Source organism: Homo sapiens, chromosome 1, assembly GCF_000001405.40.
Source record: "Homo sapiens chromosome 1, GRCh38.p14 Primary Assembly".
In the NCBI taxonomy this organism is placed as follows: domain Eukaryota; kingdom Metazoa; phylum Chordata; class Mammalia; order Primates; family Hominidae; genus Homo; species Homo sapiens.
In genome coordinates this window covers 229,051,050-229,184,242 of record NC_000001.11, presented here as the reverse complement: position 1 = coordinate 229,184,242, position 133,193 = coordinate 229,051,050, and the positions used below count along the sequence as shown (strand labels likewise).

At 46.5% G+C, this 133,193-nt stretch overlaps 1 long non-coding RNA gene across 6 annotated transcripts, besides 17 other annotated features; it reads left to right on the top strand.

Moving 5' to 3' along the window:
• Nucleotides 4,100-5,026: an enhancer, noted in NCBI's record as "OCT4-NANOG-H3K27ac hESC enhancer chr1:229314964-229315890 (GRCh37/hg19 assembly coordinates)". NCBI's record gives its function as "activates a minimal SCP1, AML or CMV promoter by ChIP-STARR-seq in naive H9 embryonic stem cells {active_cell/tissue: H9 hESC(naive)}" and the evidence as "EXISTENCE:reporter gene assay evidence [ECO:0000049][PMID:30033119]".
• Nucleotides 5,027-5,953: an enhancer, noted in NCBI's record as "H3K27ac hESC enhancer chr1:229314037-229314963 (GRCh37/hg19 assembly coordinates)". NCBI's record gives its function as "activates a minimal SCP1, AML or CMV promoter by ChIP-STARR-seq in naive H9 embryonic stem cells {active_cell/tissue: H9 hESC(naive)}" and the evidence as "EXISTENCE:reporter gene assay evidence [ECO:0000049][PMID:30033119]".
• Nucleotides 5,954-6,880: an enhancer, noted in NCBI's record as "H3K27ac hESC enhancer chr1:229313110-229314036 (GRCh37/hg19 assembly coordinates)". NCBI's record gives its function as "activates a minimal SCP1, AML or CMV promoter by ChIP-STARR-seq in naive H9 embryonic stem cells {active_cell/tissue: H9 hESC(naive)}" and the evidence as "EXISTENCE:reporter gene assay evidence [ECO:0000049][PMID:30033119]".
• Nucleotides 9,735-10,299: an enhancer, noted in NCBI's record as "OCT4-NANOG-H3K27ac hESC enhancer chr1:229309691-229310255 (GRCh37/hg19 assembly coordinates)". NCBI's record gives its function as "activates a minimal SCP1, AML or CMV promoter by ChIP-STARR-seq in naive and primed H9 embryonic stem cells {active_cell/tissue: H9 hESC(naive and primed)}" and the evidence as "EXISTENCE:reporter gene assay evidence [ECO:0000049][PMID:30033119]".
• Nucleotides 21,085-21,585: an enhancer, noted in NCBI's record as "H3K4me1 hESC enhancer chr1:229298405-229298905 (GRCh37/hg19 assembly coordinates)". NCBI's record gives its function as "activates a minimal SCP1, AML or CMV promoter by ChIP-STARR-seq in primed H9 embryonic stem cells {active_cell/tissue: H9 hESC(primed)}" and the evidence as "EXISTENCE:reporter gene assay evidence [ECO:0000049][PMID:30033119]".
• Nucleotides 21,586-22,086: an enhancer, noted in NCBI's record as "H3K4me1 hESC enhancer chr1:229297904-229298404 (GRCh37/hg19 assembly coordinates)". NCBI's record gives its function as "activates a minimal SCP1, AML or CMV promoter by ChIP-STARR-seq in primed H9 embryonic stem cells {active_cell/tissue: H9 hESC(primed)}" and the evidence as "EXISTENCE:reporter gene assay evidence [ECO:0000049][PMID:30033119]".
• Nucleotides 23,979-24,479: an enhancer, noted in NCBI's record as "H3K4me1 hESC enhancer chr1:229295511-229296011 (GRCh37/hg19 assembly coordinates)". NCBI's record gives its function as "activates a minimal SCP1, AML or CMV promoter by ChIP-STARR-seq in primed H9 embryonic stem cells {active_cell/tissue: H9 hESC(primed)}" and the evidence as "EXISTENCE:reporter gene assay evidence [ECO:0000049][PMID:30033119]".
• LINC02815 (long intergenic non-protein coding RNA 2815) lies at nt 29,518-97,143 on the top strand. 6 transcript variants are annotated; one of them, NR_186727.1, is made up of 5 exons: nt 29,518-29,673; nt 61,130-61,517; nt 90,955-92,156; nt 92,506-92,737; nt 94,292-97,143. It is a non-coding gene; the product is annotated as a long intergenic non-protein coding RNA 2815 (long non-coding RNA). The 6 variants fall into 6 exon arrangements; NR_186729.1 differs by lacking the exons at nt 29,518-29,673; nt 61,130-61,517 and adding an exon at nt 89,337-89,462 and having other exon boundaries at nt 90,955-91,149; nt 92,101-92,156; nt 92,677-92,737; NR_186725.1 differs by lacking the exon at nt 61,130-61,517 and having other exon boundaries at nt 92,677-92,737.
• Nucleotides 53,927-54,221: an enhancer, noted in NCBI's record as "tiled region #2560; HepG2 Activating DNase matched - State 5:Enh". NCBI's record gives its function as "activates a minimal TATA promoter and a strong SV40 promoter by Sharpr-MPRA in HepG2 cells {active_cell/tissue: HepG2}" and the evidence as "EXISTENCE:reporter gene assay evidence [ECO:0000049][PMID:27701403]".
• Nucleotides 67,336-67,835: an enhancer, noted in NCBI's record as "H3K4me1 hESC enhancer chr1:229252155-229252654 (GRCh37/hg19 assembly coordinates)". NCBI's record gives its function as "activates a minimal SCP1, AML or CMV promoter by ChIP-STARR-seq in primed H9 embryonic stem cells {active_cell/tissue: H9 hESC(primed)}" and the evidence as "EXISTENCE:reporter gene assay evidence [ECO:0000049][PMID:30033119]".
• Nucleotides 67,836-68,337: an enhancer, noted in NCBI's record as "H3K4me1 hESC enhancer chr1:229251653-229252154 (GRCh37/hg19 assembly coordinates)". NCBI's record gives its function as "activates a minimal SCP1, AML or CMV promoter by ChIP-STARR-seq in primed H9 embryonic stem cells {active_cell/tissue: H9 hESC(primed)}" and the evidence as "EXISTENCE:reporter gene assay evidence [ECO:0000049][PMID:30033119]".
• Nucleotides 74,954-75,475: an enhancer, noted in NCBI's record as "H3K4me1 hESC enhancer chr1:229244515-229245036 (GRCh37/hg19 assembly coordinates)". NCBI's record gives its function as "activates a minimal SCP1, AML or CMV promoter by ChIP-STARR-seq in naive H9 embryonic stem cells {active_cell/tissue: H9 hESC(naive)}" and the evidence as "EXISTENCE:reporter gene assay evidence [ECO:0000049][PMID:30033119]".
• Nucleotides 75,476-75,999: an enhancer, noted in NCBI's record as "H3K27ac-H3K4me1 hESC enhancer chr1:229243991-229244514 (GRCh37/hg19 assembly coordinates)". NCBI's record gives its function as "activates a minimal SCP1, AML or CMV promoter by ChIP-STARR-seq in naive H9 embryonic stem cells {active_cell/tissue: H9 hESC(naive)}" and the evidence as "EXISTENCE:reporter gene assay evidence [ECO:0000049][PMID:30033119]".
• Nucleotides 90,886-91,817: an enhancer, noted in NCBI's record as "H3K27ac-H3K4me1 hESC enhancer chr1:229228173-229229104 (GRCh37/hg19 assembly coordinates)". NCBI's record gives its function as "activates a minimal SCP1, AML or CMV promoter by ChIP-STARR-seq in naive H9 embryonic stem cells {active_cell/tissue: H9 hESC(naive)}" and the evidence as "EXISTENCE:reporter gene assay evidence [ECO:0000049][PMID:30033119]".
• Nucleotides 91,818-92,750: an enhancer, noted in NCBI's record as "H3K27ac-H3K4me1 hESC enhancer chr1:229227240-229228172 (GRCh37/hg19 assembly coordinates)". NCBI's record gives its function as "activates a minimal SCP1, AML or CMV promoter by ChIP-STARR-seq in primed H9 embryonic stem cells {active_cell/tissue: H9 hESC(primed)}" and the evidence as "EXISTENCE:reporter gene assay evidence [ECO:0000049][PMID:30033119]".
• Nucleotides 95,469-96,187: an enhancer, noted in NCBI's record as "H3K27ac-H3K4me1 hESC enhancer chr1:229223803-229224521 (GRCh37/hg19 assembly coordinates)". NCBI's record gives its function as "activates a minimal SCP1, AML or CMV promoter by ChIP-STARR-seq in primed H9 embryonic stem cells {active_cell/tissue: H9 hESC(primed)}" and the evidence as "EXISTENCE:reporter gene assay evidence [ECO:0000049][PMID:30033119]".
• Nucleotides 123,774-124,273: an enhancer, noted in NCBI's record as "H3K4me1 hESC enhancer chr1:229195717-229196216 (GRCh37/hg19 assembly coordinates)". NCBI's record gives its function as "activates a minimal SCP1, AML or CMV promoter by ChIP-STARR-seq in primed H9 embryonic stem cells {active_cell/tissue: H9 hESC(primed)}" and the evidence as "EXISTENCE:reporter gene assay evidence [ECO:0000049][PMID:30033119]".
• Nucleotides 124,901-125,401: an enhancer, noted in NCBI's record as "H3K4me1 hESC enhancer chr1:229194589-229195089 (GRCh37/hg19 assembly coordinates)". NCBI's record gives its function as "activates a minimal SCP1, AML or CMV promoter by ChIP-STARR-seq in primed H9 embryonic stem cells {active_cell/tissue: H9 hESC(primed)}" and the evidence as "EXISTENCE:reporter gene assay evidence [ECO:0000049][PMID:30033119]".

Genomic DNA, 133,193 nt, shown 5'->3' with positions numbered 1-133,193 from the left:
GCGGGTCCCCAGTTTTGCTTGTGAGCTGCATTCCACTGGCCACTCTGCCTTTCATAGAGGTGAGGTATTAATAGTAGTTGAGGAAGACTTTATGAGGGAGATTGGATTGGTGCTGAGCTTTGAAAGATGAATGAAATCATTTGGGGGATTCATCCACAAAAAACACAGAGACTGGCCAACACTGATTTGCAGGGTAAGTTTACGGCATTCTAATGAGACTAGCCTTGTTGGACCAGTAGATTCTAGTGCTGAGTAGTGTGAGGCTAGAAAGGCGTGTTCTCTTGTTCTCATGTAAGCTCTGGGGGTGAGCCTCTGCTATGTGTGTCCAAACGTACTGGGGCATCTCTGCGTGTGGGTGTTCATGTGTGTGGCCTAGAGGACATGTGAGTAAATGTGAATGTATGTGAGGGTGACAGAGTGTGTATGAGTGTGAGTAATGTGTGTGCAGATGTGAGTGGGTGTGTCACTTGGAGAGAGCGCTGAGGTGTAGACTTGCTGCTTTTCTTGTTTTTTATCTAGATGATATTAAAACTCAGAATGAACTTTGGCATCCTTTGTACTCACAGTTTATCAGCTGTTAATTTTCCCTGCCCAAGCATAGTAGAGTAGCCATAGTGTTCCAACATTTTTAGTGTTCACTTATGGCATATTTTGGAAATTTGAAATTAAGCAAAAATCTCAAAGAGCGGAGAAAACAAGTAAGTACCCTTTGGGGAGATCCAAACAGGGGACCAGGCCTCTTTGGAGCTGTGAATAGGTTCCCTGCCTCACATCCCGATACGGTGTCCAGAGTGAGGACGTGGTGATTAAGGGAAGTACAAACTGGCAGGGCAGTGTCTGAGCTGAAATGGAGTCAGGCTGATCAGGACTCTTTCCGCGTTTCGGCTGGGGTGGCCTTGGAGAACCTGGTAAGCACTGCCTCATTGCCGGGTCCATTTCACAGGCTTCAGTTTCAGTGTCCAGCTGGAAAAGGGGAGAGGGGCTCTCCCTGATCTTACCAGATCCCTGGTAAGTCACTAAAATCTTCGCGTTTCCCCCAAACTCTGAAGTGGTCCTTCATTCACAAAGGGGGATCACCTGAAACTGTCCCATGGGAAAGTCCATAGTTTGTTGTTTTAAAGAATGTATGAGAAAAGTGCTAGAAACGGCTACTTGAATTTTAACACCCACAAAGGCCTGTGTTTCAGCTTTCTTCCAATGGCCAAACCATATGGTACCCTGGACCTTATACTAAAGCAAGGCTAAAAGCTATTTTAAGTGCTTGCTGTTTAAAGTCTCTTATTTTGGGAGAAAAGGGAAAAGAGGCAAAGTGTGGAGGTGAGGGAGAGGTCACCTCTTCACAAATATTTCCATTTTTCTTGAATCTTACTAGCTAAGATAATCACAGTGCAGTGCCATTGGCGGCAGGAACTTTCCATGCAAGGAAACATCAAACTCTCCCTTGGATGGGCCCCACCCAGGTGACTTAGCCCGGACCATATTTATGCTTTTTATTTCATGCTTGGCATATAGATGGAGAATTGGTCTTTTTTTTCTATACTGGACATGTAAACACTGGAGAAAATGGCATTTGTTGCCTTTTGATGTGCCAAAGAAAAGTGGGAATGTTCAAGAAATTCTCTTTGGCTTAGTCTTGGTTAAACTGACAATATGCATAACTTACCAGCTGAAAGTGTGCAGGTAGTCGTGAAATTGTTTGGTTTTCTGACACGTGTGCCTTCAGCATGCATATCATTACCACCCGGCAGTTGGAAACTTATCTTTTTCTAACCAACTATTAACTAAGGTCAGGAGAAGAATGAATTTATATCTTTTACTAATGACATAAGGGCCCATTTCATATCCTTGTTAGCCAAGCAGACTAAGTGGATCAAACTGTGGAGAATCCATACATTTTGTAGAAATACTTAAAAAATTCCTTTACAGAGAGTGTGACTGTCTCTAAAAGCTTATTTTTAATGGTGACAAACATTGTTATCAGAATTTGCTCCTGTTTACTATAATTCGGGGGTCAAAAACTGAAATACCTTCAGAGGCCCAGGAAGGGCTGGCTGTAATAGGGAAACACACGGTGTCTGAAGGGGACAAACAGTGAGTTATTTGCTCTGGCTGATTTATAGACAGTGTCACCTGATTTTCCAGTTTATCAAGACTCTGGAGATTTTATGAAATTTGAATTTTAAATTTTGAGAATTAAATATTTTAAGTAAAAGTCAGTGGCTCCAATAATATATGATGGGCTGAGTACTAAACAACTGGTTTGCATCCTCACATTTGTAGGGTTTTTATTTTTTATTTGTAGAGACAGGGTCTCATTATGTTGCCCAGGCTGGTCTCGAACCCCTGGCCTCAAGAGATCCTCCCACCTCAGCCTCCCAAAGCAATGGGATTACTGGCGTGAACCACCACACCCCATTTATAGTTTTTTTGTCACAGTCACATGGTCAATAACTTTTCAAAAACATCAGTGGAAGAATTCTTGTTGGTGTGAATTGGAAACAAAACTCAAAAGAACGTGGCCTAATTTAACAGGTAAATTTGAAGTGCATCTATCAAACAGAAGACCAGCAAGAGAAAAAAATAGTGTTCCTAGGAAGAGGCAACAGGTTGCATAGTTTGAGGGCAGGCATTTTTCCCACTTAGGGGTAACCGTATGCTCTGCTGCCTGTCTTAGGGCCTTATGATTCTGTGGTCACCTGTTTCTTTGCTACTTCACTTTGGTGTAGGCAGAGTACTTTCTGCAGGTTTTCTCATAAATGAAAACAGCAGGATTACCAAAAATGGCAATGTTTGCATTGGTGATTTTAAACAGCAGCATGTTCAACTGTAATAAGGATGATTAAACACACACACACACACACACACACACACACACACACACACACAATTCCCCCAAACCAGCAGCATGGTGCCAACATTGATGATTGAAAGTCAACTTAAATGAGAATCTGAGACTTTTGAAGTATACTTGGTTGCTTATGTGTCTCATGTTGGGGTTACTGGAAGGTTTTGGAAAGCACACTTTTATTTACTTGTTTTTGTTTTTGAGACAGAGTCTCACTCTGTTGTCCAGACTGGAGTGCAGTGGCACGATCACGACTCACTGCAGCTTCGAACTCCCAGGCTCAGGTGATCTTCCCAAGTCAGCCTCCTGTGTAGCTGGGACTACAACTGCATGCCACCACACTTGGTTAATTTTTGTATTCTTTTTTTTTTTTTTTTTTTTTGGTAGAGATGGAGTTTCAGCATTTTGCCCAGGCTGGTCTGGAACTCCTGGGCTCAAGCGATCCACCTGCCTCTGCCTCCCAATGTGCTGGGATTACAGGCCTAAGCCACTGCACCAGGCCTAGCATCGTTTTTGTTTGTTTGTTTTTTGCTTAAGTTCCCCTTTCTGTGATCCAGAGACTGTTCCCCTCTCTATAGCCTCTACATGATGCATGAAAGAAAGCATTTTAGACAAAACTATTGAAATATTTTGCTGTTCTCTACACTGTATTTGTAAATATATATCTTGTTGGGTTTCTGTGTTTGTCTTCTGGACTTAAAATTTGGAGCCGCTCTTGGGGTGGCATTGTACAGGGTGGCCTAAGGAATTGCAGTGAGCTGCTGCTCACTGCAGTGTGGGACCCTGTGAGTGGTCTGTTTAATGTGTACAAGGACTGAAGGCCTATAAAAATAAAAATCGTTGTCGGGATAATGGAGTTACTGTAATTTGTTAAAGTTATACATATTTTCAATAAATAACACATTCTTCAATAAAAAAGAATTGGAGAGATTGTGAAAAAATGTGAGTATGAGAGTGTGTGTGTGAGTGTGTGAGTGTATCTGAGTGTGTATGAGTGAGTGTGAATTGTGTGAGAGTGTGTGAGAACACGTGAGTGAGTGTGAGCATTTCTGACCAGCAGTGGCCTCTTGGCAGTCCCCTCTGTCTCTGGTCAGTGTCACCGGCTGAGAAGGGAGAAGGGACTGTGGCTGCTCTTTAGTCTGGCTTGTGTGGGGTACAATGGACAAATCTGGAAGTTGGTTTTCTTTCTTTTTTTTTTTTGAGACGGAGTTTTGCTCTTTTTCATGCGCGTCCGTGTGAAGAGACCACCAAACAGGCTTTGTGTGAGCAACATGGCTGTTTATTTCACCTGGGCGCAGGCGGGCTGAGTCCGAAAAGAGAGTCAGTGAAGGGAGATAAGGGTGGGCCGTTTTATAGGATTTGGGAAGGTAATGGAAAATTACAGTCAAAGGGGGTTTGTTCTCTGGCAGGCAGGAGTGGGGGTCGCAAGGTGCTCAGTGGGGGTGGTTTTTGAGCCAGGATGAGCCAGGAAAAGGACTTTCACAAGGTAACGTCATCACTTAAGGCAAGGACCGGCCATTTACACTTCTTTTGTGGTGGAATGTCATCAGTTAAGGCGGGGCAGGGCATTTTCACTTCTTTTGTGATTCTTCAGTTACTTCAGGCCATCTGGGCGTATACGTGCAAGTCACAGGGGATGCGATGGCTTGGCTTGGGCTCAGAGGCCTGACATTCCTGCCTTCTTATATTAATAAGAAAAATAAAACAAAATAGTGTTGAAGTGTTGGGGCGGCGAAAATTTTTGGGGGGTGGTATGGAGAGAGAGTGGGCGATGTTTCTCAGGGCTGCTTCAAGCGGGATTAGGGGCGGCGTGGGAACCTAGAGTGGGAGAGATTAAGCTGAAGGGAGGTCTTGTGGTAAGGGGTGATATTGTGGGGATGTTAGAAGAAATGTTTGTCGTATAGAATGATTGGCGATGGCCTGGATACGGTTTTGGATGAATTGAGAAACTGGAATAAGAGAAGGAGAAAAACAGGTATAAAAGGTCTAAGAATTGGGACGACTCAGGATATCTGATTAGAGAGTGCCTAAGGAGATTCAGCATAGTCCTGCCAGCAAAGATTATTTATTTACTTCAAGAGTTAAGAGTGGCAGTTTGGGGATAGCACCAGGAGATATCAGCTGTGACGGCTTGGAAAAACAGTGTAAACCGGCAGTGTAAACAAGAGCAGGGCACGTATGAGTAGTTGAGAACGGTGACTAGGAGTATGACTAGACAGAAGATAGTAGGGATGACAATTTTTTTGGAGCACCGTCCAAGTTGGTCTGGTGTCTGGAATGAGACTGGGACCTAATAAAAAGGAGCGTCTATACAGGAGCTCAAATGGGCTGTACCCCGTAGCATTCCGAGGACAGGCCTGAATTCTGAGAAGGGAAAGTGGTAAAAGTATTGTCCAGTCCTTTTTAAGTTGGTGGCTGAGCTTGGTGAGGTGTGTTTTTAAAAGACCTTTAGTCTATTCTACTTTTCTTGAAGACGGAGGACCGTAAGGGATATAAAGGTTTCACTGAATACTAAGAGCCTGAAATACTGCTTGGCTGATTTGACTAATAAAGGCTCGTCTGTTATCAGACTGTATTGAGGTGGGAAGGCTAAACTGAGGAATTATGTCTGACAGAAGGGAAGAAATGACTGGAGTGGCCTTCTCAGACCCTGTAGGAAAGGCCTCTACCTATCCAGTGAAAGTATCTACCCAGACTAAGAGGTATTTTAGTTATCTTACTTGGGGCATGTTGAGTAAAGCTAATTTGCCAGTCCTGGGTGGGGCAAATCCTCGAGCTTGATGTGTAGGGAAGGGAGGGGGCCTGAAGAATCCCTGAGGAGTAGTAGAATAGCAGATGGAACACTGAGAAGTTATTTCCTTGAGGATAGATTTCCACGATGGAAAGGAAATGAGAGGTTCTAAGAGGCGGGCTAGTGGCTTGTACTATAGCATAACCTGCCTTTGCTGGTGTGTGGCGATTAGGCCTGGTGGAACCGCCATCAATAAATCAAGCGTGATCACGGTGAGGAACAGGAAAGAAGGAAATCTGGGGAAATGGGGTGAATGTCAGGTGGATCAGAGAGATACAGTCATGGGGGTCAGGTGTGGTATCAGGAATAATGTGGGAGGCCGGATTGAAGTCTGGGCCAGGAACATCGGTAATTGTGGGAGACTCAACAAAGAGTGAGTACAGCTGAAGGAGCCGGGAAGCAGAAAGTATATGCGTCAGGTATGAGGAAGAAAATAGATTTTGGAAGTTATGAGAACTGTACAGAGTGAGTTGAGCATAGTTTGTGATTTTGAGGGCCTCTAAAAGTATTAATGCAGCGGCAGCCACTGCACGCAGACATGAGGGCTAGGCTAAAACAGTAAGGTCAAGTTGTTTGGACAGAAAGGCTACAGGGTGTGGTCCTGGCTCTTGTGTAAGAATTCTGACCACGCTAACCATGCCTAGGAAGGAAAGGAGTTGTTTTGTAGAAGGTGCTGGGGTTTGAGAGATCAGTTGGACACGATTGGCAGGGAGAGCACGTGTGTTTTTATGAGAATTATGCCGAGATAGGTAACAGATGAGGAAGAAATTTGGACTTGATTGAAGTAATGGGGGCTGTCTGTGAAGCTTTGCAGCAGTATAGCCTAGGTAATTTGCTGAGCTTGATGGGTGTCAGGGTCAGTCCAAGTGAAAGTGAGGAGAGGCTGGGATTAAGGGTGCAAAGGAATAGTAAAGAAAGCATGTTTGAGATCTAGAACAGAATAATGGATTATAGAGGCAGGTATTGAGGATAGGAGAGTATATGGGTTTGGCACCACAGGGTGCCAAAGGTGGGATAGGCAAAACAATTTGGTTGATAAGGTGCAGATCCTGAACTAGCTTGTAAGGCTTGTCTGGTTTTAGGACAAGTAAAATGGGGGAATTATAAGGAGAGTTTATAGGCTTTAAAAGGCCATGCTGTAGCAGGCGAGTGATAACAGGCTTTAATCTTTTTAAAGCGTGCTGCGGGATGGGATATTGGCGTTGAGTGGGGTAAGGGTGATTAGGTTTTAATGAGATGGTAAGGGGTGCATGATCGGTCGCCAAGGAGGGAGTAGAAGTATCTTATACTTGTGGGTTAAGGTGGGGGGATACAAGAGGAGGATGCAAAGGAGGCTTTGGATTGGGAAGAAGGGCAGCAATGAGATATAGCTGTAGTCCAGGAAGAGTCAGGGAAGCAGATAATTTAGTTAAAGTGTCTCAGCCTAATAAGGGAACTGGGCAGGTGAGGATAACTAAAAAGGAGTGCTTAAAAGAGTATTGTCTAAGTTGGCACCAGAGTTGAGGAGTTTTAAGAGGTTTAGAAGCCTGGCCGTCAATACCCACAACAGTTATGGAGGCAAGGGAAACAGGCCCTTGAAAAGAAGGTAATGTGGAGTGGGTAGCCTCCGTATTGATTAAGAAGGGGACGGGCTTACCTTCCACTGTGAGAGTTACTGGAAGCTAGGCATCCTTGATGGTCTAGGGGGCTTCCGAGGCGATTGGGCAGTGTCAGTCTTCAGCAACTAAGCCGAGAAGATCTGGGAAGGAGTCAGTCAGAGAGCCTTGGGCCAGAATTCCAGGGGCTCTGGGAGTGGCTGCCAGGTGAGTTGGACAGTCCGATTTTCAGTGGGGTCCCACACAGATGGGACGCGGCTTAGGAGGAATCCTGGGCTGCAGGCATTCCTTGGCCTGGGGGTCAGATTTCTGGCACTTGTAGCAAGCTCCTGTGGGAGGAGGTTCTGGAGGAATGCCTGGCAGCTGCGGTTCAGGCGTTTGGAAGTTCTTGTGTGCTGGAGATGTGGCTGGGATTTGTCTCACAGAGGAGGCAAGGAATTGAAACTTTTTTCTATTATTGTACACCTTGAAGGCGAGATTAATTAAATCCTGTTGTGGGGTTTGAGGGCTGGAATTTAATTTTTGGAGTTTTATTTAATGTTGGGAGCAGATTGGGTAATAAAATGTATATTGAGAATAAGATGGCTTTTGACATTTTAGGGTCCAGGGCTGTAAAGTGTCTCAGGGTTGCTGCCAAACGAGCCATGAACTGGGCTGGATTTTTATATTTGATGAAAAAGAGCCTAAACGCTATCTGATTTGGGATAAAGAAAAAGGAGCATTAACCTTGACTATGCCTTCAGCTCCAGCCACCTTTTTAAGAATAAATTGCTGGGCAGGTGGGGGAGGGCTAGTCACAGAATGAAACTGTAAGCCAGACCGGGTGTGAGGAGGGGAGGTGATAAAAGGATTATAGGGTGGAGGAGCGGAGGCTGAGGAAGAATTGGGACCTAGCTCGGCCTGGTGAGGAGGGGAGAGGTCGGATGGGTCTGTAGAAAAGGAAGATTTGAAAGACTCAGTGACGCTTGGGGTTGGGACTGAGGGGACAGGCGGGAGGGAAAGAAGGAAGATTTGGGAGGAGTTGCACTGGGCACAGAGACTAGGAAGGGACTGATGTGTAAAAGAATGCCTGGATGTCAGGCACCTCAGAACATTTGCCTATTTTACGACAAGAATTATTTAGATCTTGCAGGATGGAAAAATTCCAAGTGCCATTTTCTGGCTATTTGGAACTACTATCGAGTTTGTATTGGGGTCAAGCAGCATTGCAGAAGAAAATAAGGCATTTAGGTTTTAGGTCAGGCGTGAGTTGAAGAAGTTTTAAGTTTTTGAGAACACAGGCCAAGGGAGTAGAAGGAGGAATGGAGGGTGGAAGGTTGCCTATAGTGAAGGAAGCAAGCCTAGAGAAAAGAGAGAGTAGAGAAATGGAGGGAAGGGGTTCGGGGGTTCTTACCTTCCAGAAAAGTGGGAAAATGGGTTGGGTCGCAGAGATAAGAGGTCGGGGTGTGGAAATAAGGGATTGGGGTGCAGAGATATAAGAGGTTGGGGCGCGGAAATAAGGGATTGGGGCACAGAGATAAGAGGTCGGGGTGCAGAAATAAGGGATTGGGGCGCAGAGATAAGAGGTTGGGGCACGGAAATAAGGGATTGGGGCGCAGAGATAAGAGGTTGCGGCATGGAAATAAGGGATTAGGGGTTCTTGCCCCATAGAAAAGCGGGACTTGCTGCTAAGTGTGAAGGAGAAGGGGTTGAGGGGTACTTGCCCCTCTCCCAGAAAAGCAGAGAAGGGGTAGAGACATGGAGAGAAGGGGTTGAGGTACTTGCCCCTTCCCCAGAAAAGCGGGACTTGCCGCTAAGGGTGAAGGACCAAGGCAGGCGTCCCTGCGTGGTTTGACACCCTTGAAACGTGGGTGTATAATCAGAGAGGCGTCCCTGCAATGATTAAACACCAAGGGAAGGCTGCCTTCCCAGTCTGTGACCAGTGCCGGAGTTTTGGGTCCACAGATAAAATGCGTCTCCTTTGTCTCTCCCAGAAAATGAAAGGAATTGAAATTAAGAGAAGGGAGAGATTGAAGAGTGGAAAGGAGAAAGTGGTTGAGGGACAGTGAGAGAGGTTGGAGAAGAGAGTAAGAAGAGGCCGCTTACCTGATTTAAAATATGTGAGATGTTCCTTGGGCTGGTTGGTCTGAGGACCTGAGGTCATAAGTGGATCTTTCTCACAGAGCAAAGAACAGGAGTACAGGGGACTGATCTCCCAAGGGAGGTCCCCTGATCCGAGTCACAGCACCAAATTTCATGCGCATCTGTGTGAAGAGACACCAAACAGGCTTTGTGTGAGCAACAAAAAACGGCACCAAATTTCATGCGTGTCCGTGTGAAGAGACCACCAAACAGGCTTTGTGTGAGCAACATGGCTGTTTATTTCACCTGGGCGCAGGCGGGCTGAGTCCAAAAAGAGAGTCAGCGAAGGGAGATAAGGGTGGGGCTGTTTTATAGGATTAGGGTAGGTAAAGGAAAATTACAGTCAAAGGGGGTTTGTTCTCTGGCAGGCAGGAGTGGGGGTCGCAAGGTGCTCAGTGAGGGTGGTTTTTGAGCCAGGATGAGCCAGGAAAAGGACTTTCACAAGGTAATGTCATCACTTAAGGCAAGGACCAGCCATTTACACTTCTTTTGTGGTGGAATGTCATCAGTTAAGGTGGGGCAGGGCATATTCACTTCTTTTGTGATTCTTCAGTTACTTCAGGCCATCTGGGCGCATATACGTGCAAGTCACAGGGGGATGCGATGGCTTGGCTTGGGCTCAGAGGCCTGACATTCTTGTTGCCCAGGCTGGAGTAAAATGGTGTAATCTCGGCTCACTGCAACCTCCACCTACTGGGTTCAAGCGATTCTCTTGCCTCAGCCTCCCGAGTAGCTGGGATTACAGGTGCCCGCCACCACGCCCGGGTATTTTTTTGTATTATTGGTAGAGACAGGGTTTCACCATGTTGGCCAGGCTGGTGTTGAACTCCTGACCTCAGGTAATCCACCCACCTTGGCTTCCCAAAGTGTTGAGATTACAGGCGTGAGCCATCGTGCCTGGCTGAAGCTGGTTTTTTGAATTATCCATGTCCTTTCCACCACCCCCACTTGTTGCTCCCAGTGTGGGGTCTGTCTTGTAGCCCACTGAAGCCCCCTTCACTGACCAGCACTCCCTTCTTCCTCTCCTGGAAGCATACTCCCCCAGAACTTTAAAGCTATTTCCTGATTGTTTGAAAGGACAGTGGATTAGTGTGACCAACCCATTAGAGGGCCTCAAGGATGGAGTTCACTTTGAAGTCATAAGACCTTTCTCATTTAAACTCTGGGTGTGTGTTTGTGCAAATGTCAGCTGAATTGATATGGTGAACACCCCTCCATGGGGTCACCCCTTTATAGCTCTGAAGGGATAGCTGCCCAGCTCAGTGGGTTCTCCCTTCGTGCTCTCATATCAAACGGCAGGAACAAAAGGATCATAAATCAATGTTTTCAGAGAGGGCCAAGGTCTTTGTGTCCAAGTAATCTCGAGTGCCAGCACAGAGTGCCCTGCCCTGGGCCTTGGGCTGAGTCCCGGCAGCCTTGTGGTCCATGTGGGTCATTTACACTCTCTGACCCCTGGATGGAGAGGGTACTGACACCTCCTCTTCTGCACTGGACATTGGGGGGTCTGCATGAAGTCAGGCATGGGAAATGTGCTGTGCAAACCTGCCCTAAAGATGTCTGGCCCCTTAAATAAGAGACTTGTTACCAGGCCCAGATATGGCCTGGGCTGAGCTTGCTGCAGTGTCTGAAAGTGCAACTGAGATTTCCTTATTCGTGTCTTACAGTTTGTTTTCTGTCTCCAAGCATAATATCCTGTTCTTGTCTCTATCAAATTTCATTCTATTTTTTTTTTTTTTTTGAGGCAGGGTCTCACTCTGCCACCCAGGCTGGAGTGCAGTGGTGCAATCAGAGCTCGCTGCAGCCTTGACCTCCCAGGCTCAAGGGATCCTCCTGCCTCAGCATCCTGAGTCACTGGGACCACAGGTGTGTGCCACAATACCTGGCTAATTTTTAAAATTTAAAAAAATTTTTGTAGAGATGGGGTCGCCTTATATTGCTCAGGTTGGTCTTGAACTCCTGGCCTCCAGTGATCTTCCCATCTTGACCTCCCAAAGTGTTGGGAGCCACTGCACCCAGTCAAATTTCTTTCTTAATGGTTTCTGCTTCTCTAGCATATTACAGATGAATTTCAATTTAATCCATTACTTTCCTGGGTTGTCCTTTTCCTAGTATTTTGTCATCTACATGCCTAAGGAAACTATTATCTACCATGTTACCTGGAACCTTCATACAAATTGTTGAATGAACCCGCCCCCAATGCACAAAGCTATTGAACATAACTTTCGTAGTCCTGCAAAGCTGATACAGATCTCAGAAGAGAAACGCTTGAATGTACTGACCCAAATGGCTACTGATCTATTATGCAAAAACCTAAAAGTACTAGCAGTTAAATCTGGCTCTCATAGTCTTCTCACAGGCAAATATTGCTCATTCTGAAAAGCTTATCTGAAGAAAGAATTGGTTCTTGATGCTCTGAAGTATACTGGTCTCTCTTATTTGAGTTGGATGAATTGCTGCCATTTTGGAATCTGCACTGTGTGTGGGCTGGGCATGTGGGAGTTACCTGTTCCCCTCCCCAGGGTCTTTCCCTCCCCTCCCCTCTCTGCCCTACCTGGGCCATCTCTCTTCCCTCAATCATCTCCCTACCCACCTTTGGAGGACCATTTCCTCTTAGTGACTGATAATGAAATTCCTGAACACAGGTCAGGATGCCAGGGATTTTAACAGTCGAGACTCATCCAAGGAGAAGACACTGAGAAAGCAGCAGGCACACCTGTGTTCAGATAAGCTGACTTTCCTGTGTTTTGTGTTTGTTCCATCTGTCACCATGGGAACAATGGCAGTGCACCTGTCCCACTTGGCAGGGACTTCAGTTGGACCCATTCCACAACCCATAGCTCGGGACTCAAACTGCCACGGAGGAGTCAAGAGACCTGCATGCTGCCCACCTGTCTTGGGTGTGGCCTCGAATAAACTTTAGCTTTTCTGAGCCTTACATGTTTTCTATGTTTAAAAGATGAAAAACAAATCTAGACCTCTACCTATGCCTATTGACTCTGGTTTAAGCTGATTTATTAAACCCTCTTTTGATCCAGACTGATGATTTAAGGTTTTTTTTTCTTTTTTTGAGATGGAATCTCACTCTGTTGCCCAGGCTGGATTGCAGTGGCATGATCTTGGCTCACCACAACCTCTGCCTCTGGGGTTCAAGCAATTCTCCTCCCTCGGCCTCCTGAGTAGCTGGGATTATAGGCACCCGCCACCACTCCCAGCTAATTTTTGTATTTTTAGTAGAGACGGGGTTTCTCCATGTTGGCCAGGCTGCTCTTGAACTCCTGACCTTAGGGGATCTGCCCTCCTCGGCCTCCCAAAGTGCTGGGATTACAGGTGTGAGCCACTGCACCCAGCCTCAAGTTTCATGATAAATCATTAGCAGTGTGATTGCAAGACCCCACTCTTCCCTCTCTTCCCAGTTATTTGCCCTCAGAGAATCTCTAATGAATTTGACGTGAGGTAAAAGTTGGGACTGTTGGGACTCATTTGACCATTTCCCGAATGTGTTTTCCAGCACAGGAGTGGAAGGGATGGCCCTGAGTCTGGTGTCTCAGCCCTTCTCAAGGTCCCATGAGAGTGAGAGGAGCAGTTCAGGCCTCAGAGAGATTCTGCCTGAGCTCTGAGCTGCAGTTTTGGGACATGTGGGCCTTGTACAGGTAAGTGAGTGCGTTTAGCAGTGCAAGTGCAAAATACAGGAAAACGGGTCCTTTGATATTTCTAAAAATACGTCCCATAAGAATTCTAGTGTTTTATTAATATTAACCACCTGGAGAAGAGGGTGGTTGCTTGGTGGTTCCTGGAATTTGTTTCATCTCTCGAATTCCTGTTTGCATCATGGAACCTGTGTGCTGCTGAGACTGTGCTGGCACTGGAGATTACTTGGACACAAAGACCTTGGCCCTCTCTGAAAACATTGATTTATGATCCTTTTGTTCCTGCCGTTTGATATGAGAGCACGAAGGGAGAACTCACCCTGGGAGCTGCATGCATGGCTGGCTGTCTTGGCCTCCCAAGATATAAGTCCCTGAAGCAAATGGACTTAAATCATGTGGTTCTTTTAAACCTCCTTAAGTGTCTTATTGAAGCTGAATTGTTGTGACAGTGATCCTAAGTCACAAAGTGACTTTCTGGGGAGAGGGCTCTAATGCTGCATGGATTTGGTAAGAAAGGAGAGTCCAGGGAGGCAGGAAGTGCCCTTAGAGGCAGGGGGCAGGGCCAGCCTCCGTGAGGCCCTCAGACACGACAGTGGCCCACGGACCCTGTGCCTCTCAGGCCACACAGGATCAAGGGTGGACTAGAGCCTTGTCGTAGTACTCAGTGATGGTTCCTCTGGCTCTGTCTTCTTCTCTCTGTTGGAACTCAGCTCTCCAAAGGAAGTCTGGGATGCCCCAGGGAAGCTCAGACAGCCTGGAGGATGGGTCCCCGAGGTTCCCGGGCACCTGCCAGCCCCCTCCTCACTCCCGTCTGCTTGGGTGCTGTCAGCTTGCACTAAGGGGACAGCTTGTCCTTGCTGTCTCGTGCAAGGTCCCACGGCTGTCAATGCCCCAGTGAAGGCTGGGGGTTTCCAACCTGGAGGCACTTCCGACACCTGTGCCGAGGCCACCTTCTTTCTGTGGCGGATGCAATGCTCTCAGTGTTCTGAGCGGGTATCAGGGGAGGGTGGTACCTAGCAGGCTGGCCCTCTCTTCTAGGGTGTGAAGGCTAGCATCTCTCAGACTCCTTTACAACCAAAGATCCAGAGGTGACTTAAGAACATGAATTTGATGACTTATGAGGGACTTGCATTCTGAGCAGAGTCAAACAGGGAGAGAGGCAGAGTGTGGGCCCTGGTTTTGCTACTGTGGCTCAAGCATGAGCCTCATTGCTCTACAGCCAGCCACCTTAACAGTGGCTTCTCTGTGCCATCAAGAGCTTACTGGCTGTAGCGGGAACGGCTCCTTGTCATTCTTGGAAAACTGGCCTAGGGTTTGCTTCTTCAGCTCTCCTGTGAATTCTGTTGACCAATTACTGTCCCTGGAGAAATCTCACTGGGCTTGAATTCGCTGGAGTAGATGCTGTGCTGTATGATAAAGCTCTGTCTGGTAGAAGGGGTGTGGGGGAATTGTTCCAAAACATGCATACAAAGTGGTTCATTGGTCATTTTGTTCCATGGCAAGGGAAAGGGGAAACATAAAGTATTAAAGGCTTAGTATAGACAGACAGGCTGGCAAGGGAGATGTGGAGACAGTCAGACAGCCAGTTGGAAGGTCCCTGGAGAACTCAGAGCTCCATGTGTCATTGATGTCTGTGAGCAAACCTTGACCCCTGCCCCTCTGGCTCATGCTGGCTCTGAGAGTTGACGGGAGAGGCTTCTTGCCTGTGAATATCCTTGCTGCCTGTGCCCATGACTTCTGCCAGCTGTGGCTGTGTCTTTCTTGCAGGCATTGGGATATGTTCCCTATTATTAATCAATTTTGTTAGACACAAAATTCAAGAGAATGTCACCAGTTCTTGAGAGTCTCATCTCTGGCTGAACTAGGTTCTCTCCCAGGTGCTTGACTCCTCTGTTGGCTGATTTACAAAAAGGTGTCCTATTCATGACCTCATGGGTTGTTTGGAGGTTTAAATGCATCGAATGGAAGCTCCCTCCCAATATTTGTGAGCCCAAGAAAGAGTGCAGATGGAAGACTCCCTCCCTTCCCTCCCAGTCTGACCTGGTTCAAGCCTAGGAGTCCACACGCCTGCAGCATGTTCTGTCCTTTGGAAGACAGGCCCAGGGAGAGGGCTGTGCGGCCCTGGAAGCAGATCTGGGTTTGCAGCAGGAGATTCTGGAGTCTGGCCCAGAAGGGGAGATGCTCTAGGTCCCTTGACTCCCAGCCTCCTCAGCCCCCAGGGAGGGGAGCAGCCAGACAGGAGCCCGGGCAGGACCCTTAAAATGTGGGCCCCGAAGCCTGTGGTGGCCGAGGTCTAAGAGTGACGCTGCAACAAGCCTTCCCTATTAATCAGGGTGCTTCCTGTTGCAAGGAAAAACTTAAACCCCTCAGACTAGCTTGAAAAAAAGGGAGACTTTATGACCTCACTTAACTGAGAAAGAAGTGAAGCAGCCTTGGGCAGGCGGGATGGAAGGGCTCAGTGAGTGTGGTCAGGGCCATCTCTCACCCTTCTTCAGTCCTGGGTGCAGGTGGGGGGACTCAAGCTCCTCCTAAAGGGGGGCCTCTTCCTTGTGTAGCAGAAGGGCACACATGTCACCTGAGTGTAACAACCCCAGGACAAAGGAATAAGCTTTCACTGTGCACACGGGGTAGACAGCAGGCCTCAAGCCAGTCCCTCATTGTGTCACATGGAGGGTGTGGATCACCCAGGCTAGGGGCAAGCGTAGGAGTCTGTGATGGGCAGCCCCACCAGAAACACATGGACGCAAGGAGAGCAGTTCTCCCAGGAAGGGAGGGTACCATGACAACGCTGTGTGGGGGGAGGCAAGGGGGCTGGACAGACAGAACAGTGTGCGCCCCCCACTCTCCAGCCCTGCCGAGAGTGGCACCTGCCCAGCCTGGACTCTCCCCATCCCTCCTCGGAAGGCATTAGTCATGAACAGCTCTGTGTGGAGCAGTCACTGAAGGTCCTATGTCTTTATCCCACAAAGGTTTGATGCTCTCCAGTTTTCATTCTCCATGAAAGTGGGGGCCTAATAATACAGTTGACCCTTGAACTGTGGTTTGAACTGCAAAAGTCCACTTATACATGGATTTTTTCAGTAAAAGTAACACTGAGTGTGCTTGCCTCTCTGCCTTCCCTTCCACCTCCTCCACTTCTTTTGCCTCTGCCACCTCTGAGACAGCAAGACCAACCCCTCCTCTTCCTCCTCCTTCCCAGCTACTCAACTCGAAGACTATGATGAAGATCTTGATGATGATCCACTTCCACTTAATGAACAGGGAATGTATGTTCTCTTCCTTACAATTTTCTTAATAACATTTTCCATTCTCTAGCTTACTTTACTGTAAGAATCCAGTAAACTCATACATATAACCTACAAAATAGATGTTAACCTACTGTTTATATTATCAGTGAAGCTTCCAGTCAACAGTAGGCTAATTGTTAGTTAAGCTTTGGGGGAGTCACAAGTTATATGGGGATTTTTGGCTGCACGGAGGGTTGGCACCCCTAGCCCTGCTGTTGTCGGAGGGTGAGCTGTATATGAAACCCCAATCCTCTGAATTCCTTGCTACCATTACCCGCCCTTGCCTCTCCCCTCTCCCTCCCACTTCTCCCTTCTCTTTCCCTCCCTCTTCCTCTCTCTTCGTGTCTTTCTCCATCCCTCCTACCCTGCAGATTTACTTAATTTCTTGGTTTGCGAGCTGGATTCATGTGTGAACAGATGTTTTGATCATTGACTTTGCCTAAGTGCTAAGCCAGCCAACAGGTTAAATGCAGCAGGCTAGTAAAAAGTCCACTAAGTGCAAAGCAAAGTGAATTGTCTTTGGTATTTCTGCTGTTTGTTACCATATTATTTTAAAGCATCTTTCTCTTTTCAGCTGCAGGCTGTATTTTTCTTGATTTATAACATTTGAAGGATTTCCTCTGCCCACGTCCAATATGAAGCTTTAAACCTTCAAATCCAATTACTTCCTAATTGGATTTCTGGGCTTCTTCCTTAATTAGTAAATGAACTGCCATTTCATCCATAGGGCAAGTCCTTGGCTCTCTGTTGAAAGTGGTTGTTCAATTTTCTTTTCTTCCTCTGGGTAGGCATATCAGGGCTGATTCTGAAATAAAGCACCTGCTTTAGTCATCTGTGGGTGAGAAGTCCCTTCCTTGTCCTTGGATGTTGTCACTGGCGGTGCCATGCCTGGCTGAGGCTAGCATTGCCCAGTATGCAATAAGTGTGCAGATTCTTCACAGTGGAGGCAGTGGGTACCCTTGAGGCTTGAAGGATATGGTTTAGGGTAGAGAAGAAGGAAACTGCTTTTACAGATGGCAGTTTATATATATCCAAAGCTAACACAGTTTCAAAATACTGATCTGTAAGTCTAGAGGGGTGAGTATCTTGTGTTAATTTTATTAAGATGCACATTTAAATGTTCCCAGAATCATCTAATGCCATACAGGCCTCCTGCTTGCCTAGTGTTTTACTATGGACACTACTGCCTGCCATAATTCCTTGTACGTGGGGCTGACACACGCATGGCTAGGTGCTTCGCATCCTGGACCCATTGACCCCACAGGCTAGAGGGCTCCTTTCCGTGAAAATGTTTCTGCTCATTTCCATAAACGCTATATACATCTCACCTTTTAGACAAGGACCCTGGGGTTGAAAGAATTGAAGTGGCTGGTCCAAGAATGAAAACTTGGGCCGGGCTCGGTGGCTCACGCCTATAATCCCAGCACTTTGGGAGGCCAAGGAAGGAGATCAACTGAGGTCAGGAGTTCAAGACCAGCCTGGCCAACATGGTGAAACCCCATCTCTACTGAAAATACAAAGATAAGCCTGGCATGGTGGTGCATGTCTGTAGTCCCAGCTACTCGAGAGGCTGAGGCAGGAGAATCTCTTGAACACAGGAGGCGGAGGTTGCAGTGAGCCAAGATTGCGCCATTGCACTCCAGCCCAGGCAACAGAGTGAGACTCTGTTTCAAAAAAAAAAAAAAAAAAAAAAACAGCGTGGTAGTGGCCTGACTCCCACCTGATGCTCTTTCTACTTACACGAGGTCACAGAGAGTGAGGAGCCCTGCACTAGGCAGAGGGGACAAGAGAGAGATGTGCTCATTTTGTTCTGTGGTTGGTGTTGGAGGATTGAGTGTGTGCACTTTCTCTCTTGCACACTCACACACCCATGCACCCCATCCACACATACAATTACTTTTTTCTGAGGACTTCCTTTTTGCATTTCATCTGATGTCCTAGCCCTCCTCAAAGCAGACTTGAGCTTCTAGGGCTCATTGGATCAAACCACAGATTCATGCGCAGGACTTATTCCTCTTCGTTTCACAGTTGAAGAAGGAGCTTGGAGACAAGAGTGGGCTTTTTCCCCTTTTTAACCCAACAGAATGGTAAACATAGATTTATTGGTCTATGAGCAACTTCAGGCAGAATCTGGTCATTTTCACGTTTGCGTTTCCCGTGGAGACCACAGCATCCAGCATGCAATAAAGTCTCCACGAGCATGGGGTGAGTTAATGGAGAATGGGCAGGCATCGGGCTGCACTGATGGGCCACGCAGTCTCTCCCAACATTAACATTATGAGGTCACAGTGGCACAAAACATTGCCAGAAGATAAAGGGCCTAGAGACCTCAAACTTAATGTAGAACAAGTTACATTTCAGGTCTTAGCACTGTGAAAAATGGCCCATTGTTTGAGCTATGAGTAAGCAGAGACACCTTCCACATGGGAGTTTCACATTCTGCTTTAGAGAAGGTCAGAGTGCCCTTCCTGTGCCTGCCGCTGCTGTCGTTATTTTTTGTGTCTTTGACTTAAAACCATCAACATGCCAACATGGTGTATTTTGAGGTGCTGTTTTCTGGACACCTTCATTGTCTAATTTAATTCCCCTAACAACTGGAGGAGGTCACTGTTTGCATTTGCTGATGTGAAAACAGGCTCAGAGAAATGACAAAATGTACCAATCTCTTACAGCAGCTAAGGGGACTTCCTTCCCTCTGTCCCTTTTTCTTCCTCCTGCGATCTAGAGACACAGAGGGAATGCAGTAAGGGTGTGAGAGGAACGGAATGCTTCTTGGGGATGTTGGTAAACAAAACACACCTGCTCTGATGGGAGTTTCCCTCTGGTCGGAGACAGGCACCTCAAGGCAGATCTGGCCCTTGGGTGGCCCCGGCCCTGGACCCTGGGTGCTCAATGGGTCCACAGAAGTTCGATCTTGACGCTTTGGTTTTCCCTCTGCTCCTCTCTTGCCCTTGCGTCTCTGCTTTTTCCTTTCTATCTGTTAACAATCTGGAGTTCAGACCTCTGCAACGACTTCTTGGTTGGCTCCTGGCCCTATTCTCTCTGGCCCCAGTCCAGTCTCTGCCCTAGGTCCTATCTTTAGTTCCCAACCACATTTTCCAAGTCTAGACTCCCCTGGTAGGGCTGCAGAACCATCCACGATCTTGTCATTCCCAACACATTTGGCCTCATCTCCCTTTCTCTGCAAGTTGACCCCTGCTGGCTAACAAGGATGCCCTTCCCTCTCTCCAACACAGTTCCTAGGCTCATTCAAACCCCTGCCTTTCCATTCATCTTTTTTAAAAGCACTGCTCTTCCTCCTCCCACCCATCTAAATGTTGTTAGGACTATAGGCTTTGAGGTTAAAGAGATCTGTGTTAAAATTATGTTAGTATCACTTGGCTGGCTGTACATGACCTTTGGAGTCAGAGTTTCCTTATGTAAAAGGAAAATGGTAATAGCAATTGCATAGTGTTGGCAGAGGAGTGGCATATAAAGAGTCCCCTGCAAAGCACAAGCACAGGTGCTGGCCAACGGGAAGACCCAAGTCAGGGTCATTGTTATCCTCTGTTCCTTAAGGTCCAGCTCCAGACCTGCCTTCTTCTGAGGCTTTTTCAACTTTTCTAGCAGCAGTCAAGTTCAACTGCATTGAGGACACTAAATTTGGTCCTGAATTATTTTCCATGTGGTGAATGGATGAGACGTATCTCTCAAACTAGATTGTACACTTACAGGCATAGACTGTGGTTTTTCTTTTTTCTTATTTTTTTGAGACGGAATCTTACTCTGTCACCCAGGCTGGAGTGCAGTGGTGCCATCTCAGCTCACTGCAACCTCCACTTCCTGAGTTCAAGTGATCCTCTCACTTCAGCCTCCCGAGTAGCTGGGACTACAGGCATGTGTCAACACATTGGCTAATTTTTTGTATTTATTTTTATTTTTGTAGAGATGAGGCCTTTCTGTGTTCCCCAGGCTGGTCTTGATCCACCCGCCTTGTGCTGGGATTACAGGCATGAGCCACCACGTCTGGCCGGTTTCTTTTTGTTCTTTTCATACACCTATAGCACTTACAAATTCTTGTGGCCAGTGGTAAGGGGAACATGGGGAATTTTCTTCATCCACAGTGAGTTCAGGTCCTCTGAATTTAGGCTCCTCAAAGCCCTGTGGCTCCTATAAGATTTAGGACTGGGGCCACCCACCTGGAGAGCAGACACCCAGAGCTGGATTTGCACCGAGCAGACCGGTGGCCAATGGAGGAGGCGCTGTGTCCTGGGTACCCAGCCACTTACCTGCAGGCACCTGGCATCATATCAGCTTGCTGGGTGACGGGGGCTACACAACTGTGGTCCCCAGGGGCCAGACAGCCTCCTGCTTTGCACATCCTGTGGAATCTTCAGAGGCAACAAATTGGAACAGGAAAAGAGGTGTTTTTTTCATGAAACAAGCATGTGTTCTGTTTAATGAGGAGAATTCGAGACTCAAGCTGGGGAGAGTACGTGAACTGACTTCTTGACAATGTAATTATAACTCATTTTTCACTACTAAATTGAAATCACTTAGCCAGGCACTGGCCCAGTTTTGGTGAGCGTAGGGGAGCAGCAGCCTGCCTCTGCCTGCCAGCAGTGGATATGAGGCTGTCTTTGATGCTGGAGCACCAGGGGAGCACGCTGGTGTTGGAGAGCCTGCCTGCATTAAGAATATTCCTCAGAAATGGTGTACAATTGGTTTTTATAAATATTTACATTTGGTTGACATTATCCTATCAGAACCGCTGCATTTCTGACTGATCTCGGAGTGCCCCTGAGTGCTGCCTCTTTTAATTTCCTAAGCAGTTGTGCTTGCTTCGGCAGCACATATATTAATTTCCTAAGCAGTTAATTGTCTGTAAACTGTAAAAGAAGAAGGCTTCCTAGTTGAGGCAATAAGCTATTTTAAGTGAATCCTTTTGCAAAACAAAAACTCCTTTTGTAGTGAAGAAAATCTCCCCTAATTGGTCCCTGTGGTAAATGGGATTTCCCTTGATGTCTATAATCTTTTTTTTTTTTTTTTTTTTTTTTTTAAGACAAAGTCTCGCTCTGTCGCCAGGCTGGAGTACAGTGGCGTCATCTGAACTTACTGCAACCTCCGTCTCCTGGGTTCAAGCAATTCTCCTGCCTCAGCCTCCCGAGTAACTGGGACTACAGGCGCGTGCCACCACGCCCGGCTAATTTTTGTATTTTTAGTAGAGACGGGGTTTCATCATGTTGGCCAGGATGGTCTCGATCTCCTGACCCCCTGATCCGCCTGCCTCAGCCTCCCAAAGTGCTGGGATTACAGGCGTGAGCCACCGTGCCCGGCCTACAATCCTTAATGCCGTGGAATTCATGCCTCGTCTACCTGGTTCCTGAGGAGGCAGACACCTGGGGGCAAAGCAGGGCACTGGGGAAGTACCGGTTCTTCCTGCTCTCACATAATCTGCTTGGGAGTCCCGGGGGGTAGGTATTATTATCCCCATTCTGCAGGTAAAAAAAGTGCAGCTCAGAAGAGGTAAATACATGTCTGAGGTCACACAGCAGGTCAGGGCTGTGCCAGGAGTCAGTCCGAGGTCACTGTGCCATGCAGACTGGAAGGAGGCCCCAAGAGCTCAAAGCCCTCCTCCTGGTGCCCAGGTCTTTCCATGAAAAAACCACCTTAAAGGGGGACTTTGTGTATGGATTTCTAGGCCACACTCACTTTTAGCTCCTTGAAGCCCTTCTCAGCATTAAGTTATCTTATCCTTCAAAACAGGTAGATAGAGCTGGGTACAGTAGCTCAGGCCTGTCATCCCAGTGATTTGCGAGGCAGAGGCAGGAAGATCACTTGAGCCCAGGAGTTGGAGGCCAGCCTGGGGACATAGCAAGACCTCATCTCTAAGAAAATTAAAAAACGTAGCTGGGCATGGTGGCACATGCCTATAGTCCCAGCTATTTAGCAGGCTTAGGCAGGAGGATCGCTGGAATCAGTGAGCCATGACTGCACTGTTGCACTCCAGCCTAGATGACAGAGTGAGACTCAACTCAAAAAAAAAAAAAAAAAAAAAAAAGAAAGAAAAAGAAAGGAGATGGGTTTTCTCTGGATGAGTGTGCTGGGGTGGTTCCACTGTGGCATGCAGGACTGTGGCTCAGGGTTTCTCTCCTGCCCTCTTTGATGCCTGGGGCCTGTGCCAAGTCACCTTGACCCATTTTAACCAGCAGCTTGGGTTAAAGTTCTTAATGACCAGGAGATATATATATATATATTTATGTATTGCATTTTATAAATGCTTTAAATACAGTCATAAAAAATAAGCTTCAAATTTACAAAAACCAAGACAGTTAAAGCTGATGGGATGGGAGTTATATTTCCATGTTCAAAATGCTAACTTAACAAAAAATTTCCTTTAGATTCATTTAACTACCTAAATGTTTGCAATGTGGTTATGTTTCTAAAATTGGAATTAGGTCGGGTGTGGTGGCTCATATCTGTAATCCCAGCACTTTGGGGAGGCCGAGGTGGGCAGACCACCTGAGGTCAGGAGTTCGAGACCAGACTGGCCAAGGTGGTGAAACTCCATCTTACTAAAAATACAAAAATTGGCTGGGCGTAATGGTGGGCGCCTATAATCCCAGCTACTGGGGAAGCTGAGGCAGGGAGAATTGCTTGAACCTGGGAGGTGGAGGTTGCAGTGAGCCGAGAGAGATCATGCCATTGCACTCCAGCCTGGGTGATCTCAAAAAAAAAAAAAAAAAAAAAAAAAAAAAAGGGGGAATTAAGTTTTTATTCAAGTGGGTTTTATTAGATGTAATTTATCTGGCATCAAACTCTTGTATAAATACTAGCATAGCCAGCCCAGATCTTTCCAAACTATGTTGTGTGCAACAGTAGCACCCTGAGATGTTATTGAGGCATTCTTCAAAAAAAAAAAAATGTAATATAACCAGAGCACTTGTGAAACAATGAGTCAAAAAAAGTTAAATACTTAATTTTTTTTTTTTTTTTACTGCAGGACTCCCTCTAAGATTCTAATATGCTAAATAATATATATTTGTATTAGGTATCTATTGTTATGTAACAAATTATCCCAAAACTTTGTGGCTAAAAACAACAATAAATATTGATACCACTCACAGTTTCTGTGGGTCAGGAGTGTGTGAGCAGCTTGGTTGGGTTGTTCAGGCTCATGGTCTTTCCTGAGGTTGCAGTTGAGATGTTGGCTGGCACTGTATTATCTGAAGGCTGGTCTAGGGCTGGAGGATCCACTTTCAAAATGCCAGGCTTTTTGGTGGGAGCCCTAAGCTCTTTTCTGTGGGCCTCTCTTGACAGGGCTGCTTGAGGATCCTCATGGTATGCAGGCCAGCCTCTCCCAGAGAACAAGGCAGAAGCTGCAATGCCCCACAGGAGGGAGACTTGGAAGTCAGACATCATCGCCCCTGCCATACGGTCTTAGTCCATTTGTGTTGCTATAAAGGAATACCTGAGGCTGGGAAATTTATAACAAGAAGAGGTTTATTTGGCTTGTGGTTCTGCAGGCTCCACAGGATGGTGCCAGCATCTGCTTCTGGTGAGGGCCTCAGATGTTTCCATTCATGGAGAAGGTGAAGGGGAACAGGCATCATATGGCCAGAGAGGAAGCAAGAGAGAGGAGGAGGAACCAGTTTCCATGGGAACAAGAGTGAGAGTTCACTCACTCTGTGAAAATGGCACCGAGCCATGAGGGATCCATCCCGGTGACCCAAACACCTCCCACCAGGGCCCACCTCCAACACTGGGGAGTCAAATTTCAACACGAGATTTGGAGGGGATAAGTATTCAAACAGTATCACATAATCTGTCAGTCACACTTACCAGCCCTGAATTGATGTGAGAAGGGGACCCTACAAGGGTGTGAAGACACAGAGGCAAGATCTTTGGGGGCCACCTGGAGGCTGGCTATCATGACATCGTTCAGCCTTAAGTAGAGGTTATGATGTAATTTTCCCCAAACTCACTTTACCTCAGATTGTCACAAAATCCCTTTGTTTTCCAATTAATGAGTATTCCTGGTATGTGTTGACCTCCACTGTTCCAGCCCAGGTTGCTCAATTCAACCTGTAGCTTGGGGTGAGCCACTGCCTACTGCCCTGCATGGTGTCAGGAGACTCCTTTGTATCATGGTGTGTGTGTGTGCATGTGTGGGGTGTGTGGAGTGCACGGTGCAGGCTGGCGAGGGATGAGAGCTCTGGGGGCACAGCCTGAGGGCAAGGAGCTCCTAAGCCCTTAAACTGCACCCTCCAGGGGTCCCTTTCCTCACTGCAGGGCTGCGTTAGTATCCACCCTGGACCACTCTCTCCCTCATGGTCACTGAGTACCCTAGAGTTGGAGCTTCTCTCCACTTCTTGGTTTCTTCCTCGCCTTCAGCCACTTTGCGCCTGGGTCCACCACTTCTCCTTCATATGAAAGCTGTCTTCCTGGCTTTTTTTTTTTTTTTTTCATAAGAAGCTATGGTGGTCAAATAAGAAAGAACTTTTAGAACAGGATTCTAAAGCCTGGTGTGGTGGCACATACTTGTAATCTCAGCACTTTGGGAGATTGAGGCAGAAGGACTGATTGAGGCCAGGAGTTTGAGACTGTCTGGGCAACATAGTGAGATCCCCATCGCTACAAAATACTTCAAAGTTAGCTGGATGTGATGTGCACACCTGTAGTCCCAGCTGCTTGGGAGGCCGAGGCAGGAGAATTCCTTGAGCCCAGGAGTCGAGGTTGCAGTGAACAACAGAGCAAGGCCAAAAAACAGCCAGAAAACAGCAGCAAAAACCCCCCAGGATTCTGAGTTGTTCATGGCAAAGGAAGTTAGTTCTTCCTTCTTTGCTGTCAGGAAGGCTCTCCCCACAAACACAACTGCCTGGTCAGCACTTCTTGGGGAAGGTCTTTCTTTCTCCCTGCCCATCCCAGAATGGGTTAAATCTAAGGCAGGAAAAACGAGACAAAAAGGACTGGCGTTTTCACATTGAGTTAGGTTGAGTATTGCCCTTCTACCCTGGAACATTGCTTTGATCACAGGCCTGTCTGTGTGCATCCCCTCCTTGGGCAGAACTGCAGCCTTCTGAGTAATCAAGCTTCTCTGAAGTGCTCTTACCCTCATCCCAAGAAATCATGTCTTTCCTGCTTCACTTTAGCAGTGACCTTCCCACCACTGACGTGTACCTTTTATAACTGCAATTGTCTTGCGTATTTCTGCTCTAAACTTGGATCAGCCATGTGCCTGCTGCCCCTGTCCTAGAGCAAGTGTGAGGTCATTGAATGAGCATCTGAAACTGTGGCCCTGACGTATGGAGGCTGGCAGGCAGGGGTCCTGAAGCAGTTGGGCCGAGGGGCTGGAAATGTGGCATGCCAACTCCTTGTTTTTCCAGGAACTTGCAGAGTGCGTAGGGGAAGGCCCATAAACTGCTCAGTATTGCAAGTTACCCCACGCTAGAATGGGGAAGAAAATACAACTACATTATTGCGGTCATCACTGAGCACGTGAGGTGGTGGTGAGTGAGCATCTTTGCAAAGCAGAGCCAGGCAGGCAGGGTTAGAGTCTCTTTCTCCCTCTCTCTCTCGGATGATTTACGTTTCCATCCACCTCACTTAACGTGGCCTCCTGGGCAAAGCTTACTCATTTGCAGATGTCTTTTTCCTTGTATCATTTCCTTCCTTCTCTAAAGAGCAGATTTCCATCTGGGTGTCTGGTAAGAGGGAAAAGGGAAAATAGTTCCTGGACTGGGTGGTTTTGGAAGTTAAGAGCTCCCTCCTCTATATTGTCAATCTTCAGACCTAAAGGACATCACTCTTCTCCCTTCACACAATTGGTGATAAGCACCAGTGTTGTTATGACAAGGAAAAAAGGGTGGTTTCTAATTTTGGCAGAAAGAATGAAGACTGACCTTGTCAACAAAATGCTTATCAGGGAGTTTTAAACTCTTTTGTCAAAGATCTGACTTCCCAACTAGAGGGCTGCCCTCACCCTCCTCTAGTAAATCTGCTGATATTTTCACTTGTTGATACATTTTCCTAAAGTGCTGTGCCATGATTTTCCCCTTGATTGTCTCTTGGAGATACTTAGTATATTTTTCCTGAGTGAAGGATGAAACCCCTGAGGCCTGGAAGCAAGAGTTTAAGTAAATTACTCTAAAAGACTCTTCCCTGGCTTACTGTGGCCCACCGATGCCTCACCGCTGAAAGCAGCTTCCCATGAAACTCAGGGATGGTTGGATGGGAGACAACCAGAATGCCATCAGGCCACTCTGCTTCTGGAGCTCAGGCCGTAAAAGAAGAAGTGGTCTCACTGCTAGCCTGGGCAAATAGATTCCAGGGCATGGGAGGAGGCACATGACTTTCTGGTAGCCATACGAATTTTGGAATACAAGAGCATTCCAAAAAAAAAAAAGGAATATTCTTTATTCCAAAGCAAAACCAGTTGTTGGAACTGGTTTGCTCCCAGATTTTCAGAACAGCATCTACCCAGACCCCAGGTAGATGGTTGGAGGGGGTGGTTTGGGGCAGAGTGACTCCTGCATTACCTGAGTTACCTGGGCCAAGTGTACAGGTCTGCAGGCCACTAACCCCCAATCTAAGTTAGTGAAATGTCTTAAACCATCTGTGATCCCTTGCCAGAGCCACTGGGTGTCCAGGATACAGCTGCAGAGTGGCTTGTTGGGAAGGTTATGCCTGTCTCTTTATCTAGGTGGCATGCCCCATCTCTGGGTCCTGCCCCAACCCCTCACCCTGCCTGCCTTCTGCATCTGTCACTCTGTGTTATGGTTGTCTGTCTCCCTTACCACATGATAACTGGCTTTAGTGCAGGAAACCTGTGTGTGTTTATCTCTGTGTCCGTGGTGTTTAAAACAGAACCTGGCATCTGGTAGGAACCCAAAATATGTTCCCTGATAGAATGAGGGAACAAACCATTGTCCTGCAGCAGAAAAGCAGCAGGTGTCACTGTCCCCATGAACTCAGAAGGGTTCAGCCAGAGCTCTTCCTGAATTTTAGAAAGACCTGGGACCTGGTAGCAGGTCCATGTGCCGCATGGGATGAAGTCAGTAGGAGCTGGTGGGAGGCCGGAAGGAGGAGAAGGAGAGAAATAAACAGGGGTAGCAGAGAAGTCCTCAGTTCATCAGGAAAATCTTTATCCATGAGTTCAGTGAGCATTTCTTGTTTTCCTTGGAATTCCAGTTGTAATAAGATGCCGGCGAGTGTTGCAAGTGAGTGATTATTGAGGGTGGGTAAAGGCCTATTAGGGCTTCTCGCAGAAGCAGAAATTATTTCCTCCTGGCTGTCTATCCCAGTTTATCAATAAAACCAACAGTAGGAAGGTGGCTGCTGGGGTAGTGGGAGGCCCCAGGGGAAGCAGTCAGACCATTACTTGGCATAGTCAGGGCTATAGATGCTGGAATCGCTACTGAGCACTTGCCCCCAGTTGGTTCAAATCTTTTCTATGCAAGACTGTTTTTGCAGAGAAGGGAAACTGATAAGAAAAACAGCTCATATTAGGCATTTAGCAAATGAAGAAAGGAAGATGACTTCCAGGTCTCAGCTGATTCAAGATCACCTCTAACACCAGTGCCCGTTCTGCCCTGTTTTTAGGAGTGAAACTTCTTGGTTAAAAGAGATCTGATATTGTATCCTAACACAGAAAACAATGTATGTGGGGTTGCTCTGGCAGAGTGAGGGTAGGATCCAGAGACCCACCCTTGGCCTCAGTCCTCCTCCCTTACCGCCAGCCCCTCTAGCAGGCAGCTGACCCAGGAGCTCGGCTGGAGACCCACTGCCCAATCCTGCCCATTGGCCTCCCTCCCTCCAACTTTTCTTTTATTTTTATAGAGATGGATTCTTGCTATGTTGCCCAGACTGGTCTCAAACTCCTGGCCTCAAGCAGTCCTCCCACCTCGGCCTTCCAAAGTGTTAGGATTACAGGCATGAGCCATCGTGCCCAGCTAGAAATCTTTTCTTGTTAAACCAGTTAATGGGTACCTATGGTTCCTCAGTATTTTTCTTCATGTAGTCTGGTTAACAGACTTTTCCTCCTGTACTTCTCAGGCACTTTAAACTGAGCATGAAATGGTAAACCTACAACCTTGGGAAGACAGCACTTTTTCCAGGGCAGTTGCTATTTGGCTCTGGTTTTTAGAGCTGGGGGTGGAGGGTGGAGAGGAAGAGACTGACATTGAGGAAGAGACAGGAAACCATCGCGGATAGGAGACTTCTGATTGGCGCAGGCGGGTCCTCCAGGGAGCCATCGGCAGTAGGATGTACTTCCCCCTTCTCGGCGCCAACAAGGTCTGTAAATCTCTTTCTACCATGCTGTGTGTCAGCCACAGCCTTTTCTCCAGCAGTGGCTGTGTCATTGGGGATTCACAGAAATGCACACTCAGAGGAGCACAGAGCATTTAGCTTCCAGGACTGTCGTCATTTGTGCAGGTGCAGGACCACCAGCAGTCACACTGTGCTCCTGCTTTGACGATGTAGTGTGGTTATGAAGGAAAGTTCTGTACTTCCACAGCTGAATTCTGAGCTAAAACAATGGAGAACTTAACAGTTTCTTCAGCCAGCCTGACCCTAGACATAGAAGATGATCCTGACTAGATAGAGGACAGAGCCAGATGAAAAAGTGACATGCCTGGACAAACCAGGGCTGGGTCAGTGGCCGAAGGCCAAGGGGGATAACAGAAATAGGCTTGCAATGCAGTTTTGTATGTGCAGGGGCTGAAATTGAAGTGCAACTATAGTTCTCTATGTTTAGCCTAGTTGTTCAATAACTTGCTGAAATTTTATGCTATAATGTGAACTCAATTCTGTTCACCTTATCACAGTGTTACTTTGCAAAGTCATGAGTTAAGAGAAATTCCCCATGTGTGTTGGGAAATGAAAGCAACTGACTGACCATGGATCCCCCCTCATGTGTCCAATGGACAACTCCTTGGGCTTCCTGGGAGAGATGAACCCAGGGAGCAGTTCCAAGGACAAGAGGACTTTATTACACGGCAAGACTTTGGTGCTGGCCTCTTGTGCCATTCTCTGGAACTTTGCTAAATCACGTGGAACAGGAGGCCCTTCTTCAGCATAGACTCTACCAGTCCCGACAGCTTCCTTCCCTGCATCACTGGCAGATTTCTTTTGGGCTTCCCACAATGAGTGGAGGGGAAGAGGCTTAGATCCCCAACCTATAAAGACTAGAGACAGGAGGAGGGGCCAACACCAAGGGAGGGAATGAGGAGACAGTGTGTACCAGAGGCTGCCCTTTCTCAGCTTCCTGCACCTCTCCTTCCTCGTGGGTAAAAGGATGTCCACAGAGACTGATGTTCCAGCTTCTGTGTCTACTGTGGTGGGCGCTCCAGCACTGGGCATGGTTCTGAGGCCAAGCATTTTACAGCAACGCTGTTCCTTCTTGGAGGTAGGGTTCGTCCCAGGGGAGCAGCACATGCTTTTTTTTGTTGATGTTGTGTTATGGAGGGGAGGTCCCTGGCCCAGATGGACTCACCTGAGATTTCTCATCTTTGTCTCAGTGGTGTGGTTTGGTTGAACATGGTCCCTGTGGAATGGCCCAAACTGGAGACTATTGCTGCTTGGACATGCCACACCTATTTGTGCCCACAGAGGGCTCTGGGGGAGAAGGATTTCAATGACTTAGTAGCTGTCCTCATAGGTTCTTCCAATGCCCAAGGGCTCCCAAGGGCCCTCCATAGAAACTGCAGAATCCACAGGATCTGCTGGCCCTGGAGCTTGCGTACACTTGCTCAGACAGAGTGAGTGCAGAAGGCACCATTTACAGGCACGTCTTGTTTTATGGTGCTTTGCTTTATTGTGGTTGGTAGATACTGTGTTTTTTACAAACTGAAGGTTTGTGGCAACCCTGAGTTGAGCAAGTCTATTGGTGCTATTTTTCTAACAGCATGTGCTCACTTCATGTCTCTGTGTCACATTTTGGTGACTCTCCCAATATTTCAAAAGTTGTCATTATTTTTATGTCTGTTATGGTGCTCTGTGATCAGTGGTCTTTGAAGTTACTATTGTAATTGTTTCATGGCACCGCAAACCATGTCCATATAAGACAGGGAACTTAATCAACATGTATGTGTGTTCTGACTGCTCCACCCACCGGCCATTCCATCATCTCTCTTCCTTTCCTTGGGCCTCCCTATTCCCTGAGATACAACACAATTGAAATTAGGGCAATTAATAATTCTATTAATGGCTTCTAAGTGTTCAAGTGAATGGAAGTTGCACCTCTCTGACTTTAAATTAAAAGCTAGAAATAATGAAGCTTAGCACGTCAAAAGTCTAGAGAGGCCAAAAGCTAGGCCTCTTGTGCCAAACAGTCAGGCTGTGAATGTAAAGAAAAAGTTCTTCAAGGAAATTAAAAGTGCTACTCCAGTGAACATACAAATGATAAGAAAGCTGATACAAAGAGGTTTGAGTGGTTTAATAGAAGAGCAAATTAGCCACTACATTCCCTTAAGCCAAAACCTAACCCAGAACAAGGTCCCAACTCTCTTCAAATCTATGAAGCTGAAAGAGGTGAGGAAGCTGAAGAAGAAAAGATGGAAGCTAGCAGAGGTTGGCTCATGGGGTTTAAGGAAAGAAGACATCTTCATAACATGAAAGTACAGGGTGAAGCAGCAAGTGCTGATGTGGAAGCTGCAGCAGTTATTCAGAAGAACTAGCTAAGATATTTGATGAAGGTGGCTACACTAAACAGCATATTTTCAACATATATTAAACACCCTAATTGTATTAGAATAAAATGCCATCTAAAGTGTTCATTGCTATAGAGAAATCAATGTCTGGCTTCAGAGCTTCAAAGGACTGGCTGATTCTCTTGTTAGGGGCTATTGCAACTTGTGACTTTAAGTTGAAGCCAATGCTCATTTACCATTCTGGAAATCCTAGGGCCTTTAAACATCATGCAAAATTGACTCTGCCTATGCTCTATCAATGGAACAACAAAGCCTGGATGATAGCGTATCTGTTTACAGCGTGGTTTACTGAATATTTTAAGTCTACTGGTGAGACCTACTGCTCAGAAAAAAAGATTCCTTTCAAAATATTACAGTTCATTGGCAATATGCCTAGTCACCCAAGAGCTGATGGAGATGTTGTTTTCATGCCAACTAACATAATATTCATTCTGCAGCCCATGGATCAAGGAGTCATTTTGAACTTCAAGTCTTATTATTTAAGAAGTATAGTTTGTAAGGCAAAAGCTGACATAGATAATGACTGATTGATTGATATAGGCAAAGTAAACTGAAAACCTTCTGGAAGGGATTCAGCATTGTAGATGCCATTATGGACATTTGTTTTCACAGTTAAGACATATGAGAGAGAAAAAAAAGAACATTTGTGATTCATAGAAGGAAGTTAAAATATCAGCATTAACAGGAGTTTGGAAGAAGTTGATACCAATCCTCATGGATGACTTTGAGGCTTCAAGACTTTCATGGAGGAAGTAACTGCAGATGTGGAAATAGCAAGAGAACTAGAGTTAGAAGTAGAGACCAAAGATGTGATTGTATTCTTGCAATCTCATGATAAACGTTCAGTGGGTAAGGAGTTGCTTCTTATGCAGGAGCAAAGAAAGTGGTTTCTTGAGATGAAATCTACTCCCAGTGAAGATTCTGCGAACATTGTTGCAATTACAACAAAGGAATTAGAATATTATGTAAACTTAATTGATAAGGCAGCAGCAGGGTTTGAAAGGATTGGCTACAATTTTGGAAGAAGTTCTACTGTGAGTAAAGTGGTATCCAACAGCATCACATGCCACAGAGAACTCTTTCGCGAAAAGAAGAGTCAATCAAAGTGGCAACCTTCATTTTTGTCTTATTTTGAGAAATTGCCACAGCTACCCCAGCCTTCACTAACCACCACTCTAATCGGTCAGCAGCCATCAACATCCAGGCAAGACCCTCCACCAGCAAAAAAATTATGACTTCATCAACACCCAGGCAAGACCCTCCACCAGCAAAAAGATTATGACTCGCTGAAGGCTCAGATGACCATTAGCTTTTTTTTTTTTTTTTTTTTTTTTTGAGACAAAGTCTCGCTCTGTTGCCTAGGCTGGAGTGCAGGGGCATGATCTCGGCTCACTGCAACCTCTGCCTCCTGGGTTCAAGCAATTCTCTGCCTCAGCCTCCCGAGTAGCTGGGATTACAGGCGCCCACGATCACACCTGGCTAATTTTTTTGTATTCTTAGTAGAGACAAAGTTTCACCATCTTGACCAGGCTGGTCTTGAGCTCCTGACCTCATGATCCACCCACCTTGGCCTCCCAAAGTGCTGGGATTACAGGAGTGAGACACTGCACCCGGGTGATCATTAGCATTTTTTAGCAATAAAGTTTTTGTTGTTGTTATTTATTTTTTTAAGAGTCTAAGTCTTGCTCTGTCACCCAGGCTGGAGTGCAGTGGCATGATCATAGCTCACTGCAGCCTTGAACCTCTGGGCTCCCACCTCAGCTTCCTGAGTAGCTAGGACTATAGATGTGCACCACCACGCCTGGCTAATTTTTTTTTTTTTTTTTTTTTTTTTAAGAAACAGCATCTCACTATGTTGCCCAGTCTGTCTCCGACTCCTGGCCTCAAGCGATTCCCTCACTTCAGCTTCCAAATTGCTAGGATTACAGATGTGAGCCGCCACACCTAGGAAGCTTTTTCTAATTAAGATATTTACATTTTTTTAAGATGCAGTGCTACTGTACACTTAAGAGACTACAGCATAGTGTAAACATAACTTTTATATTGCACTGGGAAACTAAAAAACAATTGGTGACTCACTTTATTGTGATACTCTCTTTATTTCAGTGGTGTGGAACTGAACATGCACGATCTCCGAGGTAGGCCTGGGTGGGGATATCTTGCAAGACAGGACTGATCTCCTGTTTAAAGGCATCTCCCAAAACTCCTATTTTTATATTCGGATTGTGCTTTAGACATGTCAGAGATCAACTCGACCTGTCAGAATGAAGACAGGTGTGTTTTTGACCCTGAGCTGAAATGCCTCCTTCCCACTTTTAGGCCCAGAGGATGTGGACTATAAGTGAAGCGATACCCTAACCCTTCGGAGGTGCTGTACCCAGGCCTTTCACCTCTGTGCTCCTCAGTCTTTCTGGGGAGGAATGACATGGCTGCTGAGGCCCCTTCCCCTCAGGCCATCTCTGGCTCTGAAGGCCGAGAGCTTTGGAAGGAAGTTGAGCACCAGGGATCCAGAGCCTGCCTTCCTCGGAGGGGCTCATTGTCCTCCTGCGAAGCCAGATGGTTCACGTGATGGGGAGAGTGGCTGAGAGGATACAAGTGGCACGGGGAGGGGGTGGTCACCAGCCATCTCAACACAAGGGAAAGGCTGCGGGTATTGACTTGTCCTTTCTTTTTCAAATTAACTTTTTGTTTTTAATTATTATGGGTACATAACAGTTGCTTGTATTCATGGGGTACCTGTGATGCTTTGATACAGGCATGCAATGTATAGTGGTCAAGTCAGGGTAATTGGAGTATCCATCACCTGAAGCATTCATCATTTCTGTGTGTTAGGACATTCTAATTTCACTCTTTTAGTTATTTTAAAATATACAATAAATTATTGTTACCTATGGTCACTCTATTGTGGTACTGAATACTAGATCTTACTAATTCTATCTGACTATAGTTTTGTACTCGTTAACCATCCTCACTTATCCCCCCGCCCCACTACTACCCTTCCTAGCCCCTGGCAACCATCATTCTCCTCTATCTCCGTGAGTTCAAGTTTTAAAATTTTTATCTCCACATAAGTGAGAAAATGCAAAATTTGTCTTTCTGTGCCTTGCTTATTTCACTTAACATGACTTGTCTTTTCTCCTTAAAATCTCTCAGAGCCAGAGAACTTCTAAGGATGGCAGGAACCTTAGGGACTGTCTAGTCTAGTGGCCCCAAAACTTAGTAATGTGCCAGAATCATTACCTGTGGGCTTTACGAAGGGGGATTTCTGAGGAAGCAGAGTTCCAGGGATACAGCCTGGTTCTGAGGGCTGAGCCAGTGTGGCTCTGGGCCAGCTGAGCCACTTGGACACCATGGGAGTGAGGTGCTCAAGGGCACAAGTTTTACAGCCAGAGTGGATTTACCACTTGCCAGCTAGAACCTAAGACAAGACACTTAGCCTCAGTGTCCTCATCTGTGAAATAGGGAGAACAGCACTTAACACTTCACAGGGCTGTGAAGATGCTGTGTGGATGATACTTTGTGTGATACTATTTGAGATACTATGCATGATGCTATGTGTGGGATATTAGGTATGAGAGAATATGTGTAACACTGTGTGAGATACTCTGTGTAATACCATATGTGAGATAGATACTAAGTGAGATACTATGTGAAATAGTCTGCGTGATACTATATGTATGATACAGTGTGTGAGATATGATGTGTGATGCTGTGTATGAGATACTCTGTGTAATACTGTGTGTGGTGCCGTGTGTGATGCTGTATGTAAGGTACTCTGTGATACTCTGTGAGATGCTGTGTGTGAGATACTTTGTGTGATGCTGTATGTGAAGTTACTCTGTGATACTGTGTGTGAAATACTCTGTGATACTGTGTGATGCTGTGTGTGAGATACTCTGGGATACTGTGTGTGATGCTATGTTTGAGTTACCCTGTGATACTCTGTGTGATACTGTGTGTGATGTGGTGTATGAGATACTCTGGGATACTGTGTGTGATGTTTTGTTTGAGTTACTCTGTGACACTCTGTGTGATACTGTGTGTGAGATACTCTGGGATACTGTGTGTAATATTCTGTGTGAGATACTCTGTGATACTCAGTGTGATACTGTGTGTGAGATGCTCTGTGATACTCTGTGTGATGCTGTGTGAGATATTCTGTGATACTCTGTGTGATACCCTGTGGGAGATGCTCCGTGATACTGTGTGTGATGCTGTGTGTGAGCTACTCTGTGGTACTCTGTGCAACACCCTGTGTGAGATGCTCTGTGATGCTGTGTGTGATACTCTCTGTGTGATGCTGTGTGTGATACTGTGTGTGATGCTGTGTGTGATACTCTCTGTGTGGTGCTGTGTGTGATGCTGTGTGTGATACTCCGTGGTACTCTGTGCAACACCCCGTGTGAGATGCTCCTTGATGCACCACAGTGTGTGAGCCACTGTGCACCGCGTGTGAAGGGCTGGGCATGGCGTTTGTGCATGGTGAAGGTTGTCATCTGCTGCTGCTCCATGGAAAGCGTGTGGGGGAAGATGCCATCAAGACAGACAGGTGCCCTGGTTGTCCTGCGTTCTGTCCTCAGAGGAAAGTGAGCTGCTGTAAGAAGTCTTATCATGTGAGTCTGGACACAGAGGGAGTGATTTTGTGTTCCCAGAGGAACCCTTGCTCTGGATGTATTGCTTGAGGAAGTGGCCCAGGACTCCCAGTGCTGTCAGCGGAGCCACTGGCAGGGCTCAGGGTTATCTGCCCCTCACCTTCAAATGCTGCCAACACAAATGGATGGCTTGTTACCTGGGACACCAGACTGCATGGTTGATTAAGTGAAACCGGAGCTTTGTGCCCAGGGAGCAGCTGGAGGTGGGAGGCAGGCGGGAGGGAAGGGTTATGTAAATACGGCTGAATAACGGGCTTGTGTGCTGATGAGATAAGGGCCCAGGACCGCAGCCCACTGAGCAGCGCTGTGCTTCCAGGGTGGTCATGGCCCTGTGGGAAAGTCTGGGGCAGGACACTCCTGGCTCGCGGTGAAGGGCGGATTTCCCTGAGGTGTCTGTGGTTGCTGAGATAATGTCTGGTGACAACAGGACTGAAGTGCAGGGACCAGAGTCCACAAGCAGAGAGGCCTCTCTGCCCTGGCCCTGTTCGGTGGAATACGAAGAAAGTCAGACATGAGCTCTCCCCTCGGAGTTTAAAATCCTAATGAAGCTTAAGTCAAGAATTGTAGGTTATCCAAATCCCGTGTAAACGTTTGTGGGAGTCCCCAAACAAGAGCCGGCATTCGCAGGCTTGGAAGTCGCCCTGGGGGAAGAAACAGCGGGGCCCTGGTGCACACTTGCCCCAGGCCGGCGTCTTCACACCAGTGTCTTTCTCTGGGGCTCACTAAGATAGAGGGCATCACCCTCATTTCATGGACGAGGGAATCGAGGCCCAGGGAGATTAAGTAGCCTCTCACGCGTCCGATCCGGGAGACAGAGCCAGGAGTCAAGTCCTGTCTGTCTGAAGTCAGCACCTATGGGAAGGAAGGTGGGCAAGCGGGGGAGAGGGACCGCTGAGCGAGTGATCAGGTCCACTCCTAAGCGCTCCCCCAGTTCCTGACCCCCACGCTCTTGAGCAGTTCGGAGTCACACAGGGATGCTCCCTGAGGCTCAAGCCAGAGCCTGATGTGCGGGCTCAGTTGTATCCCCCAGAATTTACATGTCCTAACCCCCGGCACCTCAGAATGTATTTGGAGATAGTGTCTTCAAACAGGTAATTAAAGTGGGCCCTCATCCAATCTGACTAGGAAATGAGGACACAGACACACATGGGGAAGACCCTGTGAGGACACGGAAGATGGCCGTCTGCAAGCCGCGGACAGGTCTCTGCAGGAACTGAGCCTGCCGGCACCTGCGTCTCAGACTTCCCGCCTCCAGAGTCGCGAGGAAATAAGCTGTGCTTAAGCTGCCCGGTCAGTGGTGCTCGGTTCAGCCTGATCGACTCATACACCAGCTTGCACCAAAAGGCAGGCAGACGACACCTCCTGGGGCTTCTCTCCCCTCTGCCACAGATGCTGACGTTACACTGTTTGGGGGTGGTCTTGGATATGAATGTGACAGGAATTCAGAGGCGTGGAAGCCACTTGGGATCAGAAGCGTGGGAGGAGGCTTTAGAGAGCAGGATGATGAGGACTGAGTTGAGGAGAGAAGAGAGCAAGCCTTCCCGGCGGGGTGTCAGCTTGAGCAAGAACCCCGAGGGGGCCTACGATTGGGGCATGAGAATAAGGGGGTTCGGGCCAGGAGTGTGCAACGATGCCGGGCTGATGGAGTGCCTCAGGAGCTGGTGCTGGTGCGGCTGGGGAAAGCCACGTTTAGGAGCATGGCCCAGCACACAGCAGAGGCTGTTTGAGATCAGAAGCAGCCTCTGAGAGGAGGACTCAGGGGTGTGTGATTGATGAGGGCACAGGTCCCAAGAGGAACCAGCAAGGGATGTTGGAAGTGGGAAGGGAAGGAGGAAGCCAAGCAAGGATTTGCATCCAAAGTTCCAGCTGCAGCGAGCCCACAGAGCAATTTTGGAGTGCAAACCACATCTCAGTTTTGTTTCCGTTCAAGCAAGAGAGCTGGGTTTTTACACTTTGGCACCCATCAGGCATCGGCTAAGGGTCGCCTCGTGGCAGGTGTGGGTGGGATGCAGGTAAACTCTCCAATAGCTCACAAGTAGCATGTATGGGCCACTGCAGGCAAGAGCATGCAAAAGCTGTGTAATGGGCTCACAAACAGTCAGAGGGGTCCTAGGGGACCTGAGCAGAGGACCAGTGGGGTCAGCTACAATCCACCCCCTGCAACTGCTCAGCTATGCTTGCATCTCACACCAAGCTCACTCCTCCTGGTCGGGGCTCCTTCAAGATGGTGGCTTGTCACAAATCCTAAGGAAATACTTAAAGGAGGAAGATTAGTGGGACAAGTTATAGCCTCTGCTGCTGAAATGACTCCTGACACCGTAACTGATATTTATTGTGCCCCGCCTCTGCCGTCGCTGTAGATTCCCTGCCTCCTTCTCCTGCACTTCTGCTGCTCTCCGTGGGTTGCCTGGTGGCCTGACAGACCTTTACCCCCGAGGGGTCTGCACCCCTACTTGCCGTGCTCTCATCAGGCTGTGGTGTTGCACTTGCCCATTCCCAGTCAAAACTAGGTGAGAGAACGCCTAGACACGTCCCTGTGAAATCAGCCCAGTTTTCCAACAAGCCAGATGCCCACAGAACTGAAGCTTGAGAAACTTACATTTGTACAATGAAAGGAATTGGCTGCTGGTTGACCAACTCTTCTTCCTTGTCCCTCCTGATATTTAAATCCCTCACTTTAGTTGAGGGGAGGGGGCACGGCAGGATAGATTTGAGGTTTGGCTCCCATCTCTCCAGCTGATGTCACCTATAAAATAATAAAGCCTTCTTCCCTGGCTTGTCTCAGTGATTAGCTTTCTGTGTAGCAAGCAACAGTAACACCAGTGGATCCCGTGAGTTCCTTCTTAGTGTGGCTCCAGTCCCATCTCTTCATAACAACGTGGGCCAATGATTACCAGGAGATGGTAACTCTTTTATTTACCTGCTGATCTTCTGTACAAAGATGCTCTTCTGTCAGCTTATCATAGGACATGCTGTCAAGTCCATAGGTGCAATCTAAGGTGGACGCCATATCTTTAGGTTTAGTGGGACTCTTACTATGTTCCTGCTCTGGGACTCATGATCTCTAGAATCATAGAACCTAAGTTACAGGGATGAGAAGCACAACTCCCCAAATGGACTACTGGGGATGATAATGAGTGGGACCACTTCTCCCTCCGCCCCTTGGTTCTTGGTTGCTAAAGGAGCCTCCATTCTTTTCCCACTTTCAAATCTATATTCCACACTACTGCTGAAATAATCTATCTAAAGTGTAAATCTGATAATGCCTGTCCCTTTACTTATTGGAAAATAGTAACAGCATCAGACAATGGCCATTGGCTTAAAATATATACCACATCCTGAAAGACCACACACCAGCTTCACAATGTTAGTGCCTCAGCAGCTCCTGCAAGAGCCTGATCCAAGGCCCTCTCAGGCTGGCACCTTCTGGAGAAAGCAGGATGTGTCAGGATCAGTGAATATTGTGGTTTTATGCCCTTTCCTATACCTTCTTTGCCATAAAGTGGATTTCTTGGCCTAAGACGATGTTATATGGGATCTCAAGTTGGTAAATCAGACACTCTGTAGGTCTCTGGTTAGTGGTGCTACTGAGGCACTGAGGGCAGGAAAGGTGAATTCACACCTGGAATGCATGCCAATTTAGAACAGAATGAATCACCGCCCTTTCCCAGGTAGAAGGTGTCTTATGTAATCCATTTGCCACCAAGTGGTTGGTTGGTCTCTTCAGGGATGGTATCATCTGGAGGACTCTTCTGGACACTGATGTTGACAGACTGGACATTCAGTGGCAGTCATTAGATCAGCTTTGTGAGTTGGGGAGAGCCCATGCATGATGTTGGGCCCTCCATAGCCTCCATCCTTGCCACCATAGCGACTCCATTTATGGGCCCATTGTATAAGCACTAGGGTAGTTGAAGATCAAACTTGTCTGATACCCATGGGCTGAATGTGCCAGTCCATTTGGTTGCCTAGTGCCTCTTATATATTGGATGCTTTTCAGTGGACACTAACATGAAACACCAAGATCCTTACACCTTGTGCCCAGTCCCAGAGGTCCATCTACAGCTCCTTACCCAGATCCCCTTGTGCAAATCTTCCAATATTGCTTCTTCCAGGTCGCTGACCAACCAACCAAACCATTTCCTATTTCCCAGGAGTTCAGGCATATCCTTATCCCAGGCTGTCTCTTTTTCCACCCAGAGTGGCTGACCCATGGCACTGGCCATTGGGAGAATCTCCTCTCACTGCAGGCTTTTGATATCATCCCTCAGTGTGGCTGCGGTAAAGCAATCATCCATTTTAGGCTCTCACTGACATGTAACGCCAATCTGTTTTTGAACCAGGCCTAATTTTTTCCCCTCTTCTGCCAGCTGGTCATAGGACATGCTATTCAAGTCCATAGGTATAAGCTAAGGAGGAAGCATTGGTGCATCAGGGACAATGACCTGGGAGCCAGAGCCACTTGTCTGTGCAGCTTACTCATACCTCTGCACCTGCTTGGGGCCAGTATTTAGATGTAGCACTCTCATTGGATGATGGGCTGCTGTTCCACCCTACCTTATGGCTTGGTGGATCTCACAGTACCCAGCTAATGATGGGCAACTCCATTCACACAGTCACCTGATGTCCCATGATTAGATGCTCTGTCTCTACCCAGGTCCAATAGCATGCTAGGGGCAGTCTTTTGAATGGTGCAAAATTCTCTGAACATAATCGGCCTATTTCTCAAGGCTCTTCCAGTTTCTAACCTTTGGTGGCCTTTGAGCTGTTCTGAGTCTGTCCAGGGACTGCTCATTGAAGCTAACTTGAAGGCCTAATTTTCGCCAAAAAGCAGGCAGAGGCCCCATTCCAGTACTCTAGGGGTCTGTGCTGTGAGTGTCCTATCGGAGATTTCCTGAGGCTCGACATGATATTACTGTCCATCAAAGATACCTTCAGTATGATAAGATCTTCTAGGTTTTGGTGGGTTATATGGCCCAAGTAGCCTGGACCTGTTGCAGGGCTCTGTCTTACTCACTGACCCACTCAAGACTGAGTGCCTTCTGTGTCACCTAATAATGGGCCAGAGAAGTATTTTCAAGTGCCATGTATGCTGCCTATAAACCCTGAAGAATCCTACCAAGCACTGTGCTTCTTTCTTAGCCGTGGGAAGTACAAGCTGCAATAACTTGTCCTTTACCTTGGGCAGTATTTCCTGAAGACAGATAAATTTGGGGAAAATTATATTGATCTTCATTAGTCCCTACTCTACTTGGAGGATGATGATGGCGTTTCAGTTCTGGTATCAGTGTCAGCTCCGACCCATGTCTAATAGTCCTGGAAGGATCTGGCCAGACTCTCTTCCCAGGGCTTGTGATTTTGGCAAATGTTCTCGGATCACATGGGAAAGACTTGGGGGAATGTTTACTATAGATTATTTGTGATGGTATTGCCAAGTCTTTCCTCAGAGAAACCCGGACTCTTCTTCAGTCAGTCGACTCTAGGTGTGTTAAGCATTTTAATCTGAAAATTGAATAAAGGACCAACGCTCAATCTTTTTTATGCAAAGTTGAATACCACCTTAGTCGACTATCCATGTTAGGAGAACACCATGATCTGGTAGCTGCTGGGGCCAAGGGGAAACTTCCCCTGTGTCCACTGAGGGTCCACTGAAAAGCACTGGCAAGGGGCAGGTTAATAGGAGAAAAAGCATACAAATTTATTTCATCATAGTCTTACATGACATGAAGACTTCAAAATGAAGACCCAAAGACACAGGGGAAATTATCCATCTTTAAGCTTATGTTTAGCAAACTATGGACAGCTGTGTAGAAATATGATTGGACAAAAAGGATATGATCCGATGCTAACAGACCCAGTGGGACACCCAGCAAGGCCTGTCTGTCTAGATTCTTCCTGCTGTCTCTGCACAGCATTCCTTCCTTCTTGGGGTGGGGCAGGGCTGTCTCTGGAATGGGGGCGTCTCATGACCTACATTCAAACAAGGTAGGTCAGATAATTTCTTTAAGGCTAGTTTTTACACAGAAAGGCAGGTGGTGGCAGAGGCAGTTAGAGTCATATTTTTAGATTTTATGGCTGGCTTTGGCTGTGGGGAAAAGGGTTCTGGTTTCTATGACCTGCCTTGGGGAAGAGGGGTTCTAGTTTCTCTGTCTAACCTTGGGGGAGAATGAGACTGAGAGGCAGGAGGGCAGGAGAATGTCAGAGGAAAACTTTCGCTTCTGAGGCCTTCATTTTGGGGTATTGCTTTCTGAGCTCCAACATAGCCAACAGCCTTTACGATATGTGTCCACAAGTCACGGCACACTGATGGCTATTCCAGTCTTGTTGTCCTTTAGGGTAATCACATTCAATTTTCATTTGAGATTTGAGTGCCTCCTAGCCTCATAATTCTATGATCCCATTATGCTTACTGATATTAGGGAGTCCATTTCTATGACATCATCTTTAACTGTCAACTCTGCTCTAAAATGGACAATCATCCCTGCCTCCAGAACTATAAGAAATAAATTTGTTTTTTCATATATCTAAAAAGGTACCATCTTCAGGCTTGTGAGATATCAGTACAGCCATCACCAGTGCATTCCTTATGATCTTGGAGAAGGGTGTGTCTTCTAGTCTCCCCTGGGGAAATAGACAAGAGTGCTTTCTCACGTCCAACTTGGTAAATCCACTCTAACAACCTTATCTGTCTGAGCTGATTGCACTTTCCTTGATGGTATGATAAGGATGGTGGTAGCTCTGCCTCATTTCATGTACATTTCCTTTATGTCAGATCTTCAAGGAGGCATCTCAACAGACTTGTGGGACTGGCTCCAGGTGTTTTGGTTAGAACATTGGATCCCAAGTTACGTGGGAGGTCTCCCATGTCAATCAGTCCTCCCCTATCCAGCCTGATGTTCTCCTTGCTCTGATTTGAAACCCCTCGACATCTATTTTCACATATTTCCCCAGGTCTTGGTAGTATTTATCAGCTAGGACTACAATTCCCTTGGCATGTAAACTTTACTCTGGAGCAAGGGCTCTATTTTTCCATTCAGGTGGTGTTGAGACCTTGCCCAAGTTTTGGTACTGGAATCAATGATGGGAGGCAGAAGGGAATCTTAAGGAGGGCCAGCATCATCATGCAAGGTTGCCTGAGGCCACCTGCCTCAGGCAAGACCTCTCGCTGCTCAGTTCCAGGCACAGGGGCACTCTTCTCATTTGCAAAGGAGGATGAGGCTGCTTCTGGCAGCGCACTGGGTTTTGTACAATACAGGGACTTGAAATTCTTAGGCTTGTCCAATCAAATATTCTTGTTACAGTCTCAGGGTTTCACTTTTTTTTTTTTTTTCCTCATCAGGGCCCTGACTTTGGCATAGAAAACCTATGAAGATGCAGATTAGTCTTCCCTACAGCTCTCACAGCTCTGCCATGCTGAGGCTTTGACCCTGGACCTGCTGTTCACTCCAGTCTGCCCCATGGCCGCAGGAGACAAATGTCTCCTTAAACGCTGCCGTTGAGGTCTTGTGACTTTCACAGTGTACCAGTGGGCCTGAGTTTGTTATTTTTTAAAAAGGATTCCAATGCAGTTAAAAGCAGTCAGCTTCCTCTACAATTCTTATGGTTTTAATTTAAGTATATTTACATAGGGCTTACTAGGCTTCAGGCTGTGGTTCATGGGATATACAAACATTAAATCATTTATTTCTCACAACTCCATCAGGGAGATTCTCTTTTCACCCCTTACGACAAATGAGGAAACTGAGCTACAGAGAGTTTGCGAATTTCCTCCACATTCCACAGCTGCTCAATGGCAGAGCTGGGATTTGAACCCAATAAGTTCAGCACCAGGGTCCATACTCTGTCCTCCCCTTCAAAAGGAGCCACCTATTATGTCATCCATTAAAATAGTTTTATTTTATTTTATTTCAGTTGTTGCTAGCCCCGAGTCTTCAGCGAATGAGGGCCATCATCATCTTCTAATGGAAGAGGTAGGAGAGAGAGACAGAGACAAGAGTTGTTTCATAACATGGGTCTTGCCTAGAAAATAGGGGCAATACTACAATGCATCTGGCCCCACTGAGCAAGTCTGTCATGAAATGGAGCACACAGCAAATTGGGTTTAATGTAAAAGGATCAATACCTCCACCTCTCTTCACTTGAACACTAGGTCCCACAGCTAGCGGTTGATAGATGCATTTCATCACCTGATAGATGCATTTCAAGGTTTTTCTTTGTTTTGTGTCTTTTAAAAGTCACAGGCTAAGATCCCTCTCACATGTGAGAAAAATGCAAGCTGCTATGGATTGAATTGTTTCTACTCAAGAATTATATGTTAATGAACCTCAGATTGTGACCTTGTTTGGAGGCAGGGTCATAACAGAGGTAATCAAGTTAAAATGAGGTCATCAGAGCGGGCCCTAATCAAATATGATAGATGTCCACATCAGAAGGGGAAATTTGGACACAGAGACACACACACAGGGAGTACACCACATGAAGATGAAGGCAGAGATTGAGTGATACATCGTCAAGCTAAGGAACACGAAAGACTGCTAGCAAACCACAAGGAGCAAGGGGTGCGGCGTGGAGCAGATTCTCTCTCACAGGCCTCAGGAGGAACCAGCTCTGCTGATGCCTTGATTTTGGACTTCTAGCCTCCAGATGAAATGTATGAGACAATAGATTTCTGTTGTTTAAGCCTCCTGGTCTATGGTACTGTGTTACAGCAGCCCAAGCAAACAAATACACATACAGACACATCTTAAATGTCCATGAGAAGTGGATATTTACATATCATGGGGAAGTGGATATTTACATATCTGTGTAAATATCTATGTCTTCCTATTTTCTTAGTCTCTTTTCTCTCTTATTTTCATTTTCCCTGTTTTCTACACATGTGCTCTCTGACTCTTGCAATCTCTCTGCACCACTAACCCTTGCCATGCAGCGTTTCCTATTCTTGGTTGCATGTGGGATTGTCTGTTTCAAGTGCATTTAGGATCCAGGGAGCCATCTCACTTTAGGGACAGATGACTAATCCTTCAGCTCAGTTAACACATTGCCCGACTTTAAAGAAACACAACAATGACAGATGCTAACGCGACCACTGGGGCAGGACATGTTTTGAAGTGTGGGTAAAACAAAATGAAACAAAACCTGTATCAACTCGGCCCTTTCGATTTTCGGAGCTGCTGTCTGACTTGGAGTTGTACTATTTGTGAGAGGCTTTGAGCCCACTCACAATGCAGCATGGCTCTGTGCATCTCACCGGGCCCTCCTTCAGCTCTCTCCTGAAGTAGGCAAGGTGAAGAAAAACACGGAGAGCCTCTGCCTGTGATCCTGCCTGCTCCAGAGCCACCCCCACTGTGGATTCCCCAAGGAGAGGAAAGCGGGTCAGAATGTGAGCCCAGAGTCAGCTTTCAGGGTTCCAGCCTGGTTCCACCACTCACCACTGTGGGATTTTTTTGTTTGGGAGTGGGGGGCATCTCAGTTTGCTCGTCTGTGAAATGGAGACAACAGTGGACCTCATAAGATGGTTCTGGGCATGAATTGAGATGAGATTTGTAAGTCACTTAGAACATGACCTGGAAGACAGGAGCAGCTAAAAGAAAACTATGTGATCTGTTATTCTCAGCTCTGACATGGGGGAGGACTCATTTTCCACCAACTCTCCACAACAGGAAGGGCAAGGAAGCGCAGCCTGTGCCCAGAGGAGAGGGAAGGGGAGGGTGGCAGACCCGGGGTCCACCTCCTGGCCATAGGAGCAGGGCATGCTTTGGGTCATCAGTGCCGACAGGCAGAAACGTCTCTTGGATATGAGTAGGGTGCTGCCATCAATCAAGTTTCTCTGAAAGAGGTTGGTGCTTGCCACCAAGAACTTGCTCTGCAAGCATGGGCTCTCCTCCCGGTTCTCACCGTGGAAGCCATGCCCTGGGCTGATGGACTTGCTTTGCAATCCCTGCTGGTAGCAGGCAGCAGGCAAGCCTGGATAGCCTTGTCGCAGTCCCACTGCCCCCAGGCCTACAAGAAAAAACCCAGTAGCCACTACTGATCTCGGGGCTGTTTATTCCCAACTGGGCTCACTGATACCCAGAATTACAAGAGGCGGATGGAAAAAGTCTTGTCCTGAGTCTCAAAGTGATGCTGAGACCTCTTCTTCCCCCTATTTCTCTGACCTTGCTTGGGCAAGTTTCTGTCCCATCCCATTTTGTGTCTAACTTTAGCTTTATTTTGATTCTGGCAAATACATTTGCAAGGAATAGTGATTTACGATAAGAATTCCTTTTCTCCCTGGCATAGTAAACATGTAACCGGAGATGGTTATACCAGTGCATCAGTCAATTGCTCTGGTTGAGCTGGGAGGAAGGGCTGCATGGATATTCAGAAGGCTTAGAAGAGTGTGCAGGCAATAAACACCATCTCTGAGTCACAAAACACTGAGTACTAGGGAGGCATTTTGAACTCCTCTCTGTCCCTCCAGAGGATAGGGGAAGGCAGAACCATCACTATGTTGGCAGCCTTAGATTTTAGATTTTATTGCTTGATGGTGGCCGGTGTCAACTCTGCTTCTCAGAGTAAGTCTTCATACTGAATGGACAGTGAACACCTGAAAATGAGTGTTCTTATAAAATTGTCAGCTTGTAACATTTCCTGGCCCCCCATGCAACTACAGGCTCTGATATCTGGGACCATACTGACTGTCCAACCACGAACTTAGCCCTCTGAGTTTCTAAGACACCCTGATTAGCAGGTGGGCTCTGTGCTACATCTCTGCAGCAGCTGAGGTCTCATCTGCTTGTTGAGACTCCAGTCTCACACTTGGTCTCAGGACAACAAGCTCCCCTATATGCAAATGGCCCTACATGCTCCCAATGGGGTCTTGATTCCCTGATTTGCAATCCACATTCAATAACAGTAGCAAACATTTCCTGTGCACACATTGTGTGCCAGATATTGTTTGCTCCATACAAAGATGAATCAGACACAGATGCTATCCCCAAGGTGTACCTATTCTAGCTGGGGAGATAGATGGGTACATGGATGATTCCATTGCAGGGTAATAGAAGAAGAGGTGAGAACAGGACACTGCAGGAGCCTTCATTGTGACCCTAACCTAGATATGGGGGAAGGGTAGTAATCCAGAGAGGAGTTCCCAGAGGAAGTGAAACCCTCCCACACTATTCCTGCCACAGAAGCCCTGATTCAAATCTTGTCCAGATTAGCTGGGCACAGTGGCTCACACCTATAATCCCAGCACTTTAGGAGGCTGAGATAGTGGAAGGATCATTGAGCCTAGGAGTTTGAGATCAGCCTGGGCAACATAGTGAGACTCTATCTCTACAAAAAATTTAAAACATTAGCCAGCATGGTGGCATGCACCTGTGGTCTCAGCTACTTGGAAGGTTAAGGCGGGAGGATCACTTGAGTGTAGGAGGTCAAGGCTGCAGTGAGCCTTGATTACACCACTGCACTCCAGCCTGGGTGACAGAGTGAGACCCTGTCTCTAAAACAATAAAATAAAAACTGTTCCCCAGAGGCTGCTTCCTGTTCCGTTTCTGCTGCAGACGGCTGGGCCTTGCTCTTGATCAACAGCCCACGTAGACCTAAGATGCACCATTGCATGTGCCCTGCCTAGTACTGCTGGGGCTGGGCTGCAACCCCACACACAGCCACCAGCAGGGCCAGTTGGGAGCCTGGCCCACAGGTGCTTGTGGCTCTGGGTCCTTCCCTAGTAGCTTTGCTGGGATCCTCCTAACCAAGTGCATTTAAATGAAGGTAGGATCTTTTGTAAATTGTGGGTTCACCCCCATTCTCACTACACTCAAAGAATTCTACATCATTCCTGGTAATACAGATTTCTGTAATATATCTTAACTATTTTGGCCACTCCGTTCGGCACCGATGATGTCATATTGGTATTGTTCTACTCTTGACTTGCAGTGGGCTGGTTTTTGAGTATCTAGTATATGCTTCCAAGTGCTACAAAAACAGATTCTCAGGAGGCAAAGAGGAACAGCCTTGGCTGGCTGAGGGGATGGATGGTCCTCTTGCTGCCTTTGAAAAAACCTGTCCTTAAGAGCTCTTAGCCTGCCTGCTGGGGAAGTGTGGTGGCCCAGCCATCCTGACTATGGTATGGCCAGATGTTTTTTGAGAACAAAGGGATGTGGATTTTGGTGCAATTTCAGTAGGTTAGAAGTACAGAATTAAAATACCTAATTGAAAAATCAAACAAATGAATCTTTTTCTTTGATAAGAACCCATTCATGACAATTGTGACTTCTGTGTAATGCTCTATTCTTTCATTACTTTAATTCTTCACCAAACTGAGACTTGATCTGTTTAACCCACTTGGAAATTGAATCACGGCTTGCCTTGCAGTACTTTTTCCATTTATAAACTTTGTCTCTGTAATAGATGATTGAGGCCTTGAGGACTGTGTCCTGCTTCTTTTTATTAGCCTTTTCCCACTCCAGCCATCCTTTCCTAGAACTTTGCTAAGCTCATTTGAACCTTGCTCACTAGGCACTGGATTATAGATGTCACTGTTTTTTCATCTAAATTTTTTTTTTTAAAGTGAGTATATTAGTCTGTTCTCATGCTGCTATGAAGCAGCATATCTGAGATTGGGTACCTGAGACTGAGTAATTTATAAAGAGGTTTGACTCACAGTTCCACATGGCTGGAGAGGCCTCAGGAAACTTAGAGTCATGGCGGAAGGGAAAGCAAACACATCCCTCTTCACATGACAGCAGGAGAGAGAAGTGCAGAGTGAAGGGTGAAAAGCCCCTTATAAAACCATCAGCTCTCGTGAGAACTCACTATCATGAGAACAGCATGGTGGGGGACAGCCCCCATGATCTAATTACCTCCCACAAGGTTTCTCCTCCAACATGCAGGGATTACAATTCAGATTACAATTCAAAATGAGACTTGGGTGGGGACACAGAGCCAGACCATATCATTCTGCCCCTGGCCCCTCCCAAATCTCATCCTTCTCACATTTCAAAACACAATTATGCCTTCCCACCATATCCCCAAAGTCTTAACTCATTTTGGCATTAACCCAAAAGTCCAAATCCAAAGTCTTTCATCTGAGGCAAGGCAAGTCCCTTCCACCTAGGAGCCTGTAAAATCAAAAGCAAGTTAGTTACTTCCTAGATACAATGATGGTACAGGCATTGGGTAAATACACCCATTCCAAATGGGAGAAATTGGCCAAAACAAAGGGACTACAGGCCCTACGCAAGTTTGAAATTCAATGAGGCAGTAATTAAATCTTAAAGCTCTGAAATAATCTCCTTTGACTCCATGTCTCACATCCAGGTCATGCTGATGCAAGAGGTGGGATCCCATGGCCTTGTGCAGCTCCACCCCTGTGGTTTTGCAGGCTACAGCCCCCATCCCTGCTGCTTTCATGGACTGGTGTTGAGTGTGTGTGGCTTTTCCAGGTGCACAGCCTAAGCAATAGGTGGATCTACCATTCTGGAGTTTAGAGGATGGTGGCCCTCTTCTCACAGCTCCCACAGGCAGTGCCCCAGTGGGGACTCTGTGGGGGCTCTGACCCCACATTTCTCTTCTGCACTGCCCTAGCAGAGGTTCTCCATGAGGGCTCTGCCCCTGAAGCAAACTTCTGCCTGGACATCCAAGCATTTCCATACATCCTCTGAAATCTAGGCAGAGGTTCCCAAACCTCAATTCTGGACTTCTGTGCACCTGCAGGCTCAACACCACATGAAAGCTGCCAAGGCTTGGGGCTTGCACCCTCTAAAGCCACATCCTGAACTGTACCTTGGCCCATTTTAGCCACAGCTGGAGCTGACTGGGAGGCAGGGCACCAAGTCCCTAGGTTGCACACAGCAGGGTGGCCCTGAGCCCAGCCCACAAAACCATTTTTTCCTCATAGGCCTCTGGGCCTGTGATTTGAGGTGCTGCCTCAAAGGTCTCTGACATGCCCTGGAGACATTTTCCCCATTGTCTTGGTGATTAACATTTGGCTCCTTGTTACTTATGCAAATTTCTGCAGCTGTCTTGACTTTTTCCCCAGAAAACAGGTTTTTCTTTTCTGTTGCATCATCAGGCTGCAAATTTTCCAACTTTTATGCTCTTCCTCATCTTGAATGCTTTGCTGCTTAGAAATTTCTTCCACTAGATACCCTAAATCATCTCTCTCAAGTTCAAAGTTTCACAGATCTCTAAGGCAGGGGCAAAATAAAGCATATTCCAGTTCCCAACAAGTTCCTCATCTCCATCTGAGACCTGGACTTCATTGTCCATATCACTATAAGCATTTTGGTCAAAGCCATTCAACAAGTCTCTAGGAAGTTCCAAACTTTCCCACATTTTCCTGTCTTCTTCTAAGCCCTCCAAATTCTTCCAACCTCTGCCTATTGCCCAGTTCCAAAGTTGCTTCCACATTTTTGGGTATCCTTATAGCAGCACCCCACTACCTCCTGGTTCCAATTAACTGTATTAGTCCATTCTCATGCTGCTATAAGGAACTGCCCAAGACTGGGTAATTTATCAAGGAAAGAGGTTTAATTGACTCACAGTTCCTCATGGCTGGGGAAGCCCCAGGAAACTTACAATCATGGCAGAAGGGGAAGCAAACTTGTCCTTCTTCATATGGCGGCAGAAGAGTCAAGTGCAGAGTGAAGGGGGAAAAGCCCTTGTAAAACCATCAGATTTCATGAGAACTCACTCACTATAGCAAGAACAGCATGGGGGGACCACCCCCATGATCTAATCATCTCCCACAAGGTCCCTCCCCTAACACATGGGGATTACAATTCAAGATGAGATTTTGGTGGGGGACACAGAGACAGACCATATCAGTGAATTACATTTTCAGTTTGAGTCATCTTTTAGGTAGTCCATTTTTGAAACTTATGTAATAGCAGTGAACTATCCTAGGGGGACACTTTTCCCTTTTGTCCTGATGTTTGAGTGTGCTTTTAGAAGTTTCTAGAAGACAAATTAAGAGACTTTTGGGACCTGCCACCTCCGGTAACTGTGAATTGTAAAACGTGTGCAAAGAATAAGAATGCCAGCAGAAGAGAGCCGCTGGAATGAGAGGAGCAGGCTCTCCTCATCTTCCATGTGAGGGCACAATTTTCTCTGGGAGGTGAGAAGTTTGGTAGGTTTCCCTGTTCAGGAAATTGATGCCCAGCTGAAACCAGTCTCTGGGCAGGAAATGGTCTCATTTGGCTGTGAGGAGGTGGGAATGTGAACGATTTAAGAAGCTGACTTAGCTTGGACTCCAGTGGAAGTGATCTCACCTATTCATATCATTCTGTCTCCACTTCCTCATTCCAAGGCACCACCTCTGCCTGGATGTCCCAGTGAAGTCCACCACCTAACCTATTTTTCTAGCGATTCTGACCCCAATTGGTATATTGCTATTCAATTTTGGCACTAACTTCCTGGAGTTAGAACAGACCCCAAAGATTAAAGAACATGACCCACAACAACAATACCCCTACTTCTGACTGACCAACCAAAAATCTAGGGGTGCCCATGGTCTTCCTCAGGTTCAATAACTCACTAGAACAACTCACAGAACTTGGGCAAATGCTATACCTTTGATTACAGCTTTATTATTAAAGCTCTCTCCCTCCCTGGAGGATGGGAAGTCAGACTGATATTCCATGTCTCAAAGTCCCAGCCCTCTTATCACATGGTTGGTCTTTCTAGCATGACCAGCCCCATCCTGAGGCTATCTAGGAACCACCATGGTCCACTTCATTAGCATAAAGTCAGGTGTGGTCCAATCCAGGGCCTCTTGAAAAACAAAGACACTCCTACTATGTGGGAAATTCCAAGGATTTAGATTTGCCCTCCCAGGAGCCTGGGACAAAGGCCAGTCATTAAACAAAAATTATTATTATACAACATTGCCTCTTAGCATTCCTGTTTTATTTTTCAGATTATCTATTTATTTATGTAACAGAAATGGTGTCTTTCTGTGTTGTCCAGGCTGGTCTTGAATCCCTGGGCTCAAGCAATACTCCCGCCTTGGCCTCCCAAAGTGCTGGTATTATAGGCATGAGCCACTGTGCCTGACCTATATTTTAGATTCTAATTCATGCATTAGCTTGGGAAAGTAATGATATTCTTTAAAGAAGGAAGCAACCAGAGCTGTTCTCCACCTCCTGAATCACTCAGGGCATAGAGCTCCAAGACACGGGTGGCGTTACTGAAATAAAGCATTGTAGTTCACTTGTGCTATGTGGACCTTGTGGGGTGGTACCACTCTGTTCCTCAGGCTCATGTGGCAGCCTCATCAGGAACATGGTCAGTCACAATGGCAGAGGGAAAAAGGATCATGGCAAAGCGAGTACAGGCCCTTGAGGCTCTGCCAGAAGTAACAGACATCACTTTCAATCACATCTCAAAGGAAGGCTTGTGTCAAAGGACAGTTAGAACCCAATCTAAGATGTAGAAAGTTGAATAGCATTAGCAGTCACATAGGTTGACAGGAAAGAGACAAGGATGGAAGCTGCTGTTACTGTCTTGGTGAGAAAGGAGTAATGAAGAGACAGGAGTAAAGGAGAGCAGGGATCTGAGAGGCAGAGCTCAGGCAAATGTGATGTTATTTGGGGAGAAATTACATGAGGAGGTGAGGGGAAGGAGAAACTAGAGGTTCCTTAGGGTCTAGCTTGGGTAAGATGGGGGTGCTGGCACCCAGGAAGCAAGGAGGAGTAAATGGAATGTTCTCTGCTTTGCAGGATGGTGCTGGTGGCAATTTTCACTTCCCAGGCCCCTAGCCAGTAGTAGAATATAGAGAAAAGATGAGGTTTCTTCATTTCATAAACAATCAACTAATCAATAAGCAGGCAGCCCTCTTCCTCTGAATGTCCTGCGTTAATTGAAAACCAGAGGACTTTGATCACTGAGGATTGTGTTGCATAACTGGTTTCAATGCACCATTGTTTTCCTCCCTGGTTTTTTTCCATGATGGAAATGATTTGTTTGCCACACTGGGCAGGAGATCATATTTAAATGTTTCTTGGGTTTGATCTCCAAACAGGGGATTAACTAATGCTTGTGCTAAGGTGCAGAGTAGTGGTAAACAGATTTAATAAACTCTAAGTATGTAAGCTGCTGTTGAGGGCAGGGGTAGTCTAAGATGTGGGCACCTGCTGGTTTCCAGCTTGGTCAACACCAGAAAGTGTCACATTTTGTACTTAAAAACTCAGAGGAGTTTGACAGCAGAAGAAGCCAGGGGTGAAGGTGGAGAGGCTGAGAGCCAGGTGTTTCCAACTTAGGTCTGCTTTTGCCATGAACCTGGGCAAGTGATGACAGGTTCTAAAGATCTTCCAAGTGTTCAAGGGCAGAGATGGGGAGGAGGTGGGGGGCCACATTTGCTGAGATTCAGACATTTATGGAGTGCTCCTAAGAAGGGTAATGAACGCCAAGCTACCTGCTCGAGAGAAGGAGATTCACGTTTCCTCTCTTTGCTATGGGAGTGAACAGAGACCATGATTGCTTGCAATAGGAGCCTTCATAACCTCTCTGCCCTTCACCGACGAAAGTGGATTCTATCTTTGCCAGCTCCATTTCTGGGCTTTTACAATTTAGAATCAGGGCAAGGGAGAGAGAGAAAGAGAAATGGAGATTCAAGCAGGCAAGTGGTGGGGAGACAGCTGGGAATTACAGAAGAAGAATCAGAGACTTCCTTGCAGGAGAGAATTAAGAGTAGAGGTTAAATAAAAGAAGCAGAAGAAAATCAGGCACCCACATGGGCTGCCAGGAGGCAAGGCTTTGCTGGGAGCAGAGAGTAAGAGAGAAGTTTTGGAGAATCAGTGAGAGAGCTGGAAAAAGAGGCTTGAGAAAAGTTTTGCTGCATGTTAAACTTCACCCTGTGGTGTGCCTTGATAATCTAAATAGTAATGGAATAGATTTTCATGAACATTTCCAGTAAAACAGACTTTGAGTTGGTGCGTTTTGGAGCCTCTCTGGAACCTGAGATGCTCTGAAGCCTGGATCGCTATGGAAGTAGCCTGCTGGGGGGTGGAGGTTGGCACAGGGGATGCCAGGCAGGTGGTCACCCCCCAGGCCTCAGCTTACCCATCTGTAGCACTGTAAGGACCCTGCCTGTTCCATCCTGTCTTTGCGCTTCTCAGCTCTAGCTTTCTCATTAGGGTGCAAGCTCTTCAAGGCAGGCCTATGTCCTCATCCCCCTGTCCCTCCCACTCCCTGGTGTGCACAAGAGAGGTCAATCGCTCCAGGTCTGTGAGGCAATAGGGTAAGTGTCACGGCCAGCACCACCCCTTCTTCTCCAGGACGGGAACCCTTCAGCCATGTTTCTTTTGAAGCTTTCTTTCCCCCTTTCCCCTTCATGCGTCTCCCCAGATGATGGGCTCACCAACCACATCCTGAGTCCTCTGCACAGGAAAGCAAGAAGGGTTGTTTTCACCCCAGTGCCCTTCCCTTTCCCTTCCCCCACCACCAGCAGCTCAGAAGCCAAAGTCCCCTGGAAATAGGTCTCTGCTTCCTTTGCTAACTCGTGGCTGATGGGCGTGTGTGGCATCCACCCCAGCTTCCTCCTCTGTGCCATTAGTTCTGCAACAGCTGGAAAGCAAGTCTGCGCTTCCCAGCACCTTTGCGCTAGGATTCTGGATGTGATGTGGGTTCTGCCAATCAGATTAGTCCCATTTTTTCTGTCACGAGACTAAATTTGAGGCAGGGTTAAGCTGAGAGACAGAGGCAGGGAGGGACGCACCCATGTAGGGGCAGAGCTCCTAGAAAAAGCATTGCAGTTTTAGCCCTGGCTTCCCGGTGTGACTGGGGCCTCCCTAATTGTAGCAGAAGGCAGGTCCTTCCGCATCCAGCCCTGTGGCGTGGCTTTGGGAAGCGAACCTGCCTCCTAATGATTCCGGGAGTCATGTAATTCCCCATGAGCACTCCCTTTCTGCTTTCAGAAAGACTTGTCTCTCTGCTGCTGAGTCCTGCCTGACACCTACGAGCACCCTGGTTGGGTGGGCAGCTGCAAGAGGCTGGCCCCCCATCCAGAGGAGGCTTTGTGACGAGGTCCTGGCCATGGGCAGGTCTACAGAAGTTGCTGGCGGGGCTTCTGGGGACGAAGAAGCAACCCCAGCTGGCTGCTCAGCTCCTTAACTGTCTGCCATTTGCCCTCTGGGATGTGGTCTCGACACCTCAGCTTGAGTGCTAAGAGGCAAGCAGCAGAGGAGAACGTGGGCTCAGGTGTCCCGGCAGGAAGAAGAGCACCCGGGGCTCTGCGGCTAAGGTGCTGCCGCCCTGCACTTGTGTGGGAGCCCCTTCAGAGGCTGCCTCTCTCTTCTACTTCCCTGATCCCCTCTCCTGCCCAGCACTAGGGAATCTTTGCTCGTTGGGTCTTTTATTTTTAGCTACACGGTTCAATGAAAGCCTTTCTGCTTTCTCTGCATTGATTTTGCAGAACAATCCAAGGGTCGGTCTGATGCTTTTATGGCTCAAATTTCCTGGGGTTTATTTTTCACGAGTAAAAGTAAAAGTTAAAACTCCTGTTTGTACCTTTAGATAACTAGCTTACCGTGGTGTGGACGGGTAGAGAATGAGGGAGACGGAGAGACTTTGGAGTCAGACTGAGTAGTTTTAATCTGGGCTCCATCACTTACTAGCTGTGTGGCGTTGGGGGAGTAAATAAGCCTCTCTGAGCTTCAGTTTCCTCATTTATAGATTAATAATAGCAACAATACTCAGCTCATAACCACTCAGGTTGTTTGTGAAGTTCAAATAAGGTAATGCTTATAAAACTGAGAGGCCAGGTGCGGTGGCTCATGCCTATAATCCCAGCACTTTGGGAGGCTGAGGCGGGCGGGTCACGAGGTCAAGAGATTAAGACCATCTGGCTAACACGGTGAAACCCCGTCTCTACTAAAAATACAAAAATTAGCTGGGTGTGGTGGCGGGCACCTGTAGTTCCAGCTACTCGAGAGGCTGAGGCAGGAGAATCACTTGAACCCAGGAGGTGGAGTTTGTAGCGAGCCAAGATCACGCCACTGCACTCCAGCCTGGCAACAGAGCAAGACTTCGTCTAAAAAAAAAAAAAAAAAAAAAAAAAGACTAGTTCATGATACTTATTAAGAGCTTAATTTTAAAAAAACAAAGCTCTTATTGTAATTACCTTTAGTTTTTTCATTTATAAAGAGGACAAAGAAAATCAGCATACACGCACACTCACTGATATAGAACTGGCTCCAGCGCAGGGAGTTCTATTTTAAGCAGGCCCAAGTGGGCCTTGTCTCTACAAGTCAATAGCAAAATAGAGGGTAAGGGGAGATCTGAATGGTTCTGGGAGCAGCCGGGGAAAGCAGAAACCAGGTTCATTTAGAGAGACGTGGGAGGACGAGCTTCTGTCTCTGGGTGGCCTCTCTTCCTCTCTGGAAACTTCTTCTGCAGCAGATGGGCTATGCAGGATTCCCTCTCACCATGCACAGGCCGCAGCAGGCTGGCCCAGGACTCCCACTTAGTGCAGATTTTATGTCTGTTAAACACACATGACCCTTCTTTGGGACAAAGAAATTCTGGGTTTAATAGAGGCTCATCATCAGGCTAAAAACAATCTGGTGAGGCCACAGTTGGGTGTATGAGGCTCTTCTTGGTCCATGGCAAGGAAGGAAAATTCACTCTGCCCACTGATTATATAGGCCGCAGAATACTAGAGATTTGGGTGGTCTTTTTGTTTTACAAAAGTACAGCAGGCCACTTAGAACAAAAACATGGACTAGTTTAGGACTGGGGAGAAGAAATACATTTTGGTTCGTCTAAATCTCCTAGAATTGTTTTCTCAGCTTCTTCTAGATCCATACTCATTTCAAACTTGATCTCTAGCTTGAGAATTTTTGAAATGTAGCTGAATCATTTGAATCCATCCCCCATGTCGACAATCTGTAACTCAAAACTTACCCATAACACAAATAAGTATTTGCAGAGGGGAGGTTCAAGAATGCTTAAAAGTTTAATTGAAGGCTTCCCTCATTGTTCACAAGTTTGCTTTGGGGTTCACTGAGAAGAATTAACATTTGTGGATAGTGTGGGCATCAGAACTGGACCTCTTTCATACAAGGCTTTGATGCCTCCAGCAACAGAATGGCTGTCTGTAGTCCGCTTGGCTGTGGCTCTGAGTTTGAGGGCTGGCTCCAGGCCTCCTGGGGCTTCCCCATCCCTGCACCTTCCCACTAGCCACTTCCTTTGTGGTTTCCAACGTGTCCTCTCTCAGAGTGCTGCTCAAATCTGTTTTGATTGGGGTGGTCAGTTCACAAGTTAAGAATGTGTACATTTGATCAAAACTTGTTCTGCTCCCATCTTGAAAACTTCTAAGTTCTGATGTCTGTCATTAAGAACTATGTTCATTGTATTTGATAGTACAATAGGAAAATTACAGTTAACAGTTGTTTATTGTAAATTTCAAAGTGACTAGAAGAGAAGAATTATAATGTTCCCATCACAAAGAAAGGATAAATGTCTGAGCTGAGGGATATCCCAATTACCCTGACTTGATCATCACACACGGCATACAGGTATCAGAATCTCACACGTACCCCCAAAATATGCACAACTATTATATATAAATTTAAAAACTATAATAAAAAAGAATTATGTTCATTGAAATTAATTTTGAGGGAATTTTGTCTCTGTTGCCTGACTAAACCTGCTTAGTCAAAATATAGCCTTATCTTTAAATTTCTTTGCCCATGTATGTTCTTCAGTTAATTTTTTTAACCTCATTTCCCTCCACATCACCTTCCCCCTCCTCTGCTAACTTGTCTTACGTGTGCCACCGCCTCCATCTTTCTTCTGACCTTTTAGTGGAGGCATCCTTATGCATTTTGTTTCTCATCTTATATCTGATTTATAAAGAAAACCAGTACGGTCACACCCTCTATGCTTGCCTGAGTTACCACCTAGCAAAGTGATGTATCCCAGAAAAACATCTGAAAGTAAGTTTTCAGGTCCCTTCAAGGATTATTTTGTCTCTAGTTACAGCACATGGATCCAGATAGCAGATGAAATACATTTCTTTTCTTCGTGCTTAAAAACACTAACCGCGGCTGGGCAAGGAGCCTTATGCCTGTAATCCCAGCACTTGGGGAGGCCAAGGCAGGTGGATTGCTTGAGCTCAGGAGTTCAAGACCAGCCTAGGCAACATGGTGAAACCCCTTCTCTACAAAAATTACAAAAATTAGCCGGGCGTGGTGGCAAGAGCCTTGTAGTCCCAGATCCTCTGGAGTCTGAGGTAAGAAGATCGCTTGAGCCTGGGAGGCAGAGGTTGCAGTGAGCTATGGTGGTACCACTGCACTCCAGCCTGGGCAACAGAGACCCTGGCTCAAAAATAAAAACACCAAACAATTCCCAGTGTAAAAAAAATAAAAATAAAAACACCAACTGCATCTTTCTTTATTTGATCTTATAGTCATGCTGACCCTCCGTCTAACTTTTGTCTGTTCTCCACATCCCACATCTCCTAATTTTATTTGTCTAAAAACTTCCCACAGGAACATGAAAACATGAGCTCTCAAGATGTCCATTGGTTTAGGGAGGAGAAGCTGGCTGAGAGGATAGAACATAGATGAAGGTGTAGAGAACAGCACCACTTCCAGACTAAGACTTTGGATTCAGGAAAAAAAAATGTGGGTTCTCCTTCCAATTAGGGGGCATGGCAATGAGTGGGAAATGCGGCTTCTTTAGGGAAGGAGCCAAAGCTTCCTAGCTTTATAGTTTGGATAGAACTAAAATTAAGATTTCAACTGGGGGCAGTAGTACCCAGGTCTTGGACGCTCAGTGCGGCCTCTTTGAGGGCCAGTTTTCCATTGCACACCATGGGAGTGACCACATTTTGATTCGGGGCTTGAGTAGTCATTTCAGACACATTTACCAGGTGTGTGTTGTGGATAAACCATATGGTGTTTAACACAAAGTATAGATGTCCTAGGCCTAGTGCCCCTCAGGGAATAAAAATAATAATAACAATAATAAAAATGAGATGATGAAGCAAGTTCACCCACAATTATATTCCAGAAAGGATATAACCACCAAGACAGAGATCCCAAGAGGGGAAGCGGGTGTTTGGAAATGTGGCAGATCACATCCTTTTGAGGGCAGAAAGGAAGATAATTCTAGAGACCCAAGAAAGCAAGATAGGAAGGATTAGTTTTCCCAGCACAAATTTTGGTAGTTGAGGAATTTATGGGAGCAACAATAAAGCATTTAAAAATCCTGGCTGTATCGTTCAAAATCGTATTACTTGGGTATCTATTCTACAATACATATTTTACTTAATGAAAAAATGAGTATCTCTATAACTGATTTTAATAATAATTAACTACAGGGCTATTTTCAATTCTGCTGCTCAAGATGACGGTTTTGTTAGGTCAGCTTTCTCTCCGCTCCCATTAAGAAGTCATTAATAATTTCTCACTAAATCACAATTATTAATAATTTCTTAATGGCCATGAAAAGAAAGCTGCCCTAAAAGATGTTGTCTTGGGCAACAGAATCGCAAATAGTACTGCAGGTAATTATTAATGAATCAACCCTTTAATCCTTACAGAGATTTAACATTAGCCAGGCTTTATCAAACCACCTTCCCACACTGCAGTGCACGTGAAGATGATTTCAATGGAGTAATTGTTCAGCTCTTCCCTCCCGCTCTTGTGTTCAGGCTGGGGAGCCAGTTACTACATGGCATCAATTCTTTCTAAAGAGTAGTCACTCCCACTCAGAAAGCTGCTAGGATCGTTGGGGCCCTTGGATACTCAGGGGCCACTTGCAGGAAAACAATTTTATTCCAGGAAGATCAGCTTTTCCTGAGGCTTCTCTCAGGGCTTTCCAGGCTGTCCTAACTGGCAGAGTCAGGATTCTGCGCTCCGAAACTTGGACTCTGTCCCATTGAGAATATGGTTAGGAAACCAGACTGCAAGCCCCTGCCGTGGAGTATCCACCTGCTCAGGAGAACCCGTCCCCAGGTGGGGAGGGTGCTGCTCCCACGAATATCACCGTGGGGCTCCAGCGCCATCACCTGCCTCCCTGGCTTGCAAGCCATGCTTCCTCATGGCGGTCTACTCTTTAACAGGTGAAGTCCAAGCTCCTGACAGGTCCTGCATAACATTTGCTTGGAAACCTTTTACCAATGAGTTGGTTCTTTCAGAGCAATAGTGGGAGACAGCAATATTTCTCAGGGAGTAATAAGGATCCTTCAATAGTTCCTTTTTTCCTTCCAAATTAGAGTAGCTTTTAAGAGTCAGTGTATTTAATACAGGGGTCAACCTCCTCTTTTCTTAGTTTGCAAACCACATAATCTTCTCTGTGGCTTTTCACTCATCTGCAGGTCTGGATAAGCAAAGAGGAGCTTCTCGTTTCTAGGGAGTGGGCAATCTCTTTGGACTTGGACCACCAGGGGATGAACCAGCAATGCTGGGGGCTTGGGGTATAAGCAGTGGAGCAGGAAAAACAGAGACAAACAGATGGGCATTAAGGAAGGGGCAAGCAAGAAGGTAGGGAATGCAGTGGCAGCAGCCAGATGACAGGAGGCTGAGGAATGGAAAGTGAGCCTTTTGCAGAGTGCCACCTGCGGAAGCTGCTTCTGGTCTGCACAGAGGTCTGACTCTAGCAGCAAAGGGGATGCCCAGGAGACGGCAGTGCCTGAAAGAGCTCCACACAAAGGGGCAAGAACCTATTCTGGCTGCCTTGGTCCACCTGTGTGTCCTTACACATGGCATTTCCTGAGGGGCTGGAGGCTGGGTGGGTCATGTGTATGAGAAGCTCTACCTTTATTACAGCTGCTTTTCATGGAACCAAGTATTTCCCTACTTAAACTCAGGCAGGGGAAGTTGGGAACAAAGCAGGGTACCTTGGCAGGAGACCTCTCCACCCACCATGCGTGGGCCTGATAAGGACCAGGAACTCCAAGTCAGAAAAGCCCAGGCCCTTCTTAGGAGGGCTGCAAATAGGTCCTGTCCAAGCCCATTCCCTCATCTTTTTACAACCTATGAGCTCCCAAGATAGGAAGAGTGGGCCTCTACAACCAAGCCAAAGAGATTGCCTCAGGGCTCCTGTACCCCTCCCCTGGGCAGGTTTGCCTGCCCAAGGAGGAGGTGGCACTTCTGCTGTGAAGCGAGTGGGCATAGAGACTCTGCCAGGACCTGACAAGTGACCAGCCACCTCTGTCACCACAAGTGCCAACAAAAGCACAAAGGGAACATCCTCTGGGGCTCAGTGGGCGAGGAGCTGCCTGGCACAGAGCAGGTGTGCAGTAATACCTGTGACCTGAACGGATGCAGTGATGGCCGGGCTTGAGGATCAGACTCAAATCACTGGCTGAGAGGATGAGAAGGTCCGGGCCAGCTCAGGGGAGCTCAGGGCAGGTGGCCAGAGCTGGGCCACTGAGACTGGGCTTGCAGTCAGGTCTTCAGATGGAGGGGACTGGGCATGGGCAGTGCTTCAGTGCTGGAGGAGCCAGGCCGAGGGGATTATCACAATCAGCTCCTAACCCGCCTCTTGCCTTCCTTGTCCCTTCTAGCCTCTCTCTCATCGGATGGTGAAGATACTTCCCTAAAGCTCCCATCCGACCACATCATTCCTCTGCTCAGATCCTTTGATGGATGCTTGTAAGAGGAAAGATGGTTCCTGTTTATTCACCAGATAGGGTTCCAGGGGTGATGCCAAGTGCCTGATGGAAAGACGAATGTCAAGGAGCCTGCAGGCCACTCAGCAGCAAGGCAGGAATGCATCGTGGAGGCAGGACCATGACCTCTGTTGGGGAGCAGATGCTGGAGAACAGCTCCGACTCCTCCCAGCACTGATGCTGCCTTCCCACGAGCACCTGTGGATTCCTCCCAGCCTGGCTCCTGCTTTGACTGCAGGATTTGCTCCGTCTCCTCTCCAATGATGCCTCCATCTTTGCTCAGGTCTGAATTCTCATTACCCTTCCCTCCAGCCCCCAGCTCAGACATGATCTCCTTTCTGGCTTCTCCTGAGGTTTAATAGCTGTCCGTCCTCTCCCTGCCCCAGACATTTCCTGATATGACCAGGCAGAACTCCCCAGCTGCTCTTCCAGGAGAGAAGCTCTGTCAATCCATCATGATAACCTCTCAGTGTCTCGCACAGCGTGGGCTTCAATTCATATATGTGGAAATTGGGCAAAAATTGAGAAAGTCCCCGTGGAAAGAGTTGTCTGAGGAGGTGACAAAGGAAGGCTTAATATAATAGAGCTCCCCTTCCCAGGGGTTATGTTACAAGACTCCCCAGTGGATGCATGGAACCTCAGATCGTACCGAACCCTATTGTCTGAGTCTGTTCTTGTTGCTCTAAAGGAATACAGAAGGCTGGCAATTTATAAAGGAAAGTGGCTTCTTTGGCTCATGATTCTGATGGCTGGAAAATGTCAAGATCGGGCATTAGCATCTGGCAAGGACCACGGGCTGCTTCCACTCTCAGTAGAAGGTGAAGGGAGCCAGTGAGTGCAGAAGTTATGCCCGAGAGAGGAGGCAAGGGAGAGAGGGGAGGTGCCAGGCTCTTTTTAACAGCCAGCTCTCAAGGGAACTAACAGAGCAAGAACTCCCCACTCTCTCAGGGGAGGGCATTAATCTATTCCCGAGGGATTCGCCCCCATGACCCAAGCACCTCCCATTAGGCTCCACCTCCAACATTGGGGATCAAATTTCAACATGCAGTTTGCAGGACAAACATCCTAACGATAACGCCTACGGGCCTCTATGTTGCTGTTTCCTCTGCACATACATACCTAATACGAAGTTGAGTTAATAAATTGGGCACAGTAAGAGATTAACAATAACAATAAAATAGAACAATTTATGACAATATATTGTAACAAAAGTTATGTGAATGTGGTTTCTCTTTCTCTCGACATATCTGACCGCACCATACTCACCTGTCTTTGGACCATGGTTCATTCAACTGCAGACTGGGGGGTGCTGCTGTACCTTCCAGGGATATATGGGTCAGATTCACATGGAGCAGGGCCTGAGGGGTGGGAACGGAATTGGTGAAGTGAGAAAGTGTGGCGTTGGGGGCTTTACCTGTGGGGTCTGCCTATTGGATCTGGATGGTCTAGGGCTGGCTCAGCCACGAGCAGGGGCCACCTGACAGCGAGGGCCAGGTACATGGTTTCACCAGCTCATCCAGAATGTTCTCTCAGGTGCCGAGGATACCCTGGGGTCTGAGCTGCCAGGCCCAGGAGAGTCATTTCAGGTGAGGCGTCGTGTCTTGGAACGAAGTCTTGGGAATTTGAGGGGTTTATAAAAGCACATGTATAGAAAGCAGGGAGGCTCTTCTGTGGTGACCCTGAACGAGCACAGTGGGGCTCCCGTGGCTCTGAGGCGCGGCCTAGGTCTCGGGGAAGGCTCGGCGTGTGATTTCTATTAACTGGGAAGGTTTTATCAGGGTGCTTGGAGTCCCTGTAACTGACTTTGCCCAACTTTATAAATCCTTTCTCTAAATACTTCTCTGAGGTTTGGCTTGGCTTGGAGTGTGTGGGAATTAAAAACAATCCGTTTCTCCCCGTCTAGAGTGGGTTCCATTTTCCTCAGCAGCCTTCCAAAGTACCCAAGGAAAGGGGGTGTGGGTTTGTAGGGACTTAATTGGCTCACCTGACCCTTCTGGGCTACAGTTAGACTCGCATGGCTGTGAGGCGGCCTGGTCTGCACACACTGGCTGACACCGACCTCTCAAATGGAAAACCCACTCAGGCAGAGAGACCGTCTCTTTCCAAATCTGAAAACAAGCCTCTGCTATTTCTGTTTAGGATTCCCCAGGTTCTCCGCCCTCACTTCAGAAAGATTTCACTTTTCTCATCAGGACAATTTCCCTTCTTCTTCTCAGAGTGGTCTGACTGGCCCAGAAGAGGCACAGAAGCTGTAGGTTTAAAAACAGGACCCACCTTACACACACTCTGTCTCTCGAGAGGAGCCAGGCAGCTGGGACACCTGACTGAGGCAGCCGGCCATTAGCATAAGGCCTCAGACTGAGTCTGGGCCCACACTCAGGGGAGTGTTTTATCTGCTGGGTGTCATTTGTAAGAGCCCTCATTAGTTGTTCCTAGAAGGTGCGCATTGACAGGACATGGACCAGCTCATTACTACTGCCCTGGAGGCAGCACAAGCTGTTTGTCCCATGGCCTGAACCCCCACCCCATGCTTCTTTTCTCCACTGCTGTCGACGTCAACATCTATACCCCTCAGAGTGCCCCCGTGGCGCCACCAGAGTGCGAGGTAATGAGCAATGGAAAGCGTGTCTCTGGCCCATGTGAGTGCAGTAGCTTGTTGGTGGCAGTTGGCAGGCCATGGTGGCCACCCTGACCCTTCTCCTCCTAGACTTCACTCACTGCTCAGGACTGGGAGCCGAGAGCAGGAGAGAGAAGCAGGCAGGTGTCAATTGCCCAGATCTGGGTGCAGCTCTGACTTATGTACCTTGTGGCTGGAGAGGCTCCTCTTCATCTCTCAGCCTCGGTTTTTTCATCTGCAAAATGTTCAAAATTGCTGGCACATGTGGTTGTATATGAGTAAGTGTGTTCATGAGTGTGAGTGTGTGGGTGTGAGTATGTGTGTGAATGTGAACGTATGGCTGTGTGTCGTAGTCCATTCCGGCAGCTGTAATAAAATGCCTGAAACTGAGTCATTCATAAACAACGTAAATTTATTTCTCACAGTTCTGGAGGCTGGGAGTTTTGGTGTCTGGAGAGGGTCAGGGGTCTCTGATTCCAAGATGGCGCCATGTTGCTGCGGTCCCTGGAAGGGAGGTCGCTGTGTCCTCTTGTTGGGGAATGAACCCACTTCCTTCAGCCCTTTTATAAGGCCTCCAACCCCACGCAGGAGGGCTCTGTCCTGGTAACTTCATCACCTTCCTAAAGACCTCATCTCTTCATTCTGTCACATTGGCTATTAAGTTTCAATGCACCAATCTGGGTGGACACTCAGTCCCATAGCACTGTGTGAGTGTGAGAGCGTGAATATGCGTGTGGCTGAGAGTGTATACGAGGGTGTATGAGTGCGGGTGTGTGTGTGGCTGTGGGAGCGTCAGTGTGTGGTGAGAATCATTTTTTTTTTTTAAGCAGCAAAAGCAGAGATGTATTGAAAATGAAAGTACACTCCACAATGTGGGAGTGGGCTGGAGCATAGGGGCTCAAGGGCCAGTGAGAATCATTTTTGCATCTCTTTCTTGTTCTACCGTTCATGGGGCGTCCTGAGGGCAGACGTGGGATGTCTGCCTCCTTCTCCCAGAATAGAGGTAGCCAGAAGGTGGGAGTGTAGGTGGTGTCTCTGCCCACCTCTCCTGACTGCCCCAGGTCTCTCAGCCTTGAGGAGCGGCTGGCACAGCTTCCCTGACCACGTGACCTTCTCCTGCTCATTCCACCCATGCCCTTCCTCCAAGCCCCCACCCTTCTGACTCACAGGTCCTGCCAGCCACCTGGGCAGCTCCTTGGACCACTCAGCCTCCCTGACTCGCCTTTGCCTGAAATTTCTGGGGTGAAAGGGGCCTTAGGAACTTAGCCCTTGACACTGAACCTGGGCCAAAGCCCCTTCCAAGGGCTGTTCCTTCTGCGCCTGAGCACATCTGGGGTGACAGCTCATCCATTTTGACTGTTGGGCCTGGCTGCCTTGTGAGCTCTGGGTCCCCAGGAAGTCTCCACCTCTCCTCCTGGTTCTGACCAGAGGCCACTGAGCAGAGCAGGAAGATGATCTTCTCAGGACAGCCCTGTGGCTCTCTCCAATCCCTCCTGAACCTCTCCCCCGGACCTGGCACCTGATGCCACAGGCTCAGCCACCTGTGGGCTGCACTGTGCAATCTAACAGTGCTGAGCAGAAGAGACACCTGAGCTTGAAGTTGAGAGGGTCCGAGTTTAAACCCCCAACTCTGCCAGTTTCACCTGCAACCTGGGGACTGAAACCTCCTCACAAACTTCTCAAGAGGACACAGTTAAAAGGCATGTGAATGCAGTTTGTGAAGGATGAACTATTTCACAATCAGATCATAAGACACCTTTCTGACAGTGTACTTCAAATTACTTCCTGAGTGTTCCTTTTGTCTCTGCGATTTTGTTAAGTTGTAAAATTCATATTAATTTAATTGAAATTTAATATTTAAAAATAAGTTTGGCTGGGCACAGTGGCTCACATCTGTAATCCCAGCACTTTGGCAGGTCAAGGCAGGCAGATCACCTGAGGTCAGGAGTTCAAGACCAGCCTGCCCAACATGGCGAAACCCTGTCTCTACTAAAAATATAAAAAATTAGCCGGGCATGGTGGCAGCTGCTGGTAATCCCAGCTACTCGGGAGGCTGAGGCACGAGAATCGCTTGAACCTGGGAGGTGGAGCTTGCAGTGAGCCAAGATCACACCACTGCACTCCAGCCTGGGTGATTAGAGCAAAAGTCTGTCTCAAAAAAAAAAAAGTTTTCTGCTTCTTGTGTGTGCATGGAAGCTGTTGTCCTGGCCCCAGGGCGGGGGCTGGCGCACCTGGCTCCTTTCCCAGGCTGGCCTCCTCTCTCAGTCACTGCTCCCTGGGTCTCCTTGACAAGTCACGTGGCTGACGCTCTTGGTCAGCTCCCCGGAGCCGTCCCCACCCATTTCCCCACTTGCTCATTTCTCACGACAGAGGCTGAGACAGCACCTCGCCTTGCCACTGAGGATGGCACATGAAATGCAAGGCCAGTGTGCCGGGCAGTGAGGAGGACATCGGGACCCCTCTCGGCCTCCTGTCCATTCCACCTTGGAGCCTGGGGAGGAAGGATGGGAAACTGCAGAGGTGCCCACGTCACAGTTACCCAGCCAGGCCTGGGATCTTGCCAGGGATTTTAATTAAGTAAACGATGAATGTTTTCATGGCTTAAACCATGTGGGCCAAAACCAGCCTGGTTTTGCGAATTGTGTTTTATTGGCACACAGCTAGCCTTGTGCTTACATTTCACCAGTGGTGTTTTTGAGCTTCAGGGACAGGCATGAGTTGTTGTGACAGAGGCTGTGTGGCCCACAAAGCCTCAAATATTTATGTTCTAGCCCTTTGCAGAAAAAGCTTGCCATCTCCTGATTTAAATCATCGGCTAGTTGGTTTTTTGGTGACTATCAGCCAAATGCATCCTAACTGGTCCCATAACAGAAAAAGCAACCCCCAAGAGCTCAGCCAAGGAGGTGAAAATACCATCTCCAAGAACATGTGGCGAGAGAGCTTGCGCGCTGGTTGGCTTCGAGGCTCCACCATATTGTTGAGCCCCATCTTCATCCTGCATCTTTGTCATAGGCCCACTGCATGGTCGTAGGGTAAATGCCACAGTGTCAGGACCCCTTATTCTACAAGAACGTTCAGTAGAAGAAGGCGATGATTTCCTGCCAAGCATTTTTTTTTCTTTTTAAATTTAGACCAAAGAGATCTTCCTCAGATGCCTCTTGGGAGACTTCTCCCTTTCCTGTCACAGCCAACAGAGCTGGGCCACATTTCTACCCTTAAACCAGCTGCGGGCACATACAGGTCACTGGCCAGAGGGGTGGCTTCACCATAATTGCCTTGGATGAATTCAGATCCACAATTATGCATTTTACTCTTTTCCTCATGGAGAACTCTTTTATATAGAACTTACAGCCCCAGCCAGTCTAGCAACAAGGAGCAGCCTATCCACATACCATATTCTAAGTATTGACCTGGCACTAGGCTCTGTGCTGGTGACCAAGGAGTTGGAGTCCAGCTGAGTGACAGGGATGCACCCCAGAAGCCGTGGTCCTGACCACCCAGATAAGGACTGGGGATGGTTGGGGATGGGGATACAGAATCCTGGGAGGCATTATGTCTACTGCCATCTTTTTTTTTTTTTTTTTTTTTTTTTTTATCACAAAAGCCACCAAGGTGAGGATGTGGAAGAAATATCTGGGGAAGTCGGGCAAGGAGAAGGCTTCCAGTAATACCTGCAACATCAAACCCCGCCCCTCCCACCAGGCCACTGTGTGTCCTGCCTCAGTAGGAACAATAGCTGACATCCACACGGCATTTGTCATGTGTCAATGCTTTCTCAGTTCTTTGCATGTATTAGCTCATTTAATCCCCCCAATGACCCCAGATGCCAGGCATTATTACCATTCTATTTCACAGAAGAGAAACTGAGGCACAGAGAGTTTAAGTACCTCACTGAAGGACCCCACTGTTCACACTTGGGTGCCACACGTTGGCCCGGGGTCTGGTTGCAGAGGCTGTGTGTGTTCCAGTGTGATACGCGGCCTCTGCTGAGGGATGATGGACTTGAGCGCGTGCCCACAGGAATGCGGCCTGAACGCACTGCTCAGTATCCAACAACGTTACTCGTCTCCATAACACATCATTACGGATCCTGGCCGCACACACTGAGTTAGACCAAGAGCTGGGTGCGAAGCCAAAAACGTCTTCAGTCTACAGACGTGCCTTTTGTGTCTTTAATAAATCTGAGAGAAGGTTGGAATAAGAATTCAGTTCAGCAAAAGTTTATACAACATTTTCTATGTGCCAGGGCCTTCTGTTATGAGCCGAGGTTTCAAAATAAATAAGACACCATTCTGGTCCTGAGTGACCCCTCGGAGTAGTGGGGGAGTCAGACAAGCAGCAGATAACAGCAGTGAAGCAGCGGGTGCTGTGACTCGGTGATGCACCCCAGGGGCTCCAGTAGATGGGGAGGCTTCCTAGAGAGACAACGTTGATTCTGTGCCTTAAACCATGAGTGGGAATCCCATCCCCGAGAAACCTGGAAACTCCTCCAGTTTCTTCTTGCCATGCTCTCAGTCATAGGGATACTATCACCGTCATTTCTGTGTATATGGCCATATGGCTTTGCTGAGCTTTCCCATATGCAGTTCTGATTAAAGGGCATGGATCCTGCGTGGAAAGCAGCATCCTGTTATAGTGATAGACAAGGGCTCCAAGTGACTGCCCAAAAGCATGTGGTTGGTGCTCCAGTCTAAATAGACTCAGAAATCCCTGCTTTTTTTGTTTTGAGATGGAGTCTAGCTCTGTTGCCCAGGCTAGGCTAGAGTGCAGTGGCGTGATCTTGGCTCACTGCAACCTCTGCCTCGCAGGTTCAATCGATTCTCCTGCCTCAGCCTCCCGAGTAGCTGGGATTACAGGCACCCGCCACCACACCCAGCTAATTTTTGTATTTTTAGTAGAGACGAGGTTTCACTGTGCCAGGCTGGTCTCGAATTCCTGGCCTCAGGAGATCGGCCTGCCTCAGCCTCCCAAAGTGCTGAGATTACAACCGTGAGCCACCGCGCCCAGCCTATCCCTGCCTTTCAAACAAATCCTGTTGCACCACCAATGTGATGCATCTTTGCACCCCACCCCTGAGTCCCCAGCAGGGCCCCATTTATCTGCAAAACATTGACTAAGCCCCTGCTGTAAGCATGGCACTGTGTTAGGGACTGGGGATACTGTGGTCTCCCAGACAGGAAAGATTCCTGTGTGCTTCCAGGGAGGGATCAGATTTCAGGGAGCGGGATGGGGTGGAGCGGGGAGGGGGGAGCTCGGTTTGGAGGGAGGCTGGGGCAGCTCCCACTTGAGGAGTTATGGTGATCCACAGTGCCACTGACATCTGTGCACATCCAATAAAGGTGTATCAGATGGATAAATGAGCCACAATACACAGTTGGCAAAGCACTGATGAGCTAAGCCAAGTAGAATAAATACAAGGTCATTTGTCACATTCCATAGATAAAGCAGCTGTGCATCATTTCTTGCATTGAATGAGAGGAGGAAGGCGGCTTACCTTCTCTGATCTGCTTTATGTTCCCTGAAGATGAGATGGAGAATGGGTCTTTTGGGGGGACACACTCATATTGCTATGGGTCAGGTATAGGACATACAGAGATAAATTATAAGTAATCTCTTCCCTTGAGGGGCTCAGGGTCTGGTGCTGGGCGGATGAGAAAGGAATACCCACTGACATCTTCAGTGAATGTGCATTGCCTGCCTGTGGCCCCTCGGGTGCCCTAGCAGCCCAGGTACAGAGTCCCCGTCCTTATGGAGCATGCTTTCCAGGCACTAAGTAGTGGTATGGACCTTGGCCAAGCTGCCCTCACCCCTCGCCTGGATTTACTGCCTCATCTGTCACCCGGCACCGTCTGCAATTGTTCATCATAGTGTCTGTGGTGTTTCCTGTTTCTTGTCTCAACTGTACCAGGATGTAACATCCTGAGAGCATGCATCCCATCTTTCCTGTTATCATTGCATCTGAAAGTGACTGAAATGTAGCAAGAGTGCAATAAATACTTTTTAATAAGCAAATAAGTAAGAGCAAATGTAAAATTACAGCTGGTGATGAACACAATGAAGGAAATAAGCAGGATCATTGGAAGGCAAAATGGGAGGGGAGCCAGTCGGGGAAGTCTACTTGAAGGAGGTGGCATCTGAGTCAGTCCCAGAAGGACAAAGAAGAGATAAATGGCTTGAAATCTGAGGGTGATGAGCACGAAAGTGATCCAGGCAGAAAAACAACTCGATCACCTTCCTAAAGGAAGTTTCTCACCGTCAGAGGAGTGTGAAGGAGGGAATCATTTACTCTGTAGAATAGAAAGAAGGGAGGTCCCTCTCAAAGATGGCACTGGAGCTGGTCCCTGAAGGAAACATAAGATATGGCTAGAGAGGAAGGAAAAGGCATTCCTGGTGGGAGGAATGGCAGAAGCAAAGGCCTGGAGTTCTGAGTAAGAATGCCGTGTTCTAACAGCACACAGCCTGCCTGCACGATGTGGAGGGGCTGTAGAGAGTGAGTAGGAGGGATTCTCCAAAAGGTTTAACTTCTAAGTTAGATTCCTCTGCACAGGTCTGGTGGGAAGAGTTGGTGGTGACAGGCCCTCATGAGCTTTCATCTTTCTGACTCTCTGTGCCCATCACTTCCATGGATGGTTGAGCTTTGGCTGTGTCCCTGAGCTTCTGCATCCTCATCTGTAAAGCGAGGGGGATGCCAGATGGTTTCTAAGCGTGCATCCAGACCTAACACCTGTGATTCTCTCATGACCTGAGTAATATGGTTGGAAAACCAGTTACCCTAGAAAAATCCCTTAGTCTCCATGAAGCTTGTGCCACTGGATGGTTCTTGAGGGGAACTCAATGTAGGCCCCCTGTCGCAGTGTGCTTGTGATGAAAGCTCTTCCTTCTTCCTGGCTGGTCCTGATGGTGGGTGTTCTGAGACATGGCAGACAGCAAGTGCTGGGCATTCTGAGACATGCTGGGGCCTGGGGCTCTTGCCAGGCCCAGGTTTAAGTGACACAATTTCTGATGGCTTCAGAGAGGATATTTGTTAGGCCCTGCCTGCCTAATGGAATACGTCACCATTCTGCAAACAGGATAGCTGGAGCTGAAATATCTTTGGTAAGCAGTGAAAGAGATTACCTGGGTCAAGTTAAGAATAGACTGGTGGAAGGCAAGGAAAGATTGCCCCTTTGAACAATATCACCTTTGTGGGCAGACTAGAGAGCTGGAGAAACTGTATGAATGTTACCCCATGTGACCATGCAGTAAGGCCTAAGAAGTTGTTAGGGTATGTGATTTTCCCAGGTAGAGGGCATGCAATGGTCAAATAGTTTTCCTTGGCTATTCAAAACCCCCAACCAATCAATAAATTTCTGTCTTTTTCCAGGAATGTTGCACATGGTTGTGCAGTGCACAACCTGTATAACCATCCATGGAAACCAGGCTATTCCACAATTAATTTATTCCACAGGGTTTATTTAATTGCTGTGTTGTGCTAGACATGTGCTAGGCCTTGGGGATAAATGGGTGAAATGCAATGGGTCCCAGCGCTCAGGGAAAGACAGAAAGATAGCACCTCCCTATGAGGGCAGTATTGTAGGTGCTTTGATTGAGGGCTCAGGGAGGATGCTGTGGGAGAGTAGAGGAAAAGCCTGTAGCCCAGAATTGGTGGGAATGGAGGAGGAAAAGAGGACAGCTGAGTCAGGAAAGTGTACTTTAAAGAGAGCGGTGCCCATCATTTGCTACTTTCTCTTGGCCCAGAGAACTTAAGTCTTTTTTTAACTGTGCTTTTGTCCTTCGAAACTCTACCACTAAATACTCATTCTTTTTTGTATTTTTTTTAGAGACAGGATCTCACTCTGTTGCCCAGGCTAGAGTGCAGTGGTACAATCATGGCTCACTGCAGCCTCAAACTCCTGGGCTCAAGTGATCCTCCTGCCTCAGCCTCCCAAGTAGCTGGGACTACAGTCATATACCAACATGTCTGGCTAATTTCTGTATTTTTGTAGAGATTCAGGGTCCCCTGAATACTCACTCATTCTTCTAGTAGCATAGCATGGCATTATTCTTGGAAGAGAATGCCTGTCCCTGCAGATGTGGTTGGGGGAGGTGGGGTGGGGGTCACCAGGAGCAGCTCCCACCTGCTGCAGTTGTGCCTGATCAGCCAGCCCCATCTTACATCCATGTTTGGGGAATGGAGCAGTACAGTTTTTCCATCTAACTCCGGAGTCTGACTCCAGTTGCCAGGATTTTAATCTCACCCTGTTTTCTGTGGTAATCTTTGTTTAAACAATGTGTCAAAATGTTTTTTAAACCATGAAAATACTGCACAGTGGCATAGGCTCTTATCCACAGGGTACTACTGATCTGGTAACCAACCAAGACACCAATAAGTAAGCAAAGCGGCTTCCAGGAGCCAGAGCAATTATTATTATCTCTAGGCAGTGACATGAAGACATCCCACTCAGAGGGGCCACGAAGCCCACACTCATGAATGTGTTTACTCCTCACAGAAAATCCCACACTGGAGGCTGGGTTAGGTGGCTCACGCCTAACTCTCAATCTCAGGAGGATTACCTGAGCCCAGGAGTTTGAGACCAGCCTGGTCAACATAGCAAGACCCCGTCTGTAAAAGAAAAAAATAGCTGGGTGTTGTGGCATGCACCTGTAGTCCCAGCTACTCCGGAGGCTGAGGTAGGAGGATCCCTTGAACCCAGGAGGTTGAGGCTGCCGTGAGCTGAGATTGCACCACTGTACTACAGCCTGGGTAACAGGGTAAGTAAGACTCTGTCTGAAAAAACAAAACAAAATGAAACAAAAACAAAAACAAAATCCCACACTGAGTTGTTGGAATTAAACCCAAGAAATGCATGTGACTGAACTAATCATTCTTCCCCAGACCTGCCTCTCTCAGAGACTGACATCTTCTCCACACCTCCACCCTTCATCCTTCCCCATGTCATGTCGATTACAGCCTTCACATGGAAACCAGCCCCATGTCTACTCCCTACAGCACCCCTCTCTCCACTAAGTCACCATGACAGTGACTTTCCCCTCCACCAAGCACTGTGCAGCCTGATAGGGCTTTCTTTCTTTGTTTTTGTTTTTGAGACAGGGTCTCCCTCTGTCACCCAGGCTGGAGTGCAGTGGTGCTATCATAACTCACTGCAGCTTCCAGCTCCTGGGCTCAAGCCATCCTCTTGCCTTAGTCTCCTGAGTAGTTGGGACTACAGGCATGCACCCTCATGCCTGGCTAATTTTAAAAAATTTCTTTGTAGAGATAGTCATGCTATGTTGCCCAGGCTGGTCCTGGCCTCCTGGCCTCAAGTGATTCTCCTACCCCAGCCTCAGGTAAGCCACCTCACCTGGCCCTGATGGGGCTTTCTAAATTGCAAATCTGATCAATTGTTTAAATATATCATACAACGGTTCCTCACTATCCTGAAGATAAAATCCAAATTTCTTCACATGGCTGTACAGGGCCTCCAGCGATCAGGCCTTTGTTTGGCCTGATCTCCAATCTCTTCTCAAATAGTTGCTTCTTACAGCTCTCTGAAGGCATCAGCTCTGTGCATCCCCAAATTTTTGCATGTGCTGCTCCTGGGCTTATATCGTGTGTGCCAGTTGGCAACTCTCTTTTTCCTTTAGGGCTCAGCTGGGAGGCGGCTTCTTTGGGAAGCTTACCCGTCCCTTGCCCAGCTGGGTAAGGTGCTCTAATGTAAGTGCTCCCGTGGCATATTGGGATAATCTCTATGAGGCACTTACCTCTGAGGGCTGTGATTCTTCACTGGGTCTTTTAGCTGCTGAGAGCATGGCTCAGTCTTATTGATCAAATTTGTAGAGCATAACACACAGAAGACATTCAATCAATACATATTAAATGAATGAAGAGATGAGTTTGAATTCCCATGGAAAATGAGAAGAAATACATTCTTAGGGTTTGGGAAGTCTTAGGGTTTGGGAAGTCAAATATGCTGTTAATTAATTAGGAATATTTTTAGCTTAGGTTGACATGAAGCCTCCAGTAGTGGTGGCTTGGGAAAGAACTTAGTTTTTCGTTTTTGTGCAACTCTCGTGGCCTATAACTGCAGAAGCAGTGAGGTCCCAGTGATACTGGAAGAGGAGCCATCTTCCAGAAGCTACGCCTATGGTCTGTTTTGTGTTTAGCCTTCCTGAAAATTCTATGGGTTGTCTAGACCTCTTAATAAATTACTCTTTCTGCTTTAACTAGCTAGTATTGATTCCAGCTGCCTGCAGCCAAGAACTCTGGTAAATACAAACCTTTGTCTGACTCTCACAAAAATCTCAAAGCAATAGTAATGCCTAGTTTTGTGGAAGTAACCACGAAAGCTTAGAAAAGGTGGGTTGGGAAGCAGTTGAGATGCTGAAAGCTGATTTCCAGGAGCAGAACTGGCCTATGCTGAAAACCTACCTGCAGCCTCAACTCTGCTTCTCTCCTGTGTTCAGCTGCTGAATGTTGAAGCCGGAAGGGATAACACGTTTCCGAGTGGAAATGTATGCATTTGATGGAGAGTGCCTGAGGTGCCCAGATTGCACGGCTTCTTTTTTTTTTTTTCTAGAGACAGGGTCTTGCTCTGTCACCCAGGCTGGCATGCAGTGGCGTGATCATAGCTCGCTATAAACTACAACTCCTGGGCTCAAGAGATCCTCCTGCCTCAGCCTCCCAAAAGTGCCGGGATTAGAAGTGTGAGCCACTGTGCCTGGCCCCAGACAGCTTCCTAGCAGCTGAAGTGGGAGGTCAGGGTTATTTCTGTCACTCCGCACTGCCAAGGGCTGACAGAACAAAGAAACAAAGAGGAACTGGAAAGGCTGATCATGGGGCCGAACCATGTCTAACTGGCTTAAATAACAAATCTGTGTAACCACAATTTGCCAACTTGTAAATGTTTTATACCCCAAGGGAGCCTGGAACAGCCTCCTTTGCACTTAGAAGGCCCAGCCAGGCCAGTGCTGACTCTGACTCCTTGGTGGACAGGACCCCAGGGGGTGGGAGGTCAGGGCCAGGCTGGCCAGAGACTGGGCGTCAAACCCGAGAAAGGGTCACACTTTTTTGCTTGTCAGTTTCCCAGCCTTTTCCATTACAGCATTTTTACCTGGGAGGTTTAATGAGCTCTCTTGAGTTTTCCCCTTCCATGGGCTTAACTTAAAATGTCAGTGTCTTAAGAATTTTCCCAGTAGTGGGCCTGGTGCCTTTGGAGGCTGCATTTCCTTTCTCAGGCGTTGGGGGACTGCTGGGTTCTGGGAAGGACTGACAGGTTGAATAGCCCAGTTATTACTGGGTTAAGGGTGACGCAGGCTTCTCAGGGTGCCAGAGTCACTGAAGCAGCAGCAGCAGCTTCCGGGCAGGGCTGTGCAATTCAGGCTGCCTGGGGAAAGGTGCTGTGAGGGATGAGGGGCAAGAACAGCTTTAAAAGTTAATGAGCTCAGCTGAGCTCCCAAGACCCACCCTTCCAGGCGGCTCCGCTTCTCTTTGCATTTCCTTGCCCTCTGAGCACCCAGCTAACCTTTAACCCAGGCTCTTCCAAAGCTCTAGGGAGGAGGCTGCTCCCCTGGCTTCCTCCAGAGCGAGTCTCTGCTCCACGCTCTGGACATTGCTCTGGGAAACCTCCGCTTCCCAGACCAGCCACATCATGGACACGCTTGGAGGGGAGCTCAGTGTTGTTTCCTGCTATTGGTGAGGGCTGGTGCTGGTGTGCACTGTGCAGGCATCAGGACTGGTCATCACTGTCCTTACAACCCCCTGCCTGCCATCCTTCGCCCCCTAGTTTGATCAGAGTGCATCTCCACTGCAGGTCTGTGCAGGGTGGGGCTGGGTGCTTCCCTCAGCCTCCCCTTGCCCCAGGGCCTGCCTCTAACCTCAGTCTGCCTTGTGGACTGCTAGACCATGAACAGCCCCGGAGGCTGGTCCCAGCTTTGGCTTGGGGAGCACTGAGTGTGGATCTCCAGCCTGTGTGGCCTCAGGGCCACATCTGCCAACATTCTCTTTCTTTTCTTTCTTCCTCTTCCTTCCTTTTCTTTCTTTTCTTTGACAGGGTCTTACTCTGGTGCCCAGAGAGGGGAGTACAGTGGTGTCATCATAGCTCAGGACAGCCTCAAACGTGGGGACTCACACAATCCTCCTGCCCTAGCCTCACTAGTATCTGGGACTACAGGTGTGCACCAGTGGACTCTTTTAATTTTTTACCTTTTTAGTAGAGATGGGGTCTTGCTATGTTGCCCAGGCTGGTCTTGAACTCCTGGCCTCAAGCATCTTCCCCTTGGCCTCCCAAAGTGCTGGGGTTACAGAAGTGAGCCACCATGCCCCACCAACATTCTCTTTCTTGATCCCTGAGTCCAGTAGCAGGAAGGGAGGGGGTGAGGGAAGGTTTAAGCATCACTGGGAGCTTTTCCGAAAAATCTCATGTTGTCCTTCTCTCTGGAGAGTATTTGAAAGGGGCCACAGTGGCTGAGAAACGTTGGACTATATTACTATTTCCAATCTTCTGATCGTCTATGAGAATTCCTTCGGTAAGATTTGTTAAGAATTCAGATCCTGGGCTCCTTCTCAGACATACTCGGTTGAAAGCCCTGAGGCAGGACCTAGGAATCTGCATTCTAATAGTCTCCTGGGCTGTCTTCATACTCAGCAGGTTTGAGGCCACTGAGTAAGGGGTTCTTGCAGTCCTCTAGTCCCTTGTCACAGCTCTGGAAGCAGGACGCTCCAGGTTTGGGTGGTGTTCGGGCCCCTTTTTCAGGCAGCCCTTCAGAAATTCGCAGTGAGTGTCCTGCGTCTCCCCTGGCCTGGGAAGGTCTCCTGCCAAGTCAATTCCTGCAGCACAGAGGGAAAGGGTGCCCTTGTCTGATTAGAAACAGACACAGCTGTGCTGTATTCTGTAGCAGGGGAGAGGAGGAAGGGTGATGGAATAACGCCACACCCTGTAGACACGTAATCCAAAATGAACATTCCCTTTGCTTGTTCCCAGTGGGGAATAAGAGATCCCATTGCACTCCTTACCCATTGCCCTGGCCACTTCCCTTCAATGCAACAGACTCAGATGTCCAGAGCTGTGGAGAGTTCTTTCTAAAGGTAGAATAACTGCTTTGTCCAACTCCCCAATCCCTCTCCTCTGAGCAGATGACTTTCAGATACCTGAGAGATAAGTTGTAGTTTGGCTTCAGAATGTTGATAAAGGAGAGGAGCGTTCTCTTCAAGAGCAAACACCCTGAGGTTTGGGCAAAACCTCGGGGTATTGGGCAATGAGAGTGATCAAATGATACAATTTCATTATCTTTGCCCGTCTGCATGGATCTATTGGCTTTGGGAGGCCAAGAAGAAGAGTTTCAAAAGAATAGTTTTAAAAAAATCATCAAACAGCCAATTCACAGCTGTGTCCTGGATGGTAGACCAGGTGGTAAAAGAAAAAAAAAAAAACCTGCCGAGATCAAATTTAAAATGGAATGAGTTTCGTTTTACAGTGAGAAAGAGATGAGCAGCCAACACCCAGGGACTGGCCTGGTCCCAGGCACCCAGCCATCATACTGCCTCCAGATCACTGGGTTCTCTCCTGTTGAACAGTGTCTGAAATGTAGACAAAGCAAAGGCATCTTATCACATGGAGGAAACTGAGTGAGGCTGAAACTGCACCCTATTTACACTTGCCATCATTCGTGAACATCTAGGGAAAGTAAGACACAGACTCATGTGTGGGGGCTGGGAAGAGATGTGAGTATGTAAGTGGGGGCGGTTCGGGGTGAGCGACTGCACAAAACTAGTTTGGAAAGTGACCAATTAGAAAACCAGTTTTTCTCCCATAACCTCAGGAGATGGTTGTTTAATTCAGCTTTCTAATTATAATCCAAATATTCCCAGGTATCACCAGCCTGAAGGTCCAGAAAAACTATCCACATCAACACTCATTTGGAGGGTTCTGACCCCCGCTCAGTGTCCTCCCATCGCTGTCTCAGGTGTACTCACCCGAATTCACATCATCCAGACACTGCTGCTTTTCCCCCAGGAACTGCTGGGTGCCCATGTCCAGGGCAGACGATCGGCAGCCACACTCTGGCATGGACGTACCAGCTGTTTACAGCTGCGTACGTTAGTTACAGCTGCTTAGTGCTGGCTTTAACGTCATACTGGGCATTAAATATTTTGAATACAACCCTGCCCCTGTCCACAATCTGCTGGAGGTAGAAGATGAGGGACAGGCTCTCCACCAACTGTAGGTTCATTTGGTCTTGTGGGCCCAGAAACAGCATTGTTTGAACTCCAACCTCACAAAGTCCCTCCCGAGAACCCCACAGGCTGGACTGAAGGCTTCATACTCCTTGCTTCATTCACCTCCTGTCCTTGAGCCACACTGGGACACAGGCACAAAGTCCCCTCCATTTCCCATTGCCCTGAGCCTCCTAAACTGTTCCTGCTTCTCTTTCAGGTGAAATCTAGAAATGCCTAAGTGGATCAGCTGTGCAAATAAATCTTTCTGGGCTCCCCAGTCCCCTATTTGGTGGTCATGTAGGCTCAGCTGGGACCACCATGCTCCATAATCAAGGAGACAGACAAAACGTTCAGCACTGAATACTCCACAATAAGAGTTTGCGGGAAAAGGAAATGAATAAATCAAGCAATTGTGTTAAAAATTGCAGAGGGCAAGCCACAGATTCTAAACTTGGACCATCTGAATGCAATTCCTTGATCTGCCACTTCCAGCTTGAGTGTGTTACGTGTTTTCTGAGCCCCAGTTTCATCATGGGAAAAATGGGGACAATAGCAGTACCTCCTTGTTAAGAGTTGTTGTGAGAGTCAAACACAATAATCTAAGTCTAGGGTTTGTTGTAGGGCCCGTTGTATGCTAAGTGCTCCATAAATGTTGACTATGATCATTATTATAAATAATCAATCCACATGTTTAGGAAGAAGACATATGCAGAGATGGTGGGAGAAATGGAAAAGATGATTTGCTTTAAATTAAATCTGGCCAGAGATGGCAGGATACCAGGGTGCTATGTGTTCAAAAAGCCAAATTAAACACGGCTCACAGCTCCCTGACCCTCGCCCTCCGTTGGCCAGGTTTCTTGCTGTGTCAGAAGGTGGGGAGGAGGCAGAGCAAAGGAGGCTGCAGCTGGGCTGTTGAACTTGGCCCTCCTAGTAGCCTTAGCCTTAGCAAGTGAGGCCAAGGCTTTTTTGTCCTACCAAACAGTCAGCCTTGTTTTTCTTGAATGGTGATTGGCCAGGAGTCTCTCAATTTGGCTGCACATTTCTGTTTCTGTGGGTTTGGGTTGAGGATCAACAGTCACATTTCCACTTGCATTAATAAATTTAGGTAGACCCAGCCATCTGGAAAAAACCTTGAGATCATCTCCAAGCTGATGAGATGCTAATGGTGGCAAGAAAACTGGAAAAAGCAAAAATAAAAACATCAGCTCAGCTGATGAATTTGAGTTTCACTCTTTTCTTTCTACATATATTCTCCAGCAGAGGTGTTCATTGTCAGGAAACTGACTGCAGATACCACAGACTGGGTGGCTTAAATCACAAACGTTTACTCTCACAGTTCTGGAGGCTGCAAAATCCAAGATCAAGGCACTGGCAAATCCGGTGTCTGGTGAGGGCTGGCCTCTTAGTTCACAGACAGCACCTTCTTGCTGTGTCCTCACATGGTGAAGAGAAAGTCATGTCTCTCATGCCTTTTCTTTTGTTTTTTTGAGACAGGGTCTTGCCCTGGCATGGGCATACCAGCTCTGTGACCCATGCTGGAGTACAATGGCATGATCACAGCTCACTGCAGTCTCAACCTCCTTGGCTCAAGTAATCTTCCCATCTCAGACTCCTGAGTGGCTGGGACTACAGTCATGGGCCACCACACTGGCTAATTTTTGCTTTTTGTAGTGGTGAGGTTTCACCACATTGCCCAGGCTGATCTTGAACTCCTGAGCTCAAGCTGTCTGCCTGCCTCGGTATCCCAAACTGTTGGGATTGCAGAAGTGAGCCACTGTGCCCAGCCTCATGTCTTTTCTTAAAAGGGCACAAATCCCATCATGAGGGCTCCACCCTCATGACCTAATCATCTCCCCAAGGCCCCATTTCCTAATACTATCACATTGGGGTTTAGATTTCAAGGTTTGAATTTTACAGGGACACAAACATTCAGTCCCTGACATCAACTATTGTAGTATTGATATCTATCCATTTACTTGACTAGATCTCTGATCACTGCACCAGCATCATCCAGAAGTGTCTTCTGGGGTCCGGATGTGGTGGCTCACACCTGTAATCCCAGCACTTTGGGAGGCCTAGGCAAGGGGATCACTTGAGGTCAGGAGTTCAAGACCAACCTGGCCAATATGGTGAAACCCCGTCTCTACTAAAAATACAAATATTAGCCGGGTGTGGTGGTGGGCGCCTGTAATCCCAGCTATTCGGGAGGCTGAGGCAGGAGAATCACTTGAACCCAGGAGGCAGAGGTTGCAGTGAGCTGAGGTCGCACCACTACACTCCAGCCTGGGCAACAGGGCGAGGCTCCATCTTAAAAACAAACAAACAATAAACAAAAGTATCTCCTGGTGTATGGAGCCTGAGAATCAGAAGACCTGGTCTTGATTCTTGAAATCATGCTCATGGCAAAGTGTCATTGTCCTGTGTCATCTCTAAGACCATAAGAAATTTGAGGGCAGGACCCTCACCTTGTACTTTTTCGTATTCTGCATAAATGCTTAACAGGTATTTGCTGATTAACTGATCTCCTAAATTAACTATTTTTAGACCACAAACCCATCTAAATGTCTTCCTCTGTTCCATTTTTAAGACACAAGCCCGTGCTTTACTATAAGTTTTACGTGATATGCAACAAGTGAAGATAATAGAAAATATGTACCTATTACCATAGTAAACAATAATTGGTCAACAAATTCACATTTCTTCCAGTGAAACTGAGGGAAAATAGATAATTACCTCTCCAATCAGCTTAGACAGTTTTCTAAATAGCAACTGGCCATTTAAAAGGACTCTTCACTTAAGAATATCAGAACATAAAGTTCTGTAGGCTTAAATAGCAATTCTGAGGTTTACAGAGGAGGCCTGATAGCTGGAATTGAGAAATCCTTGGACAACAAATGATCTCAATGTTATTCCAGTTTTAACTGAAACACTCTTTTGCTAATAAAATGCTAATGTGGTTATGGAAAGTAAGCTTTTTTAATGGAAACTCATGTTTGGTACCTTTGCTTACATGGAGTACATTTGTTATTAATTACTCATTTTTTTTCAAAGCCAAGTCTAATGGGTGATTACAACACAAAAAATTGGCAAGGTCAAAAATAGTTCAGCAGTTATTTGTTTAAGAAACATTAATTGAGCAGTGTTTGGGTAGCAGGCAGTGTGCGGGGTGCTGGGAGGTGGTGTGGTAGGAATATACAATGCCCCGCCCCCCAGCCCCATTTTATCCAGGGGTCATGGGCAGTGGGTGCAAATTATGGTTTCATGTGGACATGCAGCTGGACCAGAGCTGATCCTGTAGGTGGTGCTGTGCTCTCTCCCTCAGCATTTGTCCCTGGAGGGTCTCTGAAAGTCCAGGTCAGCCCCTGGGCTGGGTCCCCACAGTAAGAAGAGAACTGTGATGGGCAACACCCCAGAAAAGAAGACTTGCAGCCTCACTTCAGGTCAATTTGCAAGAACTGACATCACACAGCAGGTATTCGAAGATGCTGCTGACCCAGGTGGATGATACAGGGCACTGGGGTTGGAGGAAGGTGAGCGGGGAGGGGAGAAGGCCCTATATGATACACCACAGACATACATTCCTGGGTGATAAATGGCAGCCTCTGACCTGTCTTTAGGCTGTCAAGGAGATGATGAAGCTTGGGATGGGGTGGAGAGAGGCAGTGCTCTGGGAGAAAGACTGACATTTTCCTGGGGGAATTGGGGTGGCAGTAGGGGAAGAGAAAGTATCTCTTGGGTGAGAAATCAATGGTCCATTTCCAACACTGGACTGTAATGTCCTTCTAATCAGTACTCCGTCTATCTGATTCCATAATGGCATTGAAGGGGTGGGGACACCATCTCATCTTTTAGGGAGGAAATGATGGTCTAGAGAAATCAATGATTTCCCAAGGTCTCTCTTAAGAGACCCATAGTAGTACTGGGATTTTAACCTTTGGCTCTGTTTGGGTACAAATAACGAGAGTGAGAATAGAAATCTAATATAATCATCCAAACCTGTCATCAAAGCTACTTTCAGCAGACTGAGTGATTCATTAAAAACAAAACCAACCAACCAACCAAAAAATGAGGTACAGAGATGTGCTGAGCTGGTGCAGGGGAGGAGATCCATAAAAGCCTGAGGAACGATCCTTGCCCCTGAGGACATGAGCCAGAAACCCAGGTGAAAGGCAGCCCCCAACACAGGTGTTAAACCAGCTAGCTCCAGTCCAAGGTGGAAAAGAGCAGGCATTCTGGGGTGATACAAAAATTGAAATACGGGAGTCTCTGGACCATGTCCCCATGCCATAACTCTTGTGCACTTCCAAGCCCTCTTTCTTACTAACACCAAGGAAATAATGAACATGTCACTACCTTGCTTAGATATTTCCGATGGTCCCATCATCAATAACAAAAGTTGCTCCTTTGCATGGGAACATGCCTTTTGTAATTTACACCCTGCTTTCCTCGCCAGCTTGGTTTCTTCAGACCGTCCAGCTTGCTGCGTCTTGCCCAGTCACGTGGAGCTAATAAAGATACGCTGTTCCACACCTCTGTGCCTCTCCACATGTGGTTCCTTTTGCCTGGAGTGCCAACCCTTTCTGCCTGCTGTCCACCTATCAAACTTCCACTCATCCTTTACAAACGAGCATAAGCATCAGCGCTTTGGGGGTGTGAGAAAATACCCAATGTGTAAGTAGAAATGGAATTTAAAAAAAAATCAGCTCAGAAAGAGTCAAATACATGCCTTTTATGGGCTTTTTGTGAAATGCAAGAGGAATCCAAGGTTTCTTTAATGAATGCATAAGCCAAATGACACACAAGTAATACAGAAAAATAAGTTCTAGGAAAAAATGAGGCCAAAGTATTTGGGGCAATTTAAGGAATCCAGAGCTGAGCTTGCTCTCTCTTCCCAGGTGTGTTCCATGCAGTATAATTGCCTTTCCTTGCCTTGGGGAATGACAGTAACCTATGATCAGAAGATGAACAGGCCACCCCAGCCTGAGGGGGAGATTTCACACTGGAAAATCTTGCCGAGGTGGCTTGTGGAAGATGAGTTGAGTTGTAGATAAGCAGATAGACGGGAATGGAGAGGGATAACTTGGGAGAAAGGCAATAGCAGTGGTGTAGAGGGAGGAAAGTGAATCTGGCAGGGGGCTATTCCTGCATCCTGAAGGTGCCCACTTACATATGGTGACAATATATGTGCTGTATTGGATATATTATATATCCATAAGCATACACAAACACATCATAGAGCCCGGCTTCTGAATCTGGGAATATACTCACTATAATAGCTATATTTGGCTGGGTACAGTGGCTCACGCCTGTAATCCCAGCATTTTGGGAGGCCGAGGCGAGTGGATCATGAGGTCATGAGTTCAAGACCAGCCTGGCCAAGATCGTGAAACTATCTCTACTGAAAAAAAAAATACAAAAATTAGCTGGGCGTGGTGGTGGGTGCCTGTAATTCCAGCTACAGGAAGGCTGAGGCAGAGAATTGCTTGAATCCAGGAGGCGGAGGTTGCAGTGAGCCTAGATTATGCCACTGCACTCTAGCCTCGGTGACAGAGCGAGACTCTGTCTCAAAAAAAAAAAAAGCTATAGTCTGTGTGTGTGTGTGTGTGTGTGTCAGTCATATAGTCACTATATATATTCACTGTAGCAAGTATACAGTGTGTGTACATATATCCACACACATATTTTAGGATCTGGGAATATAATCACTATAGTATCTACACTATATGTGTGTGTATATATATATAAAATATATATATATACAGCATATATATTTAGTCACTTTCTATATATATTCACTCTAGTGAATGCTCTGCTGAAAGTTCTGTACAGTTCTTGTAAAGAAAATGAATTCTGGCCCAGCGCGGTGGCCCACGCCTGTAATCCCAGCACTTTGGGAGGCCAAGGTGGGCGGATCAGGAGGTCAGGAGATGGAGACCATCCTGGCTAACACAGTGAAACCCCGTTTCTACTAAAAATACAAAAAATTAGCCAGTTGTGGTGGCACACGCCTGTAATCCCAGCTACTCGGGAGGCTGAGGCAGGAGAATCGCTTGAACCCAGGAAGCAGGGGTTGCAGTGAGCCGACATTGCGCCACTGCATTCCAGCCTGGGCGACAGAGTGAAATTCTGTCTCAAAAAACTAAAAAAAGAAAAAGAAAAAAAAAGAAAAGAAAATGAATTACTTCAGATCCTGCGACGAGTCTTTCAGACCTTCAGGGGTTTTCGGATCAAGGGAGGCCACCCTGCATTATTAGTTAAGGGCTTTAGGCAGGCACTTGTGCCAACCTGGTCATAAGTAGAAACATCAACATGGCTTCTAAAGTGTCCTAGATCACCCAGATGATCATGATAAGTTTATTTTGAATTTTTAGAATATTGCAATGAAAACAAAATAATATTAAAATTATGATTAGCTAGCACACTTTTAGGAATACGCAGTGCCCCAGACCCACTTTGGGAAATGAAGAAATTCTGGTCCGGGAGAGTTGCAAAGTTCCTTTTAGGGAGGAAAGATTTCTTGGGTTCGTGAAACATCTTAATGGCATTTTTTTTTTTTTGAGACAGTGTCTCACTCTGTCAACCAGGCTGGAGTGCAGTGGTACTATCATTGCTCACTGAAGCCTCAAACTCCTGGTCTTAAGCGATCCTCCCACCCCAGTCTCTTGCGCAGCTGGGACTACTGACACATGTCACCATGCCCAGCTAACTTTTTTTTATTTCTAGTAGAGATGAAGTCTCGCTATGTTGCCCTGGCTGGTCTCAAACTCCTGGGCTCAAGCAATCCTCCTGCCTCGTATTCCCAAAGTGCTGGGATTACAGGCAAGAGGCACTGTGCCCAGCCCTTAATGGCTTTTTGGTTATTCAAAGGTTAACCTGGGCCTTGTATAGGAGAGGTTGAGACAGACAGTTGTTTGCATAACGTTCTGTTTTCTCTGTGGTAGCAGGAGAGACCAAAGGTCTGGCCCTGGGACCTGGTGAGGTGGAAGGGCAGCAGCCTCCCTGTGGAGATAAGGAGTCCCAGCAATATGGTGGCTGGCTGGCACCACACAGAGGAGGCCAGTGTGTGAGTCCCTGGCAGCGGACATAACCTGTGAACCACAGGAATACTGAATCCAACGTTCAGTCTCAGATCTTCGTAATCCTAAACTGTCAGTGACAGATTTTGGGCCCAATAGCACACTGCTTGTTGTACTTAGAGAACAGAGGGGAAGAGGCTGTGTCCACCCTGGAGGAAGAAGAAAGAAAAAGTGAGCAAGTAAACAAGAGGGAGAAAGAGAGAGAGAGAGGGAGAGAGAGAAGTTCCAGATGATGAGAGTTGTGATAAGGGCAGGAATTCAGAGTGAGAGTTGGGAGGGGGTCACTTGGTATTACCAGGAAGTCCTGGGGAAGGCACGGAATGTCCCACAGTCCTGTGGGAGATGTGGGCGGGGGTGATTTAAATTTTTTTTTAATAGAAAGGAAAGGATGATCCCTGACAACTAGGATAGACTCAAGTTACTTGTTTGGGGCAGTGATACCTCTTCCACCATCATCTGACCCCTATTTGTATGATTCACTAGTATTTGTTTTATTATTAAACTTTCTGTGTGTGTTAGTGCCTTCTCCTCAGTAGTTCTGGATTCTTTGGAGGCTACCATGGACAGTTTCACTTGAGTTTGGTGGTGCACATGTAAGGAGTAACTGGAGATAAATTGGAAGAAGTTGGCTAGGGCCAGATCATTGCATGGCATTGCTTGCCATATATTTCAGAATAGACCACTGTGAACCCTGTGACATGTTTATGTGTGAAGTTAGCTTCACAGCTTAGGATCAGTTAGCAAGCATTCAAGAATTAACACTCACAGGAGGCTCTAGCAAGTACTTCCAATGTCAATTTTTCATTGGTGATATAGTGGGATTCAGGACATGTGGGTTGTATAAGTGCTTGCCCCATTGCACAGTGAGGTGTAAAGACACAGCATGCTCAGTTGCCCACCCCTGGAGTACAGCTGTCAGTGGAGGACTCTGCTTGGTCCTCCGCCCCACCCCACCCCATCCTTCACAGAGGACTCAGTGGCCCCCGTAGACAGCTTGCTGACAGAACTCCTATAGCATCTGCTTTAGAGTGGATCTTTCATGCAGGATGCTTGCAGGGAGCCACAAAGGACAGAGAACAGGACCTCACTGAGGTTACAGGAGCAGATTATATGACTGCTTCTATGCCTGTTTGATATTCAAGTTTCTACATTTGGCAGATCTGAGTGTAGTGCTCAGTGTAACATTTCCTGTTGCGGGGATAGGAGCCATCGCTGATATTTTCTGATCAGTGTGCAACACATGGGTCGTTTTGACACGTATGCAAAAGTTGTTCGGAATTGAAGACACTGACCAGGAAGGCTTTGAAGCAGGGGAATGACATGGAGAAGGTGCTCTGTGCTGAGAGCGGGAGGCTGGGGCAGGGATTCAAGTTAGAACCGGAGAGTGGAGTCAAGAACCCGGTGGCCCCAGAGCTAGAAATGCTGCAAGATCAGAATCCACGGGCTCCCCCAAACTCCTCTGAGCCCTGGCACTAGCCAAGGACTTCCTGAGTTAGAGGGGATGTGCAGGCAAGCCAACTCTGTCCACCGTGAGAAAACCACACTGGGATGAATCAGGAGGAGATCCATCCCAGACACAAATCACATTTCCCTTCATTACCTTTGCCTCCATGCATGTGGTGGCAGGGGGTGGAATTCAGAGCAGGGCAAATGCGAAAGGCAGCTTGAGCTTCACCAAGAAGACACTCACAGAAACGACGCTGAAGCCCTGAGCAAGGCTCAGAACCCCAAACTTTCCCAGAGTGGCCTGGTTCTTCCAGAGAGGGCCTATTCATCTTGTCCCTTGTGAGATCTTTTGTGAGTCTATTTTAGTGGCCTTTGAAGGCAATCAATGTGAAGGATCCTTTTTAAGAAGAAATTCACAAAGCTGAGAGGCCCCCTACAGATCACTTGGCCAGATGGGGTGGAGCTAGGCTCAGGACCCTTCCTGATTTTGGCTCTTCTTCCTCCCTCCTCTCTGGTAGGGTTGGGCATTCTCTTCCCTTTGGGCTCCCTCCCTGAGACTCATTTCCCAAGCATGGCTTCTTCTCAAATGGAGGCTACACTTTTTTGATCAAGACTCATGAGCTGTGCAGTGCACTAGCTATTGCTTCCCAGGGTGGGTTTTCAAAAATATCCAGAAAATGAATGGGAATAAATAGGCTCAGGAACAACCTGGTGCCCCCTGCCCCCTTTCTCTCTTTTCTTTCTCTTTCAGTCCCCTTCCTTCCCCATCCCTTTTCTTCCCTCCCCTTCCCTCCCCATCTCTCTTCTTTCCTTCCCTTCCTTCCCACTCTTGCTCTTCAAGTTAGGCTTACAGGATGGAGTGGAAAAACCTCTAGAAACGTTTAGCACATGGCTCTTTCTTAGTTGTCAGGTAGGTGAGTACATTTGGAGACCAAGGCTCAGGCCATCTTTCAATGCCTTTTCATGTCCAGTGCCCAGCGATTCTTTTCCCTCAAGACCTCTGCCTCTCTGCCTCTCCCTACTCACAGTACTGTTGTGAGGAAAGAAAGCTGATACTTGTGAATAATAATAATTATTAAAATAGTTTACCATGATTGAGTGGATAGTCTGTGCCAGGCAGGTGCCAGGTACTTCACACAGAATAACCCATTCAATCCTCACAGCTCTTTGAGATAGCAACTACAATCTCCCCATTTTACAGGTGAGGAACCTGAGATTTAGGTTAAAATATTTGCCCAAAGTCATCGTAGTGGAGTAAATGGTGGCCCCAAAAGATATGTCCAAACCCCTTAGATCTGTGAATATTACATTGGTTGGGAAAAGAGTCTTTGTAGATACAATTAAGTTGAGGATCTTGGGATGAAATAATCCTGGAAAACAAGAATGGGCCCTAACCCAATGATAAGTCTCCTTATAAGAGACAAGAGGAGAAGGCCATGTGAAGACAGGGTTAGAGACTGGAGTGATGTGGCCACAAGCCAAGGAATGTGGACAGCCACCAGAAGCTGGGAGAGGCTGGAAAAGGTTCTCTCCTGGAGCCTTCAGAGGGAACACGGCCCTGCTGACACCTGGATTTTGGACTTATGGTTTCTATAACTGAGAAAGAATGAGTTTCCGTTGTTTTAAGCTACCCAGTTTGTAATAATTTGTTACAGCAGCCCTAAGAATCGAATTCAGTCAAATAGCTGGCTCTTAAGTGGTGAAACAAAGATGCTATCAATATTAAAGCTGTTGTAATAACCAAATTTATTTCATTTTATTTTTGAGATAAGATCTCACTCTGTCACCCAGACTGGAGTGCAGTTGCATGATCATGGCTCACTGCAGCCTCAATCTCCTGGACTTAGGTGATTCTCCCACCTTGCCTCCAGGGTAGCTGGGACTACAGGCACATGCCACCATGCCCAGCTAAGCTAATTTTTTGTAGAGATGGGGTTTCATCATATTGCCCAGGCTGGTCTTGAACCCCTGGGCTCAGGCAATCCACCTGCCTCAGCCTCCCAAAGAATTGGGATTACAGGTGTGAGCCATTGCACCCAACCAATAACCAAATTTCAGTAAGTCATTATAGAAAAATAATGAATAACATCCAAAAAGAATTATGATATATTATCAGTTGAAAGGAGCATGCTAAAAAAAGAAGGAAAGAAAGAAAGAAAGAAAAGAAAGAAGAAAGAAAGAGAAAGAGAGAAAGAAAGAAAGACAAAGAAAGAAAAAGAGAAAAGGAAAAATACATTACTAGTGGGTATTCCTGAATAATGGAAATACTTAATATTCTTCTTTGGGTTTTCCTGAATTTTCCAGAATTACTAATGAATATGTACTTTGATAACTAATATTTTAGAATGTGTTAGAAAGAAGTTCAGTGGACTCAGACAGGCCTGTTCACCACTGACGATAGTTAATAGGGCTGCGTCTTGGGTGGTTTCCTGCAGTGCCCCAGGGAGCAGTCTTCCTACAAAGTCCCACTCTTTCATGAGTCATCACCAGAATCCCCACATTCTCTGCAAAATCAAGCCTGGAGATTCCTCTTTAGGGTCACAATGTCCATGGATTCATTGCTTCTATTTAGGAATTATTTACATATGCTTACATTCATGCCTCACATTGAGTAGACATGTCCCAGAAAGGTTGTGATAAGTGAAATTTTTAATGAATTAAATCATCCTGAAAATGTGGATAAGTGGCTTCGGGCAGACAGTTTTATGAAGTAGATTACTATCTCTCTTACACCCACTCCTACTTCAGCCCTCTCTGTTCTTGTACTGGATTTCCTTAAAGGAGAGGCCTCCAGTGCACCTCGTCAGCTGCACTCAGCTCTTAAATGCAGCTATTCACAGAGGGCCCAGGCTCTCCCCTGCCCTGTGACACTACGTGGGACACACACCTCCACAGGTGACTATCAACCCTCACGCAGGCAAAGCCTCTGGAAGCTGTTCTTGTCTTCATGGACACAGTGTTGCAAAGACGCAAGGGCGTCCATGCGGTCCTGGGGAAGAGCTGCAGCAAGGCCCGGCAGGGTGGGCAGGCCTGTGGGTCTGTGTTCAGGTGACGGCTGGTCTGAGCAGCGCACTGCCTGGTCTCCTGCTTGGACAGCAGCGAGGGCAAGTAATGCTGGACTGGGAGTCAGGCTATTCCACATCCTTGAAATCTAGTTATTTCCATTAGCTTTGCTTTGTTAATCAAAAAGTATCTGAGACAGATCTCAATCAATTTAGAGATTTATTTTGCCGAGGTTAAAGATCATGGCCCATGACATAACCTCAGAAGATCTTGAGAACCTGTGCCCAAGGTGGTTGGGTTACAGTTTGATTTTATAAATTTTAGGGAGACAGAACAGGCAAAGACAAAAATCAATATGTATAAGGTATACATTGGTTTGGCCTGGAAAGGTGGGACATCTTGAAGTGGAGGCATCTGCGTCACAGGTGGATTTAAAGATTTCCTGATTGGCAATTGGTTGAAAGGGCTAAGCTCTGCCTGAAGAGTTGAAAGCAGCTTGTGGTAAGGTAAAGGTGGGTTGGGGGAGAGGATTGTGGAAGCTAAGGTTCTTATCATGTAGATGAAGCCTCCAGGCTGCAGAAAGAATGGATGTGAATTTGTCTCTTATCAAAGGTGTCAGACTCTGGAGAGACCTAGTCAGGGAAGGAGATTCTCTACAGAATGCAAATTTCCCCCACACGAGACAGCTGAATCTATTTTGGAGTAAAATACTTGGATTTCTTTCAGGGCCTGCTATCTGTCATGTGATGCTATGCTGGGGTCAGGTTGAAGCTTGGTCTCTTATTGCTATTAGGAGTCTGTTCTGTCCGTCTCAGGATCCCTAATTTAATGTTAATGCTGGTCAGCTGTGCCTGAACTCCAAAGGGAGGAGGGTGTGATGAGGTATGTCTGACCCTCCCTGCTTCCCGTCATGGCCTAAACTGGTTTTTCTGGTTTCTTTGGGTCTCCGTGGCCAAGAGGAGAGCCTATTCAGTCAGTTGGGAGGCTTGGAATTTTACTTTTGGTTTACAATTTGTAGGTGATAGAAGCCCTTTAAAAGACAAGGGTCCAGCTAAGAAGTGAATTACTCCATAGCTGACTTCACATTCTTCCATCTGGATTCTTTTGTTTTTTTCGCATGTAATGGGTTCTAAAAGTCTATTATTAGTAAATGAGGCTTTATAGACAAAACTGTCAAAAATTTTCACGTGACACCCAGGCTAAAACCCCAGATCCCAAGCTGGTCACAGGCACTGTCCTTCTCTCAAGCATTCTTTTTAATTGTCCATTGTTTGGAGGAACAATTTACCATTGGACTAATTGGGACTGGTGGAATCTCCCCTCCTATCCTAACAGCCCTGTCTGTCTAGTTTAAGCGAGGGGTGAATTTCTTGCATTATTCTAGGGAATTTGAAGAATCTCCAGGAGGGCCAGAGAGTAGACTTGGATGCCACCCAGCCAGCAATAGAGAAGTTGGGACCACCCAGCCAGGGACAAGGCCACACCTCAGCCATCACCACCCACAAGCAACGCAGCATGTATGAGCTGGGACAGGACACCAGAAACTACCTCATGATTGCTCCGGAAGAAGCAGCTGCAGGTGCTCAGCCATCTTTATTTCCTGCCACCCCCAAACTATGAAGACAGCAAAGCAGCCTGTGGAGAGGCTGCTCACAGAGGCAACCCCACCCTTACTTGGTGATGGCACGTGGAACTCCACCTCCCAGGTGGAAAATGGAAAAATTGTTTCCTTCTCTGATCTACTGCCTGAGCTGTCATCAGGATTTTGAGGACTGACTTAATGAATAAAATATAAAGGCTTAGCGTGAGCCTGGGATATGCATGGTGGAAGAGAATAAATAGCCTTTTGTATATCAAAGATACTTTCTGGGTAACCCAATCTGAGAAATAGCTACTTCAGCCACATCTGCTGTTAGGGAAGGCTGAGAAAATAGTGACTATAAAATGAAATGAGGCTTGTAGGTGAACCACATGAAATCCTGTGAACCGGGGAGAAGTCACCAGCTATTACAATGGAGTCTAGCTAAGAAGGGGCACGTGGGGGTGGGGAGATCGTGACCAATCAACAGTGCAGCTTGAAAATGTGGGTTTTCTCTTGGGAAGCTTCATTCCCTGGGAAGGAAGAAGCTATAACGAAACAGGAGCAATGAAGCTTTGCCTGGAGAGGATGCTGCTCACATTTGCATGTTAAATGAACTGAGGCCTCTCCTGGCTCCCCTTGGAGGGCTCTCAGAGGCAGCTCTAGCCTCAGAGGGTCTCTTGCCCACATCTTACTCTGGTTCAGAGCCCACATCCCCAAAGAGAGCCTTGTACACAGCAGGTATTCAATCAATATTTGTATTAAATTGCATTTTAAAAGCTGATTACTTGAGTGACCCCTTCCCCTACCCACCCCCAAAGACTGTCCTCCAGTATCTCTTTGTGCATATCCTGAATTCAAGCTGCAGTGAGAGGCTTTAGCAAGAGAGAGAAAACCCACTCTAAAAGCTTCATTTGCGACAATTTCCATTTTATTTCTCACCACCACCAGCCTTTGGACGAACAGGTCCTAAAGAGCTATGGAAACAGCATCGTGGAAACAGCACGGTGAGTTTCAGACTTGTGTGGCTTGGCAGGGCAGCCTTGTTTTTAGTTGTGGTGGCTTGCCAAAAAGGCTGGCTCTCCCTCAGCTAGCTCCCCTGGGCACTGTTACCTCCAGTAGAGCCTCTTTACTCTGAGGGGTGGCCCCTGCAAGGAGGTCCCTGCTTGGCAGCTTTGTCTTGCTCATATACTGGGTATATCCCCTGGAGGGAGGCATGAGGCTCTCGGGTGGCCTTCATTCTTACACCCCTGCGTACACCTGTGTCCAGGTACCACCACCTACACACTGCCCAGGCCTCTAAGTCCACACGCTCGGATTCTGGTTGCTTTTATTTATTTCTTTATTTATTGACAGAGTCTCATGCTGTCATCCAGGCTGGAGTGCAGTGGTGTGATCATAGTTCACTGCAGCCTCAACCTCCTGGGCTCAAGCAATCCTCCCACCTCAGGTTCTTGAGTAGCTGAGCCCAATACCATGCCTAGCTAATTCTAGTAGCTTCTGATAAATTCTCTCTGTTTACTCAAGATACAGTTATTGAATGACTGGTCTGGGCCAAGCATTATTCTCGGCGCTGGGGATGCAGCAGGTATGAAATAGATAAAACCCTCTGCCTTTATGGGAGTGGTGGGGATGGGGCAGACAAACATCTAACATAATAAGTAAGTCAATTTTTTTTTTTTTTGTGAGATGGAGTCTTGCTCTGTCACCCAGGCTGGAGTACAGTGTCACGATCTTGGCTCACTGCAACCTCCGCCTCCTGGGTTCAAGCAATTCTCCTGACTTCTGAGTAGCAGGGACTACAGGCATGTGCCACCATGCGCAGCTAATTTTTGTATTTTTAGTTGAAACGGGGTTTCACTATGTTAGCCAGGCTGGTCTCAAACTCCTGACCTCAGGCAATCCGCCCACCTCGGCCTCCCAAAGTGCTGGGATTACCGGTGTGAGCCACCATGCCTGGCCCGTAAGTCAATATTATGATAGGAGGTGATACTCTTTTTTTTTTTTTTTTTTTTTTTTTTTTTTTTTTGAGACAGGGTGCTGCTCTTTCAGCCAGGCTGGAGTGCAGTGATGCAATCACAGCTCACTGGAGCTTTGGCCTCCTGGGCTCAAGCAATTCTCCCACCTCAGCCTCCCAAGCAGCTGGGACTACAGGTGCACACCAGCATGCTGGGCTAATTTTTGGATTTTTTGTAGAGATGGGCTTTTGCCATGTTGCCCATGGGGCCTCGAACTCTTGGGCTCAAGTGATCCTTCCACCTTGGCTTCACAGAGTGCTGGGATTACAGGTGTGAGCCCCTGTGCTTGGCCAGGTGATATGTGTTTTAGATAAAAACAGCAGGATAAGGAGTGCAGGGGGAGGAATTAGTATGTAAAAGAGGTCATTTTGGTAAGTCTTGGGTAACCTTTTGCTAAGTGCTGGGTAAGCCTTCAATCTAAGGCAAGCTCACAGCAGTTTTGGAAGGAGAGCTGTGGGCATGAGGAAAAGAAAGGAACCAAGGGCGGCTGCCCAGTAACCGGCAGGACCCAGATATCTTTGCTGAGATGGAGAACTGAGGGAAAGGCTAGATTGGGGCAGGGGCTGTTGGGGGAGCACAAATAACTTATTTTGGATGTTATTTATGCAAACTTTAAAAACAAACATTATGAGTGGGGAGGAGAGGCCAGGCGTGGTGGCTTATGCCTGTAATCTCAGTACTTTGGGAGGCTGATGTGGGAGGATCACTGGAGGGCAGGAGTTCAAGACCAGCCTGGGCAACATAGTGACATCCATCTCTAATTAAAAAAAAATTAATTTCAAAAAAGTGAGGAGGAGAGTGAATAAAGGGAATACAACTGAGATGGGCAATGGAAGGAAGTTCTGCCCAGACACCAAGGAGGAAGGAGGGTGGAGGGTGCAGGAACAGAATGATGCCTCTGGAGCACTCTGTCCCCCTCCTTCTGCCCCCAGATGGTAATCAGGCTCGAGTGGTCCAGAGCTTCTGTGGTTCAGCTTGTGGACACACCCTGGTGGGGATTGTGCTCTGATGGGGGTGAGGACTCCTCCCCAGGAAAGCCCAGGGCTTCTGTTCACATCTCTGTCTACCCCCCAGGGGAAATGCAAGGGCATCTAACATTTATCTCTGGTTTGTCTGTTTCACAGGGGGCCTGGATCATACTCAAGGTCACTAGATACTTGTTACATGAGTGAATGAAGTCATTCAGTACTCATTGGCTCCACTGGGCTCTGACTTGCTGGGCATGACAAGCCCACCAGGGAGCCCTGGATATCCCTCCTCTTTCCAAGCAGCTGGGGAAGCTGGTTGCCCTGGAAACCTGTTTTAGGTGGCAGCATCTTCCTCCAGGAGGTCGAGGTGTCTCCTGGACCTTAGAGACTCCAGGACACAGGACAGAGCTCTGAACTGTGGAGCCGGGAAACCTGGTTCCAGTCTCAGCCCAGATTTACCAGCCGTAGACTTGGCCAAGTCACTCACAAAACCCAAAGGGTGAGGCAGAGCTGGCCCTGCCTGCATGGCAGGGAGATTTTGAGAAGCATGAAGAGAGTCAGGAAGTGCCTGGGGATCGAATCCACCCAGCAGTGCAAGGCATTGCTCTCCCAATTCTCCATTGGGAAAAAAAAATCCAGACAAAGACAGTACAGAGAATATGGTAGCCAATACTGCAGCAGTCACCACCCGGAAAAACAGACACTAATATAATAACTTGTGATTTTTGCTTCATATCTCTGTGGCATAAAACCATGACACATAAAGTTTATGTCCCCCTTTAACCATTCCTCAATGCTATTCCCCTCCTCTCTCCCCCTCCTCAACGGCAACCACTGATATGTTCGCTCTATTCTGTGCTTTTCATATTTTAAATATATTGTTTATGGGAATGATCATATATAAGAAATATATTATACTGTTTGTTTTAAAAGTTTGCATAAATAATATCAAAGTAAATTATTTAAGTGTCCCCAGCAGTCCCTGTCCCCGTCCACCTTTCCCTCAGTTCTCTTCCATCACAGTAAAGAAAACTGCCCAAACCTGGTCACCGCCCCTGGACTTTCGAAGTGGCTTCCTACTTGGGGTCCTGCTTCCAACATTGGCCCTGTGAGTGACAAGGATCTCATTCCTTTTGTGCTCAAAGCTCTGGCCTCTCTCTCCCTCCTTGGCCTTGCCCAGCCCAGCCCCACCCCTGTCCTCAGAACCTCACACCTGTCGTTCCCCACCTGGGGTGCCCTTCCCGCTGGCTGGCCCCTCACCTCTCTCAGATTTCTGCTCTAATGACAGTAACTGGAGAGGCCTTGCCTGAAGTCCCCTCCTCTTTCTCCTTACCTTGCTTTTTGGTTATGCATCCTCCTCCTAATTGCTTTATTTATTTATGTGTTTAATCACCATCCTCTTACTTTTCTAAGGCTCGTCCTGATTTTTTTCACATCCTGGTATCTGAGCCGGCAGTGATTCTATACCTGGCAGCAGCCTGTGCGGCAGAGCTGTGTGTAAAGGGGTCCATGCAGAGCCCTGGGAGAAAGAAAAATGAAGGGGAAAAGGTTGACCTGAGCTTTTTCACCTGGGGCTGGAAAGTGGACCAGAGCCTATCATTCCAACCTGCAGGTGCCTAAGGCCCAACAGAAAGTTCACCAGGAAAGACCAAGAGAATTGGGGTGACCCTCCCACAGTATCAGAGGGAAGGGGAGTGGGGAGGAGTACAGCAGTGCAGACCAGCCCCACAGGTGCTTAGCCAGGCCTTTGGTTCTGCCAGGGAAAGGAGGGTGCCTTCCACAGCATGAAAACTACACCACGTCCCAATGTGTCCGGGACCTGCCGCCAGCCGCCTGCACAGTAGTCAGGTGGATGCCACCGGGATACAGCCCACACTGACTCCTGACCCCAGGGGGTACAGCCCACGCTGACTCCTGACCCCAGGGGGTACAGCCCACGCTGACTCCTGACCCCAGGGGGTACAGCCCACATTGACTCCTGACCCCGGGGGTTACAGCCCACACTGACTCCGGACCCCGGCGTGGGAGGGGCTGGCCCGAGATGAAATCTCGAAGGTGGGTCAGGCTAGGTCCTGGAGTCAGGGGAAGCGTGGGGTTCAGGCCAGGCCTGGGTTCTCCCTGAAGTGAGGCTGACTCTGAGCCTTTCTTGAAACCCCAAATGTCACAGCAGTGCCCCGAAGGTAGGTGAGGCTCTGTTGCAGGGAATGCTGAGGAAAAAGGGAACATCAGGGATTGGTCTGGCCTGAAGCCTGCACTCCCCTAAATTATACCCTGGTATGATTTGGGCTTGCCCTGGAGTTACCTCAACTAACCTGGGGTCCTTGGGGGAAACAGAGATGGACAGGGTTGATGTATATTTCGGGTTGATTTGGACTCTAAGGATTATCCCAGCTCAGACCTCGCTCTCAAGGAATAGGAGCCTGGCATCTGTCTATCACCCCCTTGGCCCTGGGTATAGTCTGGATGAGCAGAGGCACGCGTGTGGCCCCAAGAGTCCCACCCTCTGGCTCTCTCCTCCCAAGACATTCTGGAGCCATGACATGTCTCCCAGGAAGGGAGAATTATTTTTGTCTGTGGCATAAATAAAGCCAGGAATGAGTTCCAATAATCACAAGCACATGCCAGCATGTGGAGGCTACTCTGACAGCAGCAGAAGGTTCCAGCACTGCCTGCCCTGCTGGTCCTGGCTGCAGGGAGGTGACCGGGATGGTCAGGGGTCGGGAGCAGGAGGGAGCCTCCAGGATTTTATTTAAAATGATCAGGTTTTTCAAACAAATGGAAAAATAAAAAAATCTTGAAAACAAATCTTTTAAAAATTTACCCACTTCACTCCAGATCTTAAGAAATAAAAATAAAACATGACTATTCCTCTAGAATCCTGACCCATACCATACAACTCTCTTCCCAGAGGTCATTGCCAACATCGATTTCTATTTATTTTTCTCATGCTTGCTTTAATATTTCTACTATATATGTATGCATCTATAAATAAACTCTATGTGACATTGTTTTGTGTTTTAAAATCCTTTGACTTTTTACTGTACATATGATTCTGCAACTTGCTTTTTATTTTAGAAAATTAGGGCAAAAAACCACATAACCTAAAATTCACCCTCCCAACAATTTCTACTTGTAGAGTACAATATTGTTAACCACACTTAAAGTGTTGTGCAACAGATTCCTAAGCCCCCTTTCCCCTCCTGCATGACTGAAACTCTGCACCGACTGAAAAGCAACTCCTCACCCCTACTTCCCTGGCTTCTGGCAGCCACCATTGTGTTCCTGTGAGTTTGATTACTCTAGACACCTTTTACAAGTGGCATCATACACTTTTTGTATTTTGTGATTGGCTTATTTCACATAGCATAATATCCTCAAGGTTCATCCACTGAGTAACATGCAACTGAATTTCCTTCCTTTTTAAGGATGAATAATATTCCATTGTCTTTACAGAGCACACTTCTTTATCCATTCACCCATTGATGGATATTTACGTTGCTTTCACCTCTAGGCTTTTGTGAATAATTCTGCTGTAAACATGGGTGTACAAATATCTCTTAAATATCCTGTTTTCAATTCTTTTGGATACATACCCAGAAGTAGGATTGCTGGATCATATGGTAGTTTTATTTTTATTTTTTTGAAGAATCTCCATACTGTTTTTCACAGTGACTACAACATTTTGCATTCCAATCAACACTGAACAAGGGTTCTAATTTTTCCACATCCTTGCCAAAATTTATTTTCTGTTTTTTGTTTTTATACTAGCCATCCCAATGGGTATGAAGTGATATTTCATTGTGGTTTTGACTGAATTCCTTAGTGATTAGTGATGTTGGGCATCTTTTCATGTGTTTGTTGGCCATTTGTATATTTTCTTTGGAGAAATATCTATTTAAGTCCTTTGCCCATTTTTAAATAGGGTTATTTGGGTTTGTTGTTGTTGTTATTGAGTTGTAGGAATTCTTTATATATTCTGACTATTAACTTTTTATCAGATGTATCATTTAAAAATATTTTCTCCCATTCCATAGGTTGTCTTTTCACTCTGTTAATTGTTTCCTTTGCTGCAGAGTTTTTAAGCTTGATGTCATCCCATTAGTCTATTTTTGCTTTTGTTGCCTCTGCTTTTGGGGCTACCTCCAAGAAATTCTTGCCAAATTCAATATCATGAAGTTTTTCCCATATGTTTTCTTCTATGACTTTCATATTATACTTTCAGGTCTTTAATTCATTTTGAGTTAATTTTTGTGTATAGTATATGCAATTTGGTTTTTAAACTTATTTTGTTTTTGAGATTTACCCATGTTAGTACAAGTAGCTCCAGCTCAACACACGTTGCTGCTGCTGGAAACCCCTGGTAATGTTAGTTATCCACAAGTCGTTCATTCATTTGTAAACTCTTTACACACAGTGCTGTGATGAGTGTTCTCTAAGGTTCCTGTGCACATATGTGACAAGCAGAATCATGGGCCCTGAGGTTGCACTTCTTCTGTATTAATAGATAATCCCCAATTGCTATGCAAAGGGGTTGTAGGCACTGGATATATACCAACTTCTGTAAAGACTGAAGAAAAACTCCTTGTACTTCTGGCCAGGGAGAAGAAAAGTAACCATTTAAAAATACACCAGAACATTCTGTTCTTTTTAACAAGGCTTCCCCTCAGGAGAAACTATTTAGCCAGAGCCTAACCAACATGGAGGAAGGAAAATATCAAATTCTAGCCCACGAATTAATTTCAGACAAAGTAGACTCCAGAGAAAGGAAAATTATCAAAATAAAGAGAGACATTATGTAATGATATAGGGTCAATTTTCCAAGAAGACATAACAATTCTTAATGTGCATGCACCTAAAAGAACTGACATGAGACAAAATGTGTGAGAGAAAACTGATAAAAATCCAAGGAGAAATAGATAAATTCACTTTTATATTTGGAAGCTTCAACTCCCCTCTATCAGTAATTGACAGATCCAGTAGGCAGAAGATCAGTAAGATATAGTTGAACTGAACAACAGCATCAATCAACTGCATCTAATTGACATTTATAGAATACTTCATCCATTAATAGCAGAATACACATCCTTCTTAAACTCACACAGAATTCACCAAGAGACTGCATTCTGGTTTATGAAGCGCACCTTAACAAGTTTAAAAGAATAGAAACTGTATAAAATTTGCTCTCAGATGACAGTACAATTAAACTAGAAATCAGTAATACAAAGACAGTGGGAGAAACCCCCAATTACTTGGATAAAACGATCCACTTCTAAATGGCACAGAAGTCAAAGAAAAAGTCTCAGGAGAAATTTAAAGATATTTTGAACTAAGTGAAAATGAAAATACAACCTATCAAAATTTGTAGAATGCAGTGAAAGCAGTGCTTAGAGGGAAATTTATAGCATTAACTGCATATATTTGGAAAGAAGAAAGATCTAAAATTAATAATCTAAGCTTCCACCTTCAGAAATGAGAAAAAAGAAGAGCAAATTAAAATCAAAGTAAGCAGAAGAAAACAAGTAATCAAAATAAATGTAGAAATGAAACAACTTAAAATAGGATATCCTAGAGAAAAAATCAATAAAACCAAAAGCTGGTCCATTGAAAAGATGAATAAAGCTGATAAACATCTAGTCAGGTTAATTAAGAAAAAAGAGAGAAGATACAAATTATTAATATCAGAAATAAAAGAGGACTGCCACTAATCTCGTGGACTTTTAAAGAATAATAAAGGAATATTATGAAAAAGCCTATGCCCACAAATTTGATAAGCTAGATGAAATGAACCAATCCCTTGAAAGGCACAATCTACTAAAATGCACACAAAACCTACACAGAAATAAATATATAATCTGAATAGGTCCATATCTATTAAAGGAATTGAATCAGTAATAACAGAAAGCACCAAGCCCAGATGGATTATTGGTGAATTCTACCAAACATTAAACAAAGAAACTCTGCCAATTCTCTACACTCTTTTCCAGAAAACAGAAGCAAAAGGAATACTTCCTAACTTATTCTGTGAAGCTAGGATTATCCTAATACAAAACTAGACACAGACATTACCAGAAAGGAAAGTTAGCAACCAATATCTCTCACAAACCCAGATGCAGAAATTCCCAACAGGCTAAGCATGGTGGCTCACTCTGGTAATCCCAGCACTTTGGGAGGTTGGGACAGGAAGATAACTTGAGGTCAAGGAGTTTGACATCAGCCTGGGCAGCACAGTGAGACCCCGTCTCTACGGAAAATAGAAAAAAATAGCTGGGCATGGTGGTGCATGCCCATAGTCCCAGCTACTCAGGAGGCTGAGGTGGTAGGATCACTTGAGCCCAGGAAATCAAGGCTGCAGTGAGCCATGTTCACAACACTGCACTGCAGCCTGAGTGACAGAGTGAGACCCTGTCTCAAAAACAAAACAAAGCAAGCAAACAAACGAAAACCAAAAGAATAAAAGGTAAAAATTAGAAATCTTCAACAAAAGATCAGCAAATTGAATTCAACAATGTATGAAGATAATTATACACCACAACCAAGTGGGATATATTTCCAGGTATGCAAGGCTGGTTCAATACTTGAAAGTCAATTAATGTAATCTGTCTGGTCTAGCTGCTAAAATGCCACAACTGGGTGGCCTAAACAACAGAGATTTATTTTCTCACAGCTTTGAAGCCTGAGGAGTCCAAGATCATGTGCTGGCAGATTGGGTTTTTGGTCAGGGCTCTCTTCTTGGCTTGTAGGTGGCCACTTTCTTGCTATGTCCTCACATTCCTCGGTGTGTGTGCATGGAGAAAGAGAGGGCATGCTCTCTGACGTCTTTTCTTACGGGAACACTAGTCCTATCAGATCAGAGACCCTTCTGATTTTATTTAACAGTAATTACTTTCTTAGAGGCCCTATCTCCAAATACAGTCACACCAGTGTAAGGCTTCAATCTATGAATTTTGAGGGGACACACACATTTAGCTCATAACATAATACAATACATCAATAGGCTAAAGAAGAAAAATCTTATGACAATATCAACAGATGCAGAACAATATTTGACAAAATCCAATATCCATTCATGATAAAACAAAACAAAAACAACTCCCAGCAAACTAGGAATACAGGGGAACTTCCTCGACTTCATGGAGAACATCTATAAAAAATACAGAGCTAACATCAAATTTAATGGTGAGAAACTAGATGCTTTCCCACTAAGATCAGGAACAAGCAAGGACATCCCCTCTCATCACTCCCATTTAAAGTAGTACTAGAAGTCCTAGTTAATGCAATATGACAAGAAAAGGAAATAAAAGGTATGTAGTTTGGTAAGGAAGAAACAAAATTTTCTTTGTTCACAAATGACATAATTACCCCAAACTCCTGGAGCTAATAGCAATTATAGCAAGGTTGCAGGATGCAAGGTTAGTATACAAAAGTCAGTTTTTTTTAATATACCAGCAATGAACACTTGAAATTTAAAACTAAAAACAAAATGCAACTTACATAAGAACTAGAAGAGAAAGAAATATGTAGGTATACATCTAACAAACTATGTACAAGATCTGTATGAGGAAAATAAGAAAACTGATGAAATAAACCTAAGAAAATCTAAATAAGTGGAGAGAGATTTCACATACATGGATAGAGAGTGTTTTAGTTTGCTACGGCTGCTGTAACAAAATACCACAAAATGGGTGGCTTAAATAACAGAAATTTATCTTTTCACAGTTCTGGAGGCTAGAAGCCCAAGATCAAGGTGATGATAAGCCAGGCACTGTGGCTTATGCCTGTAATCCTAGCACTTTGGGAGGCCAAGGTGGGAGGATCACGGGAGTTTGAGGCCAGCCTGGGCAACAAAGTGAGACCTGTCTCTACAAAAACAAATGGAAAAATTAGCTGGGCGTGGTGATGTGCTCCTGTAGTCCCAGCTCGTTAGGAGGCTGAGGTGGGAGGATAGATTGAGCCTGGGAGTTCAAGGCTCCAGTGAGCCATGATCACACCACTGCACTCCAACTGGGGGAAAAAAGTGAGACCCTCTTTCAAGAAAGGAAAAAAACGTGTTGGCAGGATTAGCTTCTCCTGAGGCCCCTTTCCTTGGCTTGCATATGGCTATCTCCTCCCTGTGTCCTCACATGGTTTTCTTCTCTGTGCATGTGCATCTCTGCTGTCTCTTTCCTTGTGTCTTAATCTCCTCTTCTTATAAAAACACTAGCAGATTAGGTTAGGGTACATTTCACCTTAACTACCTCTTTAAATAGTTCCATTTTAACTTTAAGGTCTTATCTTTAACTGTCCTATCTCCAAATATAGTTACATTCTGAGCTACTAGGATTTCAACATATGAATTTTGAAGGTTGGGGGACGTAAGTCAGCCCCTAACGGGGTGACTCAATATTATCAAGATGTCAGTTCTTTCCAATTAGGTCTATGTATTCAATGTAATCTCAACCCAAATTACAGAAAGTTATTTTGTGGATATTGAAAAACTGATTCCAAAGTTTATATGAAGAGGCAGAAGACCTGAAGTTGGAGGACTGACTATAAGGCCACAATAATCACGACAGTGTGGCATTGGCACAGAAATGAACTGATCAATGGAACAGAAAAAAGAGCCCAGAAATAGACCCACACAAATATAATCAACTGACCTTTGACAAAGGAGCAAAGGAAATTCAACGGAGAAAGGATAGTCTTTTCAACACATGGTGCTGGAACAACTGGATATTCACATGCAAATCAGTGAATCTAGACACGCATCTTTCACCTTTCACAAAAACTAACTCAAAATGAATCATAGACCTAAATGTAAATCAGAAAACCATAAAACTCCTATAAGATGACACAGGAGAAAATGTAGGTGACTTTGGGTTTGGCAATCACTTTTTAGACACAACAGCAAAAGTACCATTCATAGCACAGAACATTGGTAGGTTGGATTTTACTAAAATTAAACATTTCAGCTCTGTGAGAGACACTGTGAAAAAAATAAGACACAATTCACAAGATGGGGAAAAATATTTGCAAAACACAAAGCTGATAATGGTCTGGTATCCAAAATAGACACAGAACTCCTAAAACTCAACAATAAAAAAGTGAACAACTTAAGAATGGGCAAAAGACTCAAACAGACACCTCACCAAAGAAGGTGTATGGATGGCAAATAAACATATGAAAAGATGCTCCACATCGTCTGTCATTAGGGAGTTGCAAGTAAAACAACAAGAGAGTACCACACACCTGTTGGAATGGCCCAAATCCAAAACACTGACAACACCAAATGCTGATGAGAATGTGGAGCAACAGGAACGTTCATTCATTGCTGGTGGGAACACAAAATGAAACAGCCACTTTAGAGGATAGTTTGGCAGTTTCTTATAAAAGTAAGCAGTTACCATATGATCCAGCAATTGCACTCCTAGGAATAAACCCAAATGAATTGAAAACTTATGTCCTCACAGAAAACTGCACAGGAATGTTTATGGTGGTTTTCTTCACAATTGCCAAACCTGGGAGCAACCAAGATGTCCTGTAGGATAAACAAACTGTGGTACATTCACACAATGAAATACTATTTATGATAAACAGAAATGAACTATTAAGCCATGAAAAGACTTGGAAGAACCTCAAAGGCATAGTACCAGTGAAAGAAGCCAATCTGAAAAGGCTACGTCCTGTATGATTCCAACTGTACGACATTCTGGAAAAGGCACAACCATGGAGACAGTACAAAGATCAGTGGTTGCCAGAGGCTTAGGCAGGGGATGGAGCAATGAACAGGCAGAGAATGGAGGATTCTTAGGGTATGAAACTACTCGGCATGACACTTTAATAGCAGATACATGTCATTACGCATTTGTCACAATTTGTACAGTGTACCATGCAAAGAGTGAGCCCTTAAATTGTATAGACATTGGCTCACCAATTGTAACAAATGCACCACACTAATGCAAAATATGAATAATAGGGGAAGGTGGGGAGGAAGAAAGTACACAGGACTTTGTATTTTCTGTTGAGTTTTTCTGTCAATCTGAAGTTGCTTTCAAAATTAGAGTCTCTTGGTTTAAAAAAATGTAAGAAAAGCAGGTGGTACTGGGAATCAAGAGGTAACTGAACAGATGACTAAATCAGAATCGCAAGGCAGATGGGAAGACAGAAATGATGCAGGTATTGAAACGTTACACATGGAGTTGAGCCTGAGGAACAAACATGCTGACAGCCAGGAGCTTGTAACTCATCCTGACAATACAAACTGCTCATGAAAGGATTTCTCCACCTGAACTTCGCCTGATCAGAGAAGTACATTTCAATGGCAACCACTGGACTCCAAAATCATTAACTACACCGATCAAAAAGCTGACTGGGCTTGGTGGCTCATGCCTGTAATCCCAGCACTTTGGGAGGCTGAGGCAGGAGAATCACTTGAGCTCAGGAACTGAAGGCTGCAGTGAGCCATGATCATGCCACTGCACTCCAGCCTGGGCTACAGAGCAAGACATTGTCTCTAAAAATGGATTTTTTTTAAAAGAACCTATAAACCTATAAAATACTGCCTCTTAATTAAGTAAACCTTAACCTTGTAGCATTTTTGCCTTACTACTTGTTTAGCAAAACTTTCCTTTCATAGGTAATTCTAAAGTAAACTAAAAACAAGCCTCTTGGGGATTCCTGGGGCCCACAGAAGTGAGATGTTATCAATTACTATTCTATACTGAATTGTCCCTTTCTGTAATGATGGCACAGTTTCCTGTTTTTGAGTGCTGTAGAGGATAGGAGAAAAATAAATACAAGCTCCACTAATTCAGCTCTGGGATCAGCCATTGGCCATCAGTAGAGCTTTATAGAGGTTGAAATTGTTTTTCAGGGATCTTGAAACCGTGCCTCTTGCCTCACTGTGCAATACTGAGAACAAATACCACTGACAAATCTCTGCCACAACTGGATGAACACAAGAAGGCAAACTGTTCAGCCCAACATGCTGGGCCTTGGTGATCAGCCTCAGTGTTTGCTGCCAAAACCTTACATCCGTAGGGCTTAAGACCCTTTTAACAATAACTGATAATGAGCTCAAAATACAGACTTACTAATTTTTTCTGTTACAAAGAAAATGCACATGCATATGGATTTGAACTAGAATTGGCCTTGGAGATATTCTTCTAGTAAACTCTTCATTTTAAAGAAGTAGATATCTCAGAGTTTGACTTGTCTAGGACCCACCCACCTAATACTGAGAAGAATGATTAATAATTGCAAACTTCTTTGTTAGGATATAGGTCTATTGAGGGCAGGACCTAATTCCTTTTTGTTCTTGGACACCCAGCACTTAGCACCTTCCACAGGATAGGTGGTTAGTGAATATATATTGAATGAACACTCATATGAAGGGATGTATGAGCCCATTAATAGGGTTGGAATACGTGCCTCCAGACATGCAGGCTGTTATTTGACATTTGCTCTTGTACTTTGAATCCACCAGCAGCTCTGGAGTACTTTGATTGTCCAGCTTTGATTGTCCAGCTAAGTCTTTGGTGTTGATTGGTATTTTGGGCTCATACATTTTATAATCTTTTAAAATCACTATGTTAAAAGAGTTCTGAGTATGATATTTGGCACCTTCTTGATGCTCAGTAAAAGTCTGTTAATAAATGTAAGAAAGGATGATTATCTTACTCCCCTATTTTTTGAATACTTACTGCTTGCTTGGAGGAAAAGTTGGGAAGTTAAGGTCCCTGCCATTGATCATTCAACTCCTTATAATTGAAGAACAGAGTCGGAACTGCATGGTTCTGACAATTTCAGGTTCTTCCAGCCATGAGGGAAACCTCTATTGTTTTGTTTTATGTTTTGTTCAACATCCCTGGATCTGCCACCACTGGTCCCATGAAGAGTGAAAGTGCCCAGGCACAGTGGCTCACACTCATAATCCCAGCACTTTGGGAGGCTGAGGTGGGAGGATTGCTTGAGGCCAGGAGTTTGATACCAGCCTGAACAACAGAGTGAGACCCCCATCTCTACAAAAAATAAAAATAAAGAGAGAGAGAGAGAAAAAAAAAGAACAGTGAAAGTACAGCAGAGTGATTAAGTAGGTACCAAATAGCAGTTACTGACCCCCTACCACACACACACCTTTTTGTCAATGTGCAAATGTTCTATGAATGTTTGAGGTCATACAACTCAGTTTCTATGTGGATTATTACATTTGGACAGTATTTTAGAGTCTTCAGAACACATTCACAACTATTTGATCACCATATAACCAGAACAATGTTAAAAAAAGTAATAATATCAATAGCTAAGTGTTTTCTACTTATTTACACATTCAGTTCTTCCAACCTATAAGAAATGTTCTAGCATTATCTTCATTTCGTATATGAGGAGACAGAAACTTAGAGAGGTTTTAACCTAGGTTATCCAATAAGTGAGTGGCAGCTGGATTCAAAGATAGGCCTCAACTATGCTGTCTTCCAGGCCTCATCCCCAGAACGTGCTTCCACATCGTGGTTCTGGGTGGTCTTTAAATCAGTCCTCCCTACTGTTGTCTCTTTCCAGATTCACAGGAAACTGCTTGAAAGCGGGGTCCACACCAGGCATCTCTGCTTTCTTACCTCTTAACTCATTGCTCTTTGATAGTCACCCCACCGCTCTGTTGGAATTGCTCTCACACAGGTCTGCATTTTTCTTTCAGAAATTTGGGCAGCGACTAACTTGGATTAATTGCCTGGGATGTGCCAGACCTGTTGGAGGCCCTGAGTTTCAGTGGTGCTCAAACAAGGCCTCTGTCCTTCCCGGCTTACCTGGCTTACTTCATGGTCCTAGTCTGACTTTTCTTTTGGCAACGTTTGAATCAGTATTCCTCTCACTTCTTGAAACACTCCCACCCCCACCCTTTTTTGACAACCAGTTGTCAGGGTTTTCTTCCCCTGCTCTCCCTGCTTTTCCTCAGGCTCCTGTTGAGAGGCCCTCCTTTGTACTCCATTTATCCCCTAAGTGCTGTGTTCCCAGGGCTCAGCGGTAGGAACTCTTCTTGTCTCTCCTCTGCTCTTTCCTCCTCTTTGCTGAGCAACTTCATCAAGCCGCAAGGCTTTATTTCCACCTGTGAACTGACAACACCTCATCCCCTTCTGCCGACCTTTGGAACTATACTGACCTGCCAGCCGGACAGCTCCTTCTGGATGGCTGTGGGTGCTTACACCCCATGTGCCCATCACTAGAGTCAGCTCTGCCTCCTGTGATCTGAGATCTCTCTTGCTCAGAATAAAACCTCCATCCTCCCAGCTACTTCAGCCAGAAAATGTCCTCTCCCTTCACTCCTCCCTCCTTCCCCTTCTACACCCAAGTATCTAGGACATTCTTCACTTCTTTCTCCCTTCCAGAAAGACCTCAGTCCATACCACCATTACTTCTCACTGCAGGTTCCTTTGCTAAATGTTGTCAAAGAATCCTGTTCTTTTCCATTGGAAAATTGACCTTTGTTTATAACTACACATTCACCGTTGTGGTCAATTGATTTTTGGATCCCCCTTTGAATTGTAAGCTCCACGAAAACAGGAGTCTTTCCCTTTTTGCTCACTGTTTTATTTCTGGTACCTGTACAGGGCCTGGTACATACTAGACCCAGGTCTAGTTTATTGAAACAGATCCCTAACTGCTCTCCTGTCTTTGCCCTTCTCCGATATCTTCTCCCCACAGCAGCAAACACACATATCTGATCATGATGTCATTTTCTTGCAGAAAACATTTCAACAGCTTCTCATTGCCCTTGGATAGAATTCAATGCTTGAGGCAGCTTAGGATCTGGCCCTGGTCTCTTCTGTCATCACTCTGCAGCAGCATCCCTAGGTGCTGGGAGCCGTTCTCTTCTTTGTTCACATCCTCGCCACCTCCCTTGATTCCAAGCCTTCCTATCAGTTGTTCCTGCTGCCTGGGATCCTTGCTCTTCTGTCTCCTTTTGTTTAACCTGATTATTGTTTCTCATTTCAGTTTGGATGTCACCCTGCCAGAATCAGACGCCATCCTTGACCCCCTCCAAAACATCAGCCCTCTACACACCACAGAATTTCCTCTCTCCCTTGACTTAGCTTACCATATTTCATTGGCACAGGTAATTGCCTGACTTATTTATTGTATGTAAATCATCGGAGAGTAGGGACAGCTTCTATCTATCCATTGAGCTTATGGCACAGTTCCTGGCTTGGCACAAACCCAGTAAATCTTTGCTGAATGAATGAATAAATAAGTAGACCAAGGGTAATGCGAATATTGGCTAATACTGCTAGGCTTTAGAAATGGAATGGGAGGTAGAGTATATCCAAGGTTTATTCAGTGAACATACGTTGTATCCTGAAAGTACAGACAGTGTGTCAGAGACAGTGTCTCTTAAGACTACTGTCTTAAATAGTGTGGTGAACACCTGGTGAGCTCAGAAGGGCACCCTGGCTGATGCTCCCAGGGGAGACTTCCTGGGATCTCAGAAACACCAGGGAAACCTGGGTGTACTCCACCATTCCCATCCCTTTGTTCTAGACCTGCTGGAATTTTTCTCTTGCTGTCCATGGAACATTCAATAATCAGAAAACAATGGGATGGGAAAGCCATTTGGTTAGTCTGCTTGCAAAAAAGGCTGCTCTTTGTTTAAAGGCAGTGAGACAGAGGCCCGTTACAGCTCCCAGCAAGTCCAGAATTCAGTAAGCCTGGATGCCAGGAAGTTCTCTTTTACAGATGATCTCAATCTTCCCTGCTGTAATTTGAGTATTTCTCTTCTGAGTGTACCTTGTTGGTGACACACCCAGTCCCTCATTCGTGTTGTCCTCTCTCCCAGCAGGGACCTCCCTTCTCTCATGACTCTGCCTAGATGCTGTCCTCCCCAAGCACCAGCCCCTCAGAGTGAGGACAAGGGACTTCTTGGATCTAAATGACCTTGGGGGAGACAAAAGGAAGGAACTAAATTTCAGTTTTTCAACGTTGACAGAACTCAAAAACCTAATGCTGAACGAAGAAAGTTAAATAATGAGGCAGACAGTAAATTATTTATGTAAACCAAATATATACCAAGCAATACTACACATTTGGTAGCCACACGTGCATGCACACTTACACACAGACAGGCATGGCGGGAGGGCGGGAGGGTGCTGATCCATAGTAAGAGAGTGTGATGATGAGAGGGTGGGACTGGGGGCAGGGATAAAGGGGACAGAGGAGAATGAATGTCTGCACGAGAAAGCCAGCCTCATCTGGGTAGATGATGGTGTTGGGCCACCAACTGAGGAAATGGTAACTTAAGCTTATTCAAGTCCAGCCCCCCAAAGGAAAAGCCGTAACTAAAGGCGTGGCCAGGGTTCTGAGATTGGCCTTCTCTTCACTCTTCACTCCTTTGCCTTCCACACCAGAGTACAGTCAGGGTAAGTGAGACCAACTGGAGAAAGCCCATCTGGTGAGAGGCATCCAGGGAGTTGTGAGCAACGTGGAGGCTCTGGGACTTCTGCTGCTTGGTGCATCCATCCACAGAGAGAGAGGAAAAGGAAAGCCAGGGACTCTAATCAAGGAAAAAGGATCCTAGTATTCTGGGATTAGAAAAGACATACAGCATGTCCTCCGTAAAAGAACAGACAAGCCTAAAAGGGATTGTTAGCTTGAAACATCAGGAATGATGCCGTAAGCTGAGGAAGGTTTAACACCGTGATTTAGATAGGGAGCGTTAGATTTAGTATGTTTAAGGCAATTTCAGAACAGATTCACAACCCTTGGAAGAAGGACACCCGCGGATAAAACACAGCCTCCTGAGTGTGGCCTCCCCGGCCGCCTCTGAGCTCCCTCTGCCCTCCTGTGGGCTGGGGTGCCCACTCCTCTTCCTTACTCCTTCACACGTGCTCTCTCCTGCCTGTAGGCTTGTGTTTTTCCTTTGAACTTTATGTATTTATAAACATTTTATGTGATTATTATTAATCATATTAAAACATAATGTGATTATTTTATTTTATTTTTTTTGAGATGGAGTCTCGCTCTGTCGCCCAGGCTGGAGTGCAGAGGCACGATCTTGGTTCACTGCAACCTCTTTATCCTGGGTTCAAGCGATTCTCCTGCCTCAGCCTCCCGAGTCGCTGGGATTACAGGCGTGTGCCACCATGCCCAGCTAATTTTTGTATTTTTAGTAGGGATGGGGTTTCACCATGTTGGCCAGGCTAGTCTTGAACTCCTGGCCTCAAGTAATCCACCCGCTTCGGCCTCCCAAAGGGCTGGGATTACAGGCATGAGCCACCATGCCCAGTCCATAATGTGATGATGTTTTGCTGCCTTAACTGGTCTGTCCTTGAATAGGATTGAGCAAATGCCATAGAAAAGCATGGTTCGGTTCACCATGCCTATGGGAGTGAAGGTCTTCAGCCCACAGAGCCCTGAGCCCACGGTGCTGGCTTGCCTGGCCCCAGAGCCCCATGTTTAGGAAGGAAAAAGCTGCCTCTGTCCTATCAGCCACCCATTACGCTTCCCACAGAGAGTGACTGCCGAGCCAAGCTTCCCTGCCCACCCCGCTTCCACCCTGATAATGTGCATTTATTTACTTACTTTTATTTTTATATGTTTTATTTGTGTAAATTTAAGGGCTGCAGTGCAGTTTTGTCACATGAATATGTTGTGCAGTGGTGAAGTCTGGGCTTTAGTGTAACTGTCACTCAGATGTGCACTGTATCCATTGAGTAACCCCTTACCCCTCACCCTCCTCCCCTCCTTCCCTCCTAAGCCTCCATCGGCTATTCTTCCACACTCTATGTCCACTTGTGCGATTCTGCCTCAGTCTCACATGAGGCACAAGTCAGTAAGTAGCCAGCACCCCCATGTTCCAAAGACGGGAGCCAGCTCCAGAGGTCTCTGGACCCAGTGTGGTGCCATCCTAGAAAAGAGGCTGGAGATCCTCGGGCAGTTGGAGAATTTTTTTTTTTTTTTTTTGGAGTCTCACTCTGTCACCTAGGCTGGAGTGCAATGGTGCAATCTTGGCTTACTGCAGCCTCTGCATCCTGGGTTCGAATGATTCTCCTGCCTCAGCCTCCCGAGTAGCTGGGATTACAGGTGTGTGTCACCATACCTGGCTAATTTTTGTAGTTTTAGTAGAGACAGGGTTTCACCACATTGGCCAGGCTGGTCTCGGACTCCTGACCTCAGGTGATCCACCTGCCTTGACCTCCCAAAGTGCCAGGATTACAGGCGTGAGCCACCGCGCCCCGACAAGAATTCTCTGGAGTGTGTGCAGTGAGTCCTTCTCCTTGTGGGGAGGGTGGAGAACATCTTCTCTCCTCCAGCTTAGGGAGATGGGCCTTGGGCAGACACAGTGGGGGCACTGATGGGGACACAGTGGACTGGTCTGCCCTGGCCTATGGAATCTCGGGGGTGAAGGAGAGGGAGTGAGACCAAGGGTGCTGGTGGGAAGTTGTCCACCCTGGGAAGGGATGCACCTTTGTTTCCAGCAGAAAGGACGTGACAGAGCAGGCCCAGGCTCTCCTCCATGTCCTTGCCCTTTACACTCCTCAGAGAATGTCCCCCGGCTGCCCTGTGTGGAGGTGAGCCTCTGAGAATCTAGGGCTGAACGGGAGTTGATGGTGACTGCATGGATGGTGTGTCACCCTCATCAAGAGAGCAGGGGGTGAGAGGTTCCCAGAAATCAGGAGAGGGCTCCCCAGGGACCCAAGAAGACGTTCCTGAGAGGAAGACAGTTTTCCCATAGGCCATGGCCAGCATTCCAAAGCTGGATCTCAGGCTGACAAACACAATCCCTCCCTGCCTGGTACAGCGCTGCCCATCCCTGCTGTAGTCCTGGAGAGGTCAGAGTGAGGGAGAGATGGGGGTGGAAATGCCAGCAAAGAGAGAAGCTCATCAGGTATTAGGGGCTGAATTGGGTCCCCTCAAATTCACATGGTGAAGTCCTAACCCCCAGCACCTCAGATCGTGACTGTTTGGAGACAAGGCCTTTAAAGAGCTGATTAAGATAAAATGAGGTCTTTAGTGGGGGCCTAATCCAATCCGACTGTTGTCCTTATAAGAAGAGATGAGGACACACACACACACACACACACACACACACACACACGGAAGACCATGTGAGGGAGACAGCCCACGTGGGGAGATGGCCATCTCCAAGCCACAGAGAGGCCTCAGAGGAAACCAGCCCTGCCAACGCCTGGTTCTCAGCCTCCCACCCAGCCTGGGCCACTGTGTTGGGCAGCCCCAGCAGGCGAACTCATCAGGTCTCTGCCATTGTCTTTGCTTGCTTCCTGCCTACAACAGGCTGAGCTTTCACTTTGAATGAAAATCACACAAGATATATGAACAACTGAACTATGGTCATGACCATAGTTCCCATGACCAGGAACTTCTCTTTGTCATAAGCTGAATCCTGGCTTCCCAGACCCAGGAAGAGCCGCACAGCTGGGTTTGCAGGAGGGTCCAGACAAACACTGGGATTGCTTCATGGCCACCAGTAAGGGCTCTGCTCTTGTAGGGTCTTACTGACATCCTTCATGAAGACAGCAGGCCCATCACTGTCATCCTAAGCGGCTCTCCCACATTTGGCAGAGGAGTTTACACTTCCTGGGTTAGATTTTGGCTGCACTGACTATTCTTTGGAGAAAATAGAAGTCCAAAGGAATGAAGGGATTAAAGCACACCGCTCTCAGCAGGGACCAGGCTCCAACTCTGCTCCCCGCATCCCATGTCTGGCGAGTCTATTCTACCCTAAAAGACTGTCTTAGGGCCTGGTGGGGGAAAATGAGTTTCTCCTTTCCCCAGGCTGCAGTGGGGTCTTAGTGGCCTCACCTACAGATCTTTTTCCCAGATTTCAGTCTGTCTGGCAGATTCTCCTCTATGATGTGCCTATTAAGGCTTGTCTTAAATTAAATCTGCTGAGCTAGGCTTGGTACCGAAGTGACCCCACAATCCCCTAGAGGTGCACTGTGTCCTCAATAATATGAAAACTGATCCACACAGAGAGGGAGGGATTGGTTTGGTCTTGTTCTCCAGAGTAGCTGGGGGAAAGCATCAGGACTCCACCTCCCTAGCAGAATGAGGCTGCAGCAATTTATTTGTATTGAAATGAGTGCATTCTTTTTGATCTATCCTAGATGCATCAGCCCCATTTCCTAGACACACTGAACAAACTGAGAACAGAAAACTGAGATCAAATCCCACTACTTCCCATCAACCAGAGCTGAAGTGGGAGGATTGCTTGAAGCCAGGAGTTTGAGACCAGCCTGGACAACAAAGCAAAACCCTGTCTCTACAAAAAAAAAAAAAAAACATTTTAAAATATTATCTGGGCATGGTGACGCAGGTCTGTAGTCCCAGCTACTTGGGAGGCTGAGGTGTGAGGATCACTTGATCGCTCAGGAGTTTGGAGGCTGCAGTGAGCTATGATCACACCACTGCCCTTTGCTTGGGTGTCAGAGTGAGACCTCATCTCTAAAAAAAATTAAAATAAAATAAAATTATAAAATAATAATAAAAAAAGAAGGGGCACCCACCACAGAGAGCAATTAATGTCCAGAGAGTATGAACAGATCCTGGGACTGCTTTGCAAGACAGTTCAGTTAAAGTTGCTTTAACTTTGTAGGCGGACCAGCCTCTGCTCAGCCCTTGAAAGGGAAGCTGGGCACTCACCACACTCAGTAAGCTGAACAAGAGCAGGCCGTGAGGCTGCCAAGCCCTCCAAGGATAAAGCATGAGCCCTGGGGCAACTGGGCATGTGCTGGAGATAGCTGGCTCAAGGCCAGTGCCTCTTCAGTGCTGGAAACTGTTGACTCAAGATTCGTGCGTCACCCAGCCCTTGGGGGTGGGCCGGGGACCATGACTCTGGCAAGCTCACAGAGTGCCTGAGATTGAAGCTGCTGTGCATGGTGGCTGCTTTATGTTCCTGCAATAACTAACAGGGACCAAAGCTGAAAGCATTCTGTGTATGGGCTGATGGTGGCTGGAATATACATTTGGAGGTTTGAACCTAGCCTTTTCAAAAACAAAACCAATCAAATAAAGCAACCCCTCCCCATCACCTGAGGACTCTTCACAAGCTTTCTGGTAGGTTCCAGGAGTTTCTGATCCCCCAGGCTGAGGCATTACTTGGTGGTTATTAACCTCGTGCAGAGCAAAATGAAATGCAGACCCTGAGGTCCTTTGGGAGACTTAGAACCTTAGCCGAAGTTCCAGAGATCCTGGGGCTGCTTTTCTGAAGTTCCAGTTTCTTCAGCAAAGTTGCTCCCAATTTCTCAAATAGTGGATACACCTCTGCAGAGTGGCTGTCAGTCTTAGAAAGTGTAAGACATGCCTGGAGAACTTGTTAAAAGTTCAGATTCTACACACCTAACAGAATGGCAACAATTCAGAACACTGACAACACCCAGTGCTGGTGAGGATGTGGAGAAACAAGAATTCATTCACTGCTGGTGGGAATGCAAAATGGTACAACCACTTTGGAAGACAGTTTGGTGATTTCTTACAAAACTAAACATATTCCTCCCATATGATGCAGCAATTGTGTTCCTTGGTATTTACCCAAATGAGTTAAAAACTTCTGACCACACAAAAGCCTTCACACAGATGTTATAGCATCTATCTATCTATCATCTATCTATCTATCAATCTAATTATCATCTACCAATCTATCATCTATCAACTATCTATCTATCTAATCTATCTATCATCTATCATCTATCATCTATCTATCTATCTATCTATCTATCTATCTATCATCTATCATTCCATCATCTGTCTATGTATCTATGTATCTATCATCTATGTATCTATCATCTATCTAGGTATCTATCATCTATCTATGTATCTATCATCTATGTATATATCATCTATCTATCATTCCATCTATCATCCTATCTATCATCTATCTATCTATCATCTATGTATCTATTTCTCTATCTATCATCTATCTATATATCATCTATCTATCATCCCATCTATCATCTAGCTATCTATTGTCTGTCTATCTATCATCTATGTATGTATGTATGTATGTATGTATGTATGTATGTATCTATCTATCTATCTATCTATCTATCTATCTATCTATCTATCATCTTCTCTCTCTCTGTATCTCCTATTGACTATTTCTCTAGTGAACCTTGATTAAAAAATTGCTCTTAAAAAATCATGTTTTTTTTTTAAAGTTTATATGACTGGGATCTTCTCACCACCCACAAGAAATTTCAATTCAGCAGTGCTGGAGCTGGGCCTGGGAATGCACATTTTGAAGATCTTCCTCTATTTTCTGATGCCAGTGGCATGTGGGTCACCCTCAGAGAAGCAAAACCTCAGAGCTTCTTCCTGTAACTGGCAGAGACAGAAAGAGCTACAATGTGAGGTCCCCCTCCCATGGGACTCTCATTTTCCCCCACCCCACCCCAGCAACTGAGATGGGCTGTGTACCCTGGACTGGGGGGCAATGCAAGACATTTTGGCTTCTCATGCTCCTAGCTATGGCCTTCCTATCTTTTGCATCAGATAGATCATGTGGTAAACTAGGGAGAAGACTTGTGGGTGTTTCATCTACCCGGCAAGAGACTTCCTCCTGGCAAAGGCCGGATGATTGCAATGACCTTCTCTTTCCCGGCTGCTCTTGGACTGCAGGCTTTCCCCCTCTGCAGCACTTCTTTATGCAACTGACCACACAGTCTTCCTCTCACAACTTTTCGTTACATCATCTCCTTCCTCAAGAACCCTCCCTGCCCCACTACTGCCTTTAAGATCAAACCCGAATGCTGATCCCTGTGCAAGCCCCTTGTCTGTCTGCACGTGTCCCTCCTTCCAGTGTGCACGTGCCCCCCACCCCCACCACTGTTTTCCAATACTCCTTAACCCTTGGAGCCCTCAGCACTCAGCTTCAACTTGCCTCTTTCCAATGCTTCTCTGCCTGGCTTCCAGGACTCTTCCAGCTTTGTCAGTGCCAGACCATATTGCAGGGTCATTACCGAGGGGTCCTTCTACTTGAATTTGTTTTAGAGTGTGCTCCTGCCTGCCCTGCCCTGCCTCAGTGAAGGGGCTGGTGTTTATGCAAAGCAGGAAAGCAGAAAGACCAAGAGCACTGGACTCAGCAGACCCGGGTGCAAGGACACATGCAGCCCTTCAGGAGTTGTAAGACCAGGGACAAGTTCCTCAGCTTCTCTGAGCTTTTGTTTCTTTACCATATACATGGGAATAATGGTACCTGTTTCCCAGGACTGTTGGGAGGAGGAAAGTACAATGGTCATGGAGGTGAATGTGTGGAAATTACAAGACACTTCCCCGGGAGTCAGCAGCTGTCCTGCTCAGCTGCCCGAAGCTGGCTTCCGCACTACCGGACAGGCTTGGCTGGTGCATTGGTGGCCAGGCAAGGCACAGAGCAGGCACGAGGGCCAGAGAAGGGGACCACTGTTGTCCTGATGCACAGCCTGGAGGAGGACCTAGAAAACAACACTCAAATATATGAAGTCAGGAGCCAGGAGCAGAGTGTTGGATTGGAGATGTGCAGAAGCAGGTCTGCAGAGCTGAACAGGGACAGGGGCAAGGGACAAGAAAGCAGACAGGGGGGAGAAGGAGGGATGAGGACAGAGAAGGCCACTCCATGTGGCTTAGGGAAGAGCTTCTGGGACATTCTTCATCCAAGGCCAATTCTGTGGCTTAAAACATCACCAGTACAGCCCAAGAACGCATCTCGGAGGTCAGGAGCCCTGGAGAACCTGGAGGCTGGCAGCTCCTCTGTTCTGTCTGGGGGTGGTGTGTTCATGCAGGATTTGAGGAGACTGAATCATGTAATCATGTGGAGCTTTGGCTTTGAAATACTTTCTGTGCCCTGGACGATGACATCTCAAATGTTATTGAAGTTCTTGAAGCCCCCATTCCTCCTCTGTATGACAAGAATCCTAGTGACCACTTCACAGGGTGGTGATAAGATTTCAGTAGATACAGCACAGAAAGTGCTGAGGACAGGGCTGGGCACAGAGGAGGTGATCTTGGTTGTAATCATCATTATTATGCTTATAAAGGCTGCTTAGGCAATGCATGGAAGCTGGAAAGAAGTGGGTCTTCTCTGTACAGAATATGGGTAAGGAAAAAGCTTACTCTCAACATCAAGCGATGCTTCCTCTGGGCTGGAGTGGAAAAGTTGCTCCTGGCCTGCTTGCTTTGGTCTGGGAATGTCTCTGTGGCCTCCAAAAAGCAGATGAGGCTGGAGAGGGTTTCTTTTCTGGGGCAGCCTCTGGAGTTCAGACATTCAGGTTTCCCATCCTTCCCAGGGTGCTTATCTTAAAAACGTGTACCTCAGTCAAGAGATTCACTTCTAATAAGGAGAAGTTGCCAGAGCTGGCCACAGAGGGTGGTGAATGCAAGTGTAGCCCCATGGTGTTATGACAGATACTGGTTTTCATTCATGGTTCCTGGCTAATAACTCCCATAGCCCTCGTTAGTCTTTTATTATAATGTTGGGTGTGTTAGGCCTCACGGGTAGGCTTCAGACCTTCTCCTGCCTTCCTCCCACTCAAATGTTCCCCAGCCTTTCTGACTGTGCATCTTGAGACCTCCTATGAGGGTCCCACCCTGTAAAGCGGGGAAAGGAATGCTGATGTCACGAAGCTTCCATAAAAACCCAAGAGGACAGGGTGTGGGGAACTTCCCCATAGCTGGACACATGGAGGTTCTTGGAGCGTGGCGCTTAGGGAGGGCATGGAAGCTCCGCACCCCTTCCCACATACCTCGCCCTACTCGTCTCTTCGTCTGTATCCTTTGCAATATCCTTTATTATAAACTGGTAAACATAAATGTTTCCCTGAGATCTATGAGCCAATTCAGCAAATTAATCAAACCCAAAGAAGGGCACCCATGATCCCCTCTTGAAGCTGATTGGTCAGAAGTTCTGGAGGTCTGGACTTACGACTGGTGTGTTTGGTGGGGGGGCAGTCTTGGGAACTGAGCCCTCAACCTGTGGGATCTGACACTATCTCCATGTAGATAGTGTCGGAACTCAAATAGAGGACACCCAGCTGGTATCCTCTGCTTGGAGCATGTGGTAAAAAAAACTCACATATGGCCACAGAAGTTGTCTGTGTTTGATGATTGTTGTGGTATGAGAGTAGAGGGGAAGCATAGTTAGAAAGAGTTCTCTCTATACAAACCCCCAGTGGGAAGGTTTGATTGGAAAGGCATGCATGGGCTGGAGGCTGGGCTGCAGGGAAAGACACTTGCATGTGTTGTGGTCATGCTCTCAGCCTGGACACAGGGGCCAGAGGGCTGGCCCTGAAGGGTGGCAGGGCCGCCTGAGGCGGCATCTTACACTCTGCAAACAGATGCCACTCGGTTGCATACATGGGAGCAAAGTCCAGAGAGACTTTTTCTGATCCTTGAGATGGCTCCTTTGTAACTGAAGGAGAAAATGCATTTTAGAGAATTAAAATTTGGAAGTTGGCAGTATCCTACTGGTCAGCACTTGGAAAAAGGAAGTAAGAGAGGGAGGGAGGGAGGGAGGAAAGGAGGCTGGATTGGCTCTTCAACTATGAAACTTTTGACAAGTTCCATCTTGATTTTCACTCCTCTCTTTCCCATGCACTAAAGTTGACATCTAAGATAAATCACAGTGCAATTCACATGGACTCTGAAGATGAGTGTGCTAGACATTTCTTTCACTGCTGTTTGGCTGCTATGCACCCTTACAGGGATTTCTCTGGAGAGGTAGATTTCTCTGGAGAGATTGTAATCAAGTCCTGCTGGCAGAAGATGCTACCATCAGGTGTTTCTTCCTAGTCTAGAATGACATTTAACCCTAGGAAGCATGCAGCTTCTGGGGCGAACCCTGGCCACAGCCTCCTGCCGCTCTGGAGCCTCAGGTGGTAGACGTGCCGAGGTGGCACCTCATCCCACTTAGCACCCGTTTTTGGAACAACATCGTACAGAACATGTGGGCTTTTCTTTCGAAAGCTGTCACTTGGGGAGCAATCTGTGTGTCCTCCTATTATATAGTTTGATGTCTTGTTAGAATAGAAAGATTTCAAAATTAGCATCAACATTTGGGGAGAAATCAAATCTCTTCCATATGCTACTTTGCTTGGGTAGCACCAAAAAAAAAGGCAGAGCTAAGCCCCAGAATGTGTCTCTCATAGCCCCCGCCCCGCGGCCCAAGCAGGTGTGTTCTCAGACGTGCCACCTCCACAGTGGCCTAATTTCAGCTTCTATGGCTGCTCCCTGCTCTTCATCCCCATGTTCTCTCTTCCCCCATCATCTGGCTCTGTTCCCCCTCTGCTCTTGCTTCCCTTGCTGATGCACCGTTGCTGATGCGGTGGCATTGTAACTTGAAGGCCAGCAATCTGAGACCCCCCTCCTCACTCCTGGGCTCTCTCCCTCATGCTGATTCTTACGGGAGGAAGGGCTGGGAATTGGTCAACGTGCCTCTGATCTGGCCACACCCTATTCTCCAGGGAGCCTTGTCAGGCCTTGCCTCACCCTAAACATAAAAACAAATGACGCTGACCTCAAAGTCAAGGCTTCCATAGAACTCTCAGATTAGAGAGCGAATATTCCCAGATCAAAGTAGGCACAACTCTTTTATGGACCACTCTCGGCAGTGAAGGATTCTGTTCTCTGACTCATTCATTGGAATCTTTGCAACTTGTTCAACTGCATATCCTACAGACAGGTCTCTGGGCATTTCATGGTGCCCTGTTGGCCAGAAAAAAGACCTTAGACCTTGACCTTTTTTGTTTTAACTGAATAATCTCCTGGGTCTCATCTAAGTAAATATTTTTCTTGTTCACGAAAGTTCCTGTGGTGAGCAGTGAATTCTCATACAAAAAATACTATCAAGCAAGGATTTCTTGCCTTCTAGGAAATCATCATTTTATCCAGGTTGATCTATCTTGGAAGATTACCAATTAGTCCTAACCATAAAAAAAATCAGTAAAATGCTTCCCTTTTGGCCTTTCATGCTGCCAGAGCAGATAAACTTCACCTCCCAGGGTCCAAGCACCGAGTACTGGCCTTGGGCTCTTTTTTTAGTACCTTGAGACCAAGGAAAACAAAGCAAATTCAGAATGAATAAAAATGATTTCATATATTATAATATATCATATTAATAGAGTGAAGTAGAAAAGTATGTTCTTTTCTTAATATACACAGAAAGAAAGAGACAATATTCAACATCAATGAGTTCTAAATCATTGGTAGCAAACTTGAAATAGGACAGAGCTTCCTTTTTGGGGCCCTTTGTCTTTGGCTCAGATTAATTCATTGAATCAAATAGCTGACACCTTGGAGATTTTGTAAGTCTGAGGTCAAGTGAGTGCCAGTGGAGAGGGAAGACGGACAAAAATAGGAGGGGGCAGAAGCCATCCAGGGTAGTTGTAAATTCCAGGCTTACCTCCGGGCTCTCAGGGGTCTCACTGGCATATTGAAGAAAATCAAAATATTTCATCCCAAAATATATTTCTTTGACACATTTTGAGATTGCTGTTCACAGAGCCCGCATACAGAAGCAGCCCTGCAAGGCTGTCATTTGTGGGGAAATTTGCACCTGCAGAGAATCTGATTGACGCAGCTGTCTCGGAGGCCCTCACTTGTCTGGATCTAGGAAAGATTAACTGAGGTTCTTTTTTAAAGAACTGACATCTTTAAAGATCTGAAAGAAACATTCACCATCTATGCTTTCTGAGGGCTGCTACCTGTGGGGTTTCTTGTATGTAACAAGGTGACCTTTGCTAGCCAGGCCTCCTCTTCTCCCCCTTCCATAACCTGTGTTGTCACCATAACCTGTTGCACCTCCAATGCTTGTTTTTGGTCATATTCTGAGTCTTCTTGTCTCTGTAACCTCAAGATGTACCCCACTGGGTGGCTGGGTAATCACTTTGTGATTTTCTCCTCTGTGCATGTTAGTAACTTTGTCTGCCTTTTCTCTTACTGATCTGCCTTTTGTCAGTTGATTTTTCAGCAAACCTTCAGAGAGCGAAGGGAAAGTTTTCCCTTGACCCCTACAATGTTAAGGTGGCACTGAGACACTGGCCAGTAGGGGCACCTCTCCTGGCCTCCCTCTTCTCCCCAGCATCTTGCATTGTCACAGTCCTAGCTTCTGTTCCCGACTAGTGGGACTGGAAAAAATGTGGGAGCAGCTTCAAGCCTGTTCTTCTCTCCTGTCCTGTATATGAGTGAGGGCACCAGGGCAGCCAGGCAGGATAGACTTTCATTTCTCTCTCACAGAACAGTCCAGAGGCAGGGCGGTCCTGGCAGGTTGGCTGGATGCATGAGGCCATCCCAAGACCCCAGCTCCTCCCCTCTTGATGCTCTGTCATCCCCTGGGTGGCTCACATCTGCACCTGCAGCCCATGGGAAGCACAGGGGGAGTAGAGGATGCCCCCTTCCTTTGTAAGAGATGGTACCTAGGAGCTGTCCTGGTCTACTTCTGCTCAGATCCCATCAGCTGGAACTCAGACAATGCCACACGCAGCCCCCAGGGAGACTGGGAGTGCTGGTCTCCAGCTGGGAAGCTGTGTGCCCTGCTGACCCCCTATTGAAGGAAAGAATGAGAGAATGGAGACAAGCACAGCCAGCCACTCCCTCCCTCCCAGCTCAACTCGGACCCCGCTTTCCACGGGAGTTCTGGGCTTGGGCCCCTTCCCAGTGCTCCTGCATGCCAGTGTCTGCGTCTGAGGGCCCCACATCCCCGCAGGTCCCGATTTGAGGGGCTAGCCACTCCCTTGGCTTCTGTTCCAGATTACTTAGTAGAGTTATGACACTCCTCCTGGCTGCCAGCTGCTGGCCCGAGCTTTGGGATGATCAGCTGAGGTCCTGGCACCTGGCCCTGCCTATGTGTTGGCAGGGGCATCCTGCACTAGCAGGCCACATTAGGGGAGGCTGCCCACCTCTCACTGCCCATCCTGTTGTAGCAACCCCCTGCCCCTGGGAGTCAGGCTCAGTTCTCCTCCCTTGGGCTCTACTCAGGTGGGCACAGATGAGAGGGCACTTCAAAGGGCACAGGAAAGGGTAATGGAAGGAAAAGTGGGCCTGGAGTGAGCCCAGAGTCCCAAAGCCCTCTGTCCCCTTCGATTCTTTGTCTGCACAGGAAACCAGAGGGTGAGAAGGACAACTAGGGATACGGGCTGACTGCGATTGTGAAGACCACGCTTGCCCACTCCCCAGGCTGCCACTGAAGGGCCAGGCCTCTTAGATGAAGGCTCAGAACGTAGGAGCTGAAAGAGACCTCAGCTCCTCCCCTGTGCAGCAGTGCTCAAGTGCTCTACCCAGCCTTGTGTTCAGGAGCCGCCTGCAGGTGCAAGGGAAGGAAAGGGACACCCTAGACAAGGCTGGTCAAGGTTGTCCACCCCACCTCCCCTTTGCTGCCAGAGTATTTCTTTCTTATCTGTTATGTGTTTGGGGGTTGTGTGCAATTATTTCACTTACTAAAAAGGATCCCACTGGTGGGAGGAAAAGAGGACTTGAAAGCCACTGATCCAGGACAAAGCCTTCCTTTTATACTTTTTTTCCTTCCTTCCTTCTTTCCTTCCTTCCTTCCTCCCTTTTTTCCTTCCTCCCTTCCTTCTTTCCTTCGTTCCTTCCTTCCTTCCTTCCTTCCTTCCTTCCTTCCTTCCTTCCTTCCTTCCTTCTCTATCTTCTTTCTTTCTTTTTCATATAACCCACAAACATCCTTCCATATACTTAAATTTTTTTCCAGACGAGGTTCTGCTATGTTGCCCAGGCTGATCTTGGATTCCTGGCCTCAAGTGATCGTCCTGCCTCAGCTTCCTGTGTAGCTGGGATTACAGGTGCCTGCCACTGCACTCAGCTTCTGTGTTTTGAACAGGCTCCATTGGTGATGCAGATGCTGCCTATGGGACCTGTGATGGTTAATTTTATAAGTCAACTTGTCTGGGCCATGGTATCCAGATAGTTTGTCAACTATTATTATTATTATTTTAATACAGCATTAAATTTTAATTTTTAATTTTAATTTTTTTTGAGACAGGGTTTTGCTATGTTACTCAGGCTGGAGTGCAGTGGTGTGATCATGGCTCACTGCAGTCTGGACCTCCCAGGCTCCAGGGATCCTCCCACCTCAGCCTTCCAAGTAGGTGGGACCACAGGCACGTGTATCACCACACCCAGCTAATTTTTGTATTTTTGGTAAAGACGAGGTTTCACTATGTCACCCAGGCTGGTCTCAACCTCCTGGGCTCAAGCGATTTTCCCACCTCAGCCTCCCAGTGTGCTGGGATTACAGACGTGAGCCGCCACGCCTGGACAGGTCAAATATTATAAATTTTTCTGTGAAGGTGTTTTAAATGAGATCAACATTTAAATCAGTAGACTTTAAGGACAGCAGATTAGCCTCCATAACACGGGTGGGCCTCATCCAAACAGTTGAACACCTTAAGAGAAAAAGACTGAAATTTCCCAAGGAATATGGAATTCCTCCAGCAAACGGTCTTCAGTTTTGAACTGAAACTCTTCCCTGGGTTTCCTGCCTGTCCACCTGCCCTACAGACTTTAGATCACCCTGGCCTCTACAGTCCTGTAAACCCATTCCTTAAAATAAAGTTTCTCTCCCTCTCTCTCTTTATGCACACACACACACACACACAGAAACACACAGACACACAAACACACACATACACATACACACAAACCCACACATACACACACACACACATGCACACACATATACACATACACACAAACACATACACAGAAACACACAAACATAGCACACACACATACACATACACACACACACAAACACACAGACACACACACATCCTGTGCATTCTGTTTATCTGGGTTCAAACTCCAGCTCTTCCACTTACAGTGAGATTTTAGACAGGCTATCTCAAATCTTTGCTTCTGTCTCTGTAAAGTGGAGATTATACATTTAGTCCAGTGCCTGGCACTTAGGAAACTATTAATAAATTAGAACTCTAACCTTCATCAGGCCATGATGATTATCATAGTAGCACTGGGAAAAACTGTAAGAAGTCTTGCCCTTCCTGTTCTTCAAGAAATCTTGTCTCTATCCCTCATTCTAAGCAGTGAAAACCTCACCTTTTCTTGAAAATCTCAAGGAAATGAGATTGTACAGACATCCTCTGCTGAGCACAGCAGCCCTGCCCGGCACGTGAGGGCCCGATGGCCCCAGTCCCACCTCTCCCCTCACTGCCGGGCAGCAGGGAGGAAGCAGCAGAAAGCGTTTCCCAGTCAGGACACGTTTGTTGTCAGCTCTTTCCTGGACAGAGCCAGCTTTTCCTTCTTGTTTTACTTGGCATCGATCTGTGTATTATCTGTGCAGTTCTCTGGAAAAGAACAGAAAACCAACTTCCTATGTGAATAGCCAAGAGCACTGACCTCTCTGATCTCTGGCTGTCTTCAGGACTAACTCAGAATTCCTGGCTCCTCCTGTCTCTGGCCAGGGAGGCCGCCTGAGTTGGTGCACAGAAACCTCAGCTGGTATCGGGAATGTTCTGCAGGACCAAGGGTGGTTCCAGGGTTTTTACATAGAAGGGGCTTGAAGGCAGGAGTTTGGTTGAAAGAGAAATTGTCCTATAATTGTATTTGCAGCACAAACACAATGGTTTTATTTAGAAGGCATATCACAGAGCATGAGGGTGACAAACTGGCCAGTGGGATAAATCTGTCCCCCTACCTGTTTTCGTAAATGAGGTATTGTTGGAACGCTTCTATGCCCTTTCTATTGCCTAAGACTTCTTTCGCATTGTAGCGGCAGAGCGGAGTAGTTGAAACAGAGGCTGTATGTGTGATCGCAAAGGTCTAAAATACTTACAATCAGGTCCTTTACAGGAAAAGTTTGCAAATCCCTGTAACACAGCAATAAAACAGCACATTTTAAAAAAAGATGCTACATTTATAACAATGTGCGTAAAAATAAGAAACTATCCTTTGCTCATTTCAAATCATATTTTGGGGATGTCTCGGTGGGTGGTTTAATGAGGCCCCTGGGTGGGAAGAGGAGTGTAAATTTTCCTAAGTGACGTTTGTGCTGTGACCATGGAGACACTCCTTCCTCAACCCAGGTCCTCTGAATCTCACAGAATGCCAACCTGTGGTCTGAGTTTCTGCTTTGTTTTCAGGTTTTGGCCTCTGCCCAGCAGCACAGACTGTCCTCTCACCCGGGTTGTTTTTTCAGTTTTTCTTGCATCGTGGCAGCTATGGAAAACGGCATTCATTATTTGTAAAAGGATGCGGCTGCTCACGGCTGAGGAGACAGCCACAGGAGCTGTCCCAGACCCCATCCCCAGGACTGAGGCATTGGCCTCTGCACACGTGAAACCCATTAGCAGCCCGGAAGACACTGCAGCGGAGGGCTGGGAGGCTCCCGCTGGTGAGCTTCCCCTTGTTCCTGGTGACAGCGCTCTGGATCTGCCACTCAGGGTGTCAAGGAGAGTCGGTCACACTTTCCTGTTCCTGCTCCAGGATGGGGCCTCCTGTCCCCCAGGGCCCCAACCTTAACAAAAACCTGAAGGAGCATGCTAGGTCCTGGTTGAGTTGTTTTCTCCTATGTTTCATTTAAGCCTAATTAAAGTTCTGGTATTAGGCCAGAGAGATATGATACTATTAGCTATGTTTTGTAATGGAGGAAATGGAACCTCAGAGCACTGCGGCAAGTTGCTCAGGTAAATGGGCTCTGAGCCAGAGGATCAAGTGCTGGCGGTGTGCTGGCAATGCCAACAACAGGATCTCCTTGCACAGCAGGGAGTGGGGAAGCCTCATCCACAGCATCTGCCCCAGCCCTTGAATAAATCCCCTACCCAGGGGGCTCACCAACCCCGGACTAGGATCCCTGACCCTCTCTGGGCCTCTATTCCCTGACCTGTGGGTTGAGAAGGTGTAGCGCCTGGAGCTGCGGAGCAGACCTGCACAGGAAGTGCTTTAAAAGCCACAGAACCTTTAAAAGCCACAATCTTAGACGGCGTGGGTCGGTGCCAGCAGAGTAGGAGCCCCAAGCATGAAAAGACCTGGCACATCCCACCTCGGTCACCCATGTGCGACTAAAAGCAGATCCGACACTAAGCCATATGTTTAAGAAGGCGTTTTTCTCATGATGCCTATGTAAATCATCACATAAAAAAAGTGTTGGGCTCCCTATCTTGCTATTGCCCTAAGCATGTTTTTGGCCTTTCCACTGGGTGACCCAGCCTGGGGACAATATGTTTGAGAAAGATAGGTATCTTGTAGCTTTCAGGACCCAGCTGGAAACTTTAGGAGAATTAGGGGTATCCAGTATCCAGGTTGGAGTAACTTCAACAGCCTGGGACTGAGTTTAGACAAATGGCCTGCAGAATTGTACCTAACTAGCTGTGTAATCACTCATGAATTGTTTTCTGAGCACCTCTGGCAAGGTGCTGAGGGGGAAGAGGTGAGATGCTTGTCTTCTCTGGGGCTGGGGATGGAGTGAAAGATGCATGTGGCAGAGGCCACTTATGACCCAGGGAGTGCTGCTGCCATGATACCTGGGCAGCATCCGAGGGCCCATAATGGCCAAGTGTGCTGTAAGGGGGTCAAGAGATCACCGTTGAAGTTGGCAGCTGTGGGAGGCTTCCAGAATGGCAGATGGAGCTGGGCCTCGAAAGGCAGGTGGGATTCCAGCAGGTGAGGACGGAGGCTGGACCAGCACTCTCAGGGATCCATCGAGTGGTTTTTCCTTTCTCTGTTTCACTTGGATGCCCTTGATTCTCACTTCCATTTCCTCTCCTGGTTTGACCCCTGAACTACATCCACAGGTGAGAGGGCAGCCTTGACTCCCCTGTTCTGGGACTGGTTATTAGGCTTGGTAGGGGTGGAGAGGAGGGTGGCTTCCTCCCAGAGGCAGTAGTAATATACCCAACCGACACTCCAGCTTTCCTTAAAGGCATCTTCGCATCCCTTTAATGAGTTCATTTTTCCATTATGTAGCCTAGAGGTGTGTGATTGGTTAAAATTCAAAGAACTAGTATTTGGCCACCTTTTAGCACCATTTAGCAATTATTTCAAATATGTTCCTTTAGAATGTGCAGGTGCTTGTTAAGAGTTCTTTTCAGCAAAGATCCTAACACAACCGGAAAAGTCCTCGTGTAATATCCTGTTACGTTCTCTAGGTTGATTTTACATTCTGCCTATATGACTGAACACATTTCCAATGCAATTAAAAAATAGTTTGCAACAACTCAGTGGGTGCTGATGTGCAGCTTCCTCAGTTGCCTGGCCCATCATTTTCATCAGGTTACTCTTAGGGCGTTCTGTGACCCATAACACTAAGGCTATGTGACCCATAACGTAAGACCAAGGCCTGCTGGCCTATAAGGCAAGGTGCTGTTACCAGCTTACTTGATGCCCCTGGCTCATCTTAGACTTGAGGTCTCCTAACTCCTTGCTTAGAACACTTTCACAAGATTCTTTTGTCCCCTAAACAAAACAAAACAAAACAAAACAAAACAAAAAACAACCCAAAACCAAAAGCCTTGAGACCTCACTTTTTGATTTGAATTTTTATTTAACCTAATGTCCTTTTATCTCTTAATAGTTGGCTCTGGAACCCACTATGCAGCTGAATCCTCTTTCGTCAGCCCTTGTGTTTGTTGGTATAATTTGGTGTAAAGGAAAATAAAAAACTCTCAGGACCCCCGAAGTCCTTATGCAAAAGGGAAGGTTAAGCCTGGAGACGGAGTCACATAACACTCCCTTCCAAATGAAGAGCTGTTACCAGCATTATGTGGTTCCCCTCTGGAAGGTAAAAGTCCTCAGACATCTACAAAGGACTACCCCACAGACCATTCATAAGTAAATTCTTTGCTAGCCTCCTATAAATAAGCACATGTCAATTGTAACTTTGGATCTACAGTCTAAGGCTAGCGCCAAAAACTAGTCAGTTCATTCTGTATTGATAATGTGAGTTACAAGCTTATCTTCCCAGGTGCAGAACATAGACAAGATGAGACCAGTCATTCCTCCACCTACCCAGAGAAGTCTGCATAATCAGTTCTTCATTTACTCCCTTTTTTCTCTTCAAACATTCCCTTTATCTTATGTAAAATATAGATTTAGTGAGCACTAATTAAAGTCTTACAAGAATGTGACCATTTACCTTACTGCCTACCTGCCTGTCTTCCTACCTGCCTTCCCCCCTTTAAGGAAATGTACAAAGACTAAACCTTCTGAAAACCTTTTTAGAAAAAAACAGCCACAGATGTGTCAGTGTTTTCCCTGGATGCTCCCTCCAGCTGGCTTAATAAACCTTGATTGACTGAGACTTTTGCTTCAGTCACTCATTTCAGTTATCATCAGATTACATGAGAATATCACTGTGATATCTAGAAAAACAGCCTCTGCTGCTGTAGGAACCATGCTTGGAAGGTCTTCCTTCATTTTCAGTGCCTGCCTGCCCTTCTGCAGTAAAAATCACCTACTCTACCTGCCCTGGCACCTACTCCCCTAGCACCAGCCAAAGGATGCCCCGCTGTGAAGACAAAGCTGGAGTCCCCAGGAGGCATCTCCACATAGGTAGGGTGTTTGGAAGAGGTGGGGTCCTCGGGTCCCACCAGCCAGAGAAACATTCAGTTAAGGCAGAGCCTGGCGTGTGGTCAGGGAATGCTTTGCTGAAGAAGAAATCTCGAAATAGATGTGTAGGTGTAACTGAGTAACCCCCTTTTTCTAAGAGATAGTGAATGAGTTGTTATTATTATTATTTCTCTTCTTTTCTCTTTTCTCTATTTCTCCCTGCTCCCCACTTCCTACTTAGCCCTTCAGAAATGCAATTATAACTTTCTACCTCCCCTTCACCAGACACTCCCTACAGGGTGAGTTCATCTATGTGCTTAGAAGCTCTAGAGGGGGATTGTCTCCCACCAGAAGACTGCCTTGAGGACAACAGTCAATTTACAACTCAAGGTATACCTGCTACAAAACCCTCTCCCACCTGGAGAGTTTTGGCCACCTTTATAACCTAGCTCTACCCACCAAGACACCAACTTGACCACCTGGTAGATAAGGCACTGAAGGTAGTATGTGGACCCCTACCTGTTCACTTCCTGCCCTGCATGTCATTCATGCCAGGTCCCCTTTTGAAAGTGCCCACTTTCTTTTTATTTTATTTATTTATTTTTTTGAGACAGAGTCTCACTCTGTTGCCCAAGCTGGAGAAAAGATCTCGGCTTACTGCAGCCTCCACCTCCTGGGTTCAAGTGATTCTCCTGCCTCAGCCTCCTGAGTAGCTGGGATTACAGGCACGCACCACCATGCTCAGCTAATTTTTTGTATTTTTTATTAGAGACAGGGTTTCGCCATGTTGGCCAGGCTGGTCTCGAACTCCTGACCTCAGGTGATCCACCCACCTTGGCCTCCCGAAGTGCTGGGATTATAGGCGTGAGCCACCACGCTTGGCCAAAAGTGCCCACTTTCTGCTCCAAATTTGAAGTGGTACTCTTAAGGCAGGGAAGCCTGTACTTCTTCCCCTAAGCTAGTTTTGGAATAAAAAATCACCTTCTTTGTACCAGAGCTTGTTCTTGTTCACTGGACTCTGCAAGGGGCAAGCGACTGAACCTGTGTTTTGGTTACACAGGGAAACCTCGGCACCTTCAACACATTAAAAATACTGAATATACTGTCTCTCCTACTTCTGGGTCCACATCAAATTTACTTTCACATTTTGTTTAATTTGGGGAGGAAAGAGAAAAGGAAAGTAACCTTGGTGAGATCTTTTCTTATTGATCTATTTATTTATTCGTTCATTTACTCAATGAATCCACTATGTGCCACATGATTTGCTAGTAGTGAGCAGCAAGATGACAAATGATAAAAATACCATCTATCCATGCCCTTGTCAAGTTTGATGTCCAGCCAGAAGCCATCAGCATTTGGAAAAGTTTTTCTGTTATCACAGATGCTAGCCTCCCCCAGACCACATTGTGAGAAAGGTGAAATTTGACCTGGATGCAATTTCACTCTTTTCCTTCCTCTCTGTATCAACCTTCCTCTGCTACCTCACTGGGCCCGGAACCCTGTGGGATCTACTGGTGGTCTCTGTTTCTATAAGGACACGACTGACCTCCCAGCTCCCTTCTCTGAATCCCAACTCCTCATGGTCATGGGTCAGAGGGTAACTGTCCTTCCAATTCTATTGCCCTAAGGGATCACCACTGACTTGGTCTGAAATAATATCCTCCCTGACCATCCACTGTGAGAGGTGCCCTCTCAGCCAAGGTAGCAACTGATTATGTTTATAGAGATCAAAGGATTTAGTCGTAAGAATAGTATTTGATTTAGACATTGTTTTTGTAGCATTTCAAAAATGTGGAAATGGAAGCTGGGAGGGGTTGAATGGCCTGCCCAGGTCCACACAATTCATAAAGGGCTGAGGCAGGCATCAGATCCATATGTCTGACTTCACGTTCCCATCTTCTCCATCATAATACCCTGGATCATTGAGATGCTCATGTGAGTAGGCTCTTGCACCTGGAGAAAACTAGTCAAACTCCATGTATTGTTAAGTTTCTACATTTATATTTGTGTAGGGCTTCTTAGAGCCTGAACTCAACATCAGTGGTAGGCTTTTCAAGCCCTCAAATCACCCTAAGTGATGGTTACACACTCTGCTGGTTTTTAGACAATTGATTCCAATATGACTTCTTCCATAAGGGTAGTGGAGATGCAGAATGTGCAGGAGACTCAGGGTCCAGGAGCGGGAGTCAGGGTAATAGATGAAAGGACCCAATCAGGTTTGATCTCAAGACCTGCTATAAAATTAGCTATAAAATTACTAATAACATGGTGAAAGAATATGCTGAGCTGAGACAAGAAAGTCATTGAAAAAGGAATTGGCCTTGAACTTGGAGGAAGGCAGGAGAGAGATCTGATAGCCCTGAATGACAAAGAGCTGGTCCCTTGAGGGTCTTTCTCAGAGGGGAAGACCGTGGGCTGGATGAGTACTTCTGTTGAAGAGAAAATTTGTTCAGAAAAAGCACACTGGTTATATGACATGGAGTGAACTTCAATGACTAAGAAGAAGCAATGTGGGAGAGAAGATTTTTTGGGGGGAAAATGTAGTGAGTCTCCAGCCCTATGGCCAGTCTCTAGGTGTCTGGGGATAATCCCCTGGTGAAATTCACAAAACTGCAGCTGTCTGGACCTTGACACCAGAATTTTTGATTCAACAGGTCTGTAGGAGACCCAAGCATCTGAGTTTTCAGAAGGTTCAAGGTGATTCTGACACCCTCCAAGGCTGAAGAACTTGATCCAGCTTGTACTTCAGAGCTGGCCTTGGCTTGCTCTGTCAGCCCCTGTCCAAAAGTCAGCTTCTTCCCTGGCATCAGCTGAGGCCATCCCCTTTGAGTTGACTTTGACAGCCTTTGACTTCCCGAATAACAGAGAGCACTGGAAGAATTCTGAATATTTTTTATTTTTATTTCAGTAGGTTTTTGAGGAACAGATGGTGTTTGGTTACATGGATAGATTATTTAGTGGTGATTTCCGCAACTTCGGTGCACCCATCACCTGAGCAGTGTACACTGTACCCAATGGGTAGTCTTTTATCCCTCACCCCCCTCCCACCCTTCCCCCACCAAGTCCCCAAAGTCCATTGTATCATTCTTATGTCTTTGCATCCTCATAGCCTAGCTCCCACTTATAAGTAAGAACATATGATAGTTGATTTTCCATTCCTGAGTTACTTCACTTAGAATAATGGTCTCCAGTTCCATCCAGGTTGCTGCAAATGCCATTATTTCATTCCTTTTTATGGTTGAGTAGTATTCTATGGTGTGTATATATATATATATATCGATATATATACATACACATTTTCTTTATTCACTTGTTGATTGATGGGCACTTGGGCTGGTTCCATATTTTTGCAATTGTGAATTGTGCTGCTATAAACATGCATGTTCAAGTGTTTTTTCATATAATGACTTCTTTTCCTCTGGGTAAACCCAGTAGTAGGATTGCTGGATCAAATGGTGGACCTACTTTTAGTTCTTTAAGGAATCTGCACACTGTTTTCCACAGTGGTTGTACCAGTTTACATTCCCATCAGCAGGGTAAAAATGTTCCCTTTTCACCACATTCATGCCAACATCTATTATTTTTTATTTTTAAATTGTGGCCATTCTTGAAGGAGTAAGGTGGTATCACACTGTGGTTTTGATTTACATTTCCCTGATAATTATTGATGTTGAACCTTTTTTCATGTGTTTGTCGGCCATTTGTATATCTTCTTTTGAGAATTGTCCATTCATGTACTTAGCCCATTTTGATGGGATTTTTTTTTTCTTGCCGGTTTGTTTGAATTTCTTGTAGATTCTGGATATTCGTTCTTTGTTGGATACATAGTTTGCAAAGATTTTCTTCCACTCTGTGGGTTGTCTATTTAATCTGCTGGTTATTTCTTTTGCTGTGCAGACTCTTTTTAGTTTAATTAAGTCCCACCTATTTATCTTTGTTTTTGTTGCATTTCCTTTGGGGTTCTTGGTCATGAAATCTTTGCCTAAGCCAAAGTCTAGAACGGGTTTTCTGATGTTATCTTCTAGAATATTTTTGGTTTCAGTTCTTAGATTTGAGTCTTTGATCCATCTTGAGTTGATTTTTGTGTAAGGTGAGAGACGAGGATCTCACCTTATTCTCCTATATGTGGCTTGCCAATTATCCCAGCACCATTTGTTGAACAGGATGTCCTTTCCCCACTTTACATTTTTGTTCGCTTTGTGAAAGATCAGCTACTTGTAAGTATTTGGCTTTATTTCTGGGTTCTCTGTTCTGTTTCATTGGTCTATGTGCCTATTTTAATGCCAGTACCATGCTGTTTTGGTGACTAAAGTCTTGTAGTATAGTTTGAAGTCAGGTAATGTGATGCCTCCAGATTTGTTCTTTTTGCTTAGTCTTGTTTGGGCTATATGGACTCTTTTTTTGGTTTCACATGAATTTTAGGATTTTTTTTTCTAGTTCTGTGAAGAACAATGATGGTATTTTGATGAGAGTTGCACTGAACTTGTAGATTGCTTTTGGCAATAAGGTCATTTGCACCATATTGATTTTACCCATCCATGAGTGTGAGATGTGTTTCCATTTGTTTGTGTCATTTATGATTTCCTTCAGT